This window comes from Podarcis tiliguerta (assembly GCF_965153285.1).
Source record: "Podarcis tiliguerta genome assembly, chromosome: 7".
In the NCBI taxonomy this organism is placed as follows: Eukaryota; Metazoa; Chordata; class Lepidosauria; order Squamata; family Lacertidae; genus Podarcis; species Podarcis tiliguerta.
Genome location: NC_139540.1, coordinates 53,995,428 through 54,139,606, shown reverse-complemented (window position 1 = coordinate 54,139,606; position 144,179 = coordinate 53,995,428). Strand labels below are relative to the sequence as shown.

Genomic DNA, 144,179 nt, shown 5'->3' with positions numbered 1-144,179 from the left:
GAGAGTTCGTTTTTAATGATACAGAGGGACATCACTGTGAAATGCAGAACAATTATTTGTGTCACTGGCATAAACGCTTTGTAAAAAGATGAATTTCTGAGGTGACACAGGGCCAACCCATGGAAGGGCATACTTCACATGGGTGGTGAGAGGGACATTGAAGGTTTAAACGCCTGGTCTGGAATATATTTAAAATGAAAGGGCAAAAATAGCGGTACAGTATCTTTTAAGAGCACATTGTTATATCTGATAGCCACTAGAGCTAGGGGTATGTGGGACTTTAGGGGAGGGATAATACTTCTGGTAGGGGACACATCATGCTCCTTTTGGGATAGTTTGTCCACTTTTGGTCTCCATCCTGCACTCAGCTCTCACCTGTGGCTCCTAGAAGCTTTCAGCATGTGACAGTGGTAACACCCCAGGAATGGCTTCAACTGGCTAGCTCAACCAGGTGAGGGTAGCCGATAGGGCTAGGAAATGTCAGTTTTTCAACATTGTGATGTATCACCAGCCAAACATCGTGATATAGTGGTACCTCGGGTTACATACACTTCAGGTTACATACGCTTCAGGTTACAGACTCTGCTAACCCAGAAATATTACCTCAGGTTAAGAACTTTGCTTCAGGATGAGAACAGAATTTGTGCTCCGGTGGTGCCTGGTGATACAGCCCATTCCTCTGTGTGCTGGGCACTGGCCGTGTGGGGACTCCAGAGCGGCGGCAGTTTCACCCACAATATACCACTGGGTGACGGTGCCATCACACTCTGGCCCTCAAACCGGTCCTGGGTGATGTATTGGTACATTACCCAGGCTAGTAGCTGATGACTCTCAAACCCAAGGTAAGTTAGGGAATCCCCCTGCATGTTAAGCCTGGCTTTATATATTTTTGGAGTGCTTTTGCCTGGTTTCAATGGGTGCTTAACTCTGACTGTTGCTTGCATGAATGGAAGCTAGAAAACGATGTGAGTATGTATAGAAACTAGCCTAATACAAATGTAAGGTAAAGGTAAAGGGACCCCTGACCATTGGGTCCAGTCATGACCGACTCTGGGGTTGCGGTGCTCATCTCACTTTATTGGCGGAGGGAGCTGGCGTACAGCTTCTGGGTCATGTGGCCAGCATGACTAAGCCGCTTCTGGCGAACCAAAGCTGCGCACGGAAACACCATTTACCTTCCTGCCGGAGCGGTACCTATTTATCTACTTGCACTTTGACATGCTTTGGAACTGCTAGGTTGGCAGGAGCAGGGACCGAGCAACGGGAGCTCACCCCGTCGCGGGGATTCGAACCGCCGACCTTTTGATCAGCAAGTCCTAGGCTCTGTTTATTAATTTCTCTGTACACTTTTTCCTTGCCCATGACATGCAGCCCCCAGGAGATTTCATCCTCAAAGGAATGTGGTCCTCTGCTTGGTTACAGTCCCCCATCCCTTAACTAGACTTGTGTTGTCAACACATAGCAGTCACTCACTTTGCTCTCCTCTCCTTCCTTAGAGGAGGGGTTTGTGTCTTGGTTCTATCTACCTAGTGTATTGGCTCATTTAATTGTTTATAATAGTAATAATTGCTTGGAGAGTAGAATCAGTGTGTTGACCAGAAATACATATTCTCCTGGGGAATAATAATATATGTGGTCTGTAATTGTGTATGTGTGTGTTTGTGTCTGCAAGAGAGATCTGCCGCTACCTTCCCTACATGCTTCCCTAGAAAGCTGGCAATGTGGTTCCTTTTTAACTGAATCAAGAGTTCTGCATTTTTCATTTTGAGATATGCAGAGGAGAAATGAAAAGGTGCACATTTATTCCAACTGGTGTCTTAATAAGTTCTACAGTTATTTGCTGCAGTTGCAGCTAAAACTCTCCTGCTTAGCAACTAGAGGCACAGGCTCTTTAAAAAGTGTTAAGGGATCTACGTTGACTACATCAGTTAATACTTTGCAATAACATGTACATTGTAATGTGGGGAACACATTATTATTTTTTTAAAAAATCCATTTTGCACATGTCTGTCTTCTGGGGGCATTCAGTAAACAGACTGTTTTTTAAATACAATTTGGGGCCCAGACTCTGACATGCGCTATTTTATAACCTGAAGTAAGTGTCTTGATATCAAATATTCAGTTGCATATCTGGGATTTCATTCAGAGTGCTTAGCCAAAAGAAATAGTGGACGGCTGCAGAATTGCCTGGCTCATTTTAGCCTCGTGTGTTGTAGTTTTGTTATTAGCAGTTTTTATAAGAAAAATAGAGGGGCGCACTCAAGAGAGTAGTTCAGCAAAAAGGAAAAATATCGAAGTTCGTTAACAGCTAGGCAGGTTATTTTAAAACTTAAGTGAGGACACAATCCATTAAGGAAGTTCTGCACCTTAGACTCTGTTACATTGAGAAAGAGCCGCGTAAGAGTATAACTCCTATTCATTTCAATTGACTTTTCCTCAAGAGAACCTGCTAGTGGATTGTTCCCAGGCAGATCTGGAATACTTGTCCAATGAAAGAAAAATGGTTTCCCTGACTGTTAATATGCCTCTAAAACATTAAGCTAGGCATGGCTTACCATGTCCTCTACAACACCAATTATCATTAAAACCTCCCTCCCCATCTCTTCTGTTTTTACAAAAAAAAATTATGCCCTGCTACTTTTATCAAACCCATATGGAACACTCAACTAGGCAAACTTTCGTTTGAAAGCTAGGGCTGCAGATACACACACACACACACACACACACACACACACACGGCTTCCAGCATAAATGGGGGCAAAGGGAAATGGTACGTATCAACTTAGTTTGGCTGTCAGTACCAAAACAGGGGCTGTCTATAGGCACAGCAAAGAAGGATGGAGGGGGGGAATCACTCCAAACTTCTGTTGGTGCAAGGAATAAATAACTACTTCACTCCATCCATAAAAGTGTTGCCTCCTCCCATATGTCAAACACCTTCCAAACAGTTTGACTTGCAGCTTTTAAAACATCTGTTTCTTCTCTCCTCTTTCCACACCAAATCACAGAGCTTTTCAACTAACGTGATAGAGGGGGAAATGGCTTTGTAGCAATCAAGGGCGTTGCCATGGTGCCTCCCCCCTCCCCACAATAAAACAGAAAAGACATTCACCCATTGTGGGCCAGCTATTCTTCAACATGCCTTTACCCACCATTTCAGCCCCACAGTCAGGAGTTTTCTGCCCCACACCCCCTTTCTTCCAAAGAGCAATTGTAAAAGTGGAAGTTATTTTTTTCTGCATATTCAGAGACATTTTTGTGATAGTTTCTTGTAGCACAGCTGGCTATGAAATCAGGAAGTCCCCCATTTTTTATCTTACCATGAATTATCTCAGTTGGGGATGGGGAACTACAACTCCCACCCTCCTTGACCCACCCTTGACCCACCCCACCCTCCTTGGTTATGCTGGCTCAAGCTGATGGGAACTATGTGTTGTGCTTCCGCCATCTTGGCATTCAAGATAACCCTACAATTAATTGGTAGTTGCTACGACTATGAGCTCATATATATTTATATGTGCCTGCTTTGATACACTAATTGGCTTGCTTTGATGGCACCCTTATCCGTGGGAACGGGAATGTTGGGCTCAGAGCCCGGAAGATAAAGGATCAGTAATGTTTTGGTACTGGCCACCTGCATCCCTGGCCAGGTGGCTGACATAGTTTGCCTTGTTGTATAAAGAATGCTTGGATCTTTGCTTGGGCGTGGATAAACCATCTCCTTGCTGCAGTACCTGCTTGCTGCAGGGTCCGTCCTGTGTCTCTGGAAGAGAAGGCAAGGGGAAGTGAACTGCTTTGCTATAAACCTATACCTATGTTCAGTAGAACTGATCACTCTGGAGTTTTGGACTTCTTGAAACTCCTGCATCTTACAAGCTTTCCTCCAGCTTTGGGGCTGTGGTTTGGGTGTGCAAAAAACTGGAGTCCAGTAACATCTATAGGGCCACAGGTCCTGCATCACTTCTGCAGGAGGTTTTATGTATTATCTCTCTGACCCTCAACCCTATATTTCTAGGGTTGTGTCAGTTGCGTCTTACAGGGCTGTTCTTAGGATTAGGACTAGGTAGGGCATGTGAAGCACCTTGAATGCCTGAAAACACACTATGCATCTTGTTATTGTGGAACAATGCCACACTCACAATAGAAGACAGCAATGCACACTTCATAGTCCACTCTGGTCCTTGTGTATTCACTAGGAGTCCAGCTTAGTATGAAGCACCATGGTCACATATACTGTGCAGTCAGGGCTTAGGTGTACAGAATGGGGTATTGGGGAAAGATAATGGTGACCATCAGCCAACCAAAGTTGTGAAGGAGCTTTGGTAAATTTAGCTCCATAAAAATCACATTTCCCTCCAAAATGTGCAAGAAAGATTGTGGTTTCGTCCGTCTTTCACCCCGAAGCCCTTCAGTTCAGACCAAAGTTTAAAGGCTTTGAAAGTTCAGCCAAGCATTAGTGTGGATAGTATGTGGCCGTTTATAGACCTTGGTTCAAATCCATGGATTCATAGGGTGCTCTAGGGAAAATCAGTCTCTTGCAGCTTCATCCAACAACATTCTTGCTTATTTGCATCTGGGAAAAAACCCTTTTCCTTTCACAAAAAAACCCCCTTCACACATATCTCTAAAATCCACCAGAATGGTTGTCCCAGTTTGGCAACATGAGAATGGAGCCACAAAATGGCAGGGAGGTATTTCAGCCCAGCCCCATATTACCATTTACCTTTAACTAAAGGAGTTGAATGCAGAGAGAGCAATCATACCAGCCAGGGAAGCCAGAGTGAGTCAGGTGACATTATCTGACAGCCATAAAAGCTTCCAGGTCAGCTTGCTCACTGTTACCTGCAACTAGGAATCTTTGATGTATGCAGATTGCCTTCACCTTCAGCTGCATCAGAGTCAGATCTGACACCTGTGTACTGTCTAAGGATGAGCCAGGTGTGCATGCCCTCAGCAGTCTCAAGAACTCTGCAGATCAATTCATCAAGAGTAAAATATAAATAATGTAAATGCATAATATAAATAGCATTGTGAAAACGTTTGCATGGCCATGTATAGAATGAGGAAAGAGGAAAATTGACACCGCTCTCCTTCTTTGGCCATGTGAGTCATGTGTACAAATGCAGGAGGCTGAACCATAATGTAAAGATGAAATTTCACATCTCTTTTGATAAGCAGGAAAGTTTTCAGGGAGGGCTGGCCAGAATATATTTATCTGAGGAGAATCTCTCTCTTTCTCTCTCTCAGAGCCAGTGTGGTGTAGTGGTTAAGAGCAGTAGTCTCGTAATCTGGGGAACCGGGTTCGCGTCTCCGCTCCTCCACATGCAGCTGCTGGGTGACCTTGGGCCAGTCACACTTCTTTGAAGTCTCTCAGCCCCACTGTTGTTGTGGGAGAGGAAGGGAAAGGAGAATGTTAGCCGCTTTGAGACTCCTTACAGGGAGTGAAAGGCGGGATATCAAATCCAAACTCCTCCTCCTCCTCCTCCTCCTCCTCCTCCTCCTCCTCCTCCTCTTCTTCTTCTTCTTCTTCTTCTTCTTCTTCTTCTTCTCTCTCTCTCTCTCTCACACACACACACACACAGAGAGAGAGATAGAGAGAGAAACAGAACATCTCTGTGTAAGAGACTTTTAATTTTCAGATAATTTGTGTTTTTGAAACAGTAGTTCTTTTTTTATTATTACATGGAAACTCTGGAGCCAGCTACCGTATTTATACACTAGTGTAGCAACCAGATAGTAGCTTCTTATTCTGTCTGTCACAGAGGCAGCTGGCCAGAAGATGGAGCTGCAAGTACACAGTGCTGGTTTTCCATGTCTCTTGGACACCACTGAGACTGAATGAAGGTACTCTTGACTAGGGAATGGGTGAATAAGTTAGTTTCTGGTTCCCAATTTTTTTCTAACGCTAAATTTGGTTCTTAATATTTCCACATCAGTTTGTGATTTATTTATTTTTTAAGTCCTCATGAAACTCCTTTGCATTGTTCTGCATCCCCCCATTACACATTTTTGTATTCATTTGCCCCCGAATATTCACATTTTTGCAAAGCTAAGCTTTCCATTTGTTATTTTCACTTGTATATACATTTATATGCATGCTTCACCCTAGCATTTTCATACACGTTACTTGGCGGGAGAACTGTAGGGCAAAAATCAGAGAAGCACCAGTTTTGAACAATGTCTGGGTTTCGGTTTGTGTATTGTTTCAAAAGGTGCACATTCGATAAAACAATCTTTAAATGCTAACTGAATCGAATTCCTACTCCTGACAAAACAAGTCTTTTGGCTCTGCCCATTTCTAACCCCTGCAGCCTCTCAGGTGACCTAGGGAACCAGTGCTGTTTTGCCCTCAAGCATAAGAGCCTGAGTTTGGTCTGAATTCTGGGCAACTGGTCTCTTCAGCAACCATTAAACTTCTGTTGGACTATCTACTTGCTTGCATGCTGCCTGCCCAGTTCGTTTCATGTGACATGCCTTGCCTGGACCACTTCTGCTCCACCCAACCTCCTCAACCCTCTTTTAACTTCCAGACTTTACTTTTGACTACGGTTGCATTTCCCCTTCCCATATCCTAATTCTGCTACTGCACCTGGTCATGTCCCCTCCCAGGCAACCTGGCTACTTTTATTGAGAGGTTCAAAAGAGGCCTTTACCCAAATGGCACCAGTACATGAATATACCAAAACAACAGCAGATTCCAAAATAGGGTCTGGGTCCTATTTCCATTCCATTTTAGCAATGGTCTTCTTGCCCAGCTACCTGCATTAGGATACCCGCTGGAAAATGCTGTTTTAAGTAATGCAAATGATGGAAGCTACTGCTGAAGGATGGAATTATTTTTAGTCCGCCTGCCTCCCCTCTTTAACAAAACTAAATGTCAGTTAAATGTAGCCATGGTATAATTTTCCATCTGTAGGCACAGAAGCTGCTGTGGCATAGGCTTCCCTGTATTTAAAAAGAAGAGAGCTATAAACTTCAGGAATGATGGTATCGGATTTATTATTGCAGGCAGAAACACAATGCACCCTTTCCCGAAGTGCTGAGAATCAGACAAATGAATAAAAATGGAAGCATTACGTCTCTCATGGAATGTCTTGGCTGTGTCAGTTCCAGGGAACATCATTAGTAATAAAAATGCAATAGAGCTATGGCTTTCCTCCTTCTTCTTGTTTTTTTATCAATTACATTAGCAGTTTGAAAGTGGGACTATAATATTTTAGTCATTTAGTTTAAAATCTTCCATTTAGTTAGGTACCTACAAATTACAACTGCACGTATAAATCAAAATACAGGCTCGCAGAATTGATTGTCGTGTCTTTAGCACTATTAGCGGTAAAAAGGAGCAACAGATGTGCTGCGTTCATGGGGGGGAAATGATGGCGGCAGCAGGAAAGTGGGTGACCTTGTGACCTCCCACAGGATACTGAACAGGGAGACTTTTAGAGGCCACTGAGCCACAGTCTCTCCCACTTGGAGAAGCTTCTCAGAAGGATCGAGAAAAGACGGCCAGAGGCAACACTCCTAAACCTCCCTGATTTATTTAAGCAAAACAGAACGGTCCATAGGTAAACCACATTGCTAAGTCTGGTATTGGAAAGAATAGTTAAGGCAAAGGGGTAACTTCCCGCTCACTTCTGCTAGCTGTGACAAAAGATATTTTTAAAAAATCAATTAGCCAGTAGCCATACTGAATATCTAATACAACAATCCTACCTGGGAGAAGTAACACCCCAAGGAAGGTAAAATTAAAATTAAAAACATCCTCCAAAAAACTAGCCCAACAGCTGATCAGATCTAACTTAAAACACTCCCTCTCAGCCTCTTCAGTGATGAACCCAGTGATGAACCCAGAAGTGAATGTTGGGCAGCCTGCCTGCCGCTAAACCAGCCTTTCCCAACTTCATGTATTCCATATATTTTGGACTACAACTCCCATTATCCCTGTCCATTCACCATGTTTTCTGGGGCTGATGGGAGCGGGCAAGAGCAGGCATGCACAAGTTGTGCTCCTGAGCATCTGCAGAGGGTTATGAGGTGCCTGATCTGGAAGGGGCCTGGTGCTCAAGCCCTACTGGGGAAACTGAACCCAAACTTGGCTGGCTGGTAAGGATGAGCTTGGAGGCACAGCTTCCCAGCTGTGGTGATGGGGGGTGATGAGGTTTTTCTGTTAGGCAGGGTGGAGAAAGAGCCTTGCTGCTGAGGGTCTGGACTGAACCAGATTTGATGGTAGGCAGGCAGCTGATCCCAGCCCATCCATCCCTCTATTGACTGCTTCCCAGCCAGGTCTGTCTCTCCCCTGCCCCCAGTGTTCTTCCCTCCAGTCTCAGGAACCTCATCCCACAGCAAAGCATAATCATAGTGGATCGATGGTGCTTTTTGGTGAGCAGATGGGAATCACTGAGCTAAAACATCCCCAAAACTTTTTGTCACTGTTCTTCAACCTTAAAGTGACTGCTTCTAAAAGTTCATTGAATAAAAGTTGTTGTTTTTTAAAAAAAGACGAAAGAAAGAAAGAAAGAAAGAAAGAAAGAAAGAAAGAAAGAAAGAGATGCTTTTTCATACACCCATTTATTTGGACACTTTTGGGGGTATATCAGATCTTTTTCAAGGATTATTTTGCTTTTCCGGAGATATAACTCAGATTGAAATTCAGGGGAAATATACAAACAGTGTGGAAAATATCGCCGTGCCACCCTATGCTTTTTAACTGAGTTATACCAACCAGTCAGTTCCATTGAGAGTCAATGTAGTTGTCTCTGCTTAAAGTGTGAGAGGGTATTAGTTGGCTTAATTTCTGAATAACACACACACACACACACAAGTATTGATTCAGCAAAGCAAATGATTCCTTCTTCCATGTTATAGGAGAAGATAATGCATGATTCCTGATCTCTTCCTAGTGTTGCTGGTACAATAATTCAGTGATGTTCCAACAACTTCCAGTAAATTTTCGCCCTGTGGATTCCCTGCTGAGGCCTTTAAATCAAGCTTGGTACAGATGTGAATATTTCTTTGCTGTGTGGGGGGGAGACATGTTGGAGGGATAACTGCACTCCAGTTAGAGCCATGTAAGCTGCTGCCTGCTAATTGTGTTGGCCACTGCTATTTCGACTCCATTAGGAGTCCATTTTGAAAGGGCAGCCTGTCTCCAACGGGTTAACTGGTGCCACATTAACAGAGCAGCTCTAACACTATGAACAAATATAGTTTAATGCACCCTACTTTGAATTCAGAGTCCATATGTATTCCAGACAAAAGGCCAAACAAATTTACAAGACTTCGTGCATTTCTATAGAGCTACATTTTTTTTCCTGAAGGATATGTAAATATTGCACTAATCAGAGGTTCTAGAATTCCAAATGCCACAAAAGGTTATGACCTGAAGCCCTGCTAATAGATGGCTGAGGGCGTAGACTAAGTAGCTCTGAGTGACAGCAACCACAGGGTGTTTTGCATGAAAATCAGCCTCTAATAAATGACCTCTGCTTTTTTCTTTTCAAATCTATGACAGTAATGAATATGAAAGGGAGAGCTTCTTGCACATCAAGTATTATTTACACCTAAACAGAGGAGAAATGGAGTATGGTGTACAGTAGAGTTTCAAGTCAGAACAGAGCTTCTCCCCCCGCCCCAACCCCCTTTTTCCAACTGTATTTCAGCAGCAGAAGTCTACAAGAACTGGAGATTGTTGCAGGGTTTTTTTTAAAGAAAAAAGGAAGCTCACGCATAAAAGCCACGCTTTTTGAAAGCAGCATTTGTTTTTCTAATGAACACTTTTTTCTGTCCTGTTCAGAAAATGTTTTTTGATCTCTACTGGTTGTGTGTCAAGCTTCCTTGAATCCCAACGTGGGAGAAAGGGGGGATATAATAATAATAATAATAATAATAATAATAATATTCTCATCAGTTGATAAATGACGTGGTGGCAGCAGTCTACAATGAACAATGGTTAAGGATCTGTCAGAGCTTGGATAGCACAAACTTGGGAGCAGCCAGGGCAATGGGAGAAAGTGCTTCTTCCTGTCCGGTGGCAAGAGTGACTTCAGATGTCATGCATGTTCCTTGTTCAGGAACCATTGATCAATAAGTCATTGAGGGCCGGTTCACACATGCTGGCTGGCTGCTTGTTTTGTCAAAGACAGAAGCCCAACTAACAGGACAGTAACTAGGCAGCTATTTCCCTACGCCACATACTAATGTAATGATTAAGCGGTATAGAAATGCCTTAAATAAATAAATGATTGTCAAAACAGCTGGAAAAGATACCACCAATACTGGACTGGCACTGATTCTGCACTGCTGCTGGTGGGGCACTTGCAGGAGTGCTGCCTGTGGGGCTTCTGTTGCCTGAGGCAGTCGCCTCAGTCTGCTTAGTGCCAGAGCCGGCTCGGCTCGCAGGCTTTCATTCCACATTGAAAGTGCTGTTTTCTGTCTTCTTATTTACACATTTATGCAAACACATGGGTTACCCATGTATTTGCAGCAGCAGTTTTCAGAACACTCAGTATTCCTACTGCTAGCATAGAAATAGTTTTAAGCTGTTATTCTAGGCAATAGAAGTTTGGGATGCCTGTGTGTATTAACTTGGAACAACTAACCATTTCGCTGGTTCTGCACCCTTACGATTCAAGACACAAAGTCATTTTATCACTGTCCCCCATTTTGTGTAACTCAATATTTTATCTGCATTTATCACGACATATATTGGTTCTTGCTAATTATCCCAAGTAAGCAAGAGTGTTATTGGCATTAATAATTGGAAACTCCTGTGGGTGTGGAACTCTCTCCAGAGCAGTTACAAGCTAATACATGGGCTACGCAAAGCCTGAGCTGATAGCTTAAACTGTGGTTTCTATCATAGCAATAGATGGAGGGTGCAGAGTTTTATGCATACGGCATGGGGCAGGCTCTAAAGAATTGGCAAGGCTGCAGTGGAAGCCGGGATGCAGAATGCTCAAATAGAAACAACTGGTGTTTGGACAATGTAAGGGTAGAAAGAAAGTGAGATTTAGGAAATGGAAGTGTAGAGGACAGAGAGAAAAGTAAGGTATCATTAGTTAGCTGTCTAGGCTGATAAATTAAATTTCTGGATGGTGGTGTCATTTTCAAGCCACACACACTCCTTTATCCAAAACTTAGGAACCTCACTACTCCTAACTACTAAATTAGCTCTTACCACTGACTAGGGCCATCTGGAGTTTTGGAGTATGTTGTCAGTAATATGCTGATGACACACATCTCTACTTCTCCTCTATATTGGCAAATGTGGCAGTGGAAGTGCTGGACCAGTGTCTTGCCTTGGAAACGGACTGGATTGGAACCAATCAACTGAAGCTCAGTCCAGATAAGACTGAGGCACTGTTAGTGGGTGGTTCGCTAGACAGGATGGATGTGAGGTTGCCTGTTCTTGATGGGGTTACACTCCCTCTGAAGGAGTGGGTACATATCTTGGGGCAACATCTAGATCCATTGCTGTCGCTTGAGGCTCAGGTGGCCTCAGTGGCATGGGATTCCTTCCATCAGCTTCGGCTGGTGGACCAGCTACACACTTTACTGGACGGGGATAGCCTAACTTCCTTCATCTATGCTCTGGGAACTTCTATGTTAGATAACTGCAAAGTGCTATATGTGTAGCTGCCTCTGAAAATGGTTTGGAAACTTAAGCCGGTGCAAAATTCAGAGGCCAGGTTGCTCACCGGAACAAGATGGTTTGAGCATAAAACACCAAACCTGGCCCAACTGCATTGGTTGTCAATTAGTTTTCGGCCCAATTCAAAGTGTTGCTTTGGAAAATGGCTCAGGATCTCAATACCTCAAGGACTGCTTCTCTCTATATGAACTGAGCCAGACCCTGAAATCATCATCTTAAGTCCTTCCTTGTGTGCTCCCTTATGAGAAATCCAGAGAGTGGCAACACAAGAATGGGCCTTTTCTGCGGTATCTCCCCATTTGTGGAATGCTCTCCACAGAGAGACTCGCCTGGTGCCTTCACAACATATATTTAGGCACCAGGCAAAAGCTTTCCTTATAACCTTTGATCTTTAATTATCTGTGGTCTTTTAGAAGTGAGAGATGTTTTTGGTGTATTTCTCTTTCCTCTTGGTTTTAATGTACCTATGTGGCTTTTATTGTCTGTTTGTAAGTCACCTTGGGTTGCCCTAGGCAAGATAAAGCGACTAACAGATTTAATAAATAATAATATTAAGTCAGTGCTGACTCACCAGGCCATAGACACCAATTACCTAATTGTCTAATTTGACCAAATAAAATATCTTTCCAAGAATAAATGAAAGAATAAAACAAAATGGTTTTCTTTTTCAGCCCCACACCCAAGTGATTGCCTTGGTTCATACTAAACCCTCCTAATCCATAAATAATTTCCCCTTTCCCGGAAAACTCAGTGCAAATGTTTGATAGTAGCTTAATAAGTAAGCTCCCTATCCCATGGATTGAATTTGGCTTATTATGAAACTGACTCAGGTTTGCTTTAAACCAGGGTCCCTGGCTTGACTGTAAGGCAAAGCAGAGACTCCTTATAAGTAAACTAAACTCTTGTAGTGAGGAGAAAGGCAGAAGGAGAAGCCTGCAAGCTGCACCCTCTGGCTCATTCAGGCATTTCCACATAATGCCAAACTATGTTTTGTATTATACTTGAACACAGTCATTTCATCTATGTATTATGGAGTAGCCTAGCTAAAGCCAGTGGGATTGCTCTAAACTAAGCAACTGACAATCATGAGGAAAGGATGAGCACACCCCTAGCCCTGAAAATTTCCTGCCTTAGAACTTCTTACGTGTTTACCTGAGAGGAAAAAGATAATTGCCAGCTTAAAAACTGTGCCTAAGAACAGTCTTATCTTGTCAATGTAACAAGCAACAACTGTGATTCATTGGTGGTGGTGGCGATTGTTGTTGTGGGGGGGCAGTTTCCAGTTCAAGAGGTTTTTGGAAAGAAAGGGAAAGCTGGAGCTGAATGATTGTGTGTCACAGCCAAGAACAGTGGGGTGGGGGTGGGGGGAGAGAGGAAGAGAAGTTACAGCAGTCTGCATTAGTACATTCTGGCAGCAGTTATCAAAATCCCAGATGTCTCTTTGCTGATGTATGAGTAATGACATGGCTTGATGTTTATGGACAGCTTGTGTTCTCATGGAGAAGGTGTAAAGAGGAGCTGTCACTCTCTTCTACCACAAGATGTCAGTAGTACTGCTTGGGTGCTGAATTTGTATTGACAACATGTCGCTGCTCATATTATTAGCTGGGTGCTTCTCATTCTCTCCCCCCCCCCCACTTCCCTCTGTTTTGTAGATGGCATTGCAGCTTTTCTTTTTTATTAATAGTGTTGCTGCCGTGGAAAAATTAATCTCTCTCTCTCTCTGTTTGTTCTTTCGAAAGAAGTTTCCCCAAGTGTTTTTAAATGTTCCTTGAGTTTTAGGTTGGAAAAGGAGTGAGGAAGAGACATGCAAACTTAGCTGCGGTATGTGCCGATATGCCAGTGATTAGAAGGAGAAAAGGCATTGGTGTCACAGTTCTGCATCTCTTTTCATGGTTTTAAATGCAGTTTATTGCAAAGAGGTCAGTGTGCATTGTCCACCCCCACCCCAGATTCCAGCAGATATTATATATGACATAACCCTATGCTTGTCAGTATGATCAGAAGGAAGCCTATTATATTGATTTGAATGGGACTGGCCTCCTATAAGTGTGCAAAGCTTTGAACCCTATGATGAGTTGTTGTTGTTGTTTAGTCGTTTAGTCATGTCCAACTCTTCGTGACCCCATGGACCAGAGCATGCCAGGCACTCCTGTCTTCCACTGCCTCCTGCAGTTTAGTCAAACTCATGTTAATAGCTTTGAGAACACTGTCCAACCATCTCGTCCTCTGTCGTCCCCTTCTCCTTGTGCCCTCCATCTTTCCCAACATCAGGGTCTTTTCCAGGGAGTCTTCTCTTCTCATGAGGTGGCCAAAGTATTGGAGCCTCAGCTTCAGGATCTGTCCTTCCAGTGAGCACTCAGGGCTGATTTCCTTAAGAATGGATAGGTTTGATCTTCTTGCAGTCCATGGGACTCTCAAGAGTCTCCTCCAGCATCATAATTCTAAAGCATCAATTCTTCGGCTATCAGCCTTCTTTATGGTCCAGCTCTCACTGGACAAAAACAACAGGCATATGAGTTAGTATTACATATCACTATTAAACTCTCCACTACATGCATAAGCTGCAAAGAATGCCATTTTATCCTATATGCTGAGAATGGTGCCATCCATCAATTCTTAAAACAATCACCATCCTGCCTTTCTTAATTGTTCAAGGTGCTGACTTGAACTCATAGATTTATCTCCCCTCCCCACAATATGGATACAGAGGTAGATCAAACTTTCTTCCATCCTTCCTTTCAACCAGTATGTACCGATATTGGCAGATATGTCATTGCCTTTGCTGCATTACTCCAGTGGAGAGTAGAATCACATCTGCTGGCACTGTGCCTGACATTATGTGTCCTGCCAGCCCCACCTTTCATACATCTGCCTGCCTCCTAAGAAATACCTATGCAGACATTATGCACAGTGGATATTTATAGATGTTCTGCTCAGTCTGGGAAGGGGGCCAGAGAGACACATGTCTCCCTTGACTCTATGTGTATGCACACCCTTCACGAGCTGTTGCTCCATTCTCCCAGGAGCAAAGATCTCACCCGGAGGGCTAGGATGGAGTAGCAGATGGCAGAGGGATCCTCATTCTCTTATTTTGTGAAGACACTGTTAGCGTAGAAATGCTGTCAGTATCTCTCTCCAATCCCTCACCGGGGACAATGTTTCCCACTGGAAAATGACATTAACAGTGTCAATAAGCTGGCAGCATCTCCACTTTACAAATAATTTGAAGAGGTAGGAGAGGCTGTCTCAGCTTCATCTCTGCAGTCTGCTACCCTGTCCTGGTCCTCAATATGAGGTTCACCCTCCCACTTGGAAATGGGACTGTGGGCATAAAGAAAAAATCTGAACATTCTTTTAAGCCTTCTGAAAATCCACAAAAGTTCTTCAGCATTCAAAGGGTCCAGTTTTGATTCTTCTTTATAAATGAGCACAAGATTAGACACACATGTGTAGCGGACATTCTTTTGTAATTCCAAAATGCAACTCTGTGCATTTGTTTTCCTCACCCTTTGTATGCCTTTCCCACATTTTGCACCCAGTGCAGGCTTCTTTGAGGAAAGTGTCCCTGTTTCCCCTTTCGCTTTATTTGTAATGTTTTTATACCACTTGTCACCACAGCAGATTCAAGGCAATGTATAGCATGAACACACAAAAACAAGCTTCCCTTGAAGATAGTTTGGAAGCTGCAACGAGTGCAGAATGTGGCTGCCAGTGTGCTTCTAGGCATGAATGGGAGGGCTCATGTCCCAGATCTTTGGAGGGTGCTGCCTAGTCACACCTGGGGCCAATTCCAGGTCTTGCCTTTAATGTATAAAGTCCTAAGTGAGTTGGGTCTCACATACCTGAAAGGCTGACTCTTCCCATAAAACCCGTCTGGGAACTATGTTCAGCTGGGGAGGTTTGAGGGTTGGTGACATGTAGAAGAGTCTTCTCAGTAGTGGCTCCCGAGCTCTGAACATAAGAGAAGTCCTGCTGGATCAGATGAAAGTCCCCTCTAGTCCAATGTTCCTACAGGAATTCTGCAAGTGGAAAATGTGTGCAACAGCACTCTCCCCACTCTTCCCAGCAACTGCAATTCAGAGGTATCTTGCCTCTAACAGTGGAGAATCATAGAACTGTAAAGTGGGCAGAGATCCTGCGGGTGATCTAGTCCAAACCTCTGCAATGCAGGAATCTCAGCTAGATCATGCATGGCAGATGGCTACCCAACCTCTGCTTAAAAAATGCCAAGCAAAGAGAGCCAACCACCTTCCAAGGGAGACCATTCCGCTGTTGAACAGCTCTTGTTTTCAGAAACTTATTCCTGTGCACTTGGCACCTACATTGCACATATTTTAATGACATGCCAAGCTTCTGGGAGTGGTTGAATATGAGTTTTCTCTTCCATATATTTCTGGCTTGCTTCCTCCCCGTCTCTCTTTGCAGAAATGGTAGTGCCTATGTGTCAAGGCTAGAGTCAATGAAGGTCAGAGCAAGGAGACAGTAAGTTGTCAGTGAAGCTAATCCCTTATTCAAGGAAATGGCACACAGCTCAGCAACACTTCCCTACAGGTCTTGCCCCTATAGAGTAGTTGCCAGGACTGAAGGTCCCTGCCTTCCACCCCTCCTAAGGCTCCTCCTATCCCAGATGTTTCACAAGCAGTCTCAAACTGTGTCTGACCACCTCTGGTCTCTGTTCTGCCCTCCTCATTATCCTGCGTGTTGTTGGAGATCAGAAAGCTTGTCACAGCTGGAGATGGAAAGTAGTGGGATGCTTCCTCAGTCTCTTGACCTGCCCTCCTCTGCTTCAGCCTTGGAGTCTGAACTGCTCCCTGCCACCGGTTCCTCCTGCTCACTAAACCCTGTTGTTCCACCAGTAGCCAGTATCTGTTCCCAAGCCCCCTCTGACCTCTCCTCAGTGTCCCACCACCAATCCCTCTGAGCATCCCTCTGCTGGATCTCCCCTGGGGATTCCCTAGCTGGTGCCTTCTACCTCTCCTCATCATCCAGCCATTCCCTGTGAGTTCGTACACATGAGCTCTGCTGCAGATGCCATATTCTAAGTACGATGTGGAAAGTGTTAGTTCAAGAATTATTGATTGAAAGTTCCTGAGGTCAGGGATTTGACTTGTTATGTGTCTGCAACCCAATAAAATGCCATGCAGATTGAGTGTGCTATATACATAATTGCCATCACCATATCAACAAATAAAGCTAACTTTGGCTCCTACACATTTCTGATGATGGAAATTTCCAGCACTGCATTTGCTGAAATTTCTAAGTTTAGTTCAGGAGTCTTTATCAGTTGGTCTCCCTTGGGAGGTGGTTGACTCTCTTTCATTGGAGGTTTTTAAGCAGAGGTTGGATGGCCATCTGTCATGCATGATCCAGCTGAGATTCCTGCATTGCAGAGGGTTGGACTAGATCACCCTCGGGATCTCTGCCAACTCTACACTTCTACGATTCTATGATTATGTGTCAGGGCTGCGGAAGTGATGTAGTTTAGGGGTACAGCTTCTTCTTTCCATTCAGAAGATCCCAGGTCCAATTCCCAACATATCTAGTTGGAGTGGGAAAGAACCCAGTCTGAAACCCTAGGGAGTCACTACCAATCCCTGTAGACAATACTGACCTAGATAGACCAATAGTCTAATTCAGTACAGTGGTACCTCGGATTAAGTACTTAATTTGTTCCGGAGGTCCGTTCTTAACCTGAAACTGTATTTAACCTGAAGCACCACTTTAGCTAATGGGGCCTCCTGCTGCCGCCGCGCCGCTGGAGCATGATTTCTGTTCTCATCCTGAAGCAAAGTTCTTAACCCAAGGTACTAGTTCTGGGTTAGTGGAGTCTGTATATGTACCCTGAAGCATATGGAACCCGAGGTACCACTGTATAAGGTGGCTTCCTATGTTTCTACATACTATGCTTTCCCTTTGCCTCTGCCCATCTTCCTGTCACATGCAGCAGAACTGGCAGTCACGAAAGCAGCACGCCAAGTGATTTGATGACCACAATTCCTCCATTTAGCTTGGTGCAGTTGGAGAAAGTTCTGAGCTGGGTGGATTGCACCCAGTGTGGTTGTTTGCAATTCTGGCATTTGCATGCTCCCACACATTGAAGCTTCCTTCCAAGATTACATCCTCTTAGGACAGATGTGAGACAATAGCATGCCAAGCCCCACAGTGTAAGAGGAAACAATGGCGCACTGTTGAAGGGATGGCAGTAAAACCGGTAATGAATGGGCTTCCAGCGAGGGCCAACTTACAATTGGCCCACAGCATGTGGCAGATCCAATACATGTAACAGCTGGCCGGACACTGAAGCAATCATATGAGTAATTCAGCACACCCTCCAAATTGCTGTTCAGTACATGATGAGGCAAAGATTTTGTTTTCACTCATCATATGCTGGACAACAATTTGGTTCAAAGGACTACTTGACCAATACACTTTGAATTTTGCACTTGCTGAAGGCTGGTTTTGGATCATGTGAATTAGCTGTGACAAGTTTTGTAAACAAAGTCCATACGTTATTATTTTGCCTTTGAATTTCTGATTATATTTCAAGGTATATCTTCTTCTTAAGAAATTCTTTCTTAACTGCTAAGACAAAAATAGAAATATGATCAAAACTGATGCCTGTCATTAGGATGCACCGACTTATGGCACCAGGGTATAGCCATGCACTTTTGGATTTTCTGCCTCAGTTCTAACAATTCAGATCCTGGGCTACAGTAATTTCATCAGGAAAAAAATCCCAGTAAATATGTTTCAGCCAAAGGAAAACACTTCAAAGGTTGGTAATTTATTTCAACAAGAGAAAGGTAACACTTTCTGTGTTTAACTTTCCCTCTGAAATCATTGAGACTTAGCTTATAGCCACACCATACCTTGAAAGCACATTTAATGCACTTTTAAAATGCTTGGCATCCCCCCAAAAGAACCCAGGGAATTGTAGTTTGTTAAGGCTTTTGGGAATAGTAGCACCATGTGGTATAAACTATGGCTCCCAAGATTTGTTGGGGAAACCATGTGCTTTAAATGTATTTTTTTAAAAAATAAAATAATATCCTGCTTTTTACCATGTAGGTGTGAAAAGCCTTCTGGAAATAAACCAGTTTTGACCAGGTGCCTAAAATTGAAAAGGGACGGTTCTTGTATAACTTCTTGTGGAAGGGTGTTCCATAGAGCTGAGTCCACAACACTGAAGGCATGACTCCTCCTTGACATGAGTTGAGTCCCTGGCCTTCTATGAAACCACTAGTAGTGCTTTCCCTGATTATCTTAGTGATCGACTTGGTGGGAACAATGTAAGGTGGTCCTTAAGGTATCCTGGGCTGCAGTTATTCAGGGCTTTGTACAAGAACCTTGAACAAGGGACCTTAATAGTGTTTAATTGGGGTAGATTGTGTCCTTTAACATCTTCATTCCATTGCTTTAAGTCCAGACCAGGGCCAGATTTAGGTTTGATGAGCCCCTAAGCTACTGAAGGTAATGGGACCCTTTATGTGTCCAGCTGTCCTTTGTCAACAACAAATTGCCGCTGTTTTTTTGTGTTGAATATATGCTACATGGTAATTTATGGACCTAATAGGTATCTAAAGCCATTTGCATATAACAAAATATGTTTTTTATCAAAGTAATTGTTGAACTGAAATACAATTAAGAAGAAGTCTATTAATAGTGAAAGACAATTAAGAAGTATATTTTTGGGGTAAGCTATAGCTTGTTTAGCTTGGACATAAATCCGGCACTGGTCCAAACCTAGAAACCCTGAAGGGACCCTGAGGATCATCTTAGTCCAACCCCCTGCAATGCAGGAATATGGAACTGCCCCATACAGGGATCAAACCTGCAACCTGGGTATTATCAACACCACGCTCCAACCAACTGAGCTATCCACATGCAAATCACTTAGTATGCATGTAGTCATAAAGTAAAGCCTGTGGGACAACTAATTTGAATTAAGTGTAACTGAAATGCAAAGAAGAAGAAGAAGAAGAAGAAGAAGAAGAAGAAGAAGAAGAAGAAGAAGAAGAAGAGAGAAAAAGTGATACAGGGAATATAAGCAAATGAATAACTTTGGATTCTACAGACAGGCAAGTGTGTCTGGTTTCGCTCTCAGCTGCATTAGTCTGTCCATTACTTAAGTGAGTGAGATAGCAGGCCTGTCCTCGAGGCACAACATTCCAACTTGTATCCCATTAGGCTAGGCCTGGTCATTTTGTTATTTCATTCCCATATACCACGTAGCAATCTCTGGGATAGGGGATTAGCCTGCCACAGTTTATTTCTGAGGAGTCGGGCTTTCTAAATGTGTCCACTAGATAGCACAATAAACTTTCTTTGTCTCCAGTTGGGAGAAAGGGGGTGGGGCGGAGAAAGAGAAAACTTTTTCTCTCTCCCACCCAAAGAGCCATTAGCCTTTCAGGCTCAGAGTAATGGTGCTTCAGGAAAAGATCAAAGTTTTCCAGATAAGTATTCCTTTACACAATGTTACTGACACTCCACTTTGTAAACAGTTTTTTTTCCCTCTTCCTTTCCCCCTCCCCCCTTTTTTTGGTTAAAAAGAACATATAAACATGCCAAGTGAGATAGATAGACTGTCACTTTTTTCCCTTTTCTTTCTTGCTTTGTATGTGAGTTAACTGCTCAGTGAATATCATGGTTGGGCTGTACTGATATAAATGAACTCAGGCCTGTCTTTTGTATAAACAGTCAAATAAAAAATGAAGGGCATATGAAATAATGCCAAGCACGACTTGTGTTTCAGGAACATTGTTTCAAACTTTGATCTCTCTCCTTTTTTTAAAAAAAAAGGCCTTTGAAGGGAAAGGGCTGTCTTGTCCCTTGGAAAAAGGAGAGTCTGAACTAGCAGTGCTGTGTACTAATAAAAAACTTGATACAGATGGACTTTTTAAGGTTCTTCCTTTAAACAACAGAAGCCATTCTTTAGAAGCAGCCAAACGTAGGTTTTCAGAGTGGACATTAATCACTGCTATAAGAATGTACACAGAGGACCCGCAACAAAATTTTGCAGTGTTTCTTCATCTCCTAATAAGAGTGCTTCTCCCAGACAGACAGACAGGCCTTACTCCATGATACCCCAATTCATTAAACCTTCCCCTTTTGACCTTCCCTCAACACTCTATGGGCACAATGTACGCTCAGTACTCATTGCACTGGATTTTGGAGGGTTTGGTCCATTAGGGGTGTTTATGTTTTGTTTTTTAAAAGAGTTATCGTACTTCTGTAAACCTAGGCATTTCACCAAGCAAGCGGATCTCCACCTCATCCCAACACAGTGATATTCACTGGCCCTGTTCTGACTCCAATTCTGTCATCATTCACCAAATAATTTTCCTGTTAGAGAGAGTTATGCTGGGGAATCAATAAAGTCAAGAGAGATGTGACAGTCCTCCACATGTTGATGGACTTCATCTCCCATCATCCCCAGCCAGCATGACCGATGCTCAGGGATGTTGGGAGTTGTAGTCTAAGAACTTATGGAAGCCCACATGTTCCCCAACCCTGTGCTATAGCATACTTTTCTTGGTACAGGCTGGATATAAATGGAGTTCTTCCAAGTCCCATGTATTGTATGCCATTTAGCACTATATATATATATATATATATATATATATATATATATATATATTCCAACTAATAATACTTAACACTTTAAAATGTTCAGAGTTATTTGTGTTATCAAATGCAGGACTTGATTCAATACATTGATTTATGTAAAAACTTACCTGCCACTTAAATTTCACAAGAAACTCAAGGTGGCTAACAAATCAAAACACCACACACCGCTAAAATATATCACAATTCCCATTCCTTAATGGTTTAATAAGGAGTGCTAGAAACCGGACCCTGTCTAAGCAGCTAAAACATTTGCACTCAGTAATCTGCATGATGAAATACTGCCCCTCTCTTGCAATAAAACATATATACCTATTTTCATTGACAGATATTGTAGAGTATGGCACAGCCTGTCAAATATGATTGGACTCCAATGTGCAGGTTTTATACCAACTGTTGTCCTGGAAAAAATCTGAACACAGATAAATGCAAATGCTAATTTGCAAAGACGTTCCTCCAAAATGTTAACAACTTCAAAAGTTTTAAGATAGTTGTCAAGTATATTTAAATAATCACAGTATGCTTATCGCATAAAATTATGTATAGCATATAGTATCATAATATTGTTTTCTTTTTTTTTTTTTTTAAATTTTGCAGTAATATCCTGGCCTATTTCACCAATGCATATCTAGGGAAAGAGATATATTACATTTTTAAAATAGAAGAAACTCCTCTTTTAGGAGGTTTATTTTATCCAGTTTCCCCGTTTCCGCAACCCAACTTTGCTTACAAGAATAACTAATATACTTCTTCATTGGGGCGTCTGATCTAATGACAGATTTTTTGCTAAGTTCCATAAGAATATTTCCCCTCCCCAGTGCCAAATAACATAACTGCTGAGTGAGCAAAGCATGAACTGGCTTCACTATGAGGACTTTTCCCAACCAGTTTGCAGCCTTGAGAAAAATAAATGAGCTGGATCATCTCAGTTTAGTCCCCAATGAGCAGTAGCAGTAGATCACTTTGCAAAAAAAAACTACCCACACATAATTTGGCACCGTTGATGGAAACCTTTGTGGCAAGAAGCTCAGGGCTTACACATCTGAGATAGTGTGCAGCTAAAAAACACCTTTTGACTTCATCCATGCTGAGTGTTTCTGCATTACAAGGATGGACAGTTTGGGGCGACTGAGATAACAGTGTAATTGTAGAACTGTTGACTTCTCTCACTGCTAAGTGGGCACAAAATGGCTTGTTAGGTCCTCTCTATTTCAGGGCTGTGGAACTTGTGGCATTCCCAATGCAGTTGGACTCCAGCTCTTGCAGACAGTTATAGACTAGTTGTCGTCCAACAGACCACCCACCATAGTACAGATGAAGCAGATCTTCCTGAGGGACCTTGTTGGCTGTTCTACAGCCAGTGGATTGTCACTTGGTGGTGTAATAGAGGCATGTCTTCTCAGTGATAGCATCCACCCACTGCAATGCCCTCCTTAAGATAATTTGTGAGATGAAGACCTCTTTAAAAAACTTATGTGTAAGTGTCCTGGATGGGTATAGGCACATCAGGAGTTGGTTGTGGAGCCACTGGTGAGCCCTCCTCCTAGCACAGGCTATCAGCATCTATATAACAGAAAGTTGGGGAGGAATCCAATTTGGTTTGCGTTTAAAGGCGAATCTACCTAATTTGCCCCAAACAATGTGAGAACTAAAACAGTCATCCTTCAAAGTTCACATTTTTCTGACATTTGCAATGCTTTTCCTCTAGCCAAATGATGTGCAGAAAATTAATATGCTGCGGCGAAGTGTCCTTATAAATGTTCCTATTAGTGAAAACAATACAGAAAATCCCATTGTTTTAGAGAATTGCCTTGCAAAAGTTGTACACAAACATGTGCATCTTGCAAGAAATTTGCGTTAAAACGAATTTTCAGAATAACTTTTTTATATATAAGTAAACAGGCAAATTGAGGTAGAAATGTGGAGAACTGAATTTAAGGTGGTAAAAACAAACCGGAACAAAACAAAAATGACAGATTCCCCACCCAATTGCAAAGCGAACGTGTACAGTAAGGCTACTGAAGTACCTGGCCAAGCCATGGTAACATTACGTCCCGGCCACTGCAGTGGTTAAACACCATCTCTGTAGCTTCAAGCACTGGGACATAACATTACAAAGAAAGTGAAAGGATTTATCGACTGCGACTGGCAAACAGGTCATGGGCAATGAGAAAAGCAAAACAGTTGTTCAACCCTTGTTGAGCATTCCTGGGCATCCTCCTTCAGCCAGCCCTCCTCCTTCAACTGGTCTACCAAGGGGAAACTGTAGCCCTGATGGAGAGAACATGGATATATACATCCCCGGTTGGTGATGCAGGCTGAAGGAATCGGACTTTGGGACAAACAACCATAAATCAGGTCTGTCCTGATTAAATCAGGCATAGCTGGCAAGTAAGTTATTAGCCGCCTGCGAAACTAAGTGTGATACAGATACACTCAATTTTGCTGTGTCTCTCACAGTTGTGATGGGAAACAGCTGCAAGACCCAACAAAGAGGAAGGGGGGAGAGAGAGAGGAAAATATATGCTGGGTTTCAGATTCAGAATCCTATGTTGTCTGTATTCCCTTTCACAAAAGCTTTTCGATTCTGCTATTCTCTTCCTGACAATTACTCTCAGCAGGTGGGCGGGGTCTATTCAAGATGAATGCCCTATTGCATCTATACCAAAGAGAAGGAAAAGTCAGAGAGCAAGAAATGCAAGGGGGGGTTGTTTTTTGTTTTAGTAATGCGAAAAAGGTAAGATTTAACACCAGTTGGAAAGTTAGGAACTGAAATAACAGATGTTTAAATGTCTGATAATGTTATAACTTGTGGAAAGGAGATACCAGAACTTGGCAAGGATCATAACTAGATCACACAAAGAGTTCATGTTATAAAATTTAGGGTTGCCATATTTCAAAAAGTAAAATTCTTGACACCCATAAAGTTGTTGAGATTTAGAAACCCACCGAAATTGTTGAAATTTTCTTTGGAATTGTTGTGCTTTTAAAAAAACTTTTGGAGCTGTTTCCGCTGTTTCTTCCATCGCGTTGCCATACATCCTGGTACTTCCCCCCTCCATGCCATATTTACACCCGAAAACCAGGACGTCAGGAATTTTCCTATACAATTAAGAATATTTGTGAGGATTTCTGTCCTTCAGCTGCTACAGGGGAGAGCATGTCTATACTTACAGGAGGAACACAAGTGTTCTGTGAATGGATATATGGAAGGTCAAATTCATGGTAGCTTGGGTCAACCTCAAAGATAATATTTATATTGTTTCCCAAAAAACAATTTAATGATGTTAGTTGTAGGCCAAGATTTGGGGGCCAAGATTTGAAGAACACTGGTCTGCAAGGCTGACCTGCAGGGCTGCAGGAGCAGGCTGGGCCCAGACCTATGCACATCCATTATAACATCTGCAAAGCGCTCCCATATTGCACACCTGGAGGGCTCTCCACAGACATTACAATGGATGCACGTAGGTCAGGGGTGAAGTCTGCGCCAGCTTATAGAATGTCTGAAAAGGGCTTAATGTAGTTTGGTTTTTGCTTCTTTTGGATTAGGGGTCTCTATTCACTTTTCTGATTTGCTGCTCTGTTCCCACTTAAAAAACCCCCATTCATTTGCTTTTGTTGTCAGTCACCTAGAGCATGCCAAAGTGGGTAAATATGTTGTGCTAAGTAAATAAAATACCTTGACCATTAAAATATATATAAAAAATAAAAATAATTTACTGCCTCATATGTGCTGTTCCATCTGTTTATTCCCTGGAATGTGGTATTTTTGTCATTTTCCTGTTGTTATTATTTTCAGCTCCCTGCAGTGGGCAATGGGGGTATTTTCAAAACAGAAAAGAAACGAGTTAGAAGTAGCTCTTTAACGTTGCTTAGGAATGCGTATAGGTGCTTGGAACATGCATTAATCATACGATTACAGTTTCGTAAGGATCCTAGGCGCACAGGTCTTTTACGCATGTATGGCAGCTGGATTGACAAGACAGACCATGATGTCTCCAAAGGGTCAATAAAACATGTGCCATGAAGGATTTACACAATAGACAGTAATGGCTTCTTTGGAGCTGTTACGGTCTATTGGGTCAATAATAATCCACTTTTTAAAGAGTGCCAAAATATGAATTTACGCAGCAGGCCACACTGTCTTCTGATCTAGCGGATAAATGATATGAATTATCAACATTAGTGCCCACACTGCTGTGCTCACCTAGTGATTTGAGCATAGGTGCACCGCCAAAAATGATGCACGTTACAAAATAACACCTGGCATGATGCAGTGACTGTTTTTAAAGTCACATTAATTTCATAGTTAAGCATGAACTTCTCTCTTCCTCTACCCACTGAGATCTACGGTACATTTGTTTCTTTAAAGTATACATATACTTTCTTTAAAAGGTTCAAAACTTTCTCAAGGCAGTTTACAAAACAAAAGCAGGAAACAACAGAATACGTAAAAAAATATAATTCACTACAACAACAGCATTAAAATAACACACCAAATAAAAAGAAAGGTATCAGGAACAGTTAAAACTGTAGACTATAAAACCAGCATTAACTAAAAGCAGACTGAAACATTCAGGTGTTTAAGGTCTGTTTAAAATAGTCAAGAGTCAAGGAAATAGGTGAATCTCCCATGGCAGGGCTTTCCATAAGAATGGGGCCAACACAGAAAAGAGTCTGTCTCGTGTTCACCAGTCTTATAGATCTTACCAGCAGCCACATGAGCCCAGGCAACCTCACAGAAGTGGAATCAGTTCTTCAGACAACCTGGTTCCAAGATGTTTACAGTTCTATAGATTATCACCAGCACTTAAAATCGGGTCGGCAACTCTTTGGCACCCAGTGAACTGGTACAAACCTCTGTACTCAACTTTAGCTGGATCATGGCCACATTGGATTTCAAAGACTTGCAAACAAAATAATTCTTTATGAAAATTTGTCACTCAATCCTAGTATTATTAACCATGACACTAACACAGTGCAAGTAGCTGATGGTAGATCAATCTTCATCATTAGCACTTTGATCATAAATGGAAAGCAATTCCAACTGAGTTCGCTGAAATGTTTTTCCATGTTATTGGTGAAACTATAGGTAAGTTGATAACACCCACTTTCAAAGTGACATTGGCCCACCAAGATGAAATTTCACTTATTAGGTTCGTGAAGGTTAAAGTTTGCATTCTACTGAAATTCTGTTAATTTTTTTTAAGCATAAGTGAGGGGTGCAAAAACCCTTACCTGGAATATGGAAAGAAGATGTTTGTGTGTGTGTGTGTGTGTAGATAGACAGACAGACACATAGACAGAGGTAAGTACTTCTGCAAGGTGGCCAGAGTCCCTCATCCAACACTTTAAAAGTATCTAAGCTGCACCATAGTTTGGTGTCATTCCTAGTGGCAATTTGAGCAGGGGGTGGGGCAGGGGAGATGGTTGCCCACTTAGCATTGGCTATTTCAATTTTTGTGTGGGAAGGGCTTTATTCCTGCAAGCTGCTAAAGGATCTGATCTTCTTAGTGCTATTATTCAGGGATGGAAATAGGTACCGGAACTGACCATGAATGCCTCCCTTGTTCTCTTATCGTGGCAATGGCGCCCACCTAAGAGGTGTTGGAACTGAGTTCCAGCTTTAAAAAAAGCCCTGGATCTTCTGCATATTTTTGATGCTTACTACTTTTCAGCCTCCGTTATCACAGAGCTGTTTTCAAACAGTATGCACGTTGCAACCTGCTTTTTTCCAGCAAGTTTAAGCAGCGCTTTGCATTTTGGTGGTGCAGGGGTTACGTTCAGGAAAAGAAAACTCAAATCCCACTTGCACATACATCAATCTGTTGCGTGTGGGTAATGGAGCTTGCTGGATTGCATCCTTCAAGGATAGTAACCTAGTAAAATACAGACCTTGACTTGCTCAGCAGAGAGCAGAGAACAGATGACAAGAAAGAAACACCAGGATCACCCACTATCCCCCTCCCCCGCTCCGGCTGCCAAATCACCTGCCTTTGCGGTGTCTGTTTTTAGTGAGTATCTTCCATCTACAGTATTGACTGGTTTATCAGGCAGCAGGTATCTCTATCAGTCTATCTTGAATTGTTATCCAACTGAAGATTAAACACGTCTGCCTCCTCCTTGTGATTTTCAGTCTTCACATCGCAAAGTTTTCAATCAAATTTCAGCGGTGTACATTTAGCTTAGAGAACTCTGAGGACTTATCTTGCTAAAGCAGGTGATTTAGGCCATATTTACCTTGTACAGTTTCAAGATATCGCTACCTGCTGCATTTAGGCCTTGGAATGATTTCCAAGGCCTTCGCACCCAGCCTCCTTTCAGTTGCCTTGCCTCTCCACAGCCAGTGCAGGATTTATGTATAGGCTAAGTAGGCTGAAACCTAGGGCCTCTAAATCTAGGGGGCCTCGCCAGCCCTCCTGCTCCCCAGCGGGAAGTCTCCCCTCTCCCAAAATTGCAAACCCAAGATTTCATGTGAGGGCAGGACAACCTGGGCTTCTATATCTAGGGGGCCTCGCCAGCCTGCCCTCTCCCCAGTGCCGCAGTCTCCCCTCTCCCAAAATTGTAAACCCAAGATTTCATGCAAGAGCAGGGCAACTCAGGCCAGCAACTATTAGAGTCAGGGCTAGCCAGTGGGGCCCAATTTGAAGCAGTGGGGTGCAACTTGAATTTTTTTCTGGGCCCCAGTTCACAGCCAAAGTTTGCAAAATCTTATAGATATAAATAAAATCCATCTAGATTGCCCTAGTGCAGGGGCCCCCTTAGGAGCGGCCGGGGGGGGGGCAATTTGGCCCAGTTGCTCCAAATGCATTAAGGTCAGCCCTGGTGAGACTGTGCAGGGGTTGGACTGGCAAGCCCTGCACCTCCTAGGTCCCTGGTGTCACTATTCAGAGTACAGACTCAAGGACTGCTTATGGAAATAAAGAGGGGGGCACTTATTGGAAATAAGTTGACTGAACACCCCCTGACTGTTGACTGAACACCCCCTGCCATGCAGATAATGGAGAAAGCTCATAAATTGTATCCCTTCTGGCATCCTGGCCAACTCTATTACGCTGGTGTAAACCCTGGTGCACCAAGAAGCACAGAATAGAATCCGCTCTTATGTCAGCAACTGATAAGACTTGTCAATCAGTTCTTCCAAAGTCTTCCTAAATTATAAATCTCCGAAATGCAGACCAAAAGAGAGCTGGTCTAGAAAGAGCGAGGCATACAATGGGCACCACCAGCGAAAAGGCCCTGCTCCGTGTAACTCCTGCCCTGTCATTTGATAGAGTGCCCACTTGCCCTCCTTTTTGAAATGGAATGCTCCCTATTGGAGTCTCCAGGTCCAGTACAAAGACCATAAGAAGGGAGAGCAGGGACCTAGAAGTTCCCAACAGCTGTTAATCAAACAAGCAAGCACACAGGTCACCTTAGTCACAGTCAAGACGCCTGAAAATTATATTATCAACATACACAAGCAGAAAAGTTGTTTTCCTTCACTTGCAAGGATTCGTACAAAACAAAGTGGAACTAATAAAGAAAAGTTCCAGGGTGGCAACAGAAAGCAAACTAAAAATGCTTTTGAAGTTCATCAAAACTATCCAGCAATATCAAGGTTTAGGAAAACTGGTGCTATTAACAGTAATACTTCTAGTTGGCTAATTGGTTCGGCAACTTCCATACACATAACATGTGATGCTAATTATTTACCCAAAGAGTTAAATGATAACTAATCAGAGGCAGCTACAGCAGAGCTATGAGATTCAGGTGAGGGTCAGATGCCTTATCAATCCCAGCAGGTATATAAGAGGACAACCTGGCCTGCTCACTCCCAACAGACACTTTTTCTGTTTTACCTTAAGTCCTGCCGCCTGGAAGCGTTGGAGCACTATCTGTAATCTGATGGCAAAGTCCTCTCTCGATGATGCGGTGATCAGCACATCGTCGAAAAACAGCGTGACTTTGGAGATGCCTTTAAGTAGACGGTCCATTAGGCTCTGAAATAACCCTGGGGCCATGCTAACTCCAAACTGTAGACGCTTGACCCTGAAAGCACCCCTATGAGTCACGATTGTCTGGGCATCTGCGGTGGCCTCGTCAACGGTTAGCTGCTTATAAGTTTGCGCTAAATCCAGCTTCCCAAAGATCTTGGCTCCATCCAGGGTTGCTAACACGTGGCTCACCACCGGAACGAGGTACAGGTGGTCCTGTAAGGCCCCCTTCAGGGTGCATTTGTAATCGCCACAGATACGGACTGAGCTGTCCGGCTTAACTGGTGTGACGATTGGGGTTTTCCAGCTCCCCGAAGCTACCGGCTCTAAGACGGTGACTTGGGTGACTAAGCGATCAAGCTCCTCATCGATCCTGGGTTTAAGCGCAAATGGGACTCTAAGGGCCTTAACCCGAATGGGTTGCACTGTGGGGTTGAGCCATAGTGAAATCGGGGGTCCGTTATACAGGCCCAGGGTTCCATCGAAGACTGATGGAAATTCCTGGCAGATCGATTCGAAATCTGCCGCAGGGGAAATCTGATTAAGCCCTGAAACACCTAAGCCTCCAGCCTGCCTAGGCCCTTCATCTAAATCTGGCCCTGCTTCCAGCCAAATAAAGATTTAGAGGAATGGGAGGAATGACTGCAACAAAGACCTGACTATCAGACATGTGTCAGTTTTCAGAAGACTTATCCCTGTACAGCAACCTTATGTTGTTCATTTTCAAAACGGAAACACTGTGCACCTATAGACAGCATTGTTCTAAACACCTTCCTCATTAATAATCTTTTGAACGCAGTTATCACAGCTGTGATTCGGCTCATGAATCAGCCTGACTATAGGGATGTCAGCTGCGTGCACACATTTTTGAAGTTGCAATGGATTCTTTAGGAAGTTGTAGCATATTAACTGTACTGAAAAGTAAACATCTCCATGTTTGAAAGAAATTCATCAGGAGAGTGGGGGGGGGCATCATTTTTTAAAGCAACATGATCAGATTAAATGATGGTCAAGCAATGAAACTTTGAAAACTCACATAGATTTTACAGCAATTTAAAGGGAGGTGGACTGATACGCTGCTAGGTATCCACTCATTAGGCCTCAATGATTTGACAGCAACGCCCATGCAACTTTATGGAAAAGGAATTATGGTGTCAGAATGCCATGCAACAATGCTTAATTGGTCTGTGGAAATGGTGGTATGGAGCCAAACTGAAACACAACCCCTCACCTCAGCTACCCTGAGAATTGGCACTGGCTCTGCAATCTGGGCCACATTCACATTACAAATCTTAAGCAAAACATTTGGAGAAGGAAAGTAATTTCTTTGGAGTCTCAGGCCTGGGTATTCTTGTGCTGTAGTTGCATTAAGCACGGAAGGATTCTGGTAAACTCCATGGCAATCTGTAACTTGAGTTCTGTGGGTAGACCACTGTTTACACTGCATGCTTCATTTGCAAAATGTTCACTTACTTCTTTGACTATAAAACTTTGCGAGGTTTCATGAAGTTCCCGGGCTTTAGTCATTAGATGGGACATCTGAGCCCAAGCTGAGCAACACTGTAAATTCAGTTTGGGTTTCTAGTAAATTTTTGTGGAATATGGGTAGGCAGACCCTTCAAGTGTCCCTATTTTTCAGGGTCAGTCCCAGATTTACAGAAGCTGTCCCAGTTTCTGATTTGATCCCAGAATGTCCTGCTTTTCCTTATTTTAATCGGTTAAATGTTGGAGAGTATGGAGTTATCCAACCCCTGAGCCATTTGAAGGCAGCCCTTTATACAGAATGTGGTTTTTTTTAATAATGTTTAATGTTTTATTATGTTTTTATATATGTTGGAAGCCACCCAGAGTGGCTGAGGCAATCCAGTCAGATGGGTGGGGTATAAACAGTAAAATTATTATTATGGAATAGACGTCCCTATTTTCATTGGAGAAATGTTGGAGGATATGGATAGGAAGAAAGCCGTAAGAGATATGGGAAGGATCTCAGGAATCAGTTAATTTGCCTGCCAACGTCTGTGGAGTTAAGAGCCGTAGCCCTTGCATTTCCTTATGAAATTTTCTCATGTGGGGTTGTAGCCAATATTACTCCTACTCAGAGTAGACCCACTGAAGATAATGGGCATCACTAACCTAGGTCCATTGATTTCAATGGATAGGATTTGCCTCCCTGGAGATTCCACTTGTGCAACAGGGCTTTCCCTCTCTCCTTCCACTGCCCCCCCCAAAAAAAAAAATTGGCTGGAGAGATGGCAGGAGAACCTCTCCAGGGAGAGGAGATGACCAGTCATTCCATCTGGTAAGATGAAATCCTTTCACAGATGGAACAAGCAGAAGACTACACATAATGGGACTACTCGGAGTATAAGTTGGTTGTATATAAGCCATGATATTGGACTTCTGGTAGATTTCCGGAAGTAGCTTTTCTGTAGTCCGAAAGATCACATAAAACACACAAATTATCAGGTAAGGAAACATCAGGAAAGTGGAATAAAGTGCTGTCTGAATTCAGCTGTAGAGTGGACCTATTGAAATTAATTGGCTTAAGTGTGTCATGTCCATTAGTTTCAGTAGGTCTGCTCTTAGTAGGACCAGCACTGGATACCATCCTTGGTTTCTAGATGCTGGATTACTGTTTTATGTTGGTAGAGCATGAGACTCTTAATCGCAGAGTTGTGGGTTCAAGCCTCATGTTGGGCAAGAGCTTCTTGCATTGCAAGGGGTTGGACACTAGATGGTCTTCATGGTCCCTTCCAACTCTGCAGTTTGATGATTCTATTGCTGTGTTTTTGTTGTTGATGATATTATTAACAACAACAAGAATGTGGGGGTTCTTAAACATGATCACAATGTCAAAAAAACAAAGTGGGGGGAAATCAGCTCCAAGCCTCATCATGAAAATATCCATCACGTATCCATTTCAAAACTCACTTTATTTGGTACGCGTGATATATGCATTTGACTGCCATGATTGCTCTTCCCCCCACACATAGAGAACAACTTCATTACTTGCATGAACTCCTTTGGGGCCGACTTGGTGAATTCATCAGCTTCTCTCCAATCAGCAAGGCAATCCCAAATATTTCTGGGTATGCATGAATCACATAATTACATAAACTGTTCTAAACCTTTAGGCAATGTTTGTCATGCTGGCACTGTAATGGCGAGCGCTGGTGTGTGAAAGGAATGTGTGAAAATCATCACTCCATGAGGCAGGCCGGAAAGAAAGAGCTTGTCAATTGACAGACCTTTTTCAAATCAGACAAGTGTTCAGGGGCTGGGCCATCTTCATCCTTACCAAGCTGGAAACATGAAAGTTGATTGAATAAATAAAATACCTCTTAACTCTCTTTCACTGGCACTTTGCTCCTTTACCTGTAGGCATGGGATAAAAACTTTGTTCCACAGCTGAGCTCTTTGTCATGGAGGTGAGGTAATTGTCTCCCTTTTTTTCCAGGAGACTGGGCGTGACCTCAATTCTGCATCAGAAAGAGCAATTAGACCTATTTCCCACCAGCTGTTGCTATCTATCTATCATCTATCATCTATCTATCTATCTATCTATCTATCTATCTATCTATCTATCTATCATCTATCTATCATCTATCTATATCTATCTATCTATCTATCTATCTATCTATCTATCTATCTATCTATCTATCTATCTATTTCACAGACAGGGGAACTGCTTTTGACCCAGATGTTGTTGGACTACAACTTTCACCATCCCAATCCTTGGCCATGCTGGCTGGGGCTGATGGGTTGGACTGCAACAACATCTGAAAACACACCGGCTTCCCATCCCCAGGGCTTTTTTTTTGGGGGGGGGAACTCTCCAGAACTCAGTTCTAGCACCTCTCAGGTGGGTGCCATTGCCATTCTAAAAGAAAGAGGGAGGCTTTCATGGCGAGTTCCGACACCTTTCCCCCCTAGAAAAATAGCACTGCCCATCCCTACTTTATGTATAGCCTCAGACAACTGAAAATCTGCATGGTGGGGGGGGGGGACTTGCTCAAATGGAGTAACCCGGGAGAGGGCAAGACTGGTTGGTTGGAACCCTGAACAGGAAACTGAATCTGAAAATTATGAATGAGGAGAAAAATATGTGGTGAAATTCTCATGGGTGGGATGCAAGGAGTTAGTTAGTTAGTTAGTTAGTTTGTCCTTACCTTACTTTCTTGGGAGAAAAGCAAAGACAAACCTAGACAGCATCTTAAAAAGCAGAGACATCACCTTGCCAACAAAGGTCCGTATAGTTAAAGCTATGGTTTTCCCAGTAGTGATGTATGGAAGTGAGAGCTGGACCATAAAGAAGGCTGATCGCTGAAGAATTTATGCTTTTGAATTATGGTGCTGGAGGAGACTCTTGAGAGTCCCATGGACTGCAAGAAGATCAAACCTATCCATTCTTAAGGAAATCAGCCCTGAGTGCTCACTGGAAGGACTTCCTGAAGCTGAGGCTCCAATACTTTGGCCACCTCATGAGAAAAGAAGACTCCCTGGAAAAGACCCTGATGTTGGGAAAGATGGAGGACCCAAGGAGAAGGGGACGACAGAGGACGAGATGGTTGGATAGTGTTCTCGAAGCTACCAGCATGAGTTTGACCAAACTGTGGGAGGCAGTGGAAGACAGAAGTGCCTGGCGTGCTCTGGTCCATGGGGTCACGAAGAGTTGGACACGACTAAACAACTAAACAACAACACCTTACTTTCAAGGCAGCCATGCTGTGCTTGTGGTACGTTCTATTTTTCATTCTATAAATCATGTCTCCAGCTATCTGTGCTTTGCAGGCTTCCTGGGTCCCCATGCTTCCTGAAAACATCATGGCATCCCCAGCTGTGTACTTAATTATTAGGTCCTAACAGCTGTTTATTGTTGTTGTTGTAAAGCTATCTCACCCCTCCCTATAGTTTACTGGCAATGATCTCCACTTTGGGAAGCTGGGTAAGTAACACTGCCCACCCCCTGCTTTGCCTCATCAGCTGCTACTTTTCAGTTCTTTTAAAAGAATCTTTTGTCACATTTTCAGTGTGCATTTCCCGGGGATCCAAAGAAAGCACAAAAGTAGCATGCATGTCTACCATTAAATTTGATGGGACTTACTCCTGAATGAGTTTCCTAGGTAAGTCTTTCAAACATTTTAATACTTTAAGACAAAGTAAAACACACACGCACAACCCACTTAGAGTAATATAAGAAAGCAATACTTTGAAATAAGTGGAGAACTGTAAAGCTGTTAAGGAAATGTGCTATTAGTGGAGAATATCCTATTGATAAGATTCATAGTATATGTGTTCAGAAAAAAATGATTTAAATGTTTATAGCTTTTGTAATTGATCTCTTTCAGTTTAAAGACATAGGCTTTTAAAAGGAAGGTACAATTTTTCTGTCGCAATTTTTCTGCGGCACCGTTAATGAGGTCCGTTTTCTCACTTGTAGAGGGTATTAAATGGGAAAGTGATGTCTTTTAAGAAAATGCATCACTGAGGTATGATTACAATCTGCTTCATCGGTTCACCCGTTAATCTTCGGAAATATGAAAGAGGGACCAACGTTTGGCCCAATAGTTAATACTACCCTGAAAGTTTAAAATTGTAAAATTGTATATTTATGGCTTTATATCTACAATACAAATGGAAATACTTGAATATGAAATTTTAGCTAGACTGAAACTTCACAAGTGCATTTTGGAAGCTTAGGGAACGAGTTAGCCACTGATTCCTTCTCCTCTGATGCATGCTGCTCTGATTGTGGGATTCTGGCTAAAGACAACAATACCTTTAGGACTACCTCTCCCCATAGAAACGGACCTGACCTCTGAGTCCAACTTAGGGCCTTCTTTGTGTGCCACCTCCACAAGAGATCCAGAGGGTGGCAACATGAGAACGGGCCTTTTCTACAGTGGCTTCCTCTTTGTGGAATGCTCTCCCCAGGGAGATTCTTCTGGCACTTTCCTTATATATCTTTAGGTGCCAGGCAAAAACATTCCTCTTCAACCAGATTGATATTCTGCAGCCCTTTAAATGAGTTTGTGGGAGTGGGTTTTTATTTTGTTGTTTGTTTGTGCCTTGATCTCATGTTTTTATCTTGTGAACCGCCTTGGTGGACGGTGGTATATAAATCGAATAAATAATAAATAAATAAATAAATAAATAAATTACTTCATACAAACATTCCCGATTGCCATTAGCCCTTTCCATACAAGTGGAGATCTGTGATGGATCAAGGCCGGATTCTGTCCCAAATGTTCTTGACCTATATTTTGCATTTGAACCAGGAGTTCTGTGAATCAATTAGCAATCATAGGTCAAAGGCTAACAGTGCCTTTGTGAATTGGCTTAATTTTAAAGGTTGCTGGTATTTTCTGGCTTGGGAAACTGCAACGCTATTTTCTGGATTGCTTATTGTTGTTTTCCATTGATCCTACCTGATCATTCTGGGGGATTGTATGCTGTTGCCCTGGGGGACGTATGCAGGGCTGCTTTCAACTATACATCTCAGGTAGGCAGTTAGGATATTTTAATAGCTAACGGTTAAACCTCGGGACATGGTTATCTTATAATACAGGACAACACTGCAGCACCGAGGAAGCAAAAATATTCATGGAGCAGAAAGTGAGAGTACCCCTTCATTCATTTGAATTAGGAAAGGGAGGGTTTCTCGTGGCAGTCAGGAACATTCAAAATGTGAGCTGACTTTACTATGAAGTTGCATATACACGTGTATAGCTTTTCATATAGTAACTGTCAATCAGGTCATATGTTAATTCCACCCCACCCACCCGAAATTCTATTATTTCCTTTTATCATGATAAGTTAGAGCTTTACATTTTGTTTGAGCTGTAAAAACACATATCAAATGTTTCCTCGTTTCTTTTCAAAATACCCTGGGAAAGAGTGTTTTACCTTTTCTTTTGTAAGTTTAACATAAGTAGAAATTGTCACTTTGAAATTGACAGGTATTCGTTACAGTCAACAATTGCATTGTTCATCTCTTGGTTCAGCCACCAACACAGGCGCTGCCTGTCATGTGTCACAACAGAGTGGAAACTTGTTAAACTATAAAGAGCAATACTGTAATATAAGGAATTGTGGGTAAAAATCTAAAATTGTCTCAGTTGGCTTGAGCTAGAGAAAGAAATCTGTCCTTTGCAAAAACTATTGCAGATCGTTTAGCCATCTGCATCGGTATGGCTGCAACTTTTAAGGGGATTTTCACGCTGCAGTCCGTGGAAGTGACCATGGAATACTAAAGATGAAAAAGCTACTTCCTTTTACCACAACCCTTTAGCCCTATTCACAAGTGTTTTCATATGTTTTTGTAAGTACATGAATCACACCCAGAAATGGAATTAACATTCGCCCTATTCAGGTGTTTGGTCCTTATGAATACCAACTGCATCAAGGTACTCTCTAGGAAACAACCCCTAGTCAATGCGTTTCAATACGTTCGCCCATGGCAGGTACAGGCAGTCCTTGATTGCGCGGGGGTTGCATTCTGAGGCAGTGCACTCGTCTGTGAAATAATGTATAATTGAAATGCATCGAAAAAGCCCACAGACACCCTGCTCCACTCCACCCCTGCTCTGCCCCCATTTTGCCCTTTTAGTGATGTTTCAGTGACATCTTTGACATTTCAGGGTCACTTCCTGGTTTGGTGTGATGCGCATATAAACAGTTGCGCACGTATTGAATGTGCGTAAACAGGGGACTGCCTACATCAGTCCAAAATAGGCCTAACTGCACATAAACCTCAGGGCTCCTACCCTTGTCTAAGGAGTCCTATGTACGCACATATATAATGTTCATACATTCAAGAGAGAGTCGCTTAACACATTCAGTACCAATAGGTACCAAACACCTGAATAGAATAATAATAATAATAATTTATTATTTGTACCCCGCCCATCTGGCTGGGTTTCCCCAGCCACTCTGGGCGGCTTCCATAGAAACAAAAAATACAGTGTGGGTCTGTCAACGAGTAAGCCTGAGGAACTGCTTCCTGATAACATTGTGTGATGTTGCTGACTCCTGTGTCAGCAAAGCATACCCAAACATAATGTAGGAACTGGCCTTGACTGCTTTGGCCAACTGTTTCTCCCTAAAACAGAAGTCAAAGCATGGTAGTAGTCTGGGTGGGTGATCTCATTTAACAGTTCTTTGTTGCTCACTACTTCAATCTTTGAAGGTTGAGGGACTCCAGATGGACCTGCTCCTTTCCCATTTTCAGAGCACAGGATATTGCTTTAGCCACAACCTTACAAACCATGGTTTGCGCCATCCCAGTCAGGCCTGTGCAGAGCTTGTCTGAGGCCCAGGGTGGAAGTCTTGTTAGAAGAAAGTCATAAACTCAAACAAAAAAGCTGCCAGTCTGTGGTGGGGCCCCACAACAGGCTCGGCCTTCTGAAGCCCACAGCAAGTGTTCCTGGCTCCCCCCGCCCGTACTTCACAGGCCTGTTCCCAGCTGCATGGATCTATAGCATGGGGTTGTACCAGCTGTATAAAGGATGCTCGGTCCACTCACCATTTGTCTAGTTGCAGAGGCTCCATCAAATACGAATGTAAAATGCACGACATTCCTTCATCCCAACTCTAACCTAGATGGTTATCCATAAAACAAATAGGCAGGCGCAGAATCAAGAAAGGATAAGAAAAATGATAAGCAAACATCGAAAAGAACAAAAACTGTTGTTGATGATCTTCTGAGACCCTGCTTGATGCAGTTCCCTAAAGATTTTGTATCTTAACATCAGAGTGGATCTGACAGTCTGGAAGTGTTTAGGGGGGAATACAAATGAGAGGACATGCTTTTCAGGCCATGTACTCAGCACCATCTAGAAAAATGCTGTCATGAAGGTTCAGTGCTATTTAGATCCCCATGCCCTCGTAAAGCATTTTTTATCGCCACACGTACACTGATTTTCTATGATGGGATGAGCCATTATTAAGGGACGAGCAGCCACAGAGGTGACTGGGCAGACTTCCAGTGGGCAAGGTGTCAGATGGCTTGTGTCCATGCTGTAATCTGAGCTGGAGTTACTTGGGAGAGCTCATTAAAATGGATCCCATGATAGCAAGCCAAGCTCTGGAGTCTAGATAACGTCCTCAGCACTCCTGATCCACAGGCTGAGGAGCAGGCGTAATAATATCGCTCAAGTGTCTGCTTCAAAAGAGGTCCAGGCAGAAGCAAGTTTGTGGTGGGACCAGAAGAAGGGAAGGAAGATAATACCTCTGGTAGAGGGGACTTTCTTTTTTGTCTACTCTATGCTGTAAATCAGGGTGGCAGCAGTTAGAGATGGGAGCCTAGTTAAATAGGTTGCTTGGACTGGTCACTTGGCAGGTATGTATGTGGAAGAAGGGAACAGGTTGTCACAAATGGTGAATATCCTGAGGTACTTTCCAGGTGAATAGTGATTTCGGGGAGGACTGGGGGACCTGTGGGGCCAGGTATGGCTCACCCTTGAGGATAACCAGTGTCACTCACTTGGAGTTGTGGGTCACTGACTGGGTGTGAGTCAGTAAGGCCTCTCTCCTCTCCTGAAGGGGAGAGGTGGAATTAAAACCACTCTTTCTTCCTGCAGGGTAGGTTGGCCCAGTTACAACAGATTCAGGAGCCTGACAGCTGTTTTGGAATATTGCCTCTGCAGATCATAAGTTCCTAAGCTGTAATTAAGTGCTCCTTGCATCTTGCCTGTTTATTTCAGCCTCCTCATACAATAACAACTTTCTTCTGATTGGCCAGATGTGGAGATCTGTAGACAAACAAAACATAGACAGAAAGTGGACGATGCTTTCACTGCAGTAACACCAGTCAGGCATTTCTACTTCCTGCTGGAGGAAGAGGGCTGTCCAAGGTAGATCCAATGCTTTCCCCCCCCCCCAGCAGAAGATGTCAGGGTCAGTATATACAATCACTGGTTAAAGGAAAAGACCCTATATCAACCTGGCCTGGCTACTGAATCTCAAATAATACTGTCTGATGTGCAACAAAGGCTTGACCAAAGTACCTCTGGCAGCAAGGATACTTGCAGGTGGTGCCTGGCAGGTGGTGGTTGCAGTGAAGTCTGATGGTTGAGATACTGGAAAGTACTCTGAAGGGCTTAGGGCAGGATCATTGCAGCTGGCTCTGTCTTCCTCCTGGAATGACTGGTCTCTCTCAGAGTCCTCTGGTTTTCTCTGGCTTTGTCTAGCGAGGTCCAGTTTCCCAGGTATCTCTATTCTTGGCTTTTCTTTCAGTTTCCTGTCGCTTCTTTCCACGTGTCTCCCATTCTGCTTTCTATCCTGTCTGCTTCTCCCATGGTTTCCTGACTTCCTCCCTCTAGTGTTTCCTTTCTCTTTCCACGATGCTCTCTCCCACACCTATCCTTACTTCTCCCTCCCTCCCTCCTTCCTTTCCTAACTGTTAATGCAGGCTTCCTCAACCTCGACCCTCCAGATGTTTTGAGCCTACGATTCCCATCATCCCTGACCACTGGTCCTGCTAGCTAGGGATCATGGGAGTTGTAGGCCAAAAACATCTGGAGGGTTGAGTTTGAGGAAGCCTGTGTTAATGCCTCCTGGCTTGGGAGCAGTCATGCCCACATACTGCAGCAGAGGGTTGGGCTGTCTTTCTGGTTGCTCTGCAGATGTCTGCTGATTTGTGGCTGTCGGGGTCTATGATCAGTTTGTTCCATTCCACCCACCCCAAGCGAGTGATGAGAATGGCCTCCTGGACCTCAGTGGAAGCTGACAAAGTGCCGCAAGAGACTGAGTCCTACCTTTAAGGGAACATGGACCCTAATTTCCAAACTTCAAGGGAAGCCCTAGAGAAGGAAGCATCCAAGGCAAACCACATGTAGGGCATGCCCTATTTTGCACTATATACTGGCCATGTGTGAGCTAGAGAACTATTTCATTGAGTCCCAGGTGCATGTGTGCATCTATATATCCACACACCCATCCTTCTATCGGATATCATGCATTATCAAATATTTGCTGTTTACGCTTCCCAGTTCATAGCATTCTTCCTTTTGTTCCTCACCACCACCCTGCTTATACAAACGAACAAATTTTGGAATACAGCTGTGGAGATTTGTAATATACGCTTAGCAAATTCAGACAGCCGGCTCATCCCCCTCAACAAAACTATGGCCCATATACAAGTCAAATCTGTTTCTTTCCGTGGGCAATGATTTATTTCCCTCTTAAATTGGCTGGACCAGTTAGTTTTTTATTTTTATTAAGTCACACTATTCTTAAATGAAACTATTGATTTAAAGTCAGCTTAGTGAGGATTTAATTTGTTTTCAGGGGATTAGAGCAGGTAACATGGGATAATTTTACAATAAAGTGGAATAGAAGCATTCCTTCACATTACCCTCACCTCTTTTTTTCTTGCCAAGCTGCAGAGACATTACAAATTTCCAAGTAAATTGTGAAAATACATTCATAAATCAGTCCTAATTCCACTGCCTGCTTAGAAGCTATTCTAAAGAATATTTTCCTCTGACCTTGTCCCTGTTTGTCCTTCTATTGATAGGCTATACATCTGATGATTAACACACAAACAGAGGGGGGGGGGGAATGATTTCTATAAAGTTTGGATAAGAAGTGTACGGTGCTTTTTATTTGGTTCTCTGTGGTCTGAAGCAACATGTCCATAAAGAATGTCACGGCGACAGAAATATAAAAAAGAAGGCTAACAAAAATAGGAATAATCTCTCTTAAATTTGAAATCTTTTTTCCCCTCCCATACAAGCCACTTTCTGAGCAACGTCGTACAAACTCAATAATCTCTGTTATATGGAAATACCATATGGTATTTGGTCTCCATTCTGCATTCACTGCATTCTTTTGGTTCACTGCAGGTCGGGAATGAGTGCAGAATGGGGGCTTCATGGTGATGGGGAATTTGTGAAAATTGCCTTCAATCCTGTTTTGCTGATAAATTCCTCCACTGGGTCAAACAACCTATTTATCACGCACTTCCTTCTTCTTTCTGCACCGCAATCTGCTTCAGAATGCCCCCCAACCCTTTGGAGCAGATTTTGTTGGTGTGTGTGTTGGGGACTTCAAGGGGGGGGGAAAGGAGCAGGGCATTCTGCTGCTCAAACAGCAGTGTGTTGCAACCCTTTATGTATGAGGCTAACAGTGTCAGGAGTCTGGGAAATACTTACCTCTGAATTACTGCACAAAAGGTACACCCAAGTGCCTTCAAGTGATGCCATACCTTGATCATGTTAACTCTGTTTCTGGTCTGCAAAGAGTGAACCACCACGAGCAGACTTTTAGAAATCTTTAGCTAACTAGATGTGGAAATTTGGGGATGCTGGAAACAGAGCAGCTGAAGCTTCATCACTTTTTTCCCCCAGGTGAAAACTAAAAGAAGTGGTGGAAAAGTATAACACACATGCAGCTTGCTTTTCCCTCTCCAAACATATATGAAGGCTAGAAATGACTCCATTTTGGAACAGAGCATTTAATTTCATACCAGAGAAGGCTTGGAATCTCCTTCTGCACTTTAAAATGCATTGTCATATTGGCTGCAATTAGGGATGGGCGAATTTGTCCATTTCAGGTTCTGGCAGTTTCTTTTTTCCAGGCTTCAGTTCTTCATACTTCCACATCAGCTTGCGATTTGTTTTTGTGTTTTTAAAGGACTTGTGAAAATCCACCAGCATTTCTACCAGTACACACACTTTCTTATGCAGTTTTCCCTAATATACACATTTTTGCAAAGTGATTTTCCCTAATATAATGCATTTTAATAGGTCTTTTAAACTGATGTATGCATTTTTGTGCGCACGCTTCCCCAGTATATGCATTTTAGTACACATTAGACAGCTGGAGAACTGCAGTACAACATTAGAACATTGCAATTTTCAAAGGATTGTTGTGTTTCAGTTCTGCTATTGTTTCAGAAAGTGTGAATTAAGTCTGTTCTCCTTTACTTGTGAACTGAATCAATCCCCACCTCCATACCTACTTGCAATCTAAGGCACATGCAAGCTGAATTTGATCATGCCCTCAACTTTCAAACGCAGCTTCTGTTCAGCCCTCTTCTTCTCACCAAAATGCCCCCTCTCAAAGTTCGCCTCTGAAATGGTTCCAGTGTTAAAACAGCATTGTTTAGCGAGGGAGCTGCTGACTAAAAAGTTGTCAGAAAAAGTCTGGTGCATGTCCATACATCAATTTGTTAAATTGTAGCCACCGCTGGAAATCCTTTCTACATTTGCTTAGAATTAAATTCCATTGATCTCTGTGAGATTTATGATCCTCATCACATGCTGGAAATTGATCTGGCCATGACATGCAGCAATCAGCCAACTGCTTTACTTTGTGGTCAGCTATGCTGGGAACATAGGAAACTGCCTTTTACTGAGTCAGGCCATTAGTCCATCTTGATAAGCATTGTCTTCACGGCAGCAGTATCCGCACATCACTTCAAACCATAGTTAAGCTATGTTTAAAGATGAATATGAAATGCTTAAGCTGTGGTTTAAAGGCAAATCTTCAGCATGCTGGTGCTTGGGCAAAAATCACAGTTGCTTTGCTCTTATCCTGCTCCTGCTCATAGAATCTAAGCCATGGTTTTGCTTAGCATTAGGTCGGAACCCGGGCTCATGGTTTCTTTCATGCAACCAAACCATGAGCAAAACATGGTCTTTTTGCTAATGCTACTTGGACAAACTTTAAATTTTGCATTACAACTAGCTAAATTCTTACCTATCTAGTTATTTTCCATTACTAGCAGTTTGCTGAAATGCCATGTTGTTCAGCACATTTGAAATGATTCTTTAGAGCTAATTTAAAGATTCAAACTAAAAATAAAAGACATAGATCCACCCTCCTCAAATCTTGCTGCTATTATGGGCATTAAAAAGATGTTTAAGGAGTATTCTTGACAGTAACCTCCCTGCTGTGTCTTTTCCCTATTCTAAATCTTCATTTTAACATTTAAAACTCCAGTACTTAAGGTTATCTTATGCATGATTTATCAAAAACTAATAATGCAATTCCTCAGATGCATAAAACAATTAATATCCGAAGTGCAACATTTGTCAGATGAGGCAATAAAAGCCTTGCAAGGCACGAGTAGACCCTGCTGTTTTTCCCCACACAGTCTCTGTGCATCAGTTTGGGTTAACTGGACTTTGTCGAATCTAAAGTCTATGCAATCCACTTTGGTTTGAAACTTACAAGTGTAAGGTTGAGATACTGGGAGTCTTGTTGGAATGAAGTTATAAACACAAGCAAAAAAACAGCTGGCTTAGTCTTCCGAGGCCCAGAGCAAGTGTAAGAGGCCATGCACTACCCAGAGAAGCTCTGCCGGATGGCACAATGAGGAGCAATGAGGAGCCTTCACCTGTGTTCAATTGCATCTGGCAGGAGTTTTCCTCCACTCACATTCAAGCCATCTCCTAGCTTGTTTCCTTGCCTTAAGCCAGGCATAAGCAAAGTTGGTCCTCCAGATGTTTTGAGACTACAATTCCCATCATCCCTGACCACTGGTCCTGTTAGCTAGGGATGATGGGAGTTGTAGTTCCATTTGGAGGGCTGAGTTTGCCTATGCCTGCCTTAAGCCCTTGAGTATACCAGGGAGCCAAGTGGGAGTGATCTGACCATGACAAGGGAATGATGTCAAGACCTCCCACTTTCAGATTTCTTTCTGCCTGCCGGGCCAAGAAAACAAGGTCCGCAGTGTGACCTGCCACAACTGTTGGGCCGATGACATGTTAGGACAGCACCATGGTCATCATGGCAGCCATAAAGCCCTGAGCCACCCCAGTAGTTCAACCTTAGAGTAGCAGTTCCACTTGCTTTGGTTCAATGCACCAAATATAAAGGTAAAGGTACCCTGACTGTTAGGTCCAGTTGCGGATGACTCTGGGGTTGCGGCACTCATCTTGCTCTATAGGCCGAGGGAGCCGGCATTTGTCCGCAGACAGCTTCCGTTGTCATGTGGCCAGCATGACTAAGCCGCTTCTGGCGAACCAGAGCAGCACACGTAAATGCCGTTTACCTTCCCACTGGAGTGGTACCTATTTATCTACTTGCACTTTGATGTGCTTTTGAATTGCTAGGTGGGCAGAAGATGGGACCGAGCAACGGGAGCCCACCCCATTGCGGGAATTCGAACCGCCGACCTTCTGATCGGCAAGCCCTAGGCTCTGTGGTTTAGACCACAGCGCCACCCGCGTCCCAGATACATCCAGATATATTCAGTGTACAATATTCATGTACATTGTCTTGAGCTTATTGTACCTTTATTTTTTGCTAGCTGGGAACCAAATGCCTAGAGATTTGCTATTACCTATACATAAAATATTAGATTCCTCAGGTTAAGAAATCTCTCCTTTTTTGGTTTGAGGGGTGAAAACATCACCTGTTTTACACATACACACCAAACATAATGTTGTTCTGAATCTTCAACTTTGCATTCTCAGGAATCAGCACAAAGGGGGTCACATCCTGCACCCCCAATTTGTCACTTGGGGGTCCTGATTATATACTTCCATTCTCCTGAAGGATAGAAAGCAAGGACTTATACCTCTGCAAATAAAAGCAGGCAGGGAATTTATTTGCCTTCTTACTGCCTGGTGTAGTATCTGTAGTTGTTGTTATTTTAATTGTGCCTAACATGTAGCAGCAAGGACTATTACCTTCCCCTGCTATTTAGTCCTCTTCCCTACCTAGGCCCTGCCCAGAGGCATTTTAAGTTAAAGATCCAAAGCTTAACCTCTCTCCTCCCCATCACCAACCCCCCGGGATTTTCTCTATTGTCTCATTCTGTAGCTTTCCAGACAGAATTAGAACACAAGAAGAAAGAAAAATGGAAGTCGCAGGTTTCTTTGCATTGGAGAGGAAGAAACACATAACAATTAAAAACAAGATGCGGGGGGGGGGGGGGGAGAGGGATTGAAATAAAGGCCAGAGGTAAAAATCATTTAATTGTGTGACTGAGCTGCTCTTTTTCTCTGGTGGTTCCTGCCAGCTGCTGCTTCTATTGCTCCCTTCCTGTTTTAAGATGAAAGCAATGATGGTAGACACGTGCAGACACACAAAAGAACCTATTTGGACTGGCATGTCAGCTCATCTTTATCAAATGTTGCACAGGTATATTTTGTTGCCATGCTTCATTACCCCAGAATGGCGTGCCTGAAATGTTTGTCTCTTCTATAAACCCAATAGCTTTCCTACCAAGTCACATTTGACAGAGCAATAGGCGGGTATTCACTTGCCTGCATCCATTTGGAAAGCCTCAGCAATTATATAGACTGGGTATGTGTGCATTTGCACATGCCGTGTGTGTGTGTGTGTGTGTGTGTGAGAGAGAGAGAGAGAGAGAGAGAGAGAGAGAGAGAGAGCATCTGTTCACAAAAGACAAAAACTACAAATAATCAAAGGAAATTTACAAGACAGGATAATAAATAAAATACCAAACAAAGTGGGGATTGGAGCAATCTCAGCTGAAATAAATATCTGATTTGCTCTCCAAATGAAAGAACTAAGGTGTATGGCATCATTAACATTGTATTTATGGGTAGAATTTTCTGCGACTGTGGTAGTAGAAGTGGTAAGGGAACAATGACCTATTGTTTTCTAATGCCATGGTGTGGAAATGGGAGAATCAGGCAAATTTCGTTTCCCTCAGTTTCTAATTTTTCAAGTCTCCAGATTTGGTTCTCTACATTTCCACATCAGTTTGCATTAAAAAAAAAAAAGTCCTAATGAAAAATCATCTGAATTTCATGCAGATTTCTTCTACATACATATGGATGCATTTTTTCCCTAATGTACACATTTTTACAAAGTAATTTTCCCTATTATATGTTTTTGTGTGTCATCCTCACAAATCTAAATGTTACATGCACGTTCTGCCCTAGTATGTGCATTTTTGTACACATTACCGCATTGCAAAATTCAGAGAAGTGTAAATATGGAAGGATGGCTGTGTTTCAGCTCATGTAATGCTTTGGAAGATATGTAATGGGTACATAAATGTGAACAATTGTGAGCAGTTGTAACAGTGGCCTCCTTTAAAGGCCAGTGGTAAAGCCAGTTGCCCAAGAAGTAGGCCCTGAGGCAGTGGAAGGGTAGGTTTCTTCTCGTGGCTGAGGGTTGTATTGCAGTTTGTTCTAAATAAAGTAGTTTGATCATCGTTCTTCATGTGAAGAGTACATCTTACAATGGATATTTGAAAAGTCCCTATTATGTTCCTAGGACATTTCAGACCAACCCAAAACCTAAACTGGGCATAAAACTGGAAAGTTGGTTTTACTATTTATTTATTTATCACACACACACACACACACACACACACACACACACACGAGAGCCAGTGTGCTGTAGTGGTTAAGAGCGGTAGACTCGTAGTCTGGTGAACTGGGTTTGATTCCCCGCTCCTCCACATGCAGCTGCTGGGTGACCTTGGGCTAGTCACACTTCTTTGAAGTCTCTCAGCCTCACTCACCTCACAGAGTGTTTGTTGTGGGGGCGGAAGGGAAAGGAGAATGTTAGCTGCTTTGAGACCCCTTCGGCTAGTGATAAAGCGGGATATCAAATCCAAACACACACACAAACACACACACAGAGAGAGAGAGAGCCCTTCATCAGCTACTAGATCTTGCTGGTACTGCACAATATCATTTTATAGAAGAAACCGTCTGATAACTTGTTTGAAAGTATACATTCCCGTCCATTTTACACTTTGTAAAGAACAATCTTTTGGGGAAAGGGAGAGAATAAGAACAAGAGATCAGAAGAAGAGCCATGCTAGCTCAAACTCTTGGCTAGATTATCTCAACCAGCCTGTTTTCCAAAGTGACCAGTCAGGTGTCTATGGGGATCCTGAAAGCACAACATGAAGGCAATAGCCCTTTATTGCAAGTGGTATTCAGAGGCATGCAACTATACAACTATATACAACTATGTTGACTAGTAGGTAGGGGTGGAAGGAGGTCATGCTCAGTTCTTTCAGTTTCTCGGTCTTAAATTCAGTTCTCCACATTGTACAGCAATTGGTGATTTTAGAAAAAATCCTCATGAAACACCACCAACATTTTAGTATGAATTTATTCAAATAAACACATGTTTATATGTGGTTTTGACTAAGCTGCACATTTTTGCGAGCAATTTCCCCATATACTTTGCATTTTAATCTTATTTTCATGACTTTCTTTAGTTGTATGCACACTATTTTTTTATAAACATTGTTCATATTGCAGACTTCAAATAAGTGCAAATTTCAAATGATAGATTTGTTTCAGTTTGCATATTGTTTCTGAAAGTGTCTGTTTGGTAGATTTTACTTGCTGAATTCAATTTGTCCTCCATCTCTGCTAATAGGTACTGATGGCTTTCTGCTCAATGAATTTGTCTAATCCCTTTAAGAGGGATGCAGGTGGCGCTGTGGGTTAAACCACAGAGCCTAGGACTAGCCGATCAGAAGGTCGACGGTTTGAATCCCCGCAATGGGGTGAGCTCCCGTTGTTCAGTCCCAGCTCCTGCCAACCTAGCAGTTCGAAAGCATGTCAAAGTGCAAGTAGATAAATAGGTACCACTCCGGTGGGAAGGCAAATGGCATTTCTGTGTGCTGCTCTGGTTCGCCAGAAGCAGCTTAGTCATGCTGGCCAGATGACCTGGAAGCTGTACGCTGGCTCCCTCGGCCAATAAAGCGAGATGAGCGCTGCAACCCCAGAGTCGGCCACGACTGGACCTAATGGTCAGGGGTCCCTTTACCTTTACCTTTAAGTTGGTGGCTGTCATAACATCCTGTTACATGAAGGCCATAGTTTACCTGTGCACTGAGAGGTACTTCCTTTTTTCTGTCCTGAATCTCCCAACATTTGGCTTCATGAGATGGTTCCTCATGCTTGTTTAAGGGAAATCATTTCAGATCTTCTGTTGGGACCTTCAAAACCACTGTTTGTGGAATAAAGCCCACATTTCCTCCAACATCTTGTCAAACAAGTTATTTAAGAAAAAAGATAGTTAATAGCACATTGCCACCATTTTAGGATTCCATGCCCACCTTGTAAAGGTGAAGTCGTAGCAGGAAAAGACCGAAAGCATCTTTTCACAATATGCTTCTTTCAAGTCAGACAATGGGCTGGGTCGGGACTCCAGAGAGGACAATGTTTAAGCAGTATATTGAATGTTAAAGAAAAAGGGCAAAATTGGTCTATTAAGTGCTGGAGGTGAGTTAATAAAGAACAAAAGAATGAAAGTTATTTTGTAGAAAATGAAAAGAAGGGAGCAAGTTATAAGTTGGCCTTTGCTTAATTAAGGACAGTACATCAAAGAATCCTGTCTTTATAACACAGACAGAATTGGGAGGGGAAACTTTGATTGGGCATCCTTTGATATCTAGGTTCAGGGTCTTAATCCTTATGCATCACCTGGGTCTTCAAAGGCGGGGGTGCTACACAGAGCCCATAAACCACCTAGCTTTATCGTACTATGGGCATTTGAGACTGAAAAATATAATCTCTTTTTAGTTTAGGTGCAATATCCTCAAATGGCAACAGCATTAGGGCCACATGTGCAACCTTTGTCCCCATCAACTCTGGACACACAACACTGCAATTGAGACCTTTGCTGTAGCCCAAACTATCTGTAGTGTGCTGCTTTGGGGAAGGATGGTGAACCCCGTTCTTTTTTTCTTTGAAATAAGGGGAAGAAATAATATTTTTTAATGGGTGGGGGTATTATTAAGAACCATTTTTCAACATGGAAAACAAATCCAAAGGAAGTTATGCCAACAAATGACTGTAGTACAAAGCTAAATGTAGCAATGCTCTGACTCACTTTAAGACAGCTCTCTTTATCTACTAAATGGTAATGATAATAAAATGTCGCTGCTGTGCTTTGACAACCAGGTCTATCTAAATTTCATACAGACGATGGATGGAGAGCAAACAGCCTTCAAAACTAAGAGCATAGCCTCCCCTTCCTGTTCTAGCTAAAGAAGATTTTACTTCTTGGCTGGTGGCATCAGACCCATGAATCATAACTGACTTGTTGTTTCCCCCCCCAAAGAAAATTTCAAATAGTAGAGTCATTGTGACATAGGAACAATAGCCAGTTAATTACAATGTGGAATTGCCAGGGATGCTTTTAAAATACCCATGGATCTTAAATAGGTTGCATGTGCAGAGAAGAACAGTGTTGAGGATAAAGCACCGACTGAACACAAGTATAAACCACCAATCTGGTGCATGTCAATCTTTGCCCTGACATGGATTCCTTTTGTCAGCCGTGCCTTTACTTTGTGTGTCTGCATGCTTCTGATTACATTTCTTCAACCAAATTTAAAAATCAAGGCCTTATGCTCTTTAGGGCCTTTTACAGTGCTCTGTGTTTTGCCCATACCCCTGTGATCCCTTCACACTGAAAAGCTACATATTGAAAGAAAGAGGACTCAGTGCTTGGAAGTAACATGTTCTTGCCTCAAGAGTAAGAGCAGCAACATCAGTCTTCCTGAACTGTGGGATCAGGGACCCATCAATTAATGCACATAGAAAGTTGCTGTATACCAAAGTGGATCACCAATCCCCATCATTTAGCCTTGATTATGCCAGGGGGAGAGCCAACTTGGTGGCTTCCAGATGTTGCTCATTGGGGCAGATAGGAGTTGTAGTTCAAAACATCTTGAGCATGCCAGATTGGGGAAGACTGGTGAACACCTTATTGACTTATATTTTCTATGTTTTGGGTGCACCGTAATTTGGCTGATACTGCTTGGCTGAACTCTTAATGGCGAGGGCTGGATGTGATGATCAGCAGATCCCTTTGTCCAGCCCACTGTCCACATCAAAGTTTCTGTGCTATGTTTTTTTAAAAAAAGGTTGATTCCTTTGTATTGTTTTCCTTCTTTCCATTCTGCAAAAAAAATATGTCTCGGGTAGGCAATGTAGGTTGAGTGAGCCGCAACATAAGGAAGTGGGAGACAGGAAATGGAGTGTCTGTTATTTCATGTAGCGAGAAAAAGAAGCAACACCTTGGAGGTGAATGATAGATATTATTATAAGAGAGTTGTACCTTAGGGCAGGTGAGTGGCGTGTTAATGAGGCGCCCCCTTCTGCTTTCTGACAGATGACTGTCATTGTTCAAATGCTGCCATCAGACAGATTAATAACTGGGTCATATTGCCCTGCAGTTGGAGTATACTGTCTTCATTCTTCTACTGACTTCTCTAATCTGTTGACCTGGAGATGACCTAGAGGAGGTGGAGCTCAACCTAATGTTTCATGTCCAGCCTAGAACAACGGAGATGATTCAAAGCAAAATAATTGGTTTATTAAATCATCATCATAATCAGAATCCCAGCCTTGAAATTCACTCTATGTGTATGTGTGTGGTTTTTTGTTTTGTAAGGACTGGCAATGATGTCTGATATGAGAAAAACAGACTCGAATCCCTTAGTTTACATAAAGGGTTATGTGCTATACAGTTCAAATGTTCCTGAAGGTAATCTAGCAGAACCCTCTTAATATTTTCCTTCATGTGAATACTTCTGACAGATTACTAGTGGCATGATTTTGGGCTAAATATTGAGAGACACATCAGTTTCCACCCTTGGTTGCTTAAGGAAAAGACCAATCAAGAAGCTTTCTCACCCACGGAAGCCCCCATGAAATCTGACCGTTGGCAGGATATAGCTATAGCTGTAGATATGCAGCCAGGCATTATCTGGAACATCAATACACCTAAACTCCTGATGGCCATTTTGAAGCATAGAAAAGCATCAGTTGCTAGCACAATCCCCTCCCCTAAACATATTATCATTTTGATTTTATATGATTTTATTGGTGACAACCAATGCACATTACGCAAAACATATTTTTGTACGCCACCCCAATCTCTGAGTGGTGCGAGATTCCAGGGGTTCATGTCACTTACCCAGGGTTTCTGTTTCCTTTTGGAATGATGCACAGCAGAGACTGTGGTATCTTTATGGTATATGACTTATTTACACATATATACAGCCTGAGTCTACGATGGAGGGGTTCACAGCATTAACACCCCAAAAAGGTCTTGTTTCTCCCAAAGCTGCAGCCTTGAATTCTAGGAAAGGTCTGGCATGGCACGCTCTGTCTCTCTGCTTGCTGCTTTGTTTCTAGCCCACATCACTGCAACCAGGCACACCATCTCCAGGGGACTCAGGAGCCCAGGCACCCACAAAAAAATGCTCTCTGTGCCCATAGATGCCCAGCCCCGCCCCCCATCCACAGCTGCCTCCACGCGCTGCCTGCAGTAGCTGTCTCCTCTGTGTGCCACCTGCAGCAGCTGTGGCCGCCGAGCTGTGGGTACGTGTGGGCCTCCTGCCACACACCCCCGCCACTTCTGCGGCTGCCCCACCTAAGCCCCCCTAACCTGGATTATGTGGCAACACCTACAAAGCAGTGGCAGTAGATCTCATGGAGTAAATGAGATTTTGAGATTTTGATGGGATTTTGCAAGATCTTGCCAGAAGCTACCACTGCTGCTTCTCCAGCAGCAACGGGGCAGACAGAGCATTCACAGGAGTGCCCCACTTGGGGTTCTGCTGCCTGAGACTGTTACCTCAGCCTGCCTTGTGGGTAGGCCAACCCTGAGGGGGATGCTATGTTGAATACATGCTATGTTTTCTTGTGCAATCAGGGGTCCTGATCATATAGGGGTGTTTATAAAATGTTCAGCTGAACACATGTAGATGTCCTTTCGCAGACATCATGCTGAATGTGTGAAGAAGAGTTTGGATTTGATATCCCGCTTTATCACTACCCGAAGGAGTCTCAAAGCAGCTAACACTCTCCTTTCCCTTCCTCCCCAACAACAAACACTCTGTGAGGTGAGTGGGGCTGAGAGACTTCAAAGAAGTATGACTAGCCCAAGGTCTGCATGTGGAGGAGCGGAGACGCGGACCCGGTTCACCAGATTATGAGTCTACCGCTCTTAACCACTACACCACACTGACCACATTCACCACACTGTGAATGTCGACAGGCTGCTCCAGTGATGCGCATAACCTCCAGGGAAGGACCACTGTGTTCCCCCATTCTTCCTGTCTCATGAACCCTGAAGAAAGCTACTATTTGTGAGGAAAAAGTAAGAAAATTTACATGAAGTGATGACTACAGAAGGGAAATATAGCCTCCAGAATAAACTTTTAGAATTGCGTTTTCACCTAGATGAACCAGGAAGATGGAAGACTTGATTGGTTCATTTCCAGGTAGACAGAGCACACACGCAGTGGTGACGTTTCGTAGCCAGAGACCGATGGAAGGAGATAGTAAGGAAGGGACCAAGATTAAGTGTTGTACCTTTAAAGCAGCAATGGGGAACCTGTGGCCCTTCAGATCTCCAAATTCCTACACCTCGTAACCAATGGTCAAGGATTTTGGGAGTTGTAACCCAACACTACTTGTAGGCTGCCAGGTTATTCCTTTGTGCTCTGAAGGAAGGCTTGGTGATAAAAGTTTGGCAACACTGCCCTCAGGACAGCAAATGTTCACTAGATTTGCTTTTACAACAGATGATTATAAACAGCCTGTTTTGACTTTGACAGGTAAAATATAGGGAAACTATGTTATTATATTTTATAGAAAACTATTGGGTGGGGGGAGAACTTTTTCCCCAACATATTTTTCCTTTTATGATTTGTGAATATTCTCACCTTTCTAAATTTAAATTTTTCTTTAAATGGGTAGCAGGAGTTTTGCCTGACCATCTGCAAGGTGTGGCAGGCTGTGAATGCATACATCTGCTTTGGAAAACACAAAGAAATAAAAGCAACATAGTAATAGCACTTGTTTTATAGTGGAAAACTCAAGCCAGTGAGTGCAAATTTATCTTTGACAACTCTCAAAACCTAGATGCTTTTCTCTAACTTATACCTTAGTGGAATGAAGGCTGCTTTTGTAACTTTGGGGATCTGAGTTCAAGATGGATGTTGTTCTTCCACTATAAAAATGAGATTGAAATGGATGAGAACACACACACACACACACACACACACACACACACACACACAACATATATGACACATACCTTGAGTGATTGTAAAATGAGAAATGCTGCCTGATATGCGTAATCATAATCAAGTATATCCAGATTAATAGCACTTTTTCTTAAGATATTTCTTAAGATGATGTAAACCGTTACTTTTCCTACAGCATGTGCTAGGGACTGCAGAGGAATTTGATTTATTCTGCATTTAAAGGCCAACCTATCTAACTCGTATTTCTGAAACAATGTGTGAACAGAAACAGAGCCATTGTTCAAAATGTGCAGTGAAGCACCCTGGCCAAGTAATGTGTACAAAAATGCATACATCAGGGTACTGTGTGTGTGTGTGTGTGTGTGTGTGTGTGTGTGTGTTAAGCAAAATGGCATACTAAAATGTGTATACTAGGAGAAACTCACACTAAAATTGTAGACTTATGTGGAAATGGGGGAAACTAAATTTAATAGTGGAAAAATGAGAAACCAATAGTTTTATCCATCCCTATCACGGACCTCAAAATATGGCACTAATAGTTAAAGCTTCTACATGTGCTCATCATGCCCTCTGTACCACTTTTCCCTGCCAACAGTATATTTTATTAGGTGCTTTTTTTTGCAGCAATAGTTTTATGAAAATGATGAGCTCTGGGATTCAAGGTGTACAGTATAAGGTGTGCCATGTAGAAGTTTAACTTCACCTGGAAACAAGAACTTCAGTCAAATTCTCGGGTATTTCTGAAGAGTATTTAGAGACTGTCTGCTTCGCAGTGTTGGTGCAGAGAAAGGAACTATGCCCCAAGGCTTAGCCAATAAGAAAGTTACCTCTTGGTTGAATGGGAGTAGTACATGAAATTTGGAAGGGTTGTTCTAATAGTCTGAAATTATTCTTAGGCAGATATTAGAGGAAAGTAAAGATTCAAACTGAATTATAAACTCAGTGTACAGCGCTTGAGCAAGCACGATCCCAGGTTGCAGCAATATGGCAGTATGATCCATCTTGTAGACTAATTGTATAATACTGTGAAGAGCTGGGCTCCAGAGATACTTCTGCTGACAGGCAAACAACAGCGCCACTTGGGGGGACACTTGGCCTGTGTGCTCCACAAAGAAAAACTCCTTCGATGAAAAATGCTTCTCAGTGGTGCTAGATAATATGAACAACACACACACAAAAAAAACCCCTAGAAAGGTTTCGTCCAAAATGTAAACTTAGTGTTATAACGTGCACGAAGCACTACCATTTAAAAAAAGCAACAACGTTTTTTAAAGCTCTCAGAGCTACGGCCCTGATAGGCAGTCTGAATCCTTTGCTCTTCATTTCAAAGCCAAGAAGCCCAACTCTTCACTGTCGCCTTTGATCTATAATATACTCTTTCCTTCCTGGTACGATGGCAAGAGCCACCTATGAATGTGTGCCCTTCCCCTGCTACCTCAGTTCCTGCTCCTACCTGCCTGATGGGCCTTGGGGCATCCAACCTGGCCATCACGATACTACAGACAGCTCAGTAGCATACTACCTGGTAAGAGCAGGTGGAGATGGGAAACCCGCTGGTATACTGGGCAGTTTGCAGCTAGGTACAGCGGGACCTGGCCAAGGTTTCCTGGAAACACCTGTCTTCCCCACCAACCTATGTGAGTATGTGGACAGGCATGGTTCTGGAGCCACAGGGGCCTGTTGTTGCTGCCACTGCAAGTCAGGCGCTATCTGATATTTTCCCTCCCACATCCCTTTCAAAAGAATTGTTATTGGAAGCAAAATAAAAAAAAATAAGCAGATTCCTGGTTTAATCAATCCACAATTAAAAGCTAAAGCTGTCAGCTACAGAAACACATCCTCTCAGTTCTCTTCTCTTACTAGAGGTTCCAAAGTGTATTAAACTGGCCAGAATAAGTTAAAAGACACCACCCTGAGGTTCTGAAGCTCATTTTGCCTGGTCTGCTTTCGACTGAGTTGCCTCAGATTCCCTGGTGGTCTGAATATCTTCAAAGGAGGGACATTCACTTCAGAACCATGCCTCACCTGAAGCCTTGCACAGCCCTAATATATAGGCCAACCCTTACTGTGTTCTTTCTTGCCCAATTTGACTCTCTAAATGGCTGTGCCTTAAGAGAACATTGCATTTATCAAAAGTAGTAACAGCCTGTTTTAACTCAAAAGAACATGTACTGATTTTCCTTCAGTCATGCAGGCCGTAATGTACTGGCCTGCTCCTTTCCCATAAAAATTAAATACGGCTTTGGTTGGTACAGGCTGAATCTTCATGTCCATCAGCAGCACACCCCATTCCTGAACAGAAAAGGCAACGGAGAACTGTGAAATCATCAGAGAGGTGTAGGACAGTGATGCTGTCAAATGTACTTTTGTGTGAAGTAATGGCTCTTTCAAAACAAGGAACCTATGCAACCATAAAAGGAGATGAAGGTGATAGTGTTACCAGACAATGTCCATTTTCACCGTTTCCCAAAGCCAATAAGGGTGTATGATGCGTGCAAAGGTTCAGGTCTTTATTGCTGTAGAAATAGTGGCCTAGTTGGATCCTTCCAAAAAGGCCGCGCCAAAAGGCACTCCAGAAAGAAAGCCTTTATAGGTTTACAAAGCATGATCTTCCCCAGGTCTGAAGAGACGGTTGTCTCCTTATCTGGATTCAAACAGCTGCTGGCTTCTCCGGGTATTGCAGGCTAACCAAGGGGGGCATTTATACTTCAATGGCCTGCCAGCGAACTAGGCCAAAGAGGCCAAGACTTGTGACTGTCCTGGGTATTTGAGGCTGTCCAGTGTGGTGTCAGTAGAACAGAGATGAGGAGTTTGTGGCCCTGCAGTCACCGTGGGACTATAAGTCCCAGCATCCTTGAACATTGGCCGTGCTGGCTGGGGCTGATGGGAGTGGTTGTCCCACAACAACTGGAGGGCCACAGACTCCCCATGCCTGTGTTAGAAGAATTAAAAAGGGTTCTGCAACAAAAAAGTGGACTAAACCTCCCCAAAGTGATATTAGGAATCACTGAACTAGAGAAATGTAATAAAAAGGGGTATAAGTTTTGGAGTGGTTCACTCAGGACTTCAATCCCATCCACTGCTGAATTACTATATTGACAAAACCAGTTTGTACTTGATGATATATGCATGATTGATGGGCTTATTATTAGTGTGCCTGCATTCTGTATTGTTTAATGGACAGCTTTCGATACAGATGCCTTAATTCATGCAGTATTACTGTTTGGTGTTTCATAATATTTTGCAGGCTGGAGGGTTGTGGCATACAAATGAAAACCTCAGCATCCTTTTTTTCTGAGTTTCAGGTCCTGCTGTGTTTTAGTTCAGTTTGTTAAGATGTGGCTCATTAGAATGGCTTGTTTTGTGATGGGAAAAGAAAAGCTTCTCCAGATGTACACATTCATGGTGTGCAAGTAATTTTATTTAACAAAGTGCTATGGCATTCATAAAGAGACAATGGGTTCTAGCTTGAAATGATGCAATGAGGAGTTATGGATCCAAGCAATATGTTTTAGAGGGAAAGTTGGATTCTTTTACAGCTAACCACACTCTTATTTGTTGCTAGCTTAATAGGAACATTGATTTAGCACATTTAATATTGTTTCTTTATTTTATGGGGAATAAACTATCTCCACAGCAAACAACCACACATATATATGCATTTGAAACTCCGCAATTCCATTATAGATATACTTGATACTGCATACGTTTCTAGGCTTCACAAGTTAGATTCACATGAGCCAGAAACTGCTTTAGAAACCAAAGTGGTTCTTTTCATTTTGCTATTATATATATATAACAAAAAATATTCACCAACCGAAATTATAGCTGAGTGTTCTTTTATTTGTCCCCCCCCCTCTTAAGGATATGAACAATTGTTCAATGACAATTACAAATAATTTTTAAAATGATTTGCTTGATAACTTAATAGCTGATTCACAAATTAGAAAATGGGAGAAAGCATTTGCCTTTGACATGCTGGCAGGCCTTGATATTTGTGCTTTTTCCAATAAGAAATTGTATATAAATTTAATTGTAAGAAGAAGAAGAAGAAGAAGAAGAAGAAGAAGAAGAAGAAGAAGAAGAAGAAGAAGAAGAAGAAATCACTTTTTTCAGGGAGGACTCACAGGAACTCAGTTCTGGCACCTCTCAGGTGGGCACCAATGCCATTCTAAGACAACAGAGGAGGCATTAATGTTGAGTTCTGGCACTTCTTTTTCTAGATAAATAGCATAGTTGCCACAGCCACTATGGGTGCCCCCCCCCCAAAAAAAAATTTAAAACACAATAAAACACCAACAATTAAAAACTTTCCTGAACGGGGCTGCCTTCAAATGTCTTTAGAAAACAATCATTTTATTATATTAATAAAATATAATAAATTTTATAATAATGAGTAATTTCTCGCATGTGTTCTGAGGTGCTACACTGTCTTGAGAGGACTGTGCCACATAGTCCTTCTTCTATCCCTCTACACCAGATAACTGACTCTTTGTCTGTTTTAAGTAATCATAAGAAGCATCCATTTTATGAGCTACACTCCACATGAGTTCCACAAATCCCAGGGGCAGTAACATTCATCATCTCCGAGCCTCAGACTCTGGAGATCATGAAAATGGCAGCAGATGAGATCTATAAAATAATAGTTCTATTTTTCTGTGATTGGGGCTGGACTGTTTGAAACTGGGATTTGAACTGTTGAATTCAGGATGATTTGTTATCACCAAATATCATTAGTGGTCATATTTTTGACAAATCTGGCAATCACATTTGAGGTCCACATACCACTGCATCAGAGAAGTAGACAGATATTTGTTCTAGGAGTGGCATATGAAGAGCATGGTGGATCTAGCCAATAACCCACCACTCCAGCATTGTATTTTCACAGTGCCCACCAGATGCCTATGGGAAACCCTGAAGTAAAGAAGCAAAGCTAGCCTTTTTGCTAGCATTGAACTGTAGAATGAGAAAATGGATAATAGGTCAATACTAGAACATAGAGCTATGCAAAAAAAAAAATTAAAAAATGGTATCACATTTTGTGGCATGTGGACTAGAGCTGCAAATAAGTGTAGAAGGTTGGAGTTCCTGACAAAGAGCAATTTATGCCAGTGAAATTTGCAAAGAATACTGCATTCTGTACAGTGGTACCTTGGTTTACTACCATAATCTTTTCCGGAGGTCCGTTTGTAAACCAAAACAGGTTGTAACCCAAGGCGTGCTTTCACCAATAGGGCCTCCCCCCCAAAATTGTTCGTAATCCCCCCCAAAAAAAGGTTGTAATCCTAAAAAAGGTTGCAAACCAGGACACACATTTCCGGATTTGACGTGTTTGTAATCCAAAACGTATCCAAACCAAGACATGTGCAAACCAAGGTACCACTGTATTGATAATATGCTGTATTGATAACAGCTTTTTGATAACCTGCTAAGAGCTTGTGCTTAAGGATGGGAGAAACTGAGCTTGGTTCTCCTGTTTTCTCTGAACATTTGAGGGTAGTTGTGGCATTTCCAGTTTGTGACTTCACATCAACAAATTCCACAACCCACAAATGTCTGGCATTTTTTGGATGTCATGACAGACACAGTCTCTTTGCCCATCATTCAGAGTGTCTCATCAACGAACATGGGAATGTTGGTTGGACTCTGGCTTGGATGTTCCAGGGAGCTGTTTGGGACTGTGCTTGTGCAGGACTGACCCCCAGGTGCCCTTCCCCCTGGAACAGCTGCAGAGGTGGGAACCTGGTCTGACTGGACCTTGGGCCTGTTTATGTGCCAGACTGCACACCAGCATCTACTATGGGATTGTTCCCTCCAGCGGGATTTACTGCCAGGTACCCTGTGGTTCAGGATATATGGTAAGATGAGAGTAGGGGGTTTGGGTGGGTGTGTTTTTTGCCACATCATATCTTACGTTTTGGAGAATTCCTGGTGCAAAAGTACTAAAGAGGAGAGCTGGAGAAATTTTCATGTAGACATTTCCTCAGTAGCTTGCAGAAACCGAATTTCAAGTGTCAAGGGAAAGCTTTCTTTCATTTGGACCACAAACTACATGCATTCCGATGAATCCGTGGAGTTTTCTGATAATCTTTTGCAGGTGGCTAGATTAAAAAACAACAACAACATGTAATGGTACACTAAACAGGAAGACAAATATTTCCTCTGTTTGTATCTTATGCACTTGCTCATTTACCAAAGTAATATATCTTTTTTAAAATGTCACTTTTAAAGCAAAGCCCTTGAGTAAAGATAAAATAAAATGCTTGACATGTAAATTTCCAAAATCCCTACTCTATAAGCCAATGGATCAGGGCCAGTTAGTGAAAATCAGCTCTTTATGACTCTAGCATGTGGTTATTCCTATACACAAAGGTATTCTGGGTCAATGCAGATTCAAAGCAATGTAATAGGATGTGGAATGAGTTCACCAAAAACTTGAATCCAGATTGATCTGGATAGGTTTTCAGGGTGATGGCCACAGTGATACATTTCCTCTAAAGCTCTTCATTTGAAAAATAAACCCTAGCCAGCTGGGGGAAAGGGAAGGAGATGATGGTGTTACAGTTTTGTGACTGACAGCTCTACCTTCCAACTTGGCTTTACAAGGTTTCTTCAACCACAGTCCTTTTGGAAGGGATATTGAAATGACATATCAGAAGTTGTCGCATGTTTTCAGAGCTCTTGGGGAACAGCGACACTAAAAGAGTTGTGGAATATTTGGTGGCTGAGTTGATCTTATGTGATCTTTTTCTTCTAAGCCAGATCAATCCTTTCCTAAAATGTATTATGTCTCTCACCAATATAGGTAATGATTTGACATGATCTCTGCTATCGGAAATATATACATATATCTCCCAGAGCCCAGTGAATAATAATATTTTCCTAGAAAACATTGTGAATAAAATAAATAATAATACTGTTGTTTGCTGCCACAGGTTATATCTTGGATCAAGTCGTGGGAATGTAGTTGTGGCTATAGTAGAATTATATTTGATTTGAAGCATCTCATTGGAAATGAAATTAAAAAAAAACAGTGATGAAAATAACTTATGCCACATAATTTAATTTGAGTCATCCTGGCTTTTTTTACAACACTGAAATAAAGACGAAAGTAATTTTATATTTTCAGCTCAAACTAATAAGAAAATGATTTATTAGATTTTAAAGTATTTTAGGGCGGTTTGACATTTAGATAATATTGTTTTCTCTATCTATATACTTGCTTGCCGAAAGAACTTGTAGGTCATAAACCTTTGCATTAAGCCTTTCATATTGGTAGAATTGATGTTCTGAATGGGTGATGTTAAAATGTATAGTCAAACCTGAGAATGTGAGGGAGATCGTACGCCCACCCCACCCCACCATGTGACAAGACACCTCTGAAGTTCTGGGGTACATGTTCTTTTTGTGACCGTGGAGAATGTCAAACTCCATTCTTATTATTGGATATTTTACCGGAATATTGCCATATATTGTTGGACTCTAAGTCCCATCAGCCAGGGCCAGCATGTCCCAATGATAGGAGATGATGGGAGTTGTAGTCTAACAATATCTGGAGTACCACAGTGGGTACTGAGAACCAATGTACATTTTATGCAGTATGGTGTGTAAGAAAAGCCCAGTGCCTATTTCATTGCTAAAAAGCAGCATTAGGAAGAGATAATTTCCATCAATGAAGAATCAGAAATGATGGTGGAAGCTGGTTCTTCTTGCCCGTGGGTAGGCAAACTAAGGCCCGGGGGCCGGATCCGGCTCAATCGCCTTCTAAATCCAGCCTGCGGACAGTCCCGGAATCAAAGTGTTTTTACATGAGTAGAATGTGCCCTTTTATTTAAAATGCATCGCTGGGTTATTTGTGGAGCCTGCCTGGTGTTTTTACATGAGTAGAATGTGTTCTTTTATTTAAAATTCATCTTTGGGTTATTTGTGGGGCATAGGTATTCCTTCATTGTTATTTTTCAAATATAGTCTAGTCCCCCACAAGGTCTGAGGGACAGGGGACCAGCTCCCTTCTGTTCTTGCCTATCACTTTCCCGCTGCAGACTGGCATCCAACACCACCACTAAATCTGATGTGGAAGGAACAGATTGAGAGGAGACAGTTTGCAGGAGGGAAAAGGGGAAGAATGTTGCTCTGAAAAAAATTGCCACACCGGCAGAACATTTTCCTTACTGCTGTGTTGAATAATACCCAGTGTATTTTTACTTATGCTTTTAAATACAGTGGTACCTCAGGTTAAGAACTTAATTTGGGGTCCATTCTTAACCTGAAACTGTTCTTAACTTGAGGTACCACTTTAGCTAATGGGGCCTCCCGCTGGCGCTGGGTCGCCGCCGTGCAATTTCTGTTCTCATCCTGAAGCAAAGTTCTTAACCCAAGGTACTATTTCTGGGTTAGCGGAGTCTGTAACCTGAAGAATCTGTAACCTGAAGCATCTGTAACCTGAGGTACCACTGTATGCTGTAAACCGCTTGGAGACCTTTTTGTTTTAACAAGCCACTAAGAAGTTCAATAATACCAATATTTTATTTATTGAATTTATATATCGCTCTTTACCTGGAGGCTTCAGGGCAGTTCACAGAATAATTGCAATAAGTGAGCTTGGGAAGGGGCCAGAACTGAGGGGCAAAGCACATTGAATTGCATGCAGAAGGCCTCAGGTGCAATCCCTGGTGTCTCCAAGATGGTCCAGCCAATCCAAAACCCTGAAGAGTTGTTGCCAGGCAACGTGGTTATATGGAGCTAGCTGGACCACTGGTCTGACTCAGCAGCTTCCTATGTTCCTAAGAGAATAATAATGTGTGAAGTGAGCAGCCATAAACATCTAAATAAAGTAGGATTCTCTGTTAAATGTTTTGTTATACAAAACACTTTGGTGAGGCACATTTATGATTACCATAACTTATATTTACAGAGCAGGTAGGATTGTACTAGCTGTGCTCAACTTGTCATTATGATGGTTGTTTTTATTTTTATTTTTGCATTACCTTATTTTTGTTCTTGGTGGTTTGCTTACTGTAAAACTAGAAAGGGGGGTCGTTTTAAGCTGGCAGTTTAGAATGTCAGACTGAGGGGCTTGGCTGAGCCATGAGGTTCAAAGAGATTAACCTGAACTCAGCTGTTTGCCTTACTGATCTCATACCAGCTGAATGTGTGGCATTAAGATGTCAATAGCACAACAGAATTTATCTAACAGTTTCACCATTGACATCATCCTTTGAAGGTATGGGCAATTGCTTCTCTTGACACATCAAGATGTATTTCTTTATTGTAAATGGTCATAGGATGTAGAAAGAGAAGTTTGAACTTAAAATGAATCAGATAGTGTGTGTGTATTTAAAAATTATGGTTATATAGATATATTTCTACTTTGGATTTTAATTTCAGTTCTGAGTCCCGTCCCATCCGCCTTCCCATACATTATTATCTAACTATTATTTATTATCTAACTATTATCTAAAATTTGCACCATTCAACAAGAGCGTAAGTATTCTCTTCAGGGCACGAGGCAGGTATACATCAGTCTGAAAACCAGCAAACTAGATAATTTACTCATTTATTTAATTCTAGTTAGAAATTGCTTCCTCTGAAATTTCTTGAAGTGATTGCTAAATTCTCTTTCATTGTCCACAAAACATATTTTAATTCAATCTATAACATGAATATTCAGGCCCCTAGTTTATGTATATTTATCTACTTTCTGTGGAAGGCTTAACAATATTTGATAAATAACAACAGACTCTGCATTCATCCAATGTGTGCCTGAAAGGAGATGTACAGGAAAGGGGAACAAAAAATTATCTACTTGTCATTAGCATTTGAGGTTCCACCAGAACACTTTCTGTATAACATCATAAATGGCAATATTTGTCAAATGAAAACAGATAAATTTTATTCAGTGAACAAGTAACTCATGCCGATATTTTCCTTGGGGTCTTGTGGGTGTCATGATCCAGGAAGGGTTGGGAAACCAATTCATCAGAACAGGTCTGCATCCAAACATTCAATCCAGATACTACACCAAACTGCAGGAAACAATTGCTTAGCTCCTTGTGTGATTTTGTCATTGGGAGACAGAGGTTGACTGGAGATTTGAACCCAGTTTTCATTTACTATTGTGTGACACACTAACCACTATATATCACTGCTGTAGAAATCCAGCTCTGAATTTTCATTTTAGAGTTTCCAGACGTGATTTTTTGCAGTGACAATGTCATGCCCACAATGGAGGAATTCTCTTCCAAGGAGGATCTGGAGCTCCCCAAAGCTAAGATTGAAGAGGTGCAGCCCACGTCAAGGGACTGTGAGGCAAAGCAAGGGGATCTGGGGTCTTCAGGGGTCATGGCTATCCAACCTGCTCCTCCTCCAGTGTGGTGTAGTGGTTAAGAACGGTGGGCTTGTAATCTGGTGAACCGGGTTCGCTTCCCCACTCCTCCATATGCAGCTGCTGGGTGACCTTCTCTGAAGTCTCTCAGCCTCACTCACCTCACAGAGTGTTTGTTTTGGGGGAGGAAGGGAAAGGAGATTGTTAGCCACTTTGAGACTCCTTAAGGGGAGTGAAAGGCAGGATATCAAGTCCAAACTCTTCCTCCTCCTCCTCTTCCTCCTCCTCCTCCTCCTCTTCTCAAGACACAAATAGCTCCACAGAATCAGGTGGAAGTTAAGAAGCCACCAGACACCGGAACCTGCCAGACACCAGAGTGCCCACTTGAGGAACAAGGACTCCTCTGGGGTAAAGGGATATTCATGAGCAAGTCGACAAAGGCATCTCGGATCTGCAGCTGTTCTCAAGGCAGAGCTCTGACAACTCAGGCTTAAAAGTCTTTGGTTCCCGGTACAGAGTACTAGAACAATGCCTTTACAGGAGCTCTGTGGCCTGTGTTCCTTGTTAACTAGCTAGTCCTTGGACCCAACTTCTGCCCCTACTTCTGGTTTTGCCCCTGTGTTTGAGTTTCTGGAAGACTATGATTCTGGGACTGCCCCCATATACTCTCAGGTGTTCTGCTATGTGCCACCTGGGACAGGGCAGACAGGCAGTATTACAGGACTGAATTTCTCCACCACCAACAAATGCCAGATTCCTTTGGAAGGGATGTAATTGGGTGGTAGAGCACATGATTGACACACCGAAAGTTGCTGTTCAATCCCTGAGATCTTTTGATGGGGCAGGGACAGCTCCCTCTCTGAAATATTAGGGAGCTGCTTGCCTGTATGTTTAGACCAAGCACTAGGGAGTCTGTGGCCTCCAGACGTTGCTGTACCCCAACTCCCATCAGCACCAGCTAGCATATCCCATGGCCTGGGAATGGCAGTCCAACAACATAGAAAGTGTCACAGACTCACCATCCTTGCAAGAAGGGAAACTTTATAAGGGTAAAGGTAAAGGGATCCCTGACCATTAGGTCCAGTCGTGACCGACTCTGGGGTTGCGGCGATCATCTCGCTTTATTGGCCGAGGGAGCCAGCGTACAGCTTCCAGGTCATGTGGCCAGCATGACTAAACTGCTTCTGGCGAACCAGAGCAGTGCAAGGAAATGCCGTTTACCTTCCCGCCAGAGCGGTACCTATTTATCTACTTGCACTTTGACGTGCTTTCGAACTGCTAGGTGGGCAGCAGCTGGGACCGAGCAGTGGGAGCTCACCCCGTTGTGGGGATTCGAACTGCTGACCTAGGCTCTGTGGTTTAACCCACAGCGCCACCCGCATCCCTTAATCTTTATATAGCTAATTGTATAACATTACTACCTGAAAGTGTATATTATCTGCAGGCCATAAATCAGTATTTTTATGACATGGCAGTTATTTAATAGATTTATATCTCCCTTCTTGGTCTAGGAACTCAAGGAGGCGTACATTGTTCTCTTCTCCCCCCCCCCCCCCGGATTTTATCACAACAATATTGTAGGCTAAAAGATAGTGACCCATCCAGGGCACTTAATGACTGTGTGGAGAGTAGAACCTGGGTCTTCTTGGCTGCAGTTTGTTTGTTTGTTTTTATTAGATTTATATACTGTCTTTCATCATAAGATTTCAGGGCGGTTCACAGAATAAAATAAAGGATAAAAACAAGTAAAACCAAACAGCAAAACAATAACCCCGCCCTTTCCACAGACACATTTAAAAGGTTATACAATACAGTGGTACCTTGAGTTACACACGCCTCAGGTTACAAATGCTTCAGGTTACAAATTCTGTTAACCTGGAAGAGTTACCTCGAGTTAAGAACTTTGCCCCAGGATGAGAACGGAAATCGTGTGTCGGTGGCGCAGCGGCAGCAAGAGGCCCCATTAGCGAAAGCACGCCTGTAGTTAAGAACAGTTTCAGGTTAAGAATGGACCTGCAGAATGAATTAAGTTTGTAACTAGAGGTACCACTGTATTGTCTTGTCTTGTGCCTAAAATTATATAATGAAGGCACCAGGCAAGCCTCCCTGGGGAGAGCATTACACAAATGGGGAGCCACAACAGAGAAGGCTCATTCTCGTGTTACAGCCCTCTGGGCCTCAAGTGGAGGAGGCACACAAAGAAGGGCCTCAAATGATGGACGCATTGTCTGGGACAGTTTATATGGGAGAGGCAGTCCTTCAGGTATTGTGGTCCTGAGCTGTTTAAGGCTTTATATAGATCAAAACCAGCACTTTGAATTGGGCCCAGAAACGACTATGCAGTCAGTGCAGTTGAGCCAGGATCGGTGTAACACTCTAACCACTAGGTAACACTGTTGTAGAAACCTCGTTTCCAACATTTCATTTTAGGAATTCAAAAATTACTGTGTAAGTCACAAAGTTGTTAAAATCTAAAAGCAAAGCAAAAAAAGCTGGTATTTAAAACAGGCCAGTTTAGAAGGAATCCCACAATTAGATACAAATTAGTTTGCACCAATAACTAGTGCAAACAGTTCTGGAGCCTATTAAATAACTAGAGGGTTCAAGGCTATCCCAAGAGGATTTCTGAAGCCAGCCTTGAGCAGAGGTGGCAATGTCTCTTGTAAGGACAGCCAAGTAGAAATACCATAGTTGGGGTTTCTGATCTCTTTGGTATGACACTGGCACGAACATTTGTCTGCCAAAGCAAATGAGGATTTAGAGTGGTAAATAACAGGGCAAAACTTGGGTGTTAAATGGCCTCAGTTTAAAGCAAAGCAAAACACCAAACCCTAACTTAAGCATCCTCTTAAAAGCCCTTCTTCCCCTCACCACTTTGAAAGGCACCTCGGCACAATCCGTGAGTTCAGCACGTATTGTCCCTTAATGGCAGGCATTACGTTTGCACAATGCCATAAATCACAACTAAAGGCTGGTTTTAAATAGGACACAGATACATGCAGGCACCACAGCTTTCTTAAGTGATACTTAGAGAGAGAGAGAGAGAGTCAGAGAAAGAAAGAAAGAAAGAAAGAAAGAAAGAAAGAAAGAAAGGGCAGTGGGAGAGAGAGAGAGAGAGAGAGAGAGAGAGAGAGAGAGAGAAAATATCCTGGCCCATCGTCTCCAAATAGACTAGACCTAGCAGAGAATGTCCCATTTCAGTACTCACTGAGCTTCACTGAAGGATATTTTTATAAATACTTTTTTTAAAAAAAATGCTTACAGACTTCAGCCCCTAACCAGTTTAATTAGGATTTAAATACCTTGTGGATTCCTCCCTCCCTCCCCCACCCACCTCTTGGCATTGTGAAAATCTGGGTGCACATCATATCATCTCTATCCCCTCACCATTGCCTACATAGGCACCCTTTCTTCCCTGTTATTTATTTAGGGTTGTTTAAAAAACCAACCCACCCACCCCCCACAAAAAAACCTTATTGGTGCATAAGCAGAAAGATAAGCAGGCTTACATGCAAAGACCTGCAATTACTGTCCCTGATTTCACTGTGAAAACTTTACAACGGGTCACACTGAAAAATCTTCCTCTACCCCTCCCACTCCTTCTAAGAGAACAAAAAAAAATCCATCAAATTAACACATCAATGAGTTGATTGTAATCTCCAGGGTTCAGTGTAGCACTTTCTAGCCTCTCAGACAGGAGGCCAGCATGATTTATCAATGCAAACCTAATAGCATCAATATGAATCTAACTAAAAATCAATATTTCATTACCAAATTGTTAGTGAGAATGAAGAAAAATTGCCAGAGTCAAAGCATTCTCTAGGGTAGGAGCATCTGGAGTTCAATGTGACAAGATGAGTGATGCATGACTCGGGGCCTAGGGAAGGACACCGGGAGGACAGGCCACTACGTAAGGCCGGAGACTCATGAAGAAAGCTCGCTTCCTCACTTTTTTTTATTTTTTAAAAACGCTTTCTCTAAGAGGCAAAGAAAATGTCTGGGAGAGGGAAATGGAAGATGCTAAGGTTATTTACTGAAACAAATGCAAAACAACAGATGCAATTAAATCCAGGGTGCTGAATAAAACGGAGTCTGCATTCACGGTGTCATATACACACCCAACTTTCTTGCAAGCAGGGTGATGCAAACACGAAGGGCAGCCATGGCAAAAAGCCATCAAGCTCTGGAACCAGATTCTGAATTTTAACTACCGTACAGCCCAATCTCATGAGTTGCTGGGCTGAGGATCATGTGACGAATCTTCAGCTGCAAGATATTGTCATAGCGCGATGCTACAACTGATAAAGTGTTGTGCCGTTGACATGAACAATTGGGGGGATATGAGGCTGCTTTCCACCATTGGCCAATCTAGCTCAGCACCTACTCTGATTAGCAGTGGCTCTGAAAGGTTTTGGAGAGGAGCCTTTCCTAGCCAGGGATTGATCCAAGAGCTTTCTTAATACAAAACATGTGTTCTCCATGTGCTGTGATCCTCTGATTAAATGTTCATGCAATACTCCAACACTTGGGCAACCAAATACTGTACTCAGGCAACCATGGTGCTACATTGGCCTCAGGAAGACTCTCACTTTCATGGTCTGGTAGCAAATAAGCAGCCACTGCAGATCTTTTAGGGCTGGTGTAATATGAACCCCATAGGGACGCGGGTGGCACTGTGGGTTAAACCACAGAGCCTAGAGCTTGCCAATCAGAAGGTCGGCGGTTCGAATCCCTGCAATGGGGTGAGCTCCTGTTGCTTGGTCCCTGCTCCTGCCAACCTAGCAGTTCGAAAGCACGTCAAAGTGCAAGTAGATGAATAGGTACCGCTCCAGCGGGAAGGTAAACGGCGTTTCTGTGCGCTGCTCTGGTTCGCCAGAAGCTGCTTAGTCATGCTGGCCACTTGACCTGGAAGCTCCCTCGGCCAATAAAGCGAGATGAGCGCCGCAACCCCAGAGTCAGCCACGACTGGACCTAATGGTCAGGGGTCCCTTTACCTTAATATGAACCCCATTTGATTGTCCCGCTCCCCACGCACGGCCACATTTTGCACAAGCTTCTGGGTCATCTTGACAAGGAGCTTTACATAGTGCTGTAATCCAAATAAGAGGATACTAGACAGTTAACTATTATGCCTCTCTATCTTGGCCCAATAAAGGCCACAGCTGATGAACCAGCTGAAGCTGGAAATAGGCATCCTTTGCCATTAAGCTAGTTGGGTCTCCAGTTACAGTATAGAATTAAGGAGTGTCTCCCAAGTAGGGGTGGGCAAATCTGTCCATTCTGGTTTTCTAGGTTTGTCATTTTCCCAATCCTAAATTCGGTTCTCCACATGTCTGTGGCAATTCACATTAAAAAAAAATTCATGAAAATTCGTGAGCATTTTATTTCAAGCTTGTCCCAATAAGCAAGTTTTTTGATCCAGTTTTAACAAATATCTGCAAGCACTTTCCCCTAATTTAATGGAGTTTCTTATTTTGCTTTCATAAATATAAACGCTTTTAATGTACATTTCTCCCTAGTATATGCACTTGCTGCATACTGTTTGGTTGGAGAACAGCATCACTAAATTCAGTAAAGTACAAATTTCAAAAGACAGCTGTGTTTTGGTTTGCTTGTTGGTTCATGAAGTACGGGTTAGTTTCTCATTAAAATGAAAACAAAATCTAATTTCTCTTCCACTGCTACTTGTAAGCTACACATCTGCTCCTTTGAGGAGTGAAACTCCATTCACAGCAGTTTAACATCCCGATCCTTTAGCCTCTCTCTTAGTGCCACTGAGGCAGAAATCTCACCACCAAACACAGAAACACAAGTGAGATGCCCGCTTCCTATAAGTGACTTATAACAACCACGTCTCAACAAAATCTTGAATCCCTGAGTTTAGATTAATTATAGCAGTTGGCAGTAATTCGCCCTTACTTACGGTCAGCAGGCTTGGAAACTTTGTGCACTGAAGCCTGCTCACCAAATGCAGAAGGAGATGTGTATCCTCCTACTGTGCTGAGCCTACAGCAGTGCAACAGGCCAGAACATGACAATTCATGCTTTTCTAATCCTCCATTAGAAAAGGTCCGTATAGTTAAAGCTATGGTTTTGCCAGTAGTGATGTATGGAAGAGAGAGCTGGACCATAAAGAAGGGTGATCGCCGAAGAATTGATGCTTTGAATTATGGTGCTGGAGAAGACTCTTGAAAGTCCCATGGACTGCAAGAAGGTCAAACGTATCCATTCTTAAGGAAATCAGCCCTGAGTGCTCACTGGAAGGACAGATCGTGAAGCTGAGGCTCCAATACTTTGGCCACCTCATGAGAAGAGAAGACTCCCTGCAAAAGACCCCGATGTTGGGAAAGATTGAGGGCACAAGGAGAAGGGGACAAGAGAGGAAGCTACCAGCATGAGTTTGACCAAACTGCGGGAGGCAGTGGAAGAAAGGAGTGCCTGGCGTGCTCTGGTCGGACACGACTAAACGACTAAACAACAACAACAATCCTCCATTTGTTTGAGTCATCCAGCATCCTGAGCCCAGCATATACAAAATGCTCAGTGTTATGCCATAGATAACCACAGGGGTCAGCAAACTTTTCAGCAGGGGTCCGGTCCACTGTCCCTCAGACCTTGTGGGGGGCCGGACTATATTTTGAAAAAAAATAATGAATGAATTTCTATGCGCCACAAATAACCCAGAGATGCATTTTAAATAAAAGTGCACATTCTACTCATGTAAAAACAACGCTGATTCCCGGACCGTCCACGGGCTGGATTTAGAAGGTGATTGGGCCGCATCCAGCCCCTGGGCCTTAGTTTGCCTACCCATGGATAAGAGTGTGGGCTTTTCACTTCCTTTTGAGGGTAGCAGAAGCCATGAAGCAAAGAGGGAGAGGGCAGTCGATTCTTCCCTTCCCCTATCTCTGCTTGCTTCTCAGAAACTATAGCCTGACTCCAAGGTCTCCCTCCACAAATGGGCTATTGTTATGGAGCAGCAAGCAAGGCCAAGGAGTGGGCAGGAGTGGCTTGACTCATTCCCTTGCTTGCAATCTGCTCCTTATGCTACCATAACACCTGGCCTCTGCATGCAGAAAGCAGGATTTCACCCTTTCTTTTCAAATGCAAGATTATTTTTCCATTGTATTTCCAACCGGGGCTTTAAGAATACATTTCATGTCAAAATGTGTGACCAAATGGAGAGAATGACTAAACCTAGTTTGACTTAATGCTTAGGGAAAAATATCCTCCAGGTGCCTGTTTTCCAATTCTGGCAGGAAGTAACCCTTATTCTATAAATTCCCATTTTATTAGTAGCTCTCTCGTTATTTAGTGTTCCTGCTCATGCAGAATGCCAGTTTTAGAATTGTAATCTTTTCATTACTTCAGTGTTTTTGTTGCCTTATGAGTTTGCTCCAATCTGTGGTGGAATTTTCCCTTCTCTTGAGGCCCATGCACTTTCTTTTAATTTTTTAAAAAGTTAAAATCCGAGAGTTCTTCCTTTTTATGAGGTATTTATAGTGTCCAGGCTTAAATGTGTCAGTTGAAATATATATATTTCTCTCTAGAGTTTTTCCTGGGGTTTGAGGGTAGAATGAATAAATGATTTTTTTTTTACAGATTACATGGAGACTTTGGGATGCAAAGGATATATTCAATAAACTCCAAATAAACTGTAAAAAATAATCTATAGCCAATGTGCTTATAAGTCCAACATATGGTAATTATAATTAAAAGGACATTTCCTCAAACTACAGCCTAATTGGTTTTTTAAAAAGCCAAAACAAGCTCCCCACCAGCAGAGGGAACATAAGAAATATTTCTTATACCTATGGGATTTCAAATTATTTACTAAACTTTAACTTCTATATCTCATTCCCTTCTAAGCCATTGCTTACTACTGCCTTACAGTTTAAGCATTAGTTTTCTATTTTGAAGTTTAGTGCTCCACAGAATACTGCAAGATTCTTAATGTCTGTAAATTTTGATTTGCAAACTTTAAATTTTGATTTACATCGGGGGGGGGGCTGGCCTATAAGCTTAGACCCAATGAACCAAGTGGGGTGCATGCATGTGACAAAATATCTGTGTTGTGACTGCATATTTTCAGCAAAACTAGAGATAAATGGGAAATCGGGAAAATTAAAAGGGGAATGCAAACAAAACTCTGTGCTGAGTAGCTTTATTCAGCCCAGGAGGAAAACAAGATACTTGCATCCCTTGTGACAGGATTATTCTGTAGCGCAGGCCTGGGGAAACTGGAAGTAAATGTGGCCATCCGGGTCTCTTTGTCTGATGCATGGGAATCTCTGCATTCCACCCACCTCTATCACCAGCCTTGTTCTGTGCCCTTCTCAGGTGCTTTGTGCGGCTCGAATGTGACCTTGCCTTGCGGCAATGTTGCTTTCCTACATGGAGACAAATGCATCTGACTGGAATGTAGCCTACTATACAAAGGTATGAGTTGCCACTGTTGCCCTGCTCACTTTTACCCCCGGCCCTGCCTACCAACGGCATGCAGCCCTGGGGAATGTGGCTGAAAAGGCTTCCCCACGCCTGCTGCAGTGCAAGCTTTAGAAAGCCAGGTTTGTGAGCCCAAGCGCTAAACCCTGACCCCGGTACTCACCACCCAGAAATGAGACATGACCACAATGTATGGGTTTAAAATTAGGCCACCGCTTTATTGAATTCAGGTGTAGGAACCTTGGCTTAGGCCTTGGAAGGTATCCCTGTCATACCCAACAGGGGCTGAGGATGCGCAGGGCAGTCAGGTGTTGTGGGAGGGGACTGTAAAGTGTGAACTTACACAGCGTGCCCTCCCACTTCACCAAAGCCGGAAGTTTGACCTATATGCCACCACACTAGGGACAGTGACTTCCACAATCAATCCTTTAACGGGCCCTGCAAACGCCACCACATGGGGGTGCATCATTATGCCGCCCCCGACTCACAGATAGATTATAGAATACCGACCAAGGCCTAAAACTGCCAAAGTTGTGACGAATTGCTACAGGGAAGGCAAAACCTGCCAATGCAGGGAAATTCCTTCATGGTTCTGAATACAGCAACCATCTTATGACAATAGCAGCATCCGCTGACCTAGGAAGCAAGAGGTTAACCTGCAAAAGAAGACCATGTTATATTTTAGGCAGGCTTGGGTGGGTGAACCTGGAAAGAAAACCAAGTGAGCCTGGGCCAAAGAGCATCGGCTGAAGAGGGCCTTTTCTGGCCCTTACCCAACACCCAGCTGGCAACCCGTTGGCCTGCTGAGATGGGGGCAGGGCAACGGCCACCCTGTAGCAAGGTGGGTGGCACCTGGCCAGGTAAGCCTGCTCAGTGTCGCAAACCCTGCCCACCTCTTGGAGGGGGTTGAGTGGAAATCTATGTCAGTGTAGCCTCATATCCAAAGTAAACCATCTTGTCAGGGATTTCCATTGCTACAAGAAGATTTCCCCAGTTCTCCTTCCCCTGGGCCCACTGCACACCCTCCCCAGGTCTGCTCTGGGGGGTTGGGGGAACTCTCAGAATAGATTTGGGGGGGCAACCAGGAGACGGGTGAGGGGGAATGTTCCATTGCGCAAGTGGACAACCTTGCCTTGATGGGACCAACACTACACTGGAAACAAGCCTTGGGATTTAAGCAGAGGTTGGAGAGCTATCTAACCAACAGGGGTGATGTGGTTACCGTTAAGTTTAATTGTTTAATTGCCTAAAGTGAAATGGAGAAATGCCTGTATGTATATTGCTAAGGGTTTAACACTAGAAAATTCCATTGGAATACTAAAGCTAGAAAGAGTTCTCTGAGCTTCAGTTAGTTAATAATTACTGGTAAATGTTGATATCCTCTGCTAGCCTTCATGTGAGTATCAGTCGCAAATTTCCATGGTTTTTTGCCTTGGTATTTTGTTCCTAGGAACAGTGAGAGAAAGATGTGCTAATGGTGCCTCTTAGAGTTATGTTATATTTCTAAAGAAAATGCTGAGACTATGCTTTAATATGCATATGCTTTATATAACTTTCTGGATGTATCATTGATGTTTCTGTACCTGTTTTCAAGAAGTTCTGGTTAGTAAAGTTTTGAATCTCATTTATGGTTCTGGACAATTTTTATTCTAAAAGGAATCCATTTTTATGCATCTGATGGCTTAATGCTGCACAGTATTAATATCTGCAATATTAAAATGCTGCACCCCATTTTTCAGATCCAGGGAGTTAGACTAGATGACTTCCAAGGTCTCTCCCACTGCTACAATTCTATTTTTTGTTTCAGTTGGACAAAAGAAAATAATTCAAGAGTAGTACTATTAAACACTCTGCTCCTTGATTCTCCTTTGTATGTGCATACAGAACTTTTGTTCAGATTCCTATCAGCAGATAGCATGACCTTGGATAGTAAGTAGAAGCCATCTCCTTTCCCATTGCTGTAACAAAGGGTGAAGAAATTGTGGGATGCACTTATGCAGAAATTAACCTATCAACTTTGTACAGACAGCGGCTTGGATGCCTCTCATTCCTTTCATGCTATTTGTTTTTTTGTTCCTTGGTTTGTAGATATAAAAAGCAAGTGCCTCCTGTGAACAATAAGTATATTTCTTTGTATTAATTTAGATTTTCTTTCTCCAGTGTTCTAATCTCTTCCTTTCTTGTTTGATTGATGAGACTCAAGTTTAGGAGGTTTAAGCAGCTGCTATAACAACCTTACAAACTTTGTTATTTAACTTCACTCTTTTTCTTTGTTTTGTTTGATCCATTCTTTTTACATGGTTGTGTTGATCACAACAGATGTGTTTTCATTCCTGCTGTAACTTTTATGTACAGCATGCATGTCATTTGGTTTTCAGTTTCTAGGTAAAATTCGATGTTTAAAAAGGTAAAGAGACATTTCAGTTCACTTCGATGATGATCACCAGTCAGGATATACAATGATGTCTAATGTTGTTTTACCTTTGCTTTGAATTTTTTGTGCTCGAATGAAGATGTGTAGTTCAAAAGCTTGCATACAATAGCAATGTAATCTTTTGAAGTAAAATGCACTATAGGATGACAAAATGCAAAGATGGATAGACCTCCAGTTTCTTTAAAAATCACACTGAACAGGAAATTCCAGGTGGTTTGGTGTGAATTTTCGCCTAGATTTAAAATGAAATAGGTTTGCAAGTTATTGCATAGGCAGGACAGAATAAATTTATGGCTGAGCAAATGTAAAAATGATGCAGATCAGAAACAGCCCCCCATTCCTGAATCTTACTTTTAATTCCCTGTTACTGTCTATTTAAAAGTCACCCCTTTTGAGCTCAGTGGGACATTCTTTGATGAATAGGATTGCAGCCTAAAGAAAGTTTAAGATTTCAACAGTGTAAAGTACATCTGAAAAAGAGGCTATCTAGAAAATCATAATCTGTATGTATGGACCTAGATCATGGCTAATATTTTTTTACTGATTAGTTTGTAAGAATAAAATATCTATTTTGTTCCAAGCTTCCATTTTCTGTTTTCTTTTTACCTTCTTTCTCTCAGGTTATGTTATATACTTGATTCCATTTTCTCTCTCTCCGTAACTAGCTGTTGATGGCTTATCCTGTTGTCGACAGTAATGCAGACACCTAAAGTATTAGCCATAACTTTCTTTTAAAATCCATATTTCATTCTGAACGTGTATATGATTTAAGGCCAATTTTCTTTCAAAACTATGGAGATAGCAAGAGGCATATTAAAAGTAACTGGTGTGTGTGTGTGTTTTATTTTAAAAAATCACGAAAGGCAATGTATTATGTGCACTTGGCATTATTTATTTATTTATTTATATATTTGCCATTAAAATAGACATCTGTTAAAATGTGGCTGATGATATAAATGGATATTTTTTTCACAGATTTGCATTTTACAACTAGATAATCTTTTATGAATTTTCCCCATTTTACATACTTCTGTGTAAATTGTTTCACACTAAATCTGCTTAACTTTATTTATGGAAAATGACAGGTGCATTTTTATGACACCTTATACTTTGGGTCTTTATTTTGACAAATGTTGTTTTATCCTACTCGTTCGTACTTGAAAGTTTGCAATATCTATTACGTTCAAAAGGAACTTTTGGCAAAGGCCACGAATGGTTGTAGTATCTCACTTTGAAAAACCACGAAAGGAAAGAATATAAAAACAAAATCTTTAAAAGTTGCAATGCACAGCACAAGCTGGAAGTGTGGAAATAAACAAATGATGCTGCTATTTGACCCTCAAGATGTAAAGTGGGCATTCAGCACTATCACAGAGCACACATATTTCCCCAGTGGGGGAAGAATTAAACCTAACTTTGGAAGAACATGAAGCCCTCTCTTTGATGCTAACTTTGGTTTGGGCGACAACGAATTTTTTAACACGGTGAGAATGAATACTTCAAAGTGAACCAGGAAATCCCTTCAAAGTGAGACAAGTGTTGACCCATTTCCAATGGCTGAATCTCGAGGACAAAATGAAATCACATGCACTCACACACTAGGAAAGTGCAAATAACAGCTTCAGAATTAACGAGGAAGATCCTTCTGAATTGTCCGGTTCATTTTCAAGACTGTTCTTCTTGTTCCCCAATGTGTGTGACTCTTGTATTTATCTGTAGTACTTGTCAATCACAGCTGTTTCCTCAAGGAAAACACCAAAATGTGGGAGCAGGCTCATTTCTCACATGCCAGTAAGTTAGAATGGTTTGCTTTGTGTACCTTGTTCTAGAAGAGCTAAAGACACCTGGTTTGCGACTGGTACAGCAATACCCCATGCAGTACTGTATTTTTTGCTCTATAAGACGCACCAGACCACAAGATGGACCCAGTTTTTGGAGGAGGTTTTTGGAGAAGGAAAAAAATATTCTGAATCTCAGAAGCCAGAACAGCAAGAGGGATCACTGTGCAGTGAAAGCAGCAATAACTCTTGCTGTTCTGGCTTCTGGGATAGCTGTGCAGCCTGCATTCGCTCCATAAGACGCACACACACTTCCCCTTACTTTTTAGGAGGGAAAAAGTGAGTCTTATAGAGCAAAAAATACGGTATTTGGTTAATTCATATACATGAATATAATTGACACATTCGGTTGTATCTCTGACTGAGCCAAGGATGAGGAAGTTAACGCAGTGTAGCCCAGCCACACCAGGAACCTTCCAGCACCCAGAGATCTGCTGGATCCTAATCTCATCCCAGTTTAGGCTTGCTCCCTAAAACAAATCATTCATAAAGGGATAACATCCTTTTGGTATCTGATGGAATATTCTGAAGCAAGACATAACATATGCGTAATCATGTCTTATTTTTGTAAGTGCGTAACAAAAATGTGAATTAAGTCCCCCCACCCCAATAATTGCATAATTATATTTTAGCTCAATTGCTAACTCATATTTAAAAAAGCATAATTAAAAATAATTGGAGAAATGCTTTAGCACAAAAATGGCATGAGGCTGGGCATATTTTCTAAACAGCACATTTTCACATGGATATATTGCAAAAAATATGTCTCTCCTAATTATACTGAGACCCCCAAAAGCTACTGCAAAAGGAACTTAATTCACATTCAGTTCACTCAGAAATTAAGGGAATTACTTTTGGGTGTGATGCAGATTAATATATATATCAGTGAATTAGTGTGTGTATATATACACACTAATATATAATATATATATATTATATATATATATATATATATATATATATATATATATATATATTATATGTCAGTGAATTAGTTAATTTGAATTAGTTCATTCCAAGCCCTCCCCACCCATCTTTCTTACAGTGACTGGTAGGCAGCAACAATAAATGCCTCTTCCATGTAATTTCCATAGTACCTTCAATTTCTTTAAATTATGAGTTATAATTCTTATTAATTCATAAAGACGGTATTTTCCCCCAAGCTGTTTTGGCTAGTATTTTTCCAGTTCTACACCTATTTTGCTTTGTGCAATCATATTGGACCCATACTACATACATGGCAGAAAATATTACCTGTGTGATCAACCAGGTTCACCAGGTTGAAAAAAAGTCTACAGCTGTAGCTGGTCATAATGGTACCTTTTAAAAGAGCTTCCCATAGCTATATGGGAAGCTCTTTTAAAAGGTAATTATTTTCTTTATTTTCTATATAATAACTTTTTGTAGAAGGAGTTTGTTTCCTTTTTACAGTGACTGCCTGAAGAACGAGAGAGCTGTGAAGAAGAATAGCATTCAGCCTGTGGGTGAAGCCAGCTTGGTGGGCTGAATGTCAAAAATGAAACATCTACTCTCCTTAGAGACCCTTAGTCAAATCTCGGAAAGGTTGGCTCTAATTCTCCATTCATTGAAGTAAAGAGAGTTGTGTTACAGGGAAATCCTAACCCCCATCAAAGGCTGCAGGGGGCAAGGGTTAGGATGGGAGAGAAGTGCCCCAGTGGAAATCTGGTCTGTTAGAGTGAATGGGGCACAACGCAACCAACCTCACTCTACCCTCAGCCTGCCCCTACTTCCTGGCCTTTTTACTTACAACCTGTTAACAGGTGACTCCACCTGTCATTGGCTCTAGAACCACCTATTGCTGGTCTCCCTGCCTTCCACCCCTCCAGTCCCACTTTTTGAATGTCCCATGCCTTTTGGAAAAGAACCAGAGGTCTAGGGTACTCACATGGAAAGGCCTACAGACATATATCTACCACTGGTGATGTTACCACAACCTGTGTCAGCTGTTTCCCATCCCATCAGTGTCAATGGGAGGGCATTCTCACGCAGACAGAAGTGTTGCCCATACAATAGGTATAGTGTGCAGACAACGTTGGAGAATGTCAACATATCTGAGGTATTTTGAATATTGCCTCGTCAATATGCACCTGCTTGGTCTGATATTTTCCAAGGTATTATTTTTGAAAACATAGCCTTATTTTTACTTAGTAGTAGTAGTACTACTAGTAGTTAGTTTTTGTATATAATTTTAATGCACCGTTTTCTATTATCTTTGTACATGGATTCTTTTTAAGTATTTGTTGTAATTCAGATTGTAGGTGAAATATTGTATGTGATAAGTGTTTTTTTCTTATGAGGTGGCAATTCTTCCTCCTCCTTCTTTTTCCCTTGTATGTTTTAAAACTAATAAAAGTTTTAAAAGTAAAACAGAAAACAGACAATGGATAACACTTCCTGCTTATGATCTTTGCCATTTTGCACATTTCCTGTGTCATCAGGAAAATGTGTATTTTTGCCGGTGGTTATGCTCATCCAACTTACATTAGTGCTCAACTTCCGTTAACCACAACATATAAAAAAACTCCCTAAATGAATGAAAGCTGCTCTTAAATTTAGCTTGCAATCACTGTGTTTAAATATGAACTGCACACAATATGTTTCTTTGTAGTATATAGGTTGCCATGAACCCAACAACATCATTACATATTGTAGCCAAGATGAGCAGCCACAATCACAAATGACAATCTGCTTTCTTTCGACCTGCATTAAGCAATATCTGAGTCCACCCTGTTTTACACTTAAAAGATCAAACTGGTTCAATTTGGAACTGGGGATAAGTCAAATTCTTTATTAAGGTGACCTGGACTCTTCCAACACTGCAAGCCCTATTTCGGATAAGGGGATGTTTACTCCTCTTGTCCTTGTGCTGTTCTGTTTTCTATTAGTTGCAAGGCTTTTGGAGCAGAGTTAGCAAAAGGGGGAGAAAAGACATTAACCAAAGCAACAGAGATAATTAATCTTTGTTCACAGTTGATGTTTCCGTCTCTCTGCCCTGTCTTAGGCCCATGCCGCAGAGCTCTGAGAGAGGCTAGCTGGCTCGCTTTGCCTAGGAAGGTAGGCAACCCATTTCTCTACTTGCCCCAATTCCATGAGCTGTCACTTGGACTTTTAGTGGCATAGACACAGTTGTCCTAGCTATGCTAATCTTGGCAGTCAGCTGAAGCCATCAAATTAACCATGTGCAGCTGTGCAGTGAGCGTAGAAAGATGTTGTACTTTTTTCGCTTCCCCCACTTTCATTTTTTACACTCTCTCCCCTCCCCGTTGTTTGTGTATGGCCTGCAATGTTACATCGGAGCAGATGTCCACACACACACACACACAGAAGTCTCCCTCCTCCTCCTCCTCCTCCTCCTCCTCCTCCTCCTCCATCATTGTATTTGATGCTCTTTTCTTCCACTGAATGTTCCCTCCCCCACCCTCCCCATATCTAGCAAGAGCTCCGCTTAATTAGATATTTAAATGATTGGAGCAATGCTATTTCTTTAACTTCCCACCAACCACAAACACATACGAAACATACTGTTGGCGGCATTTAATCAACAGCAGTCAATTTATCATTTTCACAGTTTTAGTGAGTGGTTATGAATCACTAAAATCACAGGTATTGTAGACGCAAGCGTTGTGGCACTATCATTAACCAATACGCAGTGCACAGAGGGATGACTTGGTAATTGAGTGGGACTAATAAGAATACATCATTTAGCTGTGTGTGACAAACTGTGCCTCAAAACACAAGCATGGAAAATTCACATTTTGCTTAATAAATAAATTACACAGCCGATGTATTATACATAATTTGTGTCCTCGTGGATTTGAGTGATATATATAATGCATGGTCCAAGTCATTTATTTATTAAGACTAACTATATATATTGTAGGTTGGGAATTTTAAACTCCAGAGCAAGACCTGCCAAGGTAACTATTACAACTACTGAGTTTGATTGGGCAGCAAATGAGGCTGTGCGTTTGGGGACTTGCAAACACACCGAGTGTTTCTAATGTTACAAGCTCCAGTGTGTTTATAAACTTCAGTTCCCTACATTTATTTAGGAGCCAAAGAGGAGAAACTCCAAAGCCTTTCTGGGAAGGTGGGTATCGGGAGATATTTTCCGTGAAAGAAAATGCGGCAGCTCTCCGTTTATTCAAAATACAAAGTGGAGGGGGGGTGGAACACATAGTGAAAATAACACACATAATAGATGTTTCTGTGGTCTAGTTCTCACTGCCGTCGTTAACCTGTGTCTCTGTTCTTGGCTTCACAGCAGGGCGAGCATGACTGAATGCCCCGCCAAAGAAAAGTAGTCCCTGCACATAGAAAAGCAGCACATCAGGGATGTGGCAGAACTTTTCTATCTCGATTCATTTTATTTTATGTGGAAGAATTCCCCACACCCTCGGTTAGGAGCAGCTCTCATCTCATCTCATCTGCCACCTTCTATCTGAAGTGCACTAGTCCATGTAACTGCCCAGAAGATATGGCTGTCAGTTGGTCCAACTATCCACTCTTTTCACAGGGTTAGTACTTAGTTATTAAAATAGCAATAGCTGCACCACTGCAGAAAAAAATTAGTATTACTTAATAAGCATCTTAACAAGCATGCCGAATGGTAGCTTTGAACATGGTCCTAGGGTAACACAGCTGCAAATAAAATGTTCTAAATGTGTTGTAAAATGCAATATACAAATGTGACACTAGATGGCAAGAGTGAGCTATGCCAAATTCAATGTATTTTTCAAACCTTTTTTTAAAGCATTTTCACAGTGGTTTTTTTTTAAAAAAAAATGTGTGTAGATTCCACCAAAGTCTGAGGGCACATAAGGCAGCCATCTTGTTGAAGCTGAACAGTTCAGGGCCTGAATGGGAGGCGCTCTGAAGCCCTTGTACTTGTTAGAAATGTGGAATATAATAAATGTACTAATTAAATGAAATAATAGAGACATGAAACACAATCCTGGCCCAATATGGCTTTGCCCCTCTGGACATAGGGGCTGTTGAAAACCGACAAGGGTGTGGGAAAAGAGTATAAGGGGGCTAAATGAGGCCTGCTAAGCAAACACTCACAGGCTATGATAATATATTAATTGCTACACACCCTCTTTTTTTTTTTAATTTGTATAACAAATGAATGAGCACTAAGGAGTTTTTTGTATACTCTTGGGGAGGAGGGGGATACACACACACACACAAGATTTATGAATGCTGTGCTGCCATAAACATGTCCTTGCTATAATTTAAGTCATTTCCCTCAGCTATTCCCTCTTAAACCTGCAATATCTGCAATAGTTCAAGGATTTCTGTGCCCTTCCCTGCCTCAGTCTGTCACTCCTGATCTCCAAGCATTCAACTTAGGCTAACAGGAAGGTAAGGTTTTATTTTTATTTTTTTAAAAAAAGAGCAGGCAATGGGATGCATAAACCCCTTCAGTGCCTGAGATAAATTAAATACCGCATATTGGCCTCAGGGTCTCTGTGTAAAATATTCTGCCCGCTTAGGTGACCCAGGGATTTTAAAACTCATTTTCGAGTCTGTATCTAGTCAGTGTGAAAAGTGTTAATGTTCCTGTATCACAGTACACTGATTACACATCTTTTTTTACACCCAATAACCACACACAATGATTATATTATTCATAAGATATTTTACCTGAAGTAATAAAGCAAGCAGCTTTAGTTATTATTTCCTAATCTTTTTTTTTTAAAAAAAACCACCCTCTTTTGCTAGCCCTAGGGATAACCCTGCTCTCCCTCCCTGTATATTCTTTAAACAGATATAATAGCATAAGCAGTGGACAGTGGATGCTGATTTGTGTACATTTAGATTTACTCTGGAAGATGGGGGCTGCAGAGGAGAGTGACATCCAGATGTGTCTAGAGTTGTTATCAATATGCTGATGACAACCAGTTCCTTGGTTTTGTGTCACCAGTCACCTGGGACCTGATACCTCTGAGGAAGTGCTCAGATGGAATGAGGGCAAACAGGTTGAAACTGACTGAACCAGTGCTAGTCAGAATTAGGGTGACTATGTGTCCTACTGTACAGAGGGTCTCCTCTGTTTTGAATGAGTGACAGTCTTCCATTTGATGGCGTCCTCTGTTTGAGGGCTGCCCAGTCTAAGTCTGGTTTAAAGATGATGTCAGGGGCTGGACTGAGGAGGAGTGGTGGGAGCCGCCCACCCCCTTCTCCTGAACCGTCCCAAGAAGAGGAGGGCAGTATAGATTTAGAACAGTGGTTTGCAGAAGGACATAGTTCAGAGACTGCAGAGGAGAAAAGCTGGGAAATATCGGGAGAGGAAGAGCAGGAAGAAGAAACACCAGGGGAGAGACAACTGACAGACTCAGTGTCTTTGGAGAGCATTTCTGAGTCCTCCTCTCACAGGACTAGGCGTGCATTGAGAGTAGTAAAACAGAGAGCTCAGAGACAGAAAGCCCAGATCAGCTGGTGCAGAGATGATGTAGGATAAGAGAGAAGGAGGGGATTGGGCTTTACACGGAGCAGCGTCATTATTTAATAAGGACTACATTCCTTTGTCTCTGTGAATACTGAATAAATTATGTGATAAGGACTCTTCTTGTTTACCTGCTTTTTTGGCTGCCACTGGAGGAGGGACAGGATTCCTTGAACCTTGACAGATAAGGAACCATAAGAACGGGGAGCAGGAGCCTTGTAACTGCCTACCAACATCTTACTTATACAGTGGTACCTCGGGTTACATACGCTTCAGGTTACATACGCTTCAGGTTACAGACTCTGCTAACCCAGAAATAGTACCTCGGGTTAAGAACTTTGCTTCAGCATGAGAACAGAAATCGTGCTCCGGCGGCACGGCGCCAGCAGGAGGCCCCATTAACCTGAAGTGGTACTTCAGGTTAAGAACAGTTTCAGGTCAAGAACGGACCTCCGGAACAAATTAAGTTCTTAACCCGAGGTACCACTGTACTATGGTGAGATGTATTGTGTGCTCTCTTTCTAATATGTGCCTATGCATACAAAGTACCATATACAAATTTTATGCAAAATAGGATCCTCTTTTATCCTTGTTATTATTTATGCACATCTTTCTTTAAGCAATGTGTAGCTGGCCACCATCATTAGAGGGAATGCTTGTGGGCTGCCCTCATGTCTTGAAAGGGGTTGGAATGCCCATGTTTCACCCTTACGATACCCTTGAGGTAGATTAGGCTGAGAGATAGTGATGGGCCAAAGGTCGGTCACTGAGCTTCATGGTTAAGTGTGGATTGAAACCTTGTCTCCCTAGTCCCATACTCTTTCTGGCCAGTGCTCTTTTGGACAAAAAATATTGAGTAAATTCTCCATTGCTGAAAAGTCTTGAGTAAATGCTCTTGAAGTAACTGGCATTCTTCCTTTATGGAGAACTTTCCATAGTGTTCAATTTCCAAGCAAGTGTGAGGCACACCAAATATGCTGTCAGCACCAGAGCTGAAAGGTAATATCATGGCCATTTGTTTCAGTAACCTGATCATATAAAACAGGGAATATTATTTTATTACTAAAAAAAAAAATCAATGCAATTTTCCAATGATGCTCATCAAAGACAAAAAGGCCTTGGCCTCATCTTCTGCAAGCTTTGCCCTGTGTGAGGTATTGTAGTTCTTCCCTTCTTTCACTTCTTCCCAGAGTTATAAATTAATATCTCAACCCTGACCATAATATGCCCTCTAACAGTGTTTATTATTACTGCATATTTTAGACAGGTGGTAAGTATTGGCACTTTTTATTATGCTGATAAACAGTGTTGGACTGCCAGGTAAAATGCGTTGTCAGGGGTGATTTCTCACTTTTTTCTCGCTTCCTCTGGATTTTATTTAGGCACATGCAGGATAAATCCCAATTGCTGAAGCATTTTGGCAGAGCTTCCTTTCCGTAATTGACAGTGTTGGGCCATAGGCAGTTGAGAATGTGTCTCAGCAGGTTTGGAGCTGAAATCTAACAATGCAGGGAAGTGAGGTGGTAGAATTACGTGGTAGCAGAAAGCAAAGTTCTAGTTGTGACTGCGAGGGGAGGTTTTTCTTAAATGCCACCTCCATTGAAAAGTTCAGTGCATTAGACAACAGCACACTGAGAGAGGAGTGGGAACACTCATAGATGGTATGTGTAATGGAGCAAAGTGCACAGAGGGAGGCCTACTGAGAACCTCCTGGGAATCTGTGTAGAGGTTAGAGTGTTGGTCTAGGAGTAGAAAGAACCAGGTTCAAGTCCCCACCTAGCTATGAAGCTCATTGGCAGATTTTGGATCATTTGTTCTGTCTCTCTTAGCCTATCTTACCTCACAGAGTTGCTGTGAGGAGAAAGCCCCATTGAATTCAGAAGGACTTCAAGTAAACATGGTTGGGGTTGCAGAGTGGGTCAAAATTCAGTCTTACTTCAGGGAGCCTGGAAAAGGTTTGCAAGACAACAAGAAGCAGAGAAGTAAGCAGGTGGTCAAGGAAGGTATAAGAGGGAAAGAGAAATGGGCAGGTGGAGAGACCGGACCACAGGAACACAAGCCTGAGAGGCCACATAGTCGAGACCCTATTCTGGCTATCACCCAAGCAGACACCTGGTCCAGCTTGGAACATTTACAGCGAGACCAAATTAATAAGAACAAAACTCTCCACAGGGGCTCAAATCAGGCTGGAGTCTAGGAAGACAGTACTGCCATTTTCCTCTCAGTCCTGTAGTCCTGTGTGTTCATCACAACAAGGGACATCTGTGACAGCAAGGCTGTCTAAGTACCTTCTGATTTTGTCAGTAATTAAAGTGTAGTGTTTTTAAATAATTCCTGTTATCCTTTCTGTTACTCGTCTATCCACATCCCTTGGAAAAATCAGCAATGGTGTGTATGTTTGTGCACATGCAGGTGGATCACAAGTGTTTGAAGTAGGAGCTAAGAACAGTGGCGTAGCGTGGGGGGTGCAGGGGGGGACGGCCGCACCGGGAGCAACATCTGGGGGTTAGGGTTAGGGGGCGCAAATCCACGGGTTAGGGGGCGCAAATCCACGGGTTAGGGGGCGCAAATCCACGGGTTAGGGGGCGCAAATTACTTGCCTTGCCCCGGGTGCTGACAACCCACGCTACGCCACTGGCTAAGAACAAGGTAATGCAAGAGGGGCCGTGGACATTTGAGGGTCAAGAAGTTTAAATATATGTCCCTGAGACATACATTTAATTCTTAATACCCTATATTTCAAACAACTCATGTTTAGCTAGTATTTATCCAGGATGCACATGACTTAATTTCCACCTCAAACTGTTTTTAAAAAATTGACATTCAAAACTGAAAGGCAGCATGCAATGAGAAACCTTAAATATTAGCAGTCTCTCACTTGGTTCTAAACTAGGAGCTGCCAGATGGAGACGAGGGGGTGGGTGTGTTTGTATGTATCAGTAGCATGGAACTTGCTTGCCTCACACTTGCAATCCGTGCAGGAGAGCTGTGCTGATCTTCCCTCACCCTGATCCTTGCCAGTGCCAGTGGATTAGCAGGACTGGCAGAGGTGGCATATCAACTGTGGTGCAGAAGGGGCACCAACTCTCTGAGCCAGTTGGTAACTACACCTTCCATGAGCTTCTTTGCTCTCCTGTGCTATTTGATTCCAGCCCTCTGCCTCAAGGTTATGGCTCAGTGGTAGAGCACCTGCTTTGCATGCAGAAAGTTCCAAGTTCAATCCCTGGCATGGTCAGGAAGGGATGGAAGAGAATCCAGTGCAAAACCCTGGACCAATGTCTGCTGCTGCTGCTGTGGAAGCCCCTGCTGCAGCCACAGAAATCACAATGGAGGCAAAGCTACTACTTGACAAAGAATGAGAGCAGAACGGAGCATGACTGACCATGGCTTGTATCCAATACAGTAGGGTTTTCCCTTCTTCTACCCTGTGCAACCCTCCGGAGCAGATTTGGAGAGGGCCATGTGAGAGGGAAAGAGGGAGAAAATTCCCATTGCGGAAATCCTTGCACCGACAGGGCAGTTCCTTAGCACTGCATTGGGCACAAGCCTTTATCGTATGTCATAGCTGACATATTCAGTTTTGCTATATGAAAACAATTATTGCTATACCTGTCCACTCAGACATAAGCACCATCAGAATCAGGTAACGGGACATTATATTGCAGTCTGTGGTACAGGTATATCTGACATCTTCCACCCTGATGGAAATAATTGGTTAGGTTTCTCTTCAGTTTCCTTCTAGGGCTCTCTAACTAATTTTAAGCCTGTGGTGTTCTTGGCTTTTATTGCATATTTCAAATACAGTGGTACCTCAGTTTTCAAACGTAATCCATTCCAGAAGACCGTTCGAGTTCTGAAACATTCGAAAACTGGAAACTCAACAGCCGACAGCCAGGACTCAGGATCTTGCACTCATTAGAAGCCATGTGGCACTTTCGACTTCTGAGGCGTGTTTGAAAACAGAAGCATTTACTTCCGGCTTTACAGTGCTCGTAAACCGAAATGTTTGTCAATGGACACATTTGAAAACCGAGGTACCACTGTAACAAAAAAAGGACCCATGGAGAGAGCACCAATATCAGCAGATGCAACATTGAGGCTGCAATCCACACACACACACACACACACACACAATATCTGCCAACCAAGAACCAAAATAAGGCATTCCTTTCTTTAAAAAATACTTTATTTAAGATTCAACAATAACAAAAAATCCACAATAACGACTACATCAATTAACCATCTTTAACAATAGTTGAAAAATTACAGAACATCACTTTAACTTACTCAAATTTTCATATTTAACTTTTATCTCTATTGTAATAATAAACATCGCCTGGCAAAACTAGAATGATTCTTGTAAAATAAGAAATATAATGTTTTTGGTATCTGATTAAAACAAAGAAAGTAATACAGTAATCTGGAACTGTGTGTGAAAAAATAATAGAAATAATAATGCAATGAGTCTAATTGGAAGTCAAATGTGTTTATTTTATTTTGTTTTTTCTTTCTCTCTTTTCCCTCCTTTTCTTTCTACCTTCTTTTTTTGGTCCTTTCCTTTTTCTTTTTGATTTGCTAAGAAAGAGATAAAGAGCCAAAATAAGGCATTCCAAGGAGGGGGGCGTGTCGCTGTGAAGAGTAAGTCTGCAATCTGCTGTATCCTCAGTGGCCCTCACAACCAGGGCGGACTGGTATCGCGACCAATCCCTGTGCCAGCCTGGAGCTCATGCAGTAATCAGCCCAATCTGCCTGTCTCCCCACTGCCACTTTCCACTGCTGCTGCCATGAGTGGCCAGGCTGCAGATGTGGCAGTGTCTCCACTTGTTTGCTCTGCTAGTTCTGCACCCTAACCTGGGTGCTGAACTGCTGCAAGGCAGCAACATACACTGATTGTTTAAACTCACTTTACTATTAAGATTAGGTCAGAGTGCCTAGAGCCAAAGAAGAACAGGGAGTTTATATGTTTTAACAGTTATGCAGAAGGGCGGGGGTGGATTTTAGCAGCTACCTAACATAGTTTTCGATTAAGGCTTCATAAGCAACCAATTCTGAAAGATATGCAAAAGGATAAAGGGGTATGTTCACACCATTTTAGCTTGCCTACTTCCATAATGAATGAGTCTAAACTATTATTTGTGACATGCTGAAATACTGTTTTAGGAAAGAAAATAATGACTCAAGAGAAGGACCTTGAGATAGTTAGATAGGAAGGAAGGAGGGCTTTTGATTCAGCCAAAAGAGAACAATTCGAAGCATGTTTAACTAAAGTGTTACTGAGTGCAATGAGGCTCTCTCATTGGCAATATGCATGTGCATAGGAACGTAGGCGAAAACGGTTTAATCAATATATGTCTGAGAGTATAATTATAACATTTTAACACATATGGATCCGAAAGAAGTATAAAACAAAAATGCATTTTTGTACATATGACTCCCCCCCCTTAATATACACAGAAGAAAATTATTTATTTTTTATCCTCTGCTAATCTGATGGAGTACAATTTTTGTTCACAGGACATTTTTACTGATTTATTTTGCCTTAGAGAAAGGAACAAGGCAATACTGCAGAATCAAATCCACCATATGTCGGTTGGGTAATCCCATGTACATGCAACCCCTGTGTGCTTCCATTTATTGGAACATCTGATTATCTGAATGTTTTGGATGCCCTCCAGGCCAATTGGATAAATGGGTTTGTACTGTATTACAGTGATGATTAATACAGATATTTTGCTAGGTCAGCATGCTAAAAAAGAACTGTGCTGCACAAACCACTTAATGCCCCAATTTACCTCAACCGTCTGGTTGGTGCCAGCACTGATATTCTGCATCTCAGGGAATCAAAAGGAAGAAGTGAAATAGAGGAACCAGGAACTTTGCATTGAAATCTTCCCAGTGTCATTGAGTCTGCTTCTTTTTAGATCAGTGATTTAGATCAGGGTTCCAGATCACATGGAATCCACTGGCTAGCCCTGACTCTAATAGTTGCTGGCCTGAGTTGCCCTGCCCTTGCATGAAGTCTTGGGTTTACAATTTTGGGAGAGGGGAGACTGCGGCACTGGGGAGAGGGCAAGCTGGCAAGGCCCCCTAGATTTAGAGGCCCTAGGTTTCAGCCTACTTAGTCCTGCTTCTCACTCCTTCTGAACAGGGCTACCAAAAGAAAGGAAGGGATTCTTGATCTGTGTGATCTGGTTCCCTTGACTCATCTGTGTGGCATATGTGTGTCAACTGCAGATGTTAGCTCGAAAGGGTCAGACAATAGTCTACGCCGGCATTATTTCTTCAGAGAGTTTAAAAATGCTTGTTTTTGCTGAGCCAATAGATGTATCAGAATTTAATTCCAGTTATTACTCACTCTTTAGCTGTGAATCACATAATTAATGTCTACCATTTTTAGATATGCAATTTAGGTAGCAGCTTTTTCGCATTGTCACTTTTCACAGGTTTCAGTTTAGCAAGTGGGATCTGCAACAAAATGTGGATATTGCTGAATGTCCTGTTCAGTGTCTCAGCCAGCCAGTCCTCTCTTACTCTAAGATATTCCATTTTATTCCCTCTCCCCCCTGTTTTCTCCTCCCAACAGCCAGTACTCAAAAGCTCATTCTGCAGTTTGTCTTTTTTGTCCTCCCCCCACTTTGGTTTCTTTCTGAATAGTTTTTTACTTATTAAAAACCAAGGTTCCCCCAGGCCCACCTGCACTTGTACTCATATCCTGTTTGCGGGATCCTATAGATCTCACACATAGCCAGTGTGAGAACAGGAAGTTGCACTTAGATGGACCACTGGTCTGATCCAGTAGGCTCTCCTTATGCTTGGAAAGGTGGCTCTGCAAGCTTGCCAGAGTCAGGAAAAGCAAGTTACAGTGGCTGCTGGTGGTAACAAAATATCAGATTAAGGAAAACAACATTCCTTGGGAAATGAAACTGCATGTTCCAGGACAGCTGTGCCTAGATCCTAAAAGAACTGTGATAAGGACAGAGATTATGACTTTTCACATAGCCAGAAAAGTGTTGGTGGGCATTCAGATGGGTGTCCAAAATGATGCAAGGAACCTGCAATCTTGAAAACTTTCCAAATATGTATTGCAGTCCAGAGACTATTTACAATCAAGACTGTGACATATAATCAAAAGACTGAGTTGAAAGTATAAGAACTGTAGAGACCAGCCAACTTTGGGAGAAACCTTTGCAGCACCCCAAGGAACAGAGTGAAGCTATATTGCTTCACTATATTGTGTTACTAAGGGGACCACTTTAGCAGAGCAACAATCTTGGGTGACTACTCCTGCAGGACAGGTGTGCATGTGTTCTATGACTGAGATCTTTTGAGGAAGTGGAATGAATAAGCTTTTGAAAATTGGTAGCACTGCCTTGGTCTCTCCACCCCATCACCAACCCCAAGTTGCATTCATGACAGTACTGCTTCACCCATTCACACCCCCACACACTGCCCACCCCAATCTGAGATGAAACTCCTCATTGGTAAAACCAGGGAATGTTGTGGCTGAATGCATAATGGATAAGCTGGCTCAGATGCACAGCATTCTTGCCCCATGAGAAATCTTGGAAATGGTGCATGTCTACAGCAACCTGGCCAGCTGTGAAATGATGAATACATTTGTGAACCAGATTGGTACACAAAACTAGTACTTGCTGACCTCTGCTGCTTGATAACAGCTTTCAGTCTGGTTTGAAGAAGCATCCATCTGAGAATGAACTTCTAAAGAAGCAAGAAGTTTGACCATATATGCAAAAATAAAAACAAATCTTTTAGAAGCTTCTCTTTATAGGAATGATCTGGGCGAGTCAGCAATTTTGCCTTCCACTTTTTCCTTAGAAAGTTAAGTAACTCTGGCTTTGCTCAGTCTTGCATTAACACAATAAAGGATGGATTAGAAAGCAAAGGCGTAGCAAATCAAACAGGTAGATAGGAGTAATCTATTAAGCTGGAAAACTTTCTGTTAGCTATCATGCCTCATGCTGTTGTGTATAATTATTAGCTGCAAAATAGCACAGCTTGAACCTTATTATTGCACATTAAAGAACATTCCACTTATAATTATGAAACAAAAAAAGAAGTGCTTACAAATCATCTGCCAAGAACTAACTTTGCGCACACAATAATCTGAAATGTGCATCCTTTCTTAACTACTTAATAAATACGCAGCTTTCTTTCCAAACTTTTTTCTTACTATATATTGAATACGTGTAACCTTTAAAATTAATGCCCTCCCTCCAAAAGAGAGAAAAGGAGTAAAACTCATTTCCATGTTTATTATTTAAAATGTTTCTAAACTGCTCTTCATCATATATTTCAGGGTAGTGTGTAAAAGTGTGATTTTAATTCATTTCTCACAACATGTAAATGCAATTTAAAATTGTATTTTAAAAAGCAATACACAAGCACAGTGAAGTACAAGAAGACAAAAATAATAAAAACTGAACAGAAAATTCAAAAATAGGAGCTGATGTTTTCTATAAGGAAGGCATACGCTGAGAACCACAGCTGATCTCAGAAGGCTCACTTGTGGTAGTAGTACTTTATTAATTTTAATTGATTAGTTCCAGAGCTTGGAAAATATGTTCCTGTTTCCAGATCATCCCTTTTTCTTTTCTTGTGTTCTGCCTATTATGCCAAGAACCTGGGACTATGTTGTTTTCTTCGGCTGTGTATGTACCATGCATTTAAAGCTCAAGACTGCCCAAAAGAATCTTGGGAACTGTAATTTGTCAAGGCGCTGAGAATTGTATTTCTGGTAGGCTACAGTTCCCAAGTTTATTGCAGGTATGTCATGTGCTTTAATTGTATGGTGTGTACAGCCTTAATTTTTATTTCAGTGCCTCTCACAGCAATAGGTGCTTTATAACAAATTAGTAACAATTCATTTTCCTACTGTAAAAGACACTTCTCATTGTTCTTCCAGACCTCCCCCTTTGTATTTTTCCATGTATAACACGACCCCTATTTTTTGGGACTGTAACATAATGGGGGAGTTGTTCAGCTTGGGGGAGGGGGGAGATTGCCCAGAGTTGTCTGCACGCTTGCCGCCAAAAGACCACCTGCACACTTGGCACAACCACAGCCGATTGCACGCATGCCTTGCCACTGCAGTAAATAGCCACCCAATTGCCTCAGCTGCAGCCAGTAGTCAGCAGGGCTTGCCACAGCAACCAATCACATGCCCAATCGCCGCTGCCAATCTCCTGCTGCCTGCTGCCACCAATTGCCTGTCTCCTCTGCTATCCGTGTATAAGACGACCCACAAATTTTGCCTATTATTTCTAAAGAAAACATATCATCTAATACACAGAAAAATACGGTATTCTCTCTCTCTCTCTCTCTCTCTCTCTCTCTCTCTCTCCTTTATGTAAAGGTGCATTTCACCCTGTGATTTCACCATACTTGGTCCCCACTCACTTTTTTTGGGAGGGGTGTAACCATAGGGTATGTGGGAAATGAAACAGGCGAAGGCCAGAGTATTCTGGTGCTGTGCTGAAACTGGTCCTTCTATTTCTCCAAAGTTCAGTACAGTCATACCTTGGTTCTGGAACGCCTTGCAACTCAAACATTTTGGCTCCCAGATGCTGCAAACCCGGAAGTGAGTGTTCCGGTTTACGAACATTTTTTGGAACATCTGACGCACTTCCACAGCTTCCAGTTGAGTGCAGGAAGCTCCTGCAGCCAATTGGAAGCCACACCTTGGTTTTCAAATGTTTTCAGAAGTCGAACTGACTTCTGGAATTGATTCCATTCGATAATCAAGGTACGACTGTACATACATATTTGAATATATCTGATGGGGAGCTAGCTACAACATACCCTCCAATATTAGTCTGATAAAAAAAGGGACATCTTATTCAATTATTATTATTATTATTTTATTTATAACCACACCCATCTGACTGGGTTGTTGCAGCCACTTTGGGTGGCTTCGAACATACATAAAAACATAATAAAACATTAAACATTTAAAAACTTCCCTATACAGGGCAGCCTTCAGGTGTCCTTGAAAGGTTGTATGGTTACTTATCTCTTTGTCTTGGGGGTCGCATAACTCCACACCCTCTAACATTTATCTGATGAAAATAGAGGCATCCTTAGAAGGGGAAATTCCAGGATCAGATCAGAAATCGGGACAGCTTCTGTAAATCTGGGGCTGTCCCTGGAAAATAGGAACACTTGAAGAGACTGCAAAATGTGCCTGAAATGGGTACATTCACTTTTGTTTTTAATGGCAAGTTCTTTGACCTTAAAACAACAAAACAAAAACCTCCTTTCCCCACTCATTTCTTTAAAACTAAAAAGACTTCACTTAAAAAAAAAAATGACAAGGAACAGCTGTCAGGCACACACCAGGCTGCCTGCCCATCTTCCTGTGCTTAGAGGGAAGCCCAGCCAAGGATGTCACAGGATTTTTCAGAAGGCTGCAGAGTACAGAACTCTGGAGAGATGATTTGTGGAACAAAAACAAGGACGTTCACAAACACCTCTCGGACACCCCAAAAGTTCAACTAAAGCCTCAGCCATGAGATTTTCCTGAGGAGAGAGAAAAATCTCCATAAAATAAAATCTAAATACAGTTTCTTTTCCCATTTATTAATGGGGAAAGGGTTGGGGGAAATGGGAGAAATCTTGGCACAGCACTCATAAATTTACCACAAATATGGTGAACATCACAGCGACTGTTTTTATGTTGGTGTACTTAAATACTTTTTAAAAACCCACCTTTAAGCTGCCAAAGTCAACACGACTAGGCAGCCTACCCTCTAGAAATGGATTGCTAGGGTTTGTGATTTCTTAAAACTCCTAAACGGGTACAGAGATTTATCAGTGACTAAGGCCATGACTTGATTCAGTAAGTTTAGCAATCATTCCTCAGCTTTTCACATCTACCTGTTAGGCTGCAGCCACTGACCTGGTGTAAACCGGCTGCAAATCATTTTAGGAGCAATTCTGCAGGTGCCAGTAAAGTTATGTTTAACAAACAAGCGTTACTGAACATGTAGAGCATTTTCCAAATTGGTCAGCTGGCAAACAGCTTAGTTCAATTTTAAAACTGCAAACCTGCTAATGTTTGTAGGAAAATGAGCAGGACTAAGCAAGTAATCATGTTGATGAACCTGAGCCAAGGCGACTTGATGAAGGCCGCTCGCTTACATTTGAGCTCTAAACTACTTGGCCTTGCTTCATTTTCTGTGCAGAAAATATACGCTCCCAAGAATGGAGCCATGGATATTAAAGTTATTCCACCTGGCTTACATTTGGGGGGAGGGGGTGGGGCTCTTGCCTTTCCAGGGCAATTAAATGTATTATTTATATGATGTCCTAATCCTGGAGGCTATTAGATGCTGCAGAAGAAGCCTGAAACTCACAGCTTGCCCAGCTATAGCAGCCACAGATATTGTCTGAAAAAAGGATTGTTAGTGGTCTAAGATTTGAATGATACTCCACTGACCGAATTTGGGGTGAATAAAGGGGGTTTTAGCACTCAGACTTTATTGATAGGCAAGATATTCTTTAAAAAAAGCATTGTATAATGAAGACATCTCCTCAAACTTCCTATTCATTTAATTGATTGTTTTTCCATAGGAAACTAAAAGTAGACAAATTTTGCTAATATCATGATGATCAATAAATATTTATATAGGGCTATATTCAATGTATCCATCAAGGTTCTATCAATGCAAAAATAATAATGATAATAAAATCCTTGTACAATGGAACATCTATCTTCCCTCACCCATTTTTCCTCATCCTGGAAACAAAAATATTTGCAAGGTGCCCTTTTTAATGTATTACTCTCTGAGCAAAACAAAGCCTAGTTCATGCTTTGTCAGAAGTGAGCAACTACCAATTTTTGACGGTTCTTAAAATGAACTAAGTGTGTGTATGAGTTTTATGTTCCAGAAAACTATGTGTGATCCTGCTATGGCAGCTTTGAACAAACATTGCATTGTGCTGCATTTTGTTCCTCAAGCATAGACTGTGCATTGTCAATACATGTGCCATTGGCACATTTCTTTTCATCTGCATCTGAGTGAAAAAATCTCAGCAATTAATTTTTAGACTGTTTAATGAGTAAACATATGATAAGAAATTTTAAATTATTTACTTCAACACATTTATGTTGATTTGCTGTGGAAGGTTTTGAGAGTACACGATTTGAGCACTGTAACCTATGAGTTGTGCAGAAACCTTCACCATTTTTATGCACTGGATTAAAAAGTGGATCTCAAACTCCTGCTACACACTTCCTATATTATCAAGGCTTGCACACTTTGAACAAAGAAGAACTTCTGAGTAAACAAGCAACAGGGAAGAGAAGACAATTGATGTGCATTTGCTGAAATCAAGCACAAATTTAGTAGATTTCTGAATAATAATAAATTGCCTAGGGTGGTTTTTTTTGTGTCTGAAAACTGGAAAGGAAGCCTTTTGATAAAATGTCCACTCTGTGTTCTGTAGCAAAAACAGATGTTCATTAATAAACAGACTGGCCATAAAACATTGGAACTGCCATCTGGTTGGGATGTTTCAAAGGAGATGTTTTGTCTCTAATATTTCCTTTGGTAAAGTTCTGGTGGGAATCAAGTGCTTTCTTTATGACTAGACAGAAATATGATTCCCACCATTACTACCTCCTCCAAATACATGGATACTGTAATAAAATAATTAGAAACTTCATTGTGTACCCAATACATTTATTTAAAATGACCTAACCGGCAAATGTAGCAAAATAGTAGCTTTCTGTTTTATAATATTGCCGGATATTCTGAAGATCTGTGAGTATCTGGGATAGAACTGGGCATGGGTTCAGGGATAAAATCCATGTGGGCTTTTAAGAGCAAATCTTTCTGTATCCTTAAAAATCTGCATAGAAGGAGGGGAAACCCACAAAGCTCTTAGTTGTAAGCAATTAGTTGTAAGTGCTTATGAGGTAGTCTGAGGGCTACCTGCCTGTCTCCTATTGTTGTCTGGAAAAAATAAATTTCTGCTGCCTAAAAGCAGTTGCCACCCTGCATGTTGATGGTAACACAGCAAGTCTTGATAGGTCCTGATTACATGCTGTTGCACTCAGGGGAAATTTAATGTATTTTTATATTTGATGTACTTTGCATATGACTTTGCCCTTAAAGTGTGCTTGTACATGAAATTGCCCCCTGAGAGTGATGGCGCATCATCAAAGTCCATTGCTCCCAGTGGGGCTTGCTCCCTTGACTTCTCTACATGCAGGGTCAGGAGCCCTGCACACCAGCTAGCTGCTCTTAAGCAGCTGAAATACCATTATAAAGGCAGCCTACAGACCACCTTGCATTCACCATGTATTCCTAAGAGAGAATAGGAATCAGCAATGCACAGGTTCTGGAGCATCATGGTAGTTAAGCATACTGGGATAGCTCAGTTGGTAGAGCATGAGACTCTTATTCTCAGAGCTGTGGGTTTGAGCCCACGCTGGGCAAAATATTCCTGCATTGCAGGGACTTGGACTAGATGATCCCTGTGGTCCCTTCCAATTCTACAGTTCTACCCTGACCAGATGGGACGCGGGTGGCGCTGTGGGTTAAACCACAGAGCCTAGGACTTGCCAATCAGAAGGTCGGCAGTTCAAATCCCCGCGATGGGGTGAGCTCCCGTTGCTCGGTCCCTGCTCCTGCCAACCTAGCAGTTCGAAAGCATGTCAAAGTGCAAGTAGATAAATAGGTACCACTCTGGCAGGAGGGTAAGCAGCGTTTCTGTGCACTGCTCTGGTTCGCCAGGAGCGGCTTAGTCATGCTGGCCACATGACCCGGAAGCTATATGCCGGCTCCCTTGACCAATAAAGCGAGATGAGCGCCGCAACCCTAGAGTCGTCCACGACTGGACCCAATGGTCAGGGGTCCCTTTACCCTGGCCAGGCCCCCCACTTTGGTACAGGTAGATCAGACCATGTGTGTCTGCTTCAGAATCAAAACTCACTGAACTCTTACCCCCATCCCTAGATGAAACATGGCATAATGGTACTACAGGGTATTTTGGAAATTGCGCTGTTGATAGAAAATAATCAGCTACTTAGAAACATAGAAAGCTGCCTTATTAGACCATTTGTCCATCTAGCTCCATACTGACTAGTCTGACTGGCAGCAACTCTCCTGTTTCAGACCTGAAGGGGGATTGAACCTGTGACCTTCTGTAGGCAAACCATGTGCTTTACCACAGCCATGGCCCTTCTTTCTCATTTACCATTTAAATATGTCCAGCATTTATTTGCTTTGCATGTGTGATATTGCTTGATGCCCTTTAGCCCAGTCGCCAAAAAACACTGCTGTGTACTCCCTGCCTGCTTCTTTAGCTGCTGTGGGTTGTGTTGCATTTGCTCCATGAAGCTGATGAATGGCTGAATCCCCTTTTGAGGCACAATAGCTCACCATCCCAAAAACCTTTAGTCCCATCCTGTTCACTGCTTCCATGACTACCCATGCCTCTACTTAGCACAGAGAACAAGAAATGGCTTTCTCAAGCTTCCCTATGCAGCAGCCACCACTGGTGGTCAGTAATTCACCATGAAACTGCTTATTAATTTGTTCCTCCACTACACTGTTTATCGATATGGCTTTTATTGTGGTACTTCGCCTCAGCTATGAAGGGAGAGGATGCACACCTTCATCTAAAGCTAATGGTATCGCTGCCTGCCGATGCTGCTGAGAAGCTGAGGAGCAATGCGACTAATAAAACATCACCAATAAAAATCTGAAGGGGGGAAATGTATATTCCAACTACCTGCATGGGGCCTGGAGCCATTAATAGGACAGCCCTAAACAACAGTTAGGAAAGGATTATATGGCTCTTTGGGGGACTCAAGAGGGTGGCATTTGTTTGACTGGCAGGCTGATACTCCTCAATGGTGCAGCCTGACCAGCAGTAGTAGCAGCTGAAATGGGTGGATGAAGGATTTTATTCATATAGTGTGCTCGGAAACATCTCTTGTCATTAAGGGTGAAACTGGAATTGACTAGAAGTCTAAGAGGGATGAGTTAATTATAAACAAAAGGCAGGCCACAAGAGAGAGGGCTTAATGTGAAGAGAAATTTGCAACTGGGAAAAAAGCACTTCTTTATCTCAGACACGAAACCTGGGATCAATATACATTCAACACCAAACCATGGTTTAGCATTACATGGATGAGTTGTAGTCAGTCTTGGGCCCATGGTCTCCCTCCTCCTCCCTCCCCCAGCACAGCCACAGAGAGGAGATTGGAAGTGTCGACATCCATCTTAGATTAGCATTTAGTATTTACTTTAGCATTATATTTCAACCATAAACTGTGGCTAGTATTCACTATGGTTAGTGAAAACAAATCATTCTCATAAACTGTGGATTCAAATATGTTTTTCCTCACTAGCAATAGTTAAGTATAATCATATTGTATCTAGATTTGAATGTCACAGTGAGTTACGGTTGGTCAAAAACATTGGCTTCTGAACTTGTCTTTTTAGCTGCACTGGAGGAGCAATGGGCACACAGTTACTTATATGGTATTTGTTAGGAATTGTATGGGTGGCTTGTTTAATCTGTGCCTTCTTAGACATGCCTCATTGTTAGCCTAGCCTAGTTACTATGATAGCAGGTGTGAACTGCTCTGAGCAATTAGATAAGTGTTATATAAATACTAATTGCCACTGGTTACTTTAATCTAAACTACCCTGTGCTTTCCATAGTACAAGTTTTATAGGAACCATCTATAAAGCTCCACACTCTCGTTTCACCTGTTACACCACCCACTACCTTCTAACGGATGAAGAATTAATGATCAAACTATCTTTTTACCATATTTCCCCCCTGTATATCATTTGCTATGTAATATTGTCACTGTTATCACGGAGGCATATGCCACTAGCGATTTAACTGGCACCACAAATTGTTTACTACAAAGTGCCATTGTTAGCTGGGAGCTCGCATTTCCAGGTGCTACATCTCTCTGCTTGCCTAGAGATGGGGAACGAACAACTGTAGGTCTGCTGTCAGATCTGCCTTCTACATGGCTGTCCAAAGCTCTCCCTATGTGGTGCTGACTTCGCTCCTATTCATCCCTTTGCATAAATGTTTTGAGAACTTTCATATAATCATCATCAGTCATTCATTATCAGCCTCTTCCAGCCTACTGCTGGGCAAAGACTTCCTATGGTGCTCTGGGCCCTTGCATTGGAGGGGTTTTGCCAGAATTGTGCCAGGCCCAGTTGCCAGTGCCAGTTGGTGAAGCTCTGAAAGAGTTTGCCAGCTTATCCCTCCCCAGAGGCTGCAGTACAATAGAAGAGCCTCCCAAAGACGGATGTCCCTTATGAAATTGGATGGGCGTTCATTTGCTCATGGGATAACCTTAGAGGAACAATGAATGAACTCTAGAAAGACGAGTGTACCACCTTGCCCAGTGTCTGAATATGAAATAAAGGCATCCTTATACAGGGAGAAATATGGTGCCATGTTCTGTCTCTGTCTCCTCCCCTCACTTTATGTTACAAAGGAAGAGGAAGACAAAACATAGGGAGTCTGTGCTGTTTCCCATTCTTATCCTTGAGACGACCATTTCTGCTACTGACAGCACATTCCTATGAACGTCTACTCAGAAGTAAGTACTATTGAGTCATAATGAAACGTCAGCATGTATAGGATAGTAGCCTGAGTACAGTTGTACCTTGGTTGTTGAACTTAATCTGTCCTGGAAGTCCGTTCTACTCCTGAAATGGTTTGAAAACCAAGGTGTGGCTTCTGGTTGTCTGCAGGAGCTTCCTGCACTAAACTGGAAGTCGCGTCGGACGTTTGGCTTCCGAAAAACGTTCACAAACAGGAACACTCACTTCCGGGTTTGCGGTGTTCGGAAGCCAAAACATGCGAGTATCAAGGTGTTCTCCAACCAAGATACAACTGTATACATTATCTACAGTATAGATTAGCACAGGGCAAGGAGAGGGGAGCACCATAGTTATTGAGAGAGAATGAGAGGCTGGGACATAAGATACCTATGCTACTTGTGCTGTTTTCTCTCACAACACATTTTAAAAACAAACAGTGAATATTCTTAACATGGCACATAATGCCCAAACCGGCTTTTTCCAAATTCAGCTGGGAAGCCTTAAAAATGTGACTGATTTGAATGCTTCTGGTGGAAATGTGTGTCCTGTTTTGGGTCCTGCTACCATTTTGTGTGGGTTCCACCATTTGGTTTGTCTCCATGTAGTCAGCAAACAGTTTTGGCTATAGCTTACACAGGGATGTTTCTGGGATGTGTGTGATGAGCTAGCACACACCAGTGGCTGACAGCATGGCTTGGCTACTTTCAAGAGGCACATCAGATTTCTTGTGAGAAGCAGCCTTTAGTCTCACTCTCAACTCAAGAGCCTCCCGCATTTATAACTTACAGAACTTTCCTGATAGCTCTTTTTAACAAAGTAAGGCCACCTTTATTTTATTTTTTTAAAGCCCACTTTTCTAGTTAGACAAATTGCCTCCAGGAGAGCTGCAAATGAAATCTGAGTCCCATAATGGATGGTGACTTTTTCAGAACAGTATTTATTCTTTCCTTTCTTTCTCTCCCACCCCCTTTTGCCATTGCTGGCCTTCAGAAGTCAACTTTTCCATTCCTACTATATGAAAGGATCTCCCATGACACCTATAGACCTTTCATAATGGATAGATTCTTTCAATGATACAGACAAAATGAGTTTTCCTAGATGGTACTACCCCACTCTGAGCTGATAACATAAGACTCCAGAACTATGGGCATTGCTGTGATTACTACTTTTGCACACTGTGGTGTTTCAGAAACTTGTGCATCTCCTGCTTTATGAGATATACTTGGCCTAGGGGACCAAAGTGGAAGGATGAGGGAGAAAAGGAAGTGCATAATGGTATGGCCTCCAGCACTATTATTTATGACAGTATCCTTCCAGCAATCGGTGCTTGCATAGGGTGAAAGCCTGGTTTCAATTCTGCCCTTGAAACATGGATTAAGCAATGTTGCTAATACATATTTGTCCCTGCGGCTGTCAAACATTTCACTGATACTAGACTCTGTAGACAGCTTAATAGCTAGGTCTTCTGTCAATGTTACTGCAGCAGTGTCTCCTTTGCTTTAAGATGCCGTTCAGATTTATTCAAGCAATAGGTGTAGCCTGATGCTTGGTAAATAACAGCACCTGCCTGTATATTTTTACCACCATTCACTGCCTTTCCAAATGGTGGCCTGAGTTCCAAGAAGAAGAAGAAGAAGGTAGGCAAAATTGTGAAGGTGATCGATCTGTTTCCTGTTTCGGGCTTCATGACCGATCGACTCTGCTTTTGTACTATGAACATGTGCAACACTAAGTAATGCCGTAAGGACCTGCAAATTTGGCATATGCACAGTAGCTTGGACAATGCTTTCTGAGTGCTGCCAGGACAGAGATTTACAACTGTTCGATAAACAGCCAAAAGGTATCTGGGCTTTACATATTGCATTGGGGTTTGCTACTATGTATGTGCACACATGTGTACAAGCATATGGATGTTTAAAGGAAAGTGGATGTAGAACTAGATGGCATGGAATCAACTTTATTGGGGTACACCAAACTGAAACCCAGCATGAAGCTTTCAGCTTACATGATAATATTTAATTGCTATAATATGTTCTCTGGAATGTTGAAGTCCCACCAGAAATAGACTCTATATGTAATGGAAACAGTTTATTTACTTCTGGGGGTGAGAACAGGGAACAACAGGTTTATTTGAAATCTGAGAAGTGTTGTATTTTTCAAAGGAGGCCTTGTCCAAAATGGAAGAAGCATATAACTCCTATGGAGAGCAGCAGGGTGCTTTTTTTCTGATGCATGGGTAAAATGTTGACCTCAGCATGCATTTTATTGGCTTGAGCATGGAAAATGGATCTTTAAGGCCCTATTGATCAATGGAGAAGGAAGATATAGGATGTTTATGATTAAGCATATTGCCTATATGTATATTTCAGAAGTAAGAAACAGTTCTGTGGAGATTTTTCAGACAAACTGGTTTCCATTTGTGCAATTTTGGAATAGATATGACCCGTAGTTCTGTGGAATTGTCACTTATGTATATCTTGACAATTTGATGTAGGGTAACGGATTGAAATACTGTGTTTAGGACCTTCTCTTTTTTGTTAATTGTTCTCTCTCTCTCTCTCTCTCTCTCTCTCTCTCTGTGTGTGTGTGTGTGTGTGTGTGTGTGTAATAAACGGAACTGGCCAATGTGATAGAAAGCCAAGAAATGTAAATCTTTGCAAAGCTCTGTTAAACTCTAATGTTGTTCCTGGTGAAAGTTATTTCATGCATTGTTTTCTATCTCATAGTATGAAAAAAGCGCTCCTACCCATGAGAGATATTGATTTTCTTATTTCTTCAGAGAAAGTCAATAGGTGTCAGGAACAGGGAAAAGCACAGGTCACTCAGGTTTCCTTTCCTTTTCTGACATACTCTTTCTTCTGAAGTGAGTTTGGTGGCAATGCAGCGAAGGTCCTTTTCCTATTGGGGTGCCCTGGTTGTAGAATGCTCTCTCCTGCAAGTCCTACCTGGTAGTGGTGCTGACTCTGATGTCTTTTTGGCAGCAGGTTTAAATGTTAATTGATTTGTTGTTGATGATTGAAAACACTAGCATTTCATTTCATTTCCTTGAAGACTTTACTGATGTTGACGTTTGTGTGTGCTCAGGGACTGTGTACCCAGTCTAGCAAACTTGCATGGGTCAAAAGTGGCATAATCCATCTTAACCCTATGCTCATTTCATCTATGCCCTTGGAATAACTGGGATGTTTTCTGGCCTTCCACACACTGTTTTTTGTTAACGGGCGCAGCTCCCCTCCATGAGAATGCTTAAACCCCAAGGTCTGTCAACAGAGGCCAAATAATTGCTCCCCCCCCCCCTTTTTTTTTTTTTAAGGAGAGCACGTATTCCATAGTGGGTAGCGATTGATTTTGAGAGGGATGCTGGCAAGACGGCAGTATGTTATAATGCAATAATAGACGAGGATTTTATTGTTCACACACATCTCTATGGCTGTTAATTTTGTGGAGAACATTTATACAATTGAGGATGCTTCTGAAACTGACCAGACAGGAGAACTCAAGTCCTAGAATTTCTCCTGAGTTATCCCCTTATTTTTAATATGGCTCTGTTCTTGTGCTTTTAACCTGACAGACAGAAGACAAGAATTTTTTTTCATACAGCCACAGCCTTGGTATAAATAAATTAAAATGCAAAAATTGTACAATTCCTTACCTACATAGTTAACTAAAGACAAACACGAACCAAGATCCATTCACATAAGCAGACTTCCTTTACAGGTTGTTTCTGAAGAAAAGATAAATCTTAGCAAGTGGGGAAATCTAGCAGTGGAAGCAGAAGATAGTGCTGTTGTCAAGTTGGTAGGATTTCCATGTACATCACTTTTATAGAGTCATAGAGCTGGAAGGAACAACAAGGATCATCTAGTCCAACCCCCTGCAATGCAGGAATCTTTTGCCAAGCGTGGGAACCCATAACCCTGAAACCACAGAGCCTAGGTCTTGCCAACCAGAAGGTCGGTGGTTCGAATCCCCACAACAGGGTGAGCTCCCGTTGCTCGGCCCCTGCTCCTGCCAACCTAGCAGTTCGAAAGAACGTCAAAGTGCAAGTAGATAAATAGGTACCGCTCGAGCGGGAAGGTAAACGGTGTTTCCGTGTGCTGCTCTGGTTCACCAGAAGCGGCTTAGTCATGCTGGCCACATGACCCGGAAGCTGTCTGCGGACAAACGCCGGCTCCCTCGGCCTATAGAGCGAGATGAGCGCCACAGCCCCAGAGTCGGTCACGACTGGACCTAATGGTCAGGGGTCCCTTTACCTTTACCTTTATGTTGACTTGAGTATCTTGTCAGCGAAGACAATGCAGAGCAGATGTGTGTTACAATGCAGATGAGGCAGGTATGCATTTTAGGCACCGAAGCCACAACTAGGCTACATAAGATGGTGAGCCTACGCATGCCTTTAGCTGATGGAAGCCGATAATATGAATTTCTACTGTATTTAACATGTTTGAGAATTTAGAGTTTATTTTCTCATAGCCGTTTCCCACTCATAATGATTTACCAAGTCATGGGAAAGCAATTTTGAATCCCACTCTAAATCCACAGTTTACATAACAAGCCTCCCTGAGACATCTACTTATTATTTATCAAGATTTATTCCTTCTGGACTGGAGTATGTTTGGTGAGCCAGGTGGCTTCCTTCGCGCCACAGCAGCACGCAGCACAATAGCCAGAGAAGCAGCATGAAAATGGTTTCTTTAGGTCTGCTTGCTTATCATTCAGCCCTCGTCGACTCATGTTGTATGAAAGTAAATGAACAAATAAGCAGAATTCAGGTTTGGATCACGTTTATTTTGCTACTGTTTGAATGTCAAAGGCATACACATTTTAAAATATTTTCCCATTCTGTTGCAAAACATTGCAGAACTGGATGTTCATACTGAGTTGGCGATTTGCTTTGCTCAACCTTGTGCTATATGAATAGAAAATTACAAAGAAGACATTGGTTTTACTTTAATATAGGATTCTGACTATTACTTTATATATGTGTAGTAAGTAGTATACCGCCTCTCCTGGTATGTCCCACTGAGGACCTTACAGTCCTCAAATAAAAACATCTTGGAGATCCCAGGCCACAGGGAGGTTAGGCTGGCCTCAACCAGAACCAGGGCTTTTTCGGCCGTGGCCCCGATCTGGTGGAACGCTCTGTCACAAGAGACTAGGGCCCTGCAGGACTTGACATCTTACCGCAGGGCCTGCAAGACAGAGCTGTTCCACTAAGGCCTTTGGCCAAGGCACAGCCTGACCCCCTGCTTCTGTAATTCTCATAGAACTCTAGCCCAATGGTTGCCATTAATTTGACTCTGAATTGATTTTAGAATGCATTGATTTTAGAATGTATTTCAATTAATTGATTGTGATTTTATGTAAACTGTGTTATTTTTATTGTTGTTAGACGCTCTGAGCCTGGCTTTGGCTGGGGAGGGCAGGATATAAATAAAATTTTATTATTGTTGTTGTTATTATTATTACTACTGGTTTTTGGTCTTCATTATAGAGTCCAGTCCCCCCCCCCCCATCCCCAGGGTCTTTTTTAATCAAAGAAGGGAAAACGCCTTTCACTTTACCATCATGGTGTTTTGGGTCTTGAGCATTGCTTCTGTCAGGGTACAATTTGCGCCAGGAAAGTGGCGGGTGAGCAAGAGTGCTTAACCCCTCCCCGCTTGTCAGTTTCCTCTCACAAAGCTCTTCACAGACATTTCCTCACTGCTTGGGTTCCAGACCCACGGTTCTATTTCAAACAGGACTATGAAACCTTGAGTGGAAGAAAAGAAACAGATAAAGGAGTTGGAGGAACAACCACAAGAAGGAGAAGTGTCAAGTGCTCTCTTTCCATATGATAGTACTATGATGCAAACTGAGCCCCATTGGCCCCATTGCATGGGGAAATGACTAGCCAACTCTTGAAAGCAAGAGATTGATGCAGGGTAAGCAGTGTGGCCCTAAATTAGCCGTAACTTCTCATTCTTTTTCTATAGCTTGTTATGTTAACTGAGGGGCGCAGGTGGCGCTGTGGGTTAAACTACAGAGCCTAGGACCTGCTGATCAGAAGGTCGGTGGTTCGAATCCCCGGGATGGGGTGAGCTCCCGTTGCTCGGTCCCTGCTCCTGCCAACCTAGCAGTTCGAAAGTATGTCAAAGTGCAAGTAGATAAATAGGTACCGCTCTGGCGGGAAGGTAAACGGCGTTTCCGTGTGCTGCTCTGGTTCGCCAGAAGCGGCTTAGTCATGCTGGCCACATGACCCGGAAGCTATATGCCAGCTCCCTTGGCCAATAAAGTGAGATGAGCACCGCAACCCCAGAGTCGACCACGACTGGACCTAATGGTCAGGGGTCCCCTTTACCTTTACCTTATGTTAACTGAAGGGCATGATGCTGAGAAAAACAATACCATTATTTTATCTACCAGTTACAAGGTTAACACTCGGATATTGAACATGTTGAGTGAGGAAGAAAAACAGGAGTTGGCTTATGCTCAATGCATACAAAACTCAGCAACTCCTCACAAGCCGCATGTCCAAAACGATCCTTGATCTATCAGCTCCTATGTCTAATTGTTTTGCGGAAAATGGTTTGCCTTGGTAGGTGTTCCATAAACAACCATAGCTAATGTTGCTTCCGGGGAGAAGCACCCTGTTGTTCCTGAATGAAATATGTTTGGGAATGCATTGAAAAAACTGTAGCTGAATTTGCTAACATTGGATATAAAACAAATTTCTCAGCTTTCACGGTCATTGTGGGAATCATATTCAGCTTATGCGATGAAATATAATGCATTTTAATACATCTAAAATGTTTCTGAAAAGCATACTTTCATAATTAATTACATTAGCCATCACATTTTTCATTGGTGGTCATATTCTATTCATGCTTTAATATTTTGGATAGATAGCTCTGTTGAGATATTGGTAGCCCAGATAATAGTTCCATCTTTCCTCATTCTTACCTGTTATTTTAGTGCAAGGCTGGCTAACTTGTGGCCTTCTAGATGTTGCTGGACTACAGGTCCCATCATTCCTTGCCCAGGCTGGCTGGGGGTGATGTGTACTGTATTCAGCAACATTGGGAGAGCCAGAGGTTCCCCAGCCCTTTTTTAGCCCATAGAGACATATCCTGCTTAAATTGTTAGGAGAGATTGCTAGTCTTTATTGTTGGTAAAGTAGAACATTTTATTGTTAGCGAGTTAAGGTGTGTATTATGTTTCTTGAATTATGATTTCATGCTCTCTTTTTTGAGAATAATATTCTACACTTAATCCATTTTAGAAAAATAAAATAAAAGAGAGCAATGTCTATGAGTGCCACTGACAAAGATTTCTCAGAAACTGGAAGTTCTTTGCTTGTATGCAGTAGAGGACACAATGTTGTTCGCAGCTTGTAACTTTAAATATGTTTATCTGAAGTACAACGTTGCAGCTCTGATAGGAGATTTATTGTCATATATACTAAGCCATCTGTTCGCAAGGACTGTGCTTCACATTCCAGGGCTAGCTAATGTCTGACTCTGTGGAGCTTACTTCTGAACCACTGAACTCTTCCAGGAGGTCTGCTCAAAGGAACAGCAATCCTGATTCACATTGTTCATTTGAAGAGCATACTTATAATAGTTTGTGCTCTCCACAGGTAGTAATAAGTAATCTGAAATTGCAGAATTTAGTTTTGACATGTGGATTAATATGGATGGTTAATCAAGGCTTGTCAACTAGAGTGAACTTCACTGATTTGCTTCTTCAGACCAACTCTCGTATATAAGCACTTTTGGCTCTGTAATTTTGTTTCCATGTGCTGTATATTATGTATTCCTTTTAATTGTCCCTTTGTGCTTTAAATTTTATAGTTAGGTCCTGTTTCAGCCCGACAATAATAATGTATGGTATATTGTGACTTAGTTGCAAGTGGGCAGAGTAATGGCTATGATTTACCTTTGTGCCAGAGACTATATTCTTGTCACAAAATATTCTAGTCACACACGAGTCACAGGTTTCTACACACACACACCTCCATCTATTGCCCATCCAGAAAAACAAGAGACATTGTCACAGTTCAATGGCATGTTTCAGTGAGGCAAAAGCACCAATCACTCATTTAATGGACACCTATTTACCCAAGATTTGGGCTGGACTTTCTCAAAGGTGTGGGAGTTATCCCTTCTCAACCAAGTGGCTTCTAGAATCTCACTAACCAGCACTGCATTTCATTGATTCACCAAACAACAAAAGTGGTAAAAGCTATTTGCTGAATCATCTGTCAGATTATTTTGGCCACATGCAAGTATTCATGGAAGGTCAGACAAGAATCAGACTATCTGATTGACCTAGAGTTGCTGTATGATTTCAGATGCAATATGAGTTGGATTGATTCCCCCCCCCCCCTTTGGGTATTGGTGAGAAAATAAGTAGCAAATACAGAACTTTTAAAAAATAATAATAAAAACACCGATGCACTTAGAGAAAACATCACATTTCCACATTATTCATGCTAATTAAACAATTAGATTTTGCTATAAACTCACTACGTCTCATGACAGCATATACTAACTGTCTTTTGCATGTAAAAGATGCTCCTCCATGTTAGACACAGAGTAGTTTTTCATTCTCTGAAAAACTCTCATCTTTGATAATTACAGGGAGAGAGTGTCAAGCAGGACTCTCTTCAAAATGACGGAGAGATCCTGAGAGCATCTCCAAGATTTCCCAGGGTAACTTCTTGACAACTATATGTCTGTGTAGGCGAATTGGGTCCATTTGTACCGCTTAAAGGAATAATGCCCTTTGGTATCCTCGCTGTTATTTAAAGCCACTTGAACGCTTTATGCATTACCATGACTACTAGCTTTAGCTCTAGACAAAATAGCTTGTTTACTTTTATTTTCCCCTCTTAGCATGCAAAACAAATATTATACATGCAATTATTAGATAATTTATGGAAAGTGGACTTCAAACATGCAATCAGAGCAAAAAAAACAAAAACCCAGAGCTATTCATAAACAGATGTTTGGTACATTCTTTCTTTTTCTGCTGCTTTGGGTCTGGTGGTTGGTTAATCCTCCTCCTCCTCCTCCTCCTCCATCTTTGTGCTGATTATTATGCAAGGTACCTTTAGTAAAGCCAGGGTTGATATTTTTCATTAACTTAAGTTAAAAGACTATCACCTTCAATAGTACTAGAGAGTGCAGTCAATTAGAGAGTTACATTACACCCTCCTGAAAGTTAGTTTTGCCATGTAAAAATATTTCATTTACATGTTCTGGTTTAAAGGGTAGCAATCCTGAGTGATGAAAACATGTGCTGAAACCTCTCAGTATAATATCCAGAATATTGCCCTTTAGGGAATAAACCAGGAACCAAGACTTCCACCTGAACATTATCCCTTATTTATGGTGCACTCTTTTATTTTCAGTATCACTTCTCTAGAAAAAATATACCCAACAATGTTCTAGCTGATTATCCCAGCCAGGGGGATTTGTTTCTGAGCTGCTTTAAATTTTGGATTTTTAAAAATCCTGTGTGGTCACCAATTTTTTTCAAAAAATTTTTTACACGAACTCGACTACTTCAAATATATCTCTCTCTTCCCTCACTGCCATCCCAGCTTTAAAGCATTTCTTACATTATTTCATGAATGATTGTTGCTTACTCTATGTGATATTGTGATTTTTTTTAGGAAAGCGCTCATGTAACAGCTGCCTTGGCAAGCCTGTTTTGCCACACACAACAGCTGTCATTAGAATTCTGCATTGCTATTTCCCCACAAAAACAAAGCTAAGGAATTCTCATAAAGGTAAATTCAGCCAACATGAGAGGACCCAATGGACACACAGTGCAGCTGGTCATGTGACAATGCTGTTCTTGATTGCTTTGCTGTTTGCCGAGTTGGCCATTCAGCATGTGGTGAATGAGTACATTTTTTTCCACTCATTTCATTAATGCATTGAATGGAGATTTGTGCAAGTGCTGAAGCAATCGAATGATTGCCCAGCTGCAATGCATGCCCATTAGATTCTTATGTTGGCAAGCACTGAAAGGTATATGAATAAGTATCCTTAAAATGGAAGCTATTACAAGTGTTTGAATGAACCGAAAAACAATGATTTCCAGGATAAAATATTCAGATAAGAGCTCATATTGTAAATTCACTGCAGTACTCCAGGTTACGTCTATGAGATACATATAGATGAGAAGAGCTGCAGCCTTGCAAAGCCCTGTTTAGGAAGTTGCCACATAGGGGTAATAATGGTAATTTCAGTTGTCTTCCTTGATTAATCACTGAACTGCTTTCCACGTTATAGATAACTGAGGCTAGGAATCTTTGCCATGTCACAAAAGGCATGGATGTTTCTTATTTTCAGTATATATTCCAAGGAGCAGACCACAGATTTGGTTAGAAGGCAGTTCCATGTTGTTCAGACAAGGTGGTTGAATCTTAAGACGTCTTTTCCAGTGAGTTATGCTATAGCACATTTCTAATTTTAGCCACGTGTTTGTTTGTCCAAGAGGACTTGCTCACACAACATGAGTGAAGTAATATTGAGCCTCATGATCACAATCCAGGAAAGCCCTCAAAGTACACACGGGTCTTTCTTTTTCCATAGCCAGTGATGGAAGAACTTCAGTGGCCTGTGTGTTACTCTGCACTGGATGACGGACTGGTCAGTTAACCCAGAGAAGAGCTCTGATAGACAAGCAGGAGCTCACACTCTGTGTGAGCAAATACTGGTGGATATGCAACCATTCCTGGGGCTGAAAGTAGGAGGTGCAGAATAGAAGTATAAATAAAGCACCACATGCACATCCCCAGAGTACCTGAGCCCAAGGAGGCTCACTAGAGCAACTATATGACCACCAAGATCCTTAAACAGCAACCAAAAAAGGCAGCTTCATATTCGATTCTAAAGAATGCACAGCAGTTAGGCCGTTTATTAATCCACAGAAACCCCTGGCTGCATGAAGCCAGTCATAAGGGCACACAAGGCATGCAAGACAAAAAAAACCCCAAAACCCACTTTAAAAGTCAGGATGATCTACTGCAATTTCCTAACAAAATGAAGCAATTCACTAAACATTTACAGGTGCTTTTAAAGAACTGAAAAGGTGTCAAGTGTTACAAAGCACCCACAATAGAGAGACAATAGATTAGAAAAAAGTTCCCTGATGTAGCCAAAAATCTGTGCAAAAGTCACTCCTAACGTTATACTTTGTTCCTTGTTATTTGAATATAGATAATTAAGCTTTCTTTTCTCCCCCCCCCCCTTTTTTGAGGGTGCAAGAAAGAAATTGCTGCTTTGAAAATCTCACTCACGTTTCACATTTCACATCTCCTTCTTGGAAATGGCACAAAAGTCACCCCCAAACGCCAAACAACTCCCAAGCAAAAGTGAACACTGACCTAATTTATATAAATAGACAACACAGAATAGTCCATCATTGTTACATAAAAAACACCTCTGTAAAATCATTTATAATTGTTTGCTAGAAACAATAACAATTGCCCACACAGGTATATAGATGCATGCGTAAATAAATTGTACTTGAGAATGATTTTTTGTTGTTCCCAATCACACTCATATGCTATTAATGACATTTTGGGGCCAAGTAAGGCAGGCACCATTCTTGAATAGTGGAATTCCCAGGAGATATAATTATTTTAAAACGTATTTATAGAAGTACCAATTCTACACTCTTCATAGGACCACTCACACATGACATATGCACCTGTATAAATGCATGGCAGTAGCGACATGAAAACTAAACCATTGGGGAGACGTCACTCCATGTGGCAGACTCTTTGTATGAGACTCTTCACACGGATCCATAAATCGTTCCTGCTGAAAAGAAAAACATGCATGCTGGAACTCCATGGGGACGTGTTCCTCACAAACAGACCATCATTTAAGGCCTATTCAGCATACAGGGCTTGTCACTGACCCCAGTGCCACCACACGGGCTTGTCGCATCCCCAGTTGACATGTGAATAGCATCAGTTTGAAGGGGCCACTCCCGCATACATTGGGTTAACAAGATGCGGATGAGAACCTTGGCCAAACAGTATGTGGCCACCATTAAGAAGTGGGCACTCCCTGCAACTTCCCACTGGCCCCTTTGCACATTTGGTACTCATGGGCTTCGGAGTCAAACAGGATTTCAGAGTTGTCTCTGTATGGCTGACAATCAAATGTGCAATAATCATGGACGAATTGAGGTAAGAGAGATTTGAAATGCCTATTGAAGCACAATAGGGGTTAACATCTTGCAACTGGGCAAGCATGGGTCACAGAGATATTAACCCACCAATGATTTAGGCATTCAGCATTGACTTTGACCTTCCAACACCTAAGGGATACTATCTATGTTGCGTTCAGTTAACCTTAGGGGGATTTCTCCTTGACTTAGGGAGGCTAACTAGGGCACTTTTAAGAACTGGACCATGGACAGCAGACTGAGCAGGTTCATTTTTCTTTTTTTGATAATACATAAGTGGTCACCCTACCAAAGGTCCATCTATTATTTATTTATTAAAATTTTATCCTGCCCTTCCCCCCACCACAAAGCCCAGTACCTGCTTCCTAGAGTGGCCAATCAGTTGCCTCCTGGAAGGAGGGTGAGGAGGCAACAGCTTTCCTCTGATATTTCTTTCTGAGGACTAGTATTCAGTAGCATATTGCCTCTGAAAGTGGGATTCCATATAGACACCATGAATAATAAAATCACTGGTCTATTAAATGTCTAGAGAGCTTGGAGTTTTGGCCAGAGTTTATATCTCTCTTAACTGTGTGGATTTCTTTTAGTCTTTTAGCAGATGGGGCATTCAGATGTCGCATAAAAATTAAGTTTCCTTGAAATCAATGCAGCCAACATTTCTATCAGATTATATGGATTTTTCCTCTGGGCATATAGGATATCTGTGTCACAACCAGGATGATCACTCTTAGATTTCTCAGCTGAGTCCATATTTATTCCTTTGTTGCTACTGTTTCACATTTTTGACAATGAAAAGCCATCAAAGTCACTTCTGACACCTGCAATGTGAAATAATAGCACAAGCAAAGAAAGATGTAGTCTTACACCTAATGACCTCATATTGATGTAAGAATAGAAATGGCTGATTAGAGTGATTTAATGCACTATCCTTGAAAACTAAATCAAAATAATCTATAGTGCAGAATTTAAATATCACATAACTTGAAAGAAGACTGTTGCTTTTGCCACTTTAAAGAGCTGCAAATCTGAAATATGTTGCAGACTGGTGAAGCTCCTAAAAGGGCAAATAGGAATGAAGGATCAGGCATAACAACCACTGTGTCAATGAGAGGCAACTGTTGTGTTATTGCTGAGATAGGGTGTGGGTGGCACTGTGGTCTAAACCACTGAGCCTCTTGGGCTTGCCAATCAGAAGGTTGGCAATTTGAATCCATGCAACAGGGAGAGCTCCCATTGCTCTGTCCCAGCTTCTGCCAGCCTAGCAGTTCAAAACACACCAGTGCAAGTAGATAAATGGGTATTGCTGCGACAGGAAGGTAAACACCGTTTCTGTGCGCTTTGGTTTCCATCATGGTGTTCCGTTGCACCAGTAGCGGTTTTGTCATGCTGACCACATCACCCGGAAAGCTGTCTGTGGACAAACGCCAGCTCCCTCAGCCTGAAAAGTGAGTTGAGTGCTGCACCCCATAGTCACTTTTGACTGTACTTAACCATCCAGGGTCCTTTACCTTTACCTTTTTTATCTCAATGCTGAGGCATTAACTCCATGTGGACTGGAGACAACTCAGCTTTGGACAATTCAGATTCCCTTTAGCTACCATGCAGACTGCTACATCAGGATTCTGTTGGATCTAATTTAGATCTTCCAGTGTTTGACAGCAGTCTCCTTCACTTAGAAAAGTTGGGTGGGTATATATTCTTCTGCAATGACTGATGATACCACCAAACATGATGTGATACATAAAGTAGTAAGCATAGTTTATGGTATAGGTCAAGCCATTGCTTTAGCCAAATTGCTGCAGGTTAAAAAAAATATTAACACAGAAATATGTATTTACTTCCAATATAAATTATTGTATTGTCATCTTCTTCTCCTGAGGAGGAGCCCACAGAAGAAGTCAGCCAGGCAAGTTGTTTTGCAGTGCAACACCATAAAAGAGATCCTCTTGAGCAACATGCTACAACATGGGCTGAAAGTGAACTGAGGCCTTGTGAGCATTTGCTTCCACTCCACCTACAGTATTTTGGAGAACTAGTGTGTCTCTGGTAGCCAACCCTGCTCTGGTTGGAAGATGGGGACTTCGAAGGCCTTTTGTATGGCATGCTTCCTACAACATTGGACTGATGGGTTCAGTGGGTTCCTGCTTCCAGTCCCCTGCTCACTTACCTCAGGATCCAAGCCAGGAACTTGCTGTGGATCCTTGTCTGGTGACATTGTAGCATCTGACTCAGTGTCCCAGCCACTGATGAACACTTGGGTCATGACCTGTATATCATCATTTCTTAAAATTGCAATATGCTTTTAAGTGAATCTTTTCTTGATTAGACAAACAATGAAGTAAAAACCAACTCTTTCCATACTCCAGTGCAGCTGTTCAAAAATCTGCCGAGTGAAATAAAAGGGGAAATATTGCTAGGTAATGGATTTGCAAGTCGATACATATACTATGTCACTTAAAAGTCTGTCCATTCACAGCCATAGCAAAAGACTATGTGATAATTTGAGAAGACAACAAATATGGCTGAACTGAAATGTTACAGTTCTGCTGCATGTTCTGTCACTAGGAAAGCTTCACCCAGTTGACTTCAGATAAATTCTGCCTTGGTCAAAATATCCGCATTGATTTTTTTCAAAGGGAAAAAGTACCTTCAGAAGTTGGAAAAGTTATATTTGAAAGTCATTTAAACAGAATTCTGACATCTGTGGCAGTAGGATGGCCAATTTGTTTGTTCTAATCTTCACTTTCCACACAGTCTTTATTTATATCCATCCAGTTACTCACAACCTCAGATGAGCAGCGAGTGTTGACTTTCAAACACCCCCTCACCTTGCTTGTTCTATAGCTTAGCATTCTAGGTATACAGAAAGCCTTTTTAAAAATGTACCTTAGATATTTATTCTGCTGTAGTCCAATGTCTCAAGCATCACCTCCCTCTACCCTCTTATTTTATTCTCACAACAATCTGTAGGGTAGGGTAGAAAGGAAATGCTCAAGTTCACCCAGGGAGCTCCATGTCTCTGGATGCATTTGTGTCTTGTCAGCCCAACAACAATGCTCTAACCAAGGGATGGGGAACTTGGGTGCCTTCAGAGATTGTTGGACAAGAAGACGCATCACTCCTGGTCACTGGCCATGCTGACTGGGGCTGATGGGAATCCAACAACATATAAAGAGTCGCAGCTTCCCCATCCCCGGTTTAGCAGTCCACCCTGGTCCTCATATTTAGTGAATCCAATTCCACAGTATTTCAAGAATTAAAGTGGGGGCTCAAATATTTCCTGAATGCTCTCCTCACAATATAATCACACTACATTATTATAGCATACTCTTACCTTAATTTGTTAACGTGATGATAGATTTTAACACTTTCAATCAGACAGGAACACATTGATATTCTCATAAGCTGCTCATCTCGCTGCTGAACTTCTGTCCAATGCTATGAGACTTCTCTTACTGTAATCACAACTCTGATCAAATCATGAGTGGCGCCTTCAGAAAAGGCTCAAGTCTAACTTACAAAATGACAGAGTGCTAAATTTACATTTATTTTTGTGTTCTAAATCATACTGGCATTCACAAAGCATATTAAATGAAGTTCAGTATGATCCCACACCTCTCATTTAATAGATGAGAACCAAGGAGAGATCCTATTGCATGTGAATGCTACAAAGTTGCAGAGACTATGAATGTGTAAAGCAATGCAACAAGTGAAGGAAAATGGAGCAGAATTTGTTGCACTTGGGTCCCAATGAAATCAGTTGGAAAAGTTCTACTGATTTCAAGGGGAACTAAATGCAGCTAACAGTCCAAGTCTAACAATGGCTTATAAGAAGTAAATCCTATTGAATGCAATGGGGCTTATTTCCAGTTAAGTGGGGTTAGCCACTCTTTGTCTGGATCTAGCCCAAGGTTTTATTTTCAAAAATGTAGATTTCTTTATTAAAACAGGAACCATTTAGGAGAAGTCAACATTCTTCTTTTGCTGTAACCAGATGAGGGCACTGAAATTCTGAGACTTCAGCCTTGTCTAAAAAAAGAAATAATATACCTTTTTTTTTCATGCCGGGGCAAAACCTTCCCATTTGTCCTCAACTGCCTACCAATGAGGTTTTTCTTTAGTTCAACACTTTGATCAAATCCCAACCTTAAACCTCTAGTTTATTTGTTTTCTGTTCCATTAATATTCTGCCCAGTGAAACAGCAAATATTTTCCCAGCAATATAAACACTGATAAAAGTTAGATGAATAGCCCAGTGCTTTTCTCCACAGAGGAGTTGTTGTGGAGCATGAGGTTGGATGCAAGAACTGAGTGAACTAGTTTAAAACATGCCCTTGCTACAGGCCCTTTTTCAGCGTAGGCAGCTTCTCAAGAAGGAGGTGAATACACCACAGGCTGTACAAGCAGTCCTCTTCCTCATGAACACAAATGCAATGGGCAGAAATGGGGGTGGGTGCAAAGGAGACACCTGCTTGGTTCAATTGCCCTCAAAATTTTGGGCAAGAGCTGTAGGTCAGTGGGAGAAGACACATTTTGTATAAAATGTTTCAGGTTGGGTCCCCACATCTCCAGGTAGTACAGGGATCAAATCCTGCATGAACCTCTGGAGAGTCACTGTAAGTCAGACAGCAGAGGGCGAGGTGGATAATGGTGTGACTTGATATATAATATGGCTTTCTACTTTTCTAATAAAAACACATTCTGCTGTTTTGTAATGGTTTAATGTTGTAGTGCAATGCATTTTTCCGTATTGCTATATGAGCAAACTCCCTACATATCAATTATATGTTTTTAGACAAAACATTCACGTAGTTTCTGATACTATATATAAAAAAACTAAGCCAATTTTATTCTCAGGTATGGGAAGACTTCAAGGACTTATTTGTAGTCAGTACATGACACAAAACCAAAAGCCTTCGATTTCAAACTGATATCCAGATTTCCATGCAATTAATTTACAAATGATTGCTTTGTTGAAACAAAGATAATACATAGGAACTATCTATGAGCTAAGTCAAAAATACACAGCCCTGGGGATGAGACTGGTTTCAATATACAGTACATACCAAATTGGCTGCAAGAACTGTGGTGAATCATGCTCAAGTTAATAAGGGTGAAAATCCATATATGGATTATAATTTGAACAAGCTTTCAGACTAGTGACCACCAAACACACACACAAACAAACAAACATGGCGGGTATAAGTGAGATAGACAAATAAAGACCTCAGTTTCCTTCATGTAATCAGTCAGCCAGCTTGTTTGGTATTGTGGCCAATGGACACAAATTGAAACAGTAGAAATTCAGTTACAAAAGAACAGAGCATGGAAACACGGCAAATCAAAATTACCAAAGCAACCCATAATAGCCCCCACAAGAGCAGTTTTCAGGATGGAAGAAACTGAGCCATGATCAACATCATTTCAGCATGTGTTTCTTGGTCTTTTCTACTTCCAACAGGAATTTCCCCACCACCAAGGAACCTCCAGGAATTTTGTCAGTTAATAGGTAAACAACACAAAATTCACCCTTCTACTTATCAAAACTGATTGGTGACTGAATGCAGAAGTTGATTTGGATATAGTATGTGTGTAGCTCTAGCCTTCTTCATTTCTGCCACATGGAAGATGTCTTTCTGCAGCAGGGAGCTTTTTGTATTTGTGGAAATTCCCTGCACATTTCAGAAATTTGGTAAATCATTAAGTGGAAGGAGGTGGAAATGGTGATGGAGGGGGTGGAGCTAGTGCAGTCGTACCTGCTGCCTTCTTGTGTGTTGACGTTGGCCTCTTCATAATTCCTGAAGAGGATTTGTTTGTATCAATTTGCACAGTGAATCAGTGCAGCATTTCATATGAGTGAACTGGAGATCCCATTGAAATGAGGACCCTGAAGAACTATTCACTGGACTGTGCCTTTATCATTTAAAATATTATTTTCACAGATATAATTTTAAGATTTATTTTGTACAAGCAGAGTTTCAGATTTCTTTGAGGAATAACCAAATCCCACACCAGAAATGGCAAGGGCAGGTGGCTCTGGCAATGTGGTCACTATGTTGTCTGTGCAGCTGAATTCCATATTCAGTATACTGTGCTGAGGTTCTGTGTCACTGAGTCACAAACCTTAAGTAATGGTTAATAGTTTAAGTTTTCCACTTGAATGATGTTCTCATGGAAGGTCATGCTAACAAAAAGAGAAAAAACTGCTTCTGGGGGAGGCAAGGCCAATCTCACACAACGTTTGGGAAATTGGAACTGAACTCTTGTGCGGTGGGAAATGAATGCTCCAGTGACAGACCAAAGGGATGAGTTCCTGGTGCTCTATGTAGTTAAAGGAAGATACTACTTATAGAAGTCTATTTAGGAGGGAAACAAATGCAAAGGTCCTGCAGCAAAGAGGGAACCATCCAATGCCTCATTCATCAAGCCTTTCCTGTGGTTCTACTTCCCTTGGAGCTAAGGGGATTTTTCAAAAGTCTTAATGCCAAGTGTCTCTGAATGGATTTTCTCTAATTTCTGCCTCCTTAATCTTGGCAAGAAGCAAGGTCCCCCCACCCCAGGTTCTACTAACAGAACAATTATGACACATTATACACATTATTATGTATATATACAGTATTTTTCGCTCCATAAGATGCACCTTACCATAAGACCCACCTAGTTTTTAGAAGAGGAAAACAAGAAACAAAATATTCTAAATGAAACAGTGGATGTATGATTTTTGTGGTTCATGCTGTGGCCATGGACATGATATGTGATTTGGTGGTGAGTTTGCGGTACCCCAATGCAAAAATCCTGAGAACCTGTGCTTTGCAACCACATTTTTGCACCATTGCGGCCCCACAAAACAGTAGGTGCGTGTGTGTTTTTGGTGCAGGCTGTAGCCATGGACATGCGATATGATCTGATGGTGAATTTGGGCTGACCCAGTGCAAAAATCCTGAAGATCCATATGGATCTGTGCTTTGTAACCACGTTTTTGTGCCATTGCGGCCCCATGAAACAGTGGGTGCATGTGTGTTTTGGTGCAGGCTGTAGCCAAGGACATGCTATGTGATCTGATGGAGAATTTAGGCTGACCCAATGCAAAAATCCTGAGATTCCATGTGCTTTTACCTCCCACCTCCCAGGCAGCTTCCTTTATCTCTAGAGTCCCTTATCTCCCTTCCAATCCCTTGCCAATCAGCTGCTCAGCGGCTTTGTTTCAACACCCCCTTCCCTCTTGTTTGCCTTAGTGTCTTTTCCTTAGCTGGAGCAGTTTTTTTGCTCCTCCTTTTCTTCTAATTTCTCTCCTCATTGCTTTAATCTTTCTGTCTCCTCTCCTTGCAAGTTCGCTGTCTTTACCTCCCCCCTCCCAGGCAGCCTCCTTTATCGCTAGAGTCCCTTATCTCCCCTCCCAGTCGCTTATTGATCAGCTGGCTCAGCGGCTTTGTTTCAACACCCCCTTCCCTCTTTCTAAAAAAAAGGGGTGATCTACTTTTTGCCCCTGGGCAATTCAAATCCAGGGACCACGCATTTGCTCCATAAGATGTACAGACATTTCCCCTCACTTTTTAGGAGAAAAAAGGGTGTATTATGGAGCGAAAAATACGGTATATACTCCAGATTTCCTAAAGTAAGCAGTGCATAAACAAATACATACAACAATGCACATCATTGCATAAAAATATATATGTCTTAATATACTTATAAAATTATGCTGCAGAAATATTGGAAATCATGGGGCCTGGCCATTTTATGCTTATTATACTTTTAAAAATGCAAGTAAAAAGTTGGGTGGTAAAGCCAAAGCATTAGGTTTTATTTAAACAACAACATGCAAAGCTGTCTGCAAGCTCTGTATGAAGTCCCTACTTGGGGTTTCAAAGTGCCAATTGCCTAATGTCATTGTGATGTCAGGTGATTGACAGGTGGACAGCCCCACGCAAGTGTCAAATTTGGCCTGGAAGGCTAGGGTCTGATAAGGATCTTGTCCCCAGAGGCAATAAGGTCTCCGGCCCCTGGCATACAGCTTGTGTGACCATCTGTATTTGGTTCGCAACAGAGGCTCAATTCCCCACCCCACTCCTTGTCTAGAACTGCAAAAATGGTGGGATCATTGAGCATCTCATGGGCCACAATATGTGTGCGCCCTAGGAGCATCCATGGCTCCAGGTGTGAGGGTGATGCATTATTAGATACAACCTTCTGGCTGGTAATAAATGACTTTGGTATGTTTTTGTTTTTATTATTTGTTTTACTACTGTTCCAGCTGCAGTCTCCAACTTCTGTTTTCAACAAATGAGCATGCAGGTTTCTAAACCTGGATTTTTTGCATGGATTGTGGATCTAATCTATGTTCTGGTGCAAGAAGCATGCAAAGGACCCCACCGTGATTTACTCTGGGAATGAGGCATGTGTAGAACTTTTAACGGAAGACTCATTCATTGACCAGCCATGCTAACTTACTCTGTTTTGCTCATTATGTCTGTTGCTTCAACTGTTTGTTAAATTAATTTGCTATATAATCATAACCAGCCTTCAGTTTGGTATAAATTACAAGTAAGCTCTTTTTGACAGGTGAAATGATTTTGCAGGCTATGTTATCAAAATTTTCTCTTGCAAGGATAGTGTTTTATGCATCCCTTGAGTGTCCTATAAACTTCCATTATTAATGGTGTGTTAGTGGTTATACTGATGCGTGATAGCATTGATACGGCATGCACAGTTATGGTATTTTAGGGCTGTAAACCATTTTAAGCAATGTGCTTTGCAGGACTAAGTCTAGATAGCATAGCATAGCACTGCTAATTATATTGATCTAATTAATCTAATTAAATGGCTGCTAGATATGTTGTACATGTCATTTATCTATACTAACACAGTGTAAACCTATTCTGCTTGTCTGTGCATTTTATATATAGTGCAGTATTTTCCTTAAAAGCATCTTTTAACATTTGGTTGCTGTCTGAGTGTGCATTATGACAGGTGTAAGACGTTTTGAGGAATAGTGATGGTTTAAAACAAAACCATGTAATTATTTGTTAAAGCCCTATTAAAAATAATAACATTGCCTTCCCTGATTTTCAGTTTTATTGCATTGAACATTTTTCTATTATTTCATTATTTTAATGTAGTTAAATATCAAAGGCATTCTGTGTGTACTCCTTTACATCCCAGTCCCCACAATAAACATAGCTGCAATAACACACAAGACCACTGGAGTTGAGATAGTTCCACCTGAATTCTGTGTTAGGAAAATGTGATAATGTGGAGGCACAAAGCTATGTACTAGCCTCATTCCTACATTTCACATACATATCAAGGGCATTGCTTTGCAGCACCATTGTTTCCAGACACACTGCAGTTACAACTTCTATTTTGCTTGTATGTAATGCTGTCCTAATGTCTCGGTGATTTATATTACGTTGGTAGCTCTTTCCAGTCCAGATAATGCTGTTGTCACATTTTGGCTCTGATTATAACACCGTCTCAGTGTCACATATTGTGAGGAGATACAAATATGAGTGCTCAAGTCCTAAGGCTGAAGCAGCATCAATCCAACAAGAGCCTACTTTTTGCCAGGTTTTTTTTCTCCTTCCCTGGCTAGATAGAAAGCTGTCTATCTTATTTGTTCAGGCCCATCCAGACTAGCAAGGAATGATACCACACCAGGAGGTGCTGTCAAGTGCCAGACTGTTTAAAAACACCCAAGAAGAGAGATAACCAAGACCTTCATGTCTACATTACTACTGTTGCCTCCTTGGAATAGAAGAGCACTTCCTTCTATCTAATGTCCATTGCTGATGATGCAAGAATAAGGGGTTAGGCATTTATCAACCATGCCATCCTCAGGGTGTCCTGCTGACACTTAGTGAACTAGTTTTCATTATCACAAGGCTTCATGGTTTGGGAAGCATTTTAAAATGCTAAATATTAAATTTTAATAATTAATTATTAAGTAATATTAGGTAGATGTGAATATGATGTGGTGTGAGGAACAATGATTAGAAATATGTTGGGAAAACTTGTTGGCATTCTTCCTACGGTGCCATGGAAGTTTGCTTGTATGTTTATTATGCACTTCATAAAGCAGCCATCTGATTTCCCAAGCTTAGTGAAAAGTTTCCGGATCCATATTTCACACGAGCCAGGTAAAGGCACATACTGTAGTTTATAAGCTTTTAAACAACCTTCCACTCTCCAGACAAAACTCTGGCCCATTCCATCTTATCAGTGTTTTATTCTTTGTGCAGGTGTCAGGATTGCTGCATTTCCATGCCAGCTGAGGTAGAATGAGGGACTGAGCAAATCAAAAACAAGCAAGCCACAAAGGCCACAAGACACTCTATTCCCATTTTCAAAAGCCAGGTGCAGCATTCACTTCGGTTACAAGCAAAAGTAGGAGTGGCCACCAGGACATTAAATGGTTAGGATGAGTGAATCAAATTAAAATGCTCAGGAAATGACTTTGCCATAAACTTTACCTCAGACTCTACTATTGTGGGGAATCAAGGTGCATGTTATAGATGAAATCTTCCATCACCTCCTTTCGCTCTTTTTGGTGATTAGCATGTATAGGTATATGTCTGCTCATGTCTGGAGCGAGTGCAGCAGTCATTCTTCCTAATGAACCCTTTTGATTTGTTGAGAGGCAACTACAGAGCTTGTAACCAAGGTACCGGTGCAATGAGACTTCCAATCTGTGTGTATAAGAAAGGATTGGTCCCATGGGCTGCCTTGCAGTGTGCTTGTAACAGTTAATTGGGCCTGTTAGGGTCAGCAATTAGCTCTGAGCTATTCAGAACTTTTGACAGTGCCACCTTTATCTGTAAACCACCACTTCTTCATACAACGGTGCCTTAGATAATATGAGAGTTCACCTAGTGCTACGCAAAAGCGAGTCAGGCTTCCCAGGGAAAGGTTGCCGTGCGTGGAATTGGATCACTATCAGCCTGCATGCTGAATAAGATATTGTCACCTTTATGGCATAGAGCAAGCACACTCATGCTCACACAAGCCGCCACTACCAAACATTTCTCCTAATTCCTTCACCTTGTAAGTGCAGCACCCTTGATTTTCTTTTCAAGGGCTTACTCATCATTGCAATTTGCAAGACACCAATTGCAGAGGAAAAAACACAACGGTCTTACTTTGATATGAGGGCAGTTAATTGGTTCTTCACTCACTGCTGCCTTTTGATTTCATTCGACAGTATCAGTGTATTTCAGTGCCCTTTATCCTTCTGTAGGATGTCAAGAGGCACATGCACCACGCCCTTGCGCCTGTAACAGCTGTGCAAAAGGTAGAATTTGGGAAGGTGTGGCTTGTTGTACAAGTTTATGAAAAGCGACGCACCCTGAAATTCCCTCTTGCACACAAGCATGAAAGGAAAAGAAACCTCTTCTCCTTTGTATCTGATCCGCCAAGGGGGATTAAAATTCTCAAGGTACTTTCTAAGCACATGCATTTTGTTATGTACCTTGTCCAAGACATCCTGTTTACATTTTTTGCCCTACTCCCTCAAAATCCAGGAAATGAAATCTGCCTCATATCAGTATCCAGCAGTTCAGCACAGAGCAAGACAAGGCACAGATGGGACAGGAAACTTAACTGTCAGAATTCTTTTCCCTTTTCACACGAGTCCTACTCTCACCTTTATGTCTCTGTGTTCACTCATTACATGAGGAGCAGAATTGTGCCTTCTGTACCCAGCCATGGGGGTCTGATAAACTCTGCACTCTCCACTGGGTCTGGCTGTGACTTCTGGCCATTCAGCAGACAGTGCTAATGTGACTCTATCTGCATGTGTCTTGTACTACTTTAACTGTCATGGCTACTGGGAACTTACTTTGCTAAGCATTCTGATAACTGTTAGGAAAACCAATGCAGAACTACAGTTCCCAGCAGTCTTAACAAACTTCAATTCTCTATATATATATATTTGGGGGGGGGGGACTACAGTCAAAGTGGTATAAGAGTGCTTTAATTGTATAGTGTGGAAATAACCTTAGTCTCCATTCTGGATGAAATTGCCAGGAATGCATAGATTCGGGCAGAATGCAAGCTTTATGTGATTTAGGGTTGTGCGTGTGTGTTTGTGTATCCACTTTGGGGGTTTTCTTAAAATGAAACTGCGGTACATAAGTATTTTTCATGAATAAATAACATGAATACACTTTCTACTTTTTTAGAAATATGCAGTTTGCCAGACTATCACAGACAAAGGATTCACAGTTTAGGATTTCTAGTATAGAGAGAGGCAGTTAAAACTCACAACCCATATGCAGTAGAATTAAGTGGAATTAATTCGGTGGAATTAATTGTGATTAACAGCCTTTTGATTTGATTTTATTTATCTTGCATAATTCCTCAAATTCAAAGAAGTGAACAGCCTGCATGACGGAGAGCTGTCCTAGCAGGCAGGGCTTCATTTGGTGTTTTCCTTTTCCACTGCTGAAAAGATATGCTCCTTTTTAAAGTGAAAAGAGACTTGTCTCTTCAGCATTGGGAACTATTGCAGGGAGAATAATGAACCAAAAAAGCTGCATGCAAAGTGTATTCAACAAAGCTTTACGCAGAGGAAACCTACTGAAATTATTTGGCCTAACTTAGTCATGTTCATGCATTTCAGTGAGTCTACTCTGAGTAAGACTTAGTTGCCTGCCACTCAGTATTCTTTCCTATATATAAACTTCTTCAGTTACGTAGAATCGTAGACTTGGAAGGGACCCTGAGGATCATCTAGGGCAACCCTCTGGTAAGCAGGAATCCTTTGCCCAATGTGGGGCTCAAACTCACAACCCTCAGATTAAGAGTCTCATGTCCTTCCCTGAGACTCATCCTTCTACCCCTGAGATTCTAAGCTCCCATTTTTATTTTATGGTTACTAAAAACATTGATTAATCTGGCAGTCTGACTGAAGAAGACTTTGATCTTCCTTGTGGAGCGTTCTCATTTTCCTGTTCCTTCCTAAAGGGCATTTGATGACGGTTGGCCCTGAGGATAGCAGGGTAGAGGCCAGTTCAGACGGATCAGGCTCTGGGGTTCATCAGTATGTGATGGGGGAGAAGGTATAAATAGAAGAGATTATATGCAGCATCAGAATCTACCTTGAATGTTCCCTCCCAGAAAAGCTGTCGCTATCTGTCGTTAGGGTATATTAGCCTACTGCCTTGTCAGTTGAAGCCAAGTGTTGCCAAATTACTGAAATCTTTATAGCTACATTTGTGCCTCAGATGCATATGTTATCTAACTTTATCTCTTGGGAGTAGTGTTCACACATTTTTGGCATATCTGTTGCTTGCTACTGGATTAGGTCTCCACCCCCACCCCTCTTTCCTGAGGGCTCTTGAATAATTTTATAAGACCACAAATGTAAAAAGAAAGGTGATGCCCCAGGTGAATAATATGGCTTTTCTGTCCAAAATGACTGGAATGTCAAAATTGCTAAACCTTCCAAGAGAAATGCTAAATCGCAATGTGATAAGAAAGGCACCCTCGACAGGTCTGCAAATGACAGCTCTATAATTTCAGCATTATTTTAATACAATGTAGAAGTGCCTTATATGTTTAAGCTTCCTTTTACCTCTCTCTCTCTCTCTCTTTTAGAATAATTGATTCATACTTGTCTGCACAGGTTTCAATAGTTTTCTTTTCTTTCATTCTTTCATTGTCTATCTTTCATTTTACTTTTACTTTTTGACTCCCCTGAAAGTTTTTTGTTTTGTTTTTCTATACTGTAGAAATAAATTGCACTTCCTTGCCTCTTTAATTTACCAACCACCTTTATTGGAAGAGGCAGGGTTTTCTTTCTTTACTGTTTAGAGGGAGGGCTGATCCTATTTATATTGGTCAAAAGAGTAATTTAACTGTGTGTGTGTTCCACACAAGTTGTTTGCCATGGTGTAGTGTTGACTGGTTGGCCACTTTTGGAGACAGGGCAGTGGGCTAAGGTAGGGTAGGCAGAGAAGGAAGGGCAAATCTGCCACTTTTGAGTTTTCTCAGTTTCTCATTTTTTTAAATCTGAAGTTCAGGCCTCCACATTTCCACATCAGCTTGCTTAAAAAAAAAAAAAGCCACCATGATATAAAAGGAAAAGGCACTGAGGAGGGAAGAGGAAAGCAAATAGATGGTCCTTCTCTGGCCTTTCAGTGGGCTCATATTTCTATTTCCCTTACAATGTTTTAGTGGCCCCAGTCTCATGGCCAACTGCAAAGTGCGTTTCACTTAAGTTCTTCAGTCGTAGGGCACAGCTATGCATGGCTATACATGTTTACTCAGGAGAAAGCCCCACTGAATTCAGTTCAACTTTTTCCTCAGGTAAATATGTAAGATTGTAGCCTAAGCTACCAGTATTAGATCAGGATGAGTGACAACAACTGTGGTATAAAGAAATCATTCCCATTGTGCTACACATATCCTGGCACACCTTGAAAGTACCGTATTTTTCAGTGTATAAGACTAGGTTTTCCCCCTAATAAATTATGTCAAAAATTAAGGGGCGTCTTATACACAGATAGTGCCAAGACCATTTTCTTAAATCTGAGTCCCCCAAAATAGGGGGCGTCTTATACATAGGGGCGTCTTATAGATGGAAAAATGTGGTATATGTTTGGCAGTAGCCCACAGAACATGTGTCTGAAGCGCTACTATTCCCAAGTACTCCCTATCTCAGTCTTTATTATTATTATTTTTAAAAAGTAAGAAAAAGTAACAAGAAGCAGCTGTGACATTTCCCTGGTTAACATGAGGTGAAAGCAAGCAAAGTGACTAATTTTTTATGATTTTATATATTTTAAAAATGGCTCTCCAGATGTTCCAAACTACAAATCCCACCACCCGCAGCAAGCATGGTCAATGGCCAGGAATGATGGGAGTTATAGTTCAGCAACATCTGGAGGGCCAACAACTCCCCATACCTGGAGTATGCTGAGTAACACTATAAATTTTCTTAAAATGCTGTTTAATAGACATATGTATGAGCATTCTAGTGTTAAACAGCACAATCTATGCATGTTTACTAAGAAGCAAGTCCTATTGCGTTTACTGGGACTTGATGCCAGGGAAGAGTTCATAGAATTGAGGCCTGGGATGCAAATTCCTATTGGTTGGTCTTTTTTTAATAAAAACAAACAAACCTGGAAGGCTTTTTTCTCTGGAAAATAGTGAGTTTAAACTTCACTTTTCTTTCCTTTTAAAAAAGTTCTTCCACTTTCACTTGGGCATTTTTGCACCACTGAGCTGACAGCTGAAATCCTGTCCCACTTCATCTGTGCTGGATGTCAGATGCAGGCTAGCTTGGCAGCTGGCAAAAGGGTAAAGGAAGCCATAGAGGCGTGGGGGAAAATGAAACATTTTGCAGTGTGACTGGCCCTGCTGAAACTGTGTGTCATATGTCAGAAAACTGTGAGACCTGGCAGATCTCTGTGGATGCAGCAATGCCTCTCATGACACATCTGAGGAAATTGTGTCTTGCTGGTTTGATTCCAAGCTGCAGTTGTAACTTTCACAGATGACATGCTACCCAGATCATTTACTAAAACAGAATAAGGGGCTGAGCTTTGAATGAGGGGCTGAACATGAATGCTGAACAAAACGAGAGCTTTCCCTTTGTTTGCAGAACTGGGAAACCCTCTTTTTCAAAAGCCACGCCACAAATTTGAACAGGAAGCAGGAAAGCAAATAGCCAAGATAATACCCCCCCCCCATTCCCAATCCCTACACCCAACTCCTTGTGCCTTCTCTGCTTCAAAGAAACTGGGGAGTGTGTCAAAAGAATTTTAGGCAAATTAACAAATGCTCCTGGGAAGGCAATAGCTTCATTTTCTATTCCCTGCTTGAGAAGTCTGAGTTAATACTTCCTTCAGAGCCACATCTACTGCTGGGTGGGTTATGGTCTCCTATCATGAAAATCTATGTGGTAGAGTCACTGGTAAAGGTCTTACCAGACAGAGAACTTTATTTAGAGAAGGAGATTTAGTTCTCCCAAGCCACACTCGGGGGGGGGGCACTTTGGGGGGGGGGATTCATTAAAGCCTACCTCAAAAGAAAGTTAACATTTCTTATTTCAAGTCCCTGAAAAAAAAAATCAAGCTTGATTGCTACTGGATCTGGAGAATACTTTCTGACTTGCTCTGTGCAATATGATGGTCCGGGAGTAACAGAATCAGAGAGTTGCTCATCTAGTTCAGGAATCACAGCTAAAAAAATTCTTGGCAGATGACCATCCAACCTCTGTTGAAAACGTTCCAATGAAGGACAGTCCATCACCTTCCAAGGTAGTCTGTTTCACTGTTGAACAGCTCTTAGTCAGGATGTTCTTCTCAATGTTTAGTCAGAAACTCCTTTCATGGAATTTGGATCCATTTGGATCCATTGGATCCATTCTTGTCCTATCCTTTGAAGCAGCAGAAAAATATCACTGCTTCTCCAGCAACTTCCTTTTCCTCTATGTAATGATTATATAATGGAAATGTGAGAAGTTGCAGGAGCCCAATGTGAACAATTCCAGTTGAAAACCAGTGGTGGTAGACCTCCATTACCCACCCGTGAATTAGGTCATAACAGGTATCCTCTTTTAATATAAGCTTCCTCCACTCTTTAGCTCAATTACTCACATCCAAGTAATTTTCTTGAGTTGCCTCAACTTGGCTCAGAAAAATTACTGAATATGTTCTTTCTGATTTTCAGAAAAAGGTCGCAGGTAACTTTCAAGTTAATTCAAGGTGTGCTTCCGAGAAATTATTAAGCTGCAGATAATGTATCTGAACTCCCTTGCAAGGAAGGCAGGATATAAATTCAATAAAATAAACAGCTGATTCTATGGGTCTTTCCCACCTTAGCATTTTTTTCTCCTTGCTGGCAAGGTGAATTGATTGATTTGCCAACCAACTTCTATGGAGCCTTTAAAGCAACTTCACTGAATTTAGCACAGAATTTTCAGGAGTTTGTTGAAGTGTAAGGTCAAGGTCAGAAGAATCTTAAGTGGGATATTCAAAGGAGAAAATCTGAGAGAAGCTCAATTAAATTGAGATGCTTGAAGAATTAGACTTCTGTGAATTCTGATGTGAATTGACCAGATCATCACCTTCCGGACTAATATAACATACTTCTCCAAAAATTTCAGTACAGTCCTCAGCTGAAAAATACGCACCAAAGTGTGTTGGTGTGCATTTTAGAAGATCATGCACAGGGATGAAATATGAAAAAAGATATGTATTTAAATAAAAGTTGTCATGTAGAATTGTTAAAAATCTAATGAAGAAACAGGAGGAAATTGACTGATGAATGTATACATGAAATGAGCATAGACTGCAAATATACCAGTCCCATGAATTACTATGATTTCATAATTACACAAACTAGGTTGATTCACTATTAGCCATTTTGAAGTTTTTTATTTTCATTTTTTAAAAACAGTGGAAAAGATGCCCCTATGACATTTAGTGGGCAATTTGTGCGAACAGTGCTGTATTGCCAATACTTGTTTTAATAGTAGAGGTTTTGCTTTCTGAAGTATGCGTTGTCACCAAAAGTGTATTTATTCTCTGCAGTTCTACATTTTGGGTCTTGGATTGAAAGTCCAGTTCAGTTTCATCAAAGTCGAATTTTCCTCACACTACCAGTTTTCAATCCATATTTATTTCAAATGAGAGCAAAACTAGGAAACAAGTGGAGTGATTTCCAGCAGTAAATCCACCAACTTTTCACATGCTGGTCCAATAATTTATTTCACGCCCTGTCCCCTGATTAACTTGTTGGCATGTAATAATTCAGGGAATTATTTCTGTTGCCTAGCAAAAAGCATCAATGTGTGATTGCAGATAGTTGATGCTATGGACCTATGTAACTCTTGCCCCCTCTGTATGCAAAATGTCAGTCACTTGTTTATATCTGTAAAATCGATGCTGAAGAGGAGTCTCTTCCTTCTAATTTATCCACTGCTGGCATTTTGCTACTGCCAAACTCTTCTTATGCTCACCTCCCCTGTTTATAAGAGACTTGCCAGATGTTTTGTTGTTTGTGTCCCTCTACAGACCACCACAGAGAAATTACCAGAGCCATCATTGTTAAATGTAAGCAATAAACCAGTTTCAAGTAAAATTTAAGCAGACTGAACTCGCAAATAAATAATAACTATTGTGTGGATTTTTCTCTACAGATGTTAATGTTTATTTAACTTTAAATCCACAAAAAAAACAGAGATGATGAGTTACTGAACAATCTAAATCAGAACATTTCTGCTATTGAAATCATTTTGGAGTATATTGGCTCTTTAATGGCAGGGAGAAGTAGAACAGACACAATGGTTTGGGTAACCATCCCCACTGAAATTACTGCTCCTGTTAGTCTAATCCATTGATTTCAGTGGGTCTACTCTAACTTAGATACAGCCCAATATCTACTGTCACCAGACTGGAATGACTGGTGAAAATGCAATTGCTAAATCTCTTCTGGGTGTGCATGCGCATGACACTTGTACTTTTTTTTCAGTCTAGCAGCTGATACTCCTATGAATACTGCCATGATCCAGAGTGGTCTGTGGCCAACCACTTAAAAGGTTTAAAGATAATTTAGGGCCATTTTGAAAAATGAATATTCAGCAATGGCAAATGTGAAGAATAGTAATCATTTCAGGTCTAAAATAGTGTTCACTTAACAAATGTATAGGCACAGCTTGGTAAGGATAATGACTTTCAGTAACTTTCAATAAAGAACAATGAAATCACACAGTCAAAAGAGCAATCTGACAATAACACTATTATTGTTTGCTTGAAAAAGGATATATACTCTACGTAACTCTACCAAAGGATAACAGTGTAACACTGCTATTAAAATATATATACTATAATTGGATCCAATTAGTGTGTGAAAGTTTCACCTGGTTTTTCACTAGACTTGTTTTCAAAACACAAAATAGGTAAAATTGCACAGCTTATGAAACCAAGTAATCAACACAAATATTTTTATTCATCATGTAAACTCCATTTAATTTTTGCTTTGAGCAAAACAATCTGAGTTCATTTCAGTAGCCCAGTAACAGTCATAATTCTACCTATTCTGTGTAGCTCAAGTATCAGATCAACCTGGTAGAATTATTGGCCATGCTATGTCTTTTCCATCTTGGCCTATTTTAACAATGTTTCAGTTGAAGTTCTGTTTCCCCAGCATGTTGCCCTTCACATGTTTTTCAGACATTTACTTATTTATTCATTTTGTATACCGCCCTTCAGCCAAAGGTATCAGGGTGGCGCACAGCATAAAAATACAGAATAAAACCACAAAGCACATAATAAAAACCAGAACAAAACAAAACAATAGCCCCTCCTCCTACAAACACCTTTAAAAGGACATAGACTGTCATCAGCCAAAGACCTGGTTGAAGAGGATCGTTTTTGCCTTGCACTTAAAAGTGTATAAGGAAGGCGCCAGACGAACCTCCCCAGGGAGAGCATTCCACAAACAGGGAGCCACTACGAAAAAGGCCCGTTCTCGTGTTAAGGGGCAGATCTACTATGAAACTAATGAAGCTTAAGCTTCAGGGGCCCTAATCTCGGAGGAAGTTTGGTCCACATTGATTACAATTTTGGGGTCTAGTTTGAGAGTCAGTAGCACAGATGCTGCAAAGGTGTGGTGTTCTGCCTTGAAACAACTCCATTGAAGATAACAGTGGTGACCCAGACCTCATTGCTGTTCTGAACGGGCTCCACGAAACTTCAAGCTTCAGGGCCCCAAAATGTAGGTCCACCACTGCTCATATTATCACCCTCCGAACCTCTTGTGGAGGAGGCACACGAAGAAGGGCCTCAGATGATGGTAGCAGAGCCTGGGATGTCAGGAGTTGTAGTCCAATTACATATATATTTCTCAACCTGGTGCCCTCCACAAGAGGTTCGGAGGGTGATAATATGAGTAGTGGTGGACCTACATTTTGGGGCCCTGTCTGCTCTTCCTGGAAGCAACTGAAGACATTTTTGTTCTGGTGGGTGCTTCCCATCACCCTCACACAGAAGAAAAATGTCTTCAGTTGCTTCCAGAAAGAGCAGACAGTGGGTATCTGTTACATCTCAATAGGACTGCTGTTCCCCAGAACAAGTGCAGCCACACTGAAAGCCCTGATTGGGGCTACTGATATCTTTGGAACTTGTAGGAGAAGCTCTCCAGCAAACCACAGTGACCTAATGGGTATGTAAGGGATAAAGCGGTCTTTATAAATTCTGTCTGCTCTCATGTTAAACGGGGTGGGGGGTGGGAATTAAAGGTGCCTATGCATATATATATATATATATATATATATGCGCACCAAAGTGGATCTGTCATTTGCTTGTAGCATGACTCTGTATCTGGGGCTTGACACAGATTGCACAATAAAATGGAAGCTCTGATTGCAGGGTGCCAAATGTTCATTTCAGGAGCTTTGGGGCAAGTTTTAACTCTGGAGGGTCACACTATAACCTGATGCTTTAACCCAGTTAGAATGCCCTGAATTAATCCTGCTACTTAATGATAGCAAACTCAGTTTAACCTTGGTTTAAATTATGTATTTATACATATCAATGAGAGAAATAAAACAGGTTATTGATTTTACATCCACTTTCACAGTGGTAATTAAAATGTACCTTTGCAGCCTGCAGATCAGTAGACTGTGTATTTCAGACCAAATAACAGGCCTTCAGTAATTTTCCTGAGGTGATGTTCACTGAAATCTCAGTGTCTAGGGTAGTGCTTTTCAACCTGCAGTACTTCACAGTGTGTCAGGCGGTATGAGTACCACCGAGCGAAAAACACTGGTATAGAGTTTCAACGTGGGTTTTGTAATTCATGGGACACAAAATGTGGGGAGGGAAATCACAGCCATCCAACCCAACCATTTCTGACAGCGACATTCCCTAGAATTAACTCAGCCTTGCTGTCTACCACTTGCCTACCCAAGCAGGACAAATAATTTCTTCCAGGTGACTAACTTGCCAGACAACATTGGTCAAGCTATAACTAGGGTGGTTGGTGTGATTTTTTATTTTATTTTATTTTATTGTTGTATTATAATCCGGAAGTGCAATCCTATGCATACCTCCTCAGATGTTAGCTCTATCGAATTCAATGGGACTTAGTCTTAGGAAAACATATTTGGATCGCAGCCTGAATTATTTGTGCATGCTGGATTTAAATGATCTAACAGATGCTGAACTGACAGAGGAAATTTAGAAATCTCACAGTTTTAAAAGGCAAAGTGCCCCACTGCTTTTCCCGTTTCCTGATAGAATCTAAACCCCCTTCACTTCGCTTGAACCCATAATTTCTTCTTTTCCCCTAGGAAACAAGGCTGGGGTGGGCAATGCAGTCCTGCCTGCCTGATGCCTAAAAACTACTGTTAACTGTGGTATATTTTGGTCACTAGCAATGGACACTAATTTATAGGCTGTCAAGTAGGAGAGCAGATGAAAAAGAGAACAGGTCTCCTGCGCCATTAACAGTTGTGTAGAAAAGAAAATTTCAGGAGGTATAACCTGCAGGTCCAGCAACACCTGCTGAAATTCCATCTTCTACACAACTACCAAAGGTGAAAGAACTCGATCGTTGTTTCCATTTGGCCACTTTATAACCAAGGAAACAGGTCATGTCAACAGTCTGCTCAGTCTTAATGTGAGGGTCAAGATACTAGGAAATGAAGCAACTTGAATTTGTTTAGAGAAACAGAAATCAGGATTCTTCTAGAATATGAATCGTTGAGGATCAGAAGTGTGAAGGTTGCTTTTGCACATGTTCTACTTGTGGGCTTCCCATAGGCATCTGGTTGATCTCAGTAAAAATACAGTGCTAGACTTTTGTTGTTGCTGCTGCTGTTTAGTCATTTAGTTGTGTCCAACTCTTCGTGACTCCATGGACCAGAGCACACCAGGCACTCCTGTCTTCCACTGCCTCCCACAGTTTGGCCAAACTCATGCTGGTAGATTTGAGAACACTGTCCAACCATCTCGTCCTCTGTCGTCCCCTTTTCCTTGTGCCCTCAATCTTTCCCAACATCAGGGTCTTTTCCAGGTAGTCTTCTCTTCTCATGAGGTGGCCAAAGTATTGGAGCCTCAGCTTCACGATCTGTCCTTCCAGTCAGCACTCAGGGCTGATTTCCTTAAGAATGGATAGGTTTGATCTTCTTGCAGTCCATGGGACTCTCAAGAGTCTCCTCCAGCACCATAATTCAAAAGCATCAATTCTTCAGCGATCAGCCTTCTTTATGGTTCAGCTCTCACTTCCATACATCACTACTGGGAAAACCATAGCTTTAACTATACAGACATTTGTCTGTCTCTGCTTTTTAAAATGCTGTCTAGGTTTGCCATTGCTTTTCTCCCAAGCAGCAGGCCTCTTTTAATTTTGTGGCTGCTGTCACCATCTGCAGTGATCATGGAGCCCAAGAAAGTAAAATATCTCACTGCCTCCATTTCTTCCCCTTCTATTTGCCAGGAGGTGATGGGACCAGTGGTCATGATCTTAGTTTTTTTGATGTTGAGCTTCAGGCCATACTTTGCGCTCTCCTCTTTCACCCTCATTAAAAGGTTCTAGACTACTACTACTAGTGCTAGACTAGATGGACCTTTGGTCTCATCTAGCAGGGCTCTTATTATGCTCAGGTGTTTTTGGAGGGGGAGGCAGTTAGAAGTGGGTCAACGGGGCGGGGGGGAGTTGAAATGCAACCATCCCAACTTCTGAAAACTTGAGAACTTCTTCCAGTAGATATAGCAGAGGCTGTCATGATATGCCCTTAAGTGAGGACAATCAAGGACCATATAACTTCGAAGCTATGGTTACCTTCATGACACTGACTTCTGCTTTCCATTGAGCATCCTTTGCATTTCTTAACCAGCAAGCACACCAGTGCAAGCAGTTGTTCTGGCATCCACTAGATGAGCATTGCCAGCTCACAGGCATTTCAATGGATGTTTTCCGGCTGCTATAGCTTCACGTCTGTATTGACTTATAATTCACCTCTGGAGTTTGAGTGGAGCTAAGATTTGAGAACGGCAGCACACTTAATTGCTTCCTCTCACTTCTCTTTTTTTATCATGAGGTAAGAACTTGATTGTGATTATATGGAATAAGTCCAATATGAAACCTGCATGCCATTCTATAAACAGTCAATTAGAAGCATATAGGTGGAATAAACCACATGATACATTGATTAATACAATGTGCATATTACATGAAGACACATACCGACATTCGGGTCATTCACAAGTACACATTCTTCTCTCTGTTTATAACTATATAAACCTTGCTACTACACTCTAGTGAGAAACACATTTCAAAACTGTGGCTTGAAAAAGGGGGAGAAGAGAACACAATTGAGATTAATAGTGTTCATTACCTAGTCAGACTTCTGACCTACCCAAATTTGAAAGTATTTATTTTTCTCATAGAAAAAATAAGAGGTAAAAATATGAGGGTGGTGGAGAGAGCTGGTTTATGTCTAAATTTTGCTTAAAAGCTATTATTTAGGTTACTCCAAGGTGCTTTTCTATTGGTTTTACAGTACATGCCACTGAGCAGACATACAGTAACTGAATTGTTTCAACTTACCCAAATAACATTGAAATAGACTTAATTGTTGAGCTGGAGGAAAACCCATGTGTCTCCTGAGACTATTAGTGTCATTTAAAAGGCTAAATGTATCATAAAACCTGTCTGTAAGTGAATAAAATTGTACAGACCAACACAATTTTAGCTAATGTTTTCCACATTTCTTGGGGGTGGGGAGTGGGGGAGGGAAAAGGGTGAGGTTAAAAAGTGGCTGTAAAGCAAAGCTGATGCTATTTAATTCTGAAAGTTCTCTGAAGAGAAGTGTTCTCTAAATACTTCTTGCTCCTGCCATGAAGCACTTTTCTTCATAAATAGCTAGGCTAGAAATGGTTGGGCCGAGGGTTGCCATCGTGTATGTTTCTGAGGTAGCGGGAGAGGATACAGCACTTCCTGCAACATGGCTTGAGCTGTACTTACCTGCTGTCTGCTCATTCTGTGGAATAATAATAGTAATAATAATAAATAATTTATTATTTATACCCTGCCCATCTGGCCGGGTTTCCCCAGCCACTCTGGGCGGCTTCCAACAAAAGATTAAAAATACTTTAAAACATCAGTCATTAAAAACTTCCCTTCAGATGTCTTCTAAAAGTCAGATAGTTGTTTATTTCCTTGATATCTGATGGGAGGGCATTCCACAGGGCAGGCGTCACTACGGAGAAGGCCCTCTGCTTGGGTCCCTGCAACCTCACTTCTTGCAGTAAGGGAACCACCAGAAGACCCTCGGAGCTGGACCTCAGTTTCCGGGTTGAACAATGGGGGTGGAGACTTACTGCAACAGGTCAAAGGGGAAATATGGTGAAAGGCCTGGAGAGGAACGAGGTGGCAGAAGCCATAGCAACATCTTCTCTACTGCTTTGGAACTTTGAAAGATATCAGGCTTCCTTTTTAGTTCCCTGATCCCCAATTCTAACATAGCAAGAGAATGCTTCTTGATTCAAGTCCCCTAAACACCACTTCTAACAGTTTCATATATAGATGTTACACAGCATTGGGGACATAACAGGGCACTGTGTCACCTCACAGCCCCCAAACCAAGGAATCAGTACGGCATTACCCACACCCACTGCCTGGTGTCAGCCCTGTAGGTATGAGCAGAACCACTGCAATAGCTTGCTGTCAACTCCCCACCAATAGAGCTGCTCCAGAAGGATACCATGACTGGTGGCATCAAAAGCTGTATAGAGATCAACCCCACAGGATCACACTCTTTCTGTCCCTCTCCTGATAAAGAATGTCTGTCAGGGTGACCAAGGCTTGCACAGTTTGACAGGGATTCTTATAGCAGCATCTAAGAACTTAATCATGATTGGAATCAAAGTCAGAGCTATTTATCACAGAAGGTTGTTGTAGCATCTGGTAACTGAAAGGACCATCTAGTCCACATCATGTTCTCACAGTGGCCAACCAGAAGCCAATTGTGATTGTTTTAAGTAATACTTTATTTGGATTTCTAGCCCTACTTATTCTGAAAACTCAAGGCAGGTTGTAATTTAAAAATAACAAAACAACTTTACTTAACTATTAGGCAAAACAAGAATGCACACTGAAACCTCTATTCCATTAAACCTTAACCTTGGCCATCAAAATTCAGCCTAAGTAGAAAGATCTTGTAACACATCTGAAAGATTTAATTGCTGTTGTTGGTTTCTCAATGAAGATGTTATATATTTTGTGTTTTTTATTCTTTTCAGTTCCCCTGTTCTCAGTCCATATGTTATCCTGAATAAAAGAAATAATGGCAGTGCTATTTCAAAGTAGTGGGGGGGAGAGGAGTTTAAGTATTCCTTTTATACTGTCAAGAGAGACAAAAGGTTGTACCTTTATTCCAAAGAAGTTTAAAATATAGTGGAGAAATATCACGAGGAGAGACAAACAGTGGATCAAAACGCATAGAAGGAACAAATCTTTCTATTTATCTGTCTTTGACTTTCACTGGAATTGTATTTCAACTATCATGGAAGCTATTTTGAAGAACTTCTGCTAACATAATTGTTATTTTTACAAGTTTGGTTGCTATGGAAATACATGATGTAATCCTTTATTTTCCACCACAATTGTTACTGTTTCTTCCATGTAGCCAGCTTCACTTTTGATTTTCCTTCTCTGTTAGTCCAGTTAATTTTTTGGAAACCTTCAAACTTTTGGATATAATTACCCATTTGAATAAGCACTGGTGCCTTTCCTGAAAAAGTTACATTCCCTTGTAACTACAGTCTTTGTCAAGCTTTTCCCATTACAGTCATGTGTGTGAATGGAAACAATTGTAATTTCCTCATGGCCAGCTATTAAAATGAAGTTGAATCCTGTAAATCTTTGGGAGGGAAGACATTACAGTGGCTCATATTATTGTTTATGTCTAGCTCTGGCTTGATGTCTTTGGTTGTGGCTTGGTAAAATGAAAAGAGTACAAAGCTAAAACAGGACGTGTCATTTGGAATGAAATTTGCTAAACAAGGGTTGGCCCTGTGTAGGTGTTTTGTAAAAGCTCATTTTCCCCCAATATGGATGAATTCTGTATGTTTTAAAACTTGAGTACCAAATGATCACGTGTCCTACAGAGGTTAAAAATTATTAGATGTGTGTAGTTTTCCATGTGTCTTTCATAAAAGCCCTTCCACAGAAGGAATATCCCCTACTCACAAGTGTGAGTTTTGATTGGTTCAATTTATATGTCATTCACACACCCTCTGAAATATCAAGTTAAATATCACTCAGTCTCCATAAAGGCCAAAAGAATATGGCATAATTAGAGACTAAGGGTGGTATGTAACTAAGTCATTTGTCAGTACAGTGGTACCTTGGTTTGCAACCGCTTTGGATTACAACCGTTTTGGATTACAACCATGTCAAACCCGGAAGTGCGTGTCCCTTTTTTTTTTGGATTACAACCCCCCTTTTTTTGGATTACAACCAATTTTGGGGGGAGGCCCCATTGGCAAAAGCGTGCCTTGGGTTACAACCTGTTTTGGTTTACAACCAGACCTCTGGAACGGATTATGGTTGTACAACCAAGGTACCACTGTACAGGGGTTTTCACTTGCAGAACTGAATCCCACCCCCCTCTCCCCATGCCCTTCCCAACTCTGCTCTGCAGAGTTGTGGGGGGAAACCAGAACAGGTTTAGAGGGGGTGCAGAGGGACAATACGTGGGGAACACTTATTGCGTAACCAGAAATCATTGTGCAATGGAACAAGTTAGTTGGCTACTGCTGTAACCATCCAACGCGATGCAAGTTTCCTGAGAACAGAGAACCTCAGACTACAACACTCCATAGAACTGCAGCCTAATTGGGTTTATTTGATGATGACTTACATAGCAAAGCCCTGGACAGCTTCTGTGCCACTGGCTACAATGCGCTGTAGTAAGTTATGGACAGGCTGTTTATAATTTATTGCAAGAATTTCTACTCTACTTTTGCAAGATCAAATGTGGCTCACAAGAATATTGAAACAACTACATAAGCAAATATAACAATATATGTTTGATACTATTAAAATACACCATTTTCATGATTGCAGAAAGGTCCCATAAATAGTAATTGATGATATTAGGAGTTGCACAGATATTTGTGGTTAAATTTTTAAATCATTTTAAGTTCTTAAATTTTCAAACATTAACTGCATTTGTTAAAATATAGCAAATTCTAAGATAAACCAGGAATCTGGCCCATTTTTGTTTATTTATGCAGACAGAAGCAAACACATCTACTCTGGCGTATTTGTAAATGCATATACGATAGCTGCAGTTGAAACCCAAATATATTTGATACTAGAACAGCTAAATAAGATTTATTAGTAAATTATTGGAGATGATAGTTATCAGGAGCTAGGTATGTTGTAGATAAAGCCATTAATACAGATGTATTAGCTTTAAAAAGAAGATTTAAATTATTACTGCTTATTTTGTCCTTAAATCCCAAGGTCCTTTTTTCTTGGTTTCTTAGGGCAATATAGAAAACACACTTGACTTTAACTAATATTGTATTAAGTGCAACCAAAATTCTGTCTCTGCCTCTAACTTCTAGCATTATGGATGTTTTTTAAAATGACAGAATGCTCTTTCTTGTTTCTGAATATGAATTTGCTATAATGAAGAATCGATGTGACCCAACTGTAAGGGAACAAATCACAAAGGTTTGTTCAGCCGAAATTGATTGAAATGTGTACACTGTTAACTTTTGAGGCATGAGCGAAAGAAATCTGAAATATTTTGTAACGTTCACGTTTAGGAACAAATGCAGAATATTGATACTTAATACATTCAATCTTTTTCAAAAAAGAAAAACAATGGATTTTCTTATTACTGGAGCAAATATTGTTTAATCTTGGAACAGTAAATGCAGTACATAATATTAAAATGTTAGTAATAAAAATATAATTAAAAAATAAAACGTACATTGATAAAGTAAGGATTATGCAGAGAGCCAAAGAGAACAGTCAGAAGTGTTATAATACCAGGGTACACGACCCTTGCCTTTCCTCATTATTCAAAAGACAGTTGCTAGGTGATATAGGCCTCAATATGCCCTGCCGTTTTGATCTCTTATTGTAAGAGGTTTCAGATTAAATGTGCAGGCTTCATTTGAAAGCTACCACTTTGCCACTGACAGACTTTTAAAAAATATATGCATGGGGAAAAAAATCTTTTCAGCACATCAACCTTTTTTTGGGGGGGGGGGAACCTGCTGTTTGAGCCACAACAACCAACACCCTTCCACCCCTTTGGTCACTACCTAGAAGGGTAGGAATTGGATGAAAGAACCTTGCGGAACCTTCCAGTTACATCACATTGTCCAAGCACTAAATCATCACCTTGGTCCTCTGGCCTGAACTGATTAGTGCAAATTAATAAACAACCCGGGGTGAATAAAATATGAAATGGATGCCCTTGAAAAACAGAAGTAGAAAAACATAGCTGGCAACATTGTTTATTTGAAGTCAGTGGTTGTGTTGCTGCCTGAGAGGCACTTTTGTACAGTGGTACCTCCAGTTGCGGAAGGGATCCATTCTGGAACTCCGGTCAGATCCTGAGGTTTTCACAACCGGAGATGCCTGTTCTGCGCATGGACGCGATGTGGTAGAGCACTTCTGTGCATGCGTGCGCGCCGAAACCTGGAAAAATAATTCTGGGTTTACCGTATGCATATCCCGAAGGAAACGTAACCAGAGGTGCTCATAAGTAGAGGTACCACTGTATTTTGAACCAGGTCAGAAGAGTGACAAAAGTTCAGTTTGACACATCGGATTACTTTCTTTACCATTATGGCCAATCCAAAAAAGCAACACTGGGGTGCCACTTAAAACAACCAGGCTAATATTCTCAAAAGTGGGAGGATGAATTCCATGATATGAAGTAATAAATACTTAAGTCTAACTGAACAGCATCATTGAGGTATAAGAGAAGAATCCATTTATTTTATACCTAAAGAAGTATATTACATGGGTATGGCAATTTGCACTGTACAGAATGTTTCTCCTGTGTATGTGTGTGTATTACCATTCTGCATTAATTAATAAGAAAAGAAATTGCATTCAAAAATTATCAAAGGGGACAGATAATATCCGTGAAATTCTCATGGGTCGGATCAATGGTTTTCTGCTAAGTTTATTTTGAAGATGGCTAAGGAGTGTTTGTAAGTGTCCTTTCTTTCATTGTACAAATAATCTTTTTGGTGGTCTGTGGCTGTTGCAGAAGGGCACACTTTCTGAAAACCCATAACATTCTCAGTTGGAGAGATACTGTCTACTAAGTGTCTCACAGCTATTCTGTTTTAAAGAAAAGAAAAGAAAGTCCTTGTACTTCTAAAAAAAATCAGTAAAAGGGAGGACTTAACTACAAAATCTCAGGCACATCGTAAGAAGCTTCCATTCCTTCTATGATTCATTTTCTGGGGAAGATGTCATGAGGTAACTCCTTAGAGGATGTTTTCAGATCCAGAAGGAGGGATAGCCAAGGAGGCTGCTGGTAAAATGTTATGCAGAAAGAAAAGCACCCACAAAGCACTGATGGCCACCTCACAATGAATATAATCTCCAGCCTACACCTACTGAAATGCTAAAGAAATCTTAAAATACCCCGAGAACAAGGCAGAAAAAAAATGAGAACCTGGAGAACAGGTTTAGCACAGTACTAGTGTGAATTGTGTTGAAATATTAGCCAAGCAATAGAATGCTTCTCTTGATTTATAAACTTTATGCAGCTTAGGGCTAGACTATATGAAGGGCAGCTTTCTAGATTGTCTAATATCTTAACCAGATGCCCTGTTCAGGGCGGAATCTATACACAGGGGGACAACCCCTATAAATAAGTTATAAATTAGATCGTTATAACGAAAGAAAAAAAGCCTATGTAAAATCGCATAGACAAATTTTGTGCTCTACAGCGCCATCTGGTGTAACAACAGAGTTACAACAATATGAGTGTAGTTACAACAATGTCTGAGTGTAGTTGAGTCTCAGGTATTCCTTCCTTCTAAGATTAGGTTCAGGTTACAGCCTTCATGGTGGTAGCTCCCTACCTTTTCAGGGACACATAATTGTTGCTAGCTTTTAGGCAATGGGTAAAAACAATCCTATTTTTCAATTTTAGTGTTGCTTTGCTGTCTGTTTCTTTTATTGCTGTTCTCTGCTGTCATTTTTGTTGTGCTTACTTCTGTTTTATTGTGCTCATAGCTTATTGCTTTTATATTTTGATGATTGTTGCAAGATTTCTTAAAGATGGGATAAAAAAATTGTGAAATAAAGCAACAAATAAATAAATGAGAACCAAACGCAAGTATTTTGCATGTAATGAAGTGTTTGAGATTCCTAGAATTTGGAAGATCTTGTATCTTTTTTCTGGCCCTTTCATACAAATGGGATACCAACAAGGACACATTCATTTTGTTGCGCCAATTCCTTTCACTTGAGAACCCTATTCCTTTCAAACAAAATTATATTCAAAGCAAACAAAAAACTATGGAGTATCTCAAGAAACAATAACTTTTTGAAATGTGAAATGAATCCCATCTTCTCTTGCTCCTGAATCATGGACTTAGGACTTCCCAATTCGACGTGTGCTCCTTTGAAGAACTTCAGTGCGGTGTGTCTTTTGTCAACGTTCCTTTCCCCCAGACCATTCTAAAATTAACATGAGCTTTGGGAATCACTATAGAGCTGTCACTTGATGTAACATGTGGGCTTCAAGTAGCAATGTGTAGATGTCAGTTCAGATAAAGCTATGGGGATATCATATTCATCGCTCACCGATGGAGGAACAGCTTTCTACCTACAGTAGATGTGTAGGGTTATATGGGACTTCTAAAACAATCTGGGTGATGTTCCTGCAAGTAGTCTTGCCACTCATTCACATTTTTAATGAATTGCTCATTTTTCGTTATCTAAGTTTCTCCATATTTGTGCAGAGGCAGAATGGCGCACCAGAACACACTTCAATCAATCGTTCCTCCAGATTTTTGTTTTTGTTTTAAACGTTGGTGTGATGTGTGTTTGTGTGTAGCTCCTGGAAGCAGCATAGAGCAAAAGCTTTTAAAAAAACAAACCCAAAACAAATTATATGCTTTGGAGAAATGTAAGATGTTGCATTGTTTTATTTGTCACAACTACTTTTTTAAAATGGAATTCATCTGTAGGCTTATATTGATTTATAAAATTATTTAGACATGAACAACTTTATTTCCAACACTGTGTTGAACACTTAAAATTATGTTGTTGTGGCTGTAATCCTCTACACACTTACCTGGGAGTAAGCCCCATTGAACTACCGCTTAGCAGACCTGCTTAGGGTTTCACTGCATATTGGTCTTGTTTATAGTGTTGTCTCAATTAATCCCTTGAGACTCTGCTCCCTTTGTTCTCTGAATGACTGGATTGTATGTTACTTCCCAAACTGGGCAACTCTGACATCATAAAGATTGCCTTCAGCAGAAAATTAAAAACAACTGAACTAGACTATGGATCGCTAGTGAGCAGCTAGTTTTCACCATTATGACAGCACTGGCAGACTAAAGACAAACAGGGGCGCATAAGGCTTAGGCATCATTTTAGAGATCCCTTCCCACAATCCCATCCCATATATCAAATCTCATGAATGAAAAGCTCATTTCTGAAATTACACTGTGGACCATTCTAGGCCTTTTCCAGCATGATGTTCTTTATTTCCTTCTACTTCTCTTTGTTTAACCTCCCCAGGTTTCTGACTGCCTGGTTTGTATTTCTAGGCAGACATGCCAGAATGGTGTGTTTCTTTCTGTGTAAGCATGTGGAACAGATATTTACTTGCCTATACTTTCTGGATTCGTAGATCCTCCCAGCAGAACCCTCTTCCTCTAATCTCTGGAATCAATGAGGCTGTATCTGCTTGTGCAAGTGGACTGACTTCTACTCATGCAGTGGAACATCTCCTTCCCCCTCATGCCCCATGCACCTCCACATATCTGCTCGAAGTCCCCCCACCTCCAACCCATATGGGGTGGGATGCAGCAGCATGTGAGCAGGGGAAGAAGGGGGGGGAGTTCTGCTGCATGTGCAGAAGTCATTCTACCTGCACAATACCTTTGTGGGATCCAACCCCAATGTCCATGACCGTCATAGTACTTCATCCCTCTCACTGACTGTTGCTCAGATGCCATCTACAGTCATAATGCTGTGGTGAAGCCGAGATGAGGACAGCCATTCCCCCTGCTTGCAAGCTGCCACATAAATGGGGCTTGTTGCAAAAGACCCTTGTTTGAGACCCTTGACATCTTGCATATTATTCCCCAAGTACTGATACAATCCACTGTTATGATACTCCCATGTTCATCATTGCTTGCCATCTCTCAAAGACAAATTGAAAATATGATTTTTAGTGAGCACTTTCCTGATGTTTCTGTTGTACCCTCATTATACGTTCTCCTTCAGTATCATCACAATTGAATTCTTTCTTTTATTTGGAAAAGGCCTTTCTATATTTCTTCAAGCTTGGCCCTTGACTCTTCTGAATCATTGCAAGGTATTCATGGTGCTATAATATCCTTTAGAAATGAATTGAGGAGTAGCTTTAAGTTAATGGTGGGACCCATCACAAGAGCTCTTTTTTCTGCTTCTGACTTTTTA

General features: G+C 41.6%; 2 long non-coding RNA genes across 4 annotated transcripts; one reads left to right on the top strand and one right to left on the bottom strand.

The window, feature by feature from the left end:
- Positions 1-21,365: 21,365 nt before the first annotated feature.
- LOC310681894 lies at positions 21,366-27,685 on the bottom strand. Of its 2 annotated transcripts, XR_014513676.1 has the most exons (4): positions 27,518-27,685; positions 24,998-25,080; positions 24,227-24,379; positions 21,366-22,840 (listed from the first exon to the last, which is right to left on the bottom strand). It is a non-coding gene; the product is annotated as an uncharacterized lncRNA (long non-coding RNA). The 2 variants fall into 2 exon arrangements; XR_014513677.1 differs by lacking the exon at positions 21,366-22,840 and having other exon boundaries at positions 23,962-24,379.
- A 34,594-nt stretch (positions 27,686-62,279) lies between these two features.
- On the top strand, positions 62,280-120,345 carry LOC310681412. Of its 2 annotated transcripts, XR_014513259.1 has the most exons (3): positions 62,300-62,438; positions 71,880-71,978; positions 119,776-120,345. It is a non-coding gene; the product is annotated as an uncharacterized lncRNA (long non-coding RNA). The 2 variants fall into 2 exon arrangements; XR_014513260.1 differs by lacking the exon at positions 119,776-120,345 and having other exon boundaries at positions 62,280-62,438; positions 71,880-74,999.
- Positions 120,346-144,179: the final 23,834 nt, after the last annotated feature.